A 112,120-nucleotide genomic window follows, 5' to 3' on the forward strand; every position below is an offset into this window, starting at 1 on the left:
CCTCAAATACTTTGGTCCCCTCCCAGCAAACATTTCTGGGTGTAGAACTGACAATGCTGTTTGTTTTGACCTTTGGCTTTTGGCTTCTGTTACATGCTGATCCTACATCTGGCTGGTTTTAAAGTTTGCTGTCCAGAAGCATTGATAAGCATTGTTTTCTCTCGCGTGGAAGTATATTGTGTTCATCATACATTACTTACAACCAAGACGGATAATTTGGAATGTAGTTTTGCTTTTACGAAACTGTGTGGGTTCGTGTTTCTGTGACATTCGCGATTCATATAGATACCTCTTTTGTATCAGCTGTTTTTTTTCTGAATCAATTTTGGTTTTTAGTTATTAGATTTACTTGAGTTGGGTGTGTACTCTAATTCTGTAAATAACTTTAAAAAGAAAAGAAAGAAAAAAAAGCAATTTGCCCAGCTCTCCGCTGAGGTAAAACTTGCAATTAAGGCTTAGACAAAACAAGCAAAGGGCAATTCAGAAGAGTGTTCAAAAAAATCCGGTTTAAATTCACAGGGCATCTTATGGCAGCAATGTTGTTTGCCTTACAGATTAGATATATTTCCACAGTTTGTTTTAAATTTTCCTAGATAAACTGTGAATTAAAGTGTATTCAATGTACATTTTTTTATAACACTAATCTTTGTCACGAACTGTCTTCAGTCTACGCTGCAGAGAAATTTGGATCACTGTCAGAGACTGGGTTTGCTAGAATGAATTGTTCGCAATAATCTGGAAAAAATATTTAGTAATTTTACAAAGCTTTTGAAATTAATATTCAGCGAAAGGAGATAGGCATTTTTCCACATCGAAAAGAATTGACACTTTCAAGGAATAGAATGTTCCAAGAAAGTTCATCACCATCATTATGCTTTCTATTAAAAAAGACTTGATAATGGGAATACCAGAGTTCAAACAGCATGTATTAGATAAATTTACTCCAATCAAAGAGAGGAGGATAAACTTACTAATTTAATAAGGAGACTAATTGGATAAAATGTTCTTCATTTTTATTTTATTATTTTTTTAAAATATAATTTTAATTTCACATGTCACGTAGCATTTGCATCTAAAGTTATGCTGATTAGTCAATGAGTCCAGTTTATATCTTCTGTCTCCGATCACTCATACTGCAACACCCGAAACCACAATCCACAGGCCGCCATTGGATGTAGTGTTTACTAACACTAAAACCAAAGAGTTTGGTAACCTCTTTGTACTGAAGTTTTAATAAATATTATACGTAATTAGTGTAAGATGTTTGTCGAGAATATTTTTAAGTTTTCTCGCTCACGCACTTCTCTCTTATTAGTTTCATTTGTCGAAGGTGTTCGTCTGATCGCAACCAAATTTTGCATGGCCTTCATTTGTTCATTCATTCCGGTCTCTTACACGGGGTGTCTTCCTCATGGGCATAGATACGAAATCCAAGTGGCCTTCTTCATTTTGTTATTGTTAATTTGATCTGATAACATTATTATTTGACATCGTATATTCGGAGCACTGGATTTTATTTCCTCGTTAAACTATTATAGATTTAAAGTGATTTAAGTAGTAACTTATAACCAAATATTTGCCCATATAGTTCGTTATTTTCACTTTTACAGTAAGTAATATTCACTATTCAGTATATAAATAATGACACATTAGTTGAAATATCTTAAATATCCCACATATCAGGGGTTTTCAAATTTTTTGCAGTTAAGGGTCCTCTCAACCACCAAAATCTGAACGTGCCTCCCTTGTCAAAAAATGAAATGTGTCAACAACATAAATGCATGTATCCCTTTAAAAAAAAAAAAAAAAAAAAAACTATCACTATAATAAACTATGTTTCATTTATTAATCACTAATGGAAATATCTCATTAACACAGATGATTTACATTGTACACATTGACTACATCTTTTAATGTTATTAGCAGGTGTTATTAATTATAAATTGTGGTAAGTCGATATTTAAGTTAAAATTGAAAAATACGAGCAGAGTGGGAATTGAAATAATAAAAACCGGTACATTTAAACGTTGAGCAAAGTCAATGAGATGTATGAGCTTGTTTAGAGTCACACAATTTATTAAATCTCGCACATATCTTGAAATGGCAAGACGTTTCTATTTCTGGAGATTTATTTTGGACCTATATTTGAATTTGATCACCGCCATGGCTGAAAATCCGGTTTTGTAGAAGATGCAAAAAGTTACTCGCAAGGCTTTCTTACTTAATTCTGGATACTCATTCTTCACTGAGCTCCAAAATTTAGGCAACGATGCAGAGAGAAACTTGGTCTTCAATGTGCTGTCTGAAGAAAGATCAGTAAGCTGTTCCTCTTCTTGGCTGGTGAAATTTGGTGGCGTTGAATGGATTTCACGATCCGTTTGTGCTGTATCTCCTCTGGAAATACTTCTCGAATTGTACATAAAGTTGTGTTAAGTATGCCTCAAATAATGATTTGATTTCTGCACTTAGCTGGTCCCCGATTTCTTTTAACAACTTGCTTAGTGTAGGAAAGCAGAAACTAATGTTCCCGTTTTCGATGTTCCTCTTCTAAAGCAACAATTTCCTTTTGAAGCCTGACAACTGCAAAATGTGTGCATCATTCCCTTGTAAAGACACATTCTCAAAAATATCACAAAAGTATGCCAGCTTCTGAAGAAAGGCAGAATCGATGAAATTTTCAGCACGGATAATTTTTATCCACAAGATACGAGTACAGTTCCTGTTTCAGTTTAAAAACACGAAAAATTACATTGCCGCGGGGCAACCAACATGAGTTGTAATAATACAGGAGAGAAGCATGCTCAGCTCCCATATCAGCACAATTTTTAAAACAGAAATCTGGCTTTTTTGGACGACTTTTGACGTAGTTCACAACTTCTATTACTAATGGCAGTATGTCATTTAAAGTGAACTGAGATTCTAGGAAGCAAGTGGTTCCCTTTGTATAATGCACTGAGTCCAGAGTGCATTAGGGACTTTCTTACGTATGAGAGCGAGTACCATCTGTGCATATCTCCGTACATTTTCTCCAGTCCAGTCTGTTTTCTTTCATGAACTTGTCCACAATTTCGAAAAATTCGTTAGCTGTTGTTCCAAGTGCGATATTCTCAAAAAACAAAAGATCTTCCAAGAATTTTTTTTTCCGCTATGAATCTCACATAGCAGATCAAGTTCGCATCGCTGTTACTATCAGTTGCCTCATCGATTTGAATCACGAATTCCTTCCCGCTCTAGTTCTTTTATTAATTGTTCATTTACATCATCGGCAAGGTCACTCATTCGACGACTAATTGTGCTATTAGACAAAGGTACACTTCTCAGTTGCTTAGCAGCAGATTCACCAACAACAATCGAGACCATATCAATTGCCGCCGGCAAAATTAGTTCCTCAGTTATAGTGTAGAATTTCTTGCATTGTGCCACACGATATGCTACTTTGTACGACGCTAGAAGGGCTTTCGTGGGTACAGATATTTGGTGAGAAAATGCACTTTTATTTCGTTCGATTGCTTGATGGGAAAAATATTCTCGGTTCTTACCTTGTAAATTGGTGTGCACAGTTTCTAAATGTCATTTAACTCAGTGGATACCATGCTATCTGCAGCCAACACTTTCAAATAATTATGCGCTGAGGCCTTTCTTCATTACTAACAGTAGTACCGATAAAACCGAAATCCAAATACCGTTCATCATATTTCCTATACTTCTGTTTTGGTTTCTCTAAGCCACAAAGTTTTTGATTATCCAATTCACGTTTCTTACCCGTCCTCATTATAAACTTGTCCATTGTGAATTAATCCACAAAAAAAGTCCTATTACATTTAATGTAATTAACACAAAACGGCTGCACACGAAACATTTGCAGCCACTTTTGTAATGTTCACTGTGAAAACAACATAAAACTTTATGTCTCTTTCTTCTCAGAGTAGCAAAATACAAAAAGCAAGGACAAGCTGTGGTAACGAAAGAAGAAAGAACAAGTCGAAGTATCTGAAAAATGACTTCGACTAATGAAAATAAAACAAATAAAACTATTCGTGAATGGCGGTAGTACTTTAGAAAAGATTAAAACTTAAGAATCGTCCCAAACATAATAACAGAAAATTAAGAGAAAGAAAAATTCAATTAATATGGCGTTGCGCGAAATTCCAAAGACGTTTAAGAAGACATACTACTAGTCTACGGATATAAAGTAGAAGATCGTTAGTGGTCATCTAATAAGCCTTATACACGTTTAAGCCAAAGGCGAAAGGGTTATACCTGATCGTATGTGGAACAGAGGTGATACAAAAGCTTAGTCTATTATGTACTATTCAAGAAGAAGGGCGCAGACTTAAGTACGTGTGTTGCATTATAAATATGTCCCTTTGTAGGATCTTTTTTTTAAAAGTCCTGGCGCTACCCTTGACAACTTTCGGGGAGCGCACAGTTTGAAAACCCTTGCCATACAGGGTTTGTATGATAAGTAATGAGACCAGGTCTGGAAACATTGTTTTATTGATCTGATCTGTACAGGGACTTAAAAGCTTTCGAAGTACTCTCCTCTTGCGTCGATGCACTTCTGCAATCGATGTTTCCACGCTGCAAACGCCCCCTGGAAGTCAGCAGCCGGCATGTCCTTTAGAAATGTGGTCACGGCTGCTTGGATGGCTGTGACGTCTGCAAAACGGGTTCCTTTCAAGCGTGGCTTCAGCTTCGGGAAGAGGAAGAAGTCGGCCGGGCTCACATCTGGGCTGTAGGGTGGTTGTGGAAGGACTTCCACCCCAATCCGGGTCAAAAAGGAGGTCACTAAGAAGGCGGTGTGGGCAGGGGCATTGTCGTGATGCAACTTCCACCGGCTAGCGATCGCCGGTCTTTTCCGCTTGACGCTCCTGTGCAGTCTCTCAAGGACTTGTTTGTAGAAGGCGGCGTTGACGGCTTGTCCTTGGGGTACAAACTCCTTGTGGACCACCCCCACATTGTCAAAAAAAACAATCAACATTGTTTTCACCTTTGACTTCGACATTCTGGCCTTCTTGGGGCGCGGGGACGCAGGAGTGTGCCACTCCGCGCTTTGACGTTTCGTTTCAGGGTCGTACTGGAACACCCACGACTCGTCACCTGTTATGACGTCATCTTCAAAGTTAGGGTCACTGTTCATGAGGTTCAACAGTTCCTGACAACAATCAACACGTCGTTGCTTTTGTTCGTCAGTCAACACTCGCGGCACCAGTTTCGCACAGATTTTTCTCATTCCCAATTGTTCCGTCACAATCTTGTGCACTGTTGTGTGGTTCATATCGAGTTCATCAGCAATCAATCTCAACGATAATCGACGGTCTGAGTTCAGGAGATCCCTCACTTTTGCCACAGTTTCGTCCGTAGTCACTGTTGTCGGGCGTCCAGCCCTCTCCAGATCCTCAACGCTTTCCCGGCCGTTCCGGAACGCACTGTGCCAACGAAACACCTGGGCTTTGGATAGGGCTTCCTCTTTGTAGGCCTCCGTGATGAGAGAAAGCGTCTGAGTAGCCGTTTTCCCCAGGCGAACGCAAAATTTGATCGCATAACGCTGTTCGATGGAACCCTCCATGTTTGTTGATTTTCCGCCGTGACAAGAATGTTCACAAGGGCTTTGTCCAAGGCTTGTCCGCGCTCCACTAAGGCTCGGAGCCAACTGACGCGCGGTGCGTTGCTTTGCTCGGACCCCCCCCTACATCCTCCATCACCGACAAACCCGCTCCAGCGACACGCGCGCCGCGGCGCGGCGAGTCTCATTACTTATCATACAGACCTTGTATATTATAAATACAGCCCGGATTTATATGTAAAATGCATGTTTACCTAGGTATATTAACATGCACAAACGTATGAAAAGTATTTTTTTTCTTTCCGACAGACTTGTAAGGATTCGTTTAAGACGCATATGTTAGCGCATATATGTGCATATTTTGAGTGAATTTCGATGTGCATGCATATTTCGCAAACTTTGCAGGATACTGCGTATTTCCGAATTTTATTACTGCATACTAGCATATCTTAAAGTGTATCTCAAGGAAGTAGGTTATGTTTAAAGTGAACTGAATCACTTTGTGAACACAGATGAAGAATAAAATTTGTTTTTTGGAAAAATAGCGTTGAGTTTGGTGCTCACAATCCTAGGTAAATTCACTTTCGATTGCTTTTCGTGTGCGTGGGTTTTCTCGGGGTTCTCCCGTTTCCTCCCACTTTCTTCATTCCACCATTTCATTCATCACTCATCATCACCGTCTCCTTTAGCCTAACCGGCATAACCGTGGGACGTAAAACTCCAAGATTTCATTTTTTTTCGATTGCTTTCGCATTATGTGTTTTTTACACGCACCAGTGACTTCTGCTGATGCAGAAAGGAACTTTCGGATCTACAAAAGTTTCTAACTAATAAACGCAGAGGGTTTACAGAAGAAAACCTACGGAAGACATTCATAGTTCATTGCAACTCAGTCATTAAGATATTGAAAGAACTTGAAATTTTATTTTTTTAGTAGTATTTATATATTTTAGTGCAAATGTTAAAATTTTAATACACATTTTAGTGCATATTTTTTATATTTTTCGTGCATATTTGCATGCATGTCTTGGGGATTGTTTGTGCATGGAAATCCGAGCTCTAATTATAAATATTTGCCTTAAATAGCACAGCAAACGTACATAGGTCCTTGTAGCTTATCGTTCAAATTCGTTATATCGTCACTATAATAAATAAACAAGTCCCTAGATACCATTCGTTGTCATAACAATGGGTAAAATACCGAAGTCAACATACAAAACTTGGAATTATTAACAAACAAATCGATATAAATCAGTACATTTTAAACTAACTTTCTTTTTCTTCTTCTAGTTAGTGCAGTATTTAAACACACTTTTGCCCTAAAGCTAGATATACACAAACATTATACAAACGTTATCGTTGGAAACTCAAGTTATGTGGAGTGTATGGGCCTTTCTTTCATAGCAAATATGGGAAAACTTTACAGAAAGTTCAGCTACTCCGCTCAGACTTTCATATTGATTTTTTTTAATATAGTGTGTGTGCAGTTGGATAAAGACTGAGAGGACTGTGTTAAGAAAATTTAACGAAATCTATATTTCTAAATAGACAATGGAGACAAATTATAGACCAGGTAATAGTAGATCTTAAATATAAAAATAAGTTTTATGTAGAGTAAGTGTATTTTTAATCTCCATTATTAGGGTTTTAGTGTTGCTGTAACTACGTACTGGGATCCAATAGTTCTTACAATTACGTAAATTGGATGGAAATTGTAACCACAATATGTGATCAGCTTGCTGTATTACATGATATAAGCTTGTTAAATCATCTGATGAGGGTAATTCAAGGAGCGTGTTCGAAATATCGATGATTATTTGAAAAATTTTGGTTGCTGCAGGAATATTCAGGTTAGTATCTGGATAATAATGCTGTTTCTTACTTTTCATTTGTAATTTTATTGTTTTAAAAATTAACTTTATGAGTTAAAGATCACAACATATTTATTTATTTATAGAAGTGAATTACATGTATATACAGTAGTATTGTACTATTAAGAACAGAATTCTATACTAAAGTCATATTTCTGACATGCTTGTGTGATGTTTCTTGTTAAGTATACGTGTAATAAAATCATTTTGTGTATTCTTCGGAAAATACTTCATGGCGTTAAAAACTCTGCTGGCAAAGATGAATTGCGATCGTCTTTCACCTAAAAAATAAAGAAAGAAAAACAATGAGCAATATGATGTCCAGTCCAAAGCAAAAGTATTTTTCCAGGTTTTTTTTTTCGACACTAAAAATAAAATGATTTTTTTTAATTAACATCCTATAGTTATGCACTTTGGGCTGTGAAATTAATTTTTTTAAGCTCTCCACTGGAAATCGAACCTGGGACAACGTGTACCAAAGGCATACGCGCTAGCCACTAGCACAGCGGTGAGGACTTTTTCGCCAATAATTTGGAAATCAGTTTCTTAATTTGAATTCAGTTTCTGGTAACGTAAACAGAATTACATAGTAAGTGTAAATTAAAAAAAGAAAAAGAAAAAGAGAATGAAAAAGAAAATAGTCGTTTCAAAGTTAATAGCCAAAGAAAATCTAGCGTTAGGAAACTATTTTTTGCTTTCTCGAGTACCTATCCAAGTAAATACTACTTATATTTCTGTAAACGGTGAAACCGTCTCTGTTAGATTTCCAGATAGCCAATTTACCAGAAGTAAGATACATCACTGTATTTTAAATTTATGAATGATACCTGCGTAATTCTATCAACATGCACGGCAGTGCATGGCAGCCAAGTTCCGCGAAGAAAATTCGTCGGCAATGAAAAACTGGCCTGTACTGCCTGAAGCATGTTATACAGAGTTTTGGGCAAAATCGCCGACTTTGAGGTTTCGTAAAGAAAATTTTATTAAAGGTAGAAACATGAAGTTTAGGATTTACACAGATATCCGAGAGATGAGCTCATACCAAATCTTGCAATCCTAGTTTCAAGCATATTTGAGTACTGGACCTTTAAAATATACAGTTTTCAGGCTTACTGACTCACTCATTAAACTGATTAGGTACTTTACAATGAGTTAGAGATGTGAAACTCTCCGTAAAAGTACCTTATAACGGATTGAGTATGGAAGAAGTCCGAAATTAGAGGAATGTGCTATGGAAATCTTTAATGAGCAAAAAACTGTTCTTAGAGTCAGAAATCGGGAACGGATTCCGTTATTCAATACATCATGTGCATAGTGGTAATGTTGTCAATTGTTCGAATGGTTGAGTGGGCTAAGGCGCGTACATTCTGCCGTAAATTTGATGGTTGAGAACCCAGACAAGAAAAACTTTTTTTTTTTTTTTAATTTTCTCGGTGAATATTTTTCCTGTGTCGCATTCATTAGTATTAAATGGCTATTGAAATTAAATTGATAAGTAAGACAATGTATAGATGGGAATATTTAGAATTAATGAAGTTTTCCAAGGAAATGAGGAATCCAATTGTTCCACTTGTATGTGAAATATGTTGGTGGCAAATATAATTAAGTTTACAAACTATTTAAAAGGTGTATCATATCATTGAAAGGAAAACCCCAGGCAGTATGAAACTGCGCAACATGCGAGTCATGTAATAAACTCCGGAATTTCGCAATGTTAAAAGGTAGAGAACGACTCACTAGGTTGAAATACCAGCCATATCTGGTGATGTAGCATCCAGGATTCAACATCAAGGGTTTTGGGTGTCCATGCAACTTTTAGTATTTAGGTAATGAAAAATCAGATGTTAGCGATCGTAATTTTGTTGCTTCGGTAAATGAATTAGAATCTCGTTTGGACATAGCTCTCTGACAGATATTTAATGGAAGAAATCCTCCCCGCTGGTCTAGTGGCTAGCACGTGCACCTTTCTTGTACAGGGTCTTGGATTCGATTCCCAGTGGAAGAGTCCTTGGGAAGTAATGTTGCATATGGGACATTATGACTTCCTTAAAAATGTACAATCCTAAATTTTAGTCCAACAATATGCCACAATTGACAATCCAAATATACGATATTAATATGGTGAACTACAAAAAGCAGTGAAATCTGAACAAAAACACCAGAGGTTCAAAAAGTGCAGCCAACTTCGTCAGCCTCAAAAAGTGTTGAGATTAGGGTGGATGATCCAAGTTCCTTGGCCACTGCATCTGAAACGAACACTGGAACTTGGCGAGGTGTCAAGGAAAACGATGTTAAGGAACCTTAGGGATAGTGGTGGTGGACATGGTGGGTTTGGAGCCACCACGAGCCTTAAAAATATCACCTTCGCTAGTGGGTAAGGCACGTATGTACTGCAGTAAGGTTGGTTCGAAACCGAGACAAGGAAAATTTATAATCCTCCACGAGGTGTTAAGGTAAATTATGTTGACGAGCCTTAGGGATGGTGCTTGTGAGCATGGTAGATTTGGAGACCAGCACCAGCCTTAGGGCTGAAATGTCCCGGCCGTGAAACTAGGAACAGACATCTTGTTGTATTCGAATATGTTAGACATTTCGCCAAGTTCCAGTGTTCGTTTTAGATGCAGTGGCCAAGGAACTTGGCTCATCCATCCTCATCTCAACACTTTTAGAGGCTGACAAACTTGGCTGCATTTCTCGCACCTCTGTTGTTTTTGTTCAGATACAGTGTATATAAGAAACTAATTATGCATTATTGGTATGTTAGGTTTAGATGCTGCGTATTTTCTTGTTCAATTTATTTAATCAAAACCTTTATGTATAAAACAGTAAAGGTCAGAAATGATACTTCTGGTGCAAGGATTTCCAGGTTCGTTCCCAGATTGTGTGAATTTGTGGTGGAGAACGACGTGTTCGTGGATTTTCTCAGGATTTTTCCCTTTCCAATTCTTGTTCCACCACTTCGTTTATAATCATGTTAATGTCCTTTAACCTAAAGGGTATAATCGTAGATTTTTTTACGGGTTACATACACAAATCCAGGCTTCTCAATTATTTACCAAAAACAGGAAAGAATAAGGTAATTCATTTATTTATTTTATTTTATTTATTTATTTATTTATTTATTTATTTATTTATTTATTGGATGACAAAGTTGGACAATATTTAATAAGACTTTAGTCAAATCTTTCCTCTCACATTGAAAACTCATGTTTTGACCCCGCATTAAAGGTATATTCCTGTCTCATATAGCCTCGGTAATACAGGGTGTTTCATAACACCGACAACGTTTGAGAGGTGATTCCTGACACCAAAATAAGACAGAAAGTATAGACCAACCTGAGTGCACAAATGCTTCCTTTCGGAGTTATAGGCTGCCGAAAACATGAAAAAATGAACTTTATAGATTCAAAACTATGGAACCTTCCGTAGTCGGGTTAAGACTTCACTTAGGAACTAATATGTGCCCTATCTAAATATCCAAGTTTCAGAATCCTGCGATACTTCCCCAACATGTTTTATAGAGGTAGTTGGTGAGTACTTCAATTATATGCCCGTAGCCAAACTCTCTCTTTAAAAATTGTTCCGTGAGTACCTTAGGATTCTGAAACATGTAATTTTGAATAGGAGACATATTAGTTCCTAAATGAAGTCTTGACCCGACTACGGTAAGTCCCATAGTTTTGGAGCTATGGACATTTAAAAATCATTTTCTCATGTTTTCGGCAGCCTATAACTCTGAAAGGAAGCATTTGTGCACCCAGGTTAGTCTATACTTTTTGTCTTATCTTGGTGTCAGGAATCATCTTCCAAACGTTGTCGGTGTTGTTTTGAAACACCCTGTATAATGGTGCAAAGGGATATGAAACTCCGAAGAAACAAACAGAAACAACGCGCTCCTTCGTGGCTAAGCGGTTAGCATACGCGCCTTTAGCATAGGAGATCCAGGTTCGATTCCTGGCGGGAGCTCATGTGGTTCGGATTCCATGTTTAATCAGTAGGTCCACGTTTCATACAGCCTCGCTGCTGAATGGGACTCAAAATCAACGCAAACAGAAACAACAATGTAAACAACAAAAAATTCCTACCGTTTAAAATTGTCAGAAACAGATGTACATACAGTTCATATACTCAGCGTTAGGTCTCGAAGTAATCTCCACCAGCATCCAATACCTTTTGTCAATTCCTGTAGAGCCTTTCTATTTGAACTATGCTCTTGTTGGCGCTGCTGTCAATATGTGATTTCCCGTACCTCACTCGAAAGAGGAGGGACAATTTGCTGCGACCGAGATCTTTCAATTGTTGGATGCAGAAGCGTTGCCACAATGAATTATTTCACGGACTTGACTGTTGCCTGTCTTGTTAGCCACTTTAAGTAGCCTACGATCTTCACTCGTCAATACCAAACGACTGAATGACAAATTGGCAACACAGTTGAGGTCATTCACTTCTTTTCATAGTTCGCATAGTTTACGAGGGCATAGGTGGAATAGACAAGCTCTAGCTGCATAATGCCCTGGTGATAAAAACACGGGGTCTTGGAAGCAAAGAAGTCCGGATCTGCCTTATTCTCGAAGTTTCCCACGGAGGTAGTTGTCCAAGGAATAGAGCAGAAGGTAATCTGATTTCACTAAGTCCGGTGAGTATGGTAAATGGCACAATGTCTTCCAGCCAAGTCGCCATATGCTACTCTACATCCTTGATTCGTGTGTCTCGCATTGCCATGGAGGTACAGCACGCGCTTGCAATTAACCAACTTCGGCTCCTGTTGCAATATGTGTTGCACGTGTTGTAACTGTTGTGAATAGAGGTCCACAGCTATGACCTGACCTGGCGGTAGAAACTCGTAATGTACTATTTGGCGACTAGTTCACAGACACAGAGTAAGATCTTGTGTAAGTATAGAGATGGTCTTGACGTCTGAGATCCACGGTGACGTGGTGACAAACTACGTCTGGTACGCTTGGGATGTCATATTGGTCCCACTTTTCATCAGTTGTGAGCACTCAACGGAATATGGATCTGTTACGAATCCGAGACAGCAACGACAAACAGACAATCAGTCATTGTTCTTTGTTGGCTGCCGACAATGTGAGGGTACCCAATTGCTCAACTTGTACACCTATGTTTCCTCGAAACCTTGAAAGCATTCGGCCAGTTCACCACATGTTTCACTTCTGCCCTCTATAGTTGCCTTCACAGCCTTGTCATTTAACACCTAAAATCGCCTACCGCGGGGTTCATCAGAAAGACTCGTCTCTCGAGCTGAACTTTTAAAACCAACATCTGGCGGTGCGTGTTCGTTCACCTCACCCTCCCTAAACGCCTGACGTATTTGACTACTTGTTGCAGCTGCTGTCTGGCCCAGTTTCTTACATCAAACAACCACGAATGAGCCCCTTCGATACTTCAATTTCTCTTCAACAAGCTGTGAATACTCTGTGTCCAACGCGCCTGTGTTAGTGCAGGTTAATATTCATACTAACTCCCCATCGCTTTTTCGGCGCGTAAGTCACTTTGTTTCCCCTATGTAAGCGCGTCATCAAATGGAACGTCAAAATTGGCAAGAACATTTTTGGTTACCCTGTAAACCGTTGTGTTATTTCGAAGAAATAGTGAAGAGTTTGATAGAGATATCTTTTTTTATCGAAGAATCGTAAATTCGACCCCAGGCTGTGTGAAATCGTAAGAAAAAAAAGAACACCATTTCGATTGGTTTTCTTTTCCTGTCTTGTTTGGCTAGTTGAACTTTAGTGTCCCTTTTCAGCATTGGGATTATATGTGACTCTTGCGAAGTTTAAATATATTAAATATTGTCTCGATTTTCTAATACAAGGTTATATGGTTATTAAATAACAGGTTAGCTCCATACTACAGGACAACTGGATATACTAAGACTTGGCATAAAGTTAATATAGTCAACAACTGTGATTAACACATTTTTAATTCCTTATCCCACATCGAGGGAATACACTTGATCTTATTCACGATATCCTCACTAGCATTACGACCACTGAATATAATGCAATTAGTACCTCAATACAACAGTATTTCTTCAACTTGGAGTAAGCCATTTCATGAATTAAACAATTCACAGAATCAACACACAGTAACTATTTTTGTGTGTGTGACAGTGTGTAATTTGGTATACATTACCTTTAGCTTTTCTATAGAACATACGATCCTTTCTATAAAACAGTGTCGTGGACTTAGAGCTTAAGGTGCAATCTAAACCACCGTAATGTTGAAATTTCAAGGCTCTCCCACCGAGAATCGAATCTGGAATCCCGTGCACCAAAGGTGCATGTGCTAGCAACTAGACCGGTAGGGAGGTCGGTCTCTCTCTCTTCATTACATGAGCTTTTTCATTGTCATCCCCCCTAACTCGATTTAACATCTGTCTTCTAGAAAGCACCACTGCGGAATCCGTGTGCTATAATAGAGTTTATGAATTTGAAAGAAATTTGGGGTTTATCCAATTTCTCAGATAGACGTAGCATCGTATGAATTTATCATGCTGTAGAATCACTTTGCAAATGTTTAGGCTTAATACTTAGTTATTTCTTCTCTTCCTGGCTTTACTTACCTCATTTTCTGTATTCTTTTCATGTATTTAGTATTATTTTTTCGAAATTTAAAGAAATTGTAAAAATGTATAGCTCTTGTCAAGAATTCACCACCATTACTCGTGGTTTTGTCATGTGTAACGATTGCATGAAACGTGTATAAACATGTTAATTAATATACCTATTTTGCAATGTCTAATGTAATTCATAATAGTACCTTCTTTGCTGTAAATATCTAAATTGCAGGATCCATGTAAATGTAAATTAAACTCAAGACCTCTCGCATCTTTCGTACTTTACTTACCTTGACAGTCAATTCATCTGCACAAGCCATTCTGATTTTAGCGGCGGTAGCTGGCACAGGCAAGTGAAAATGTCCATTCAAACCAGCATCTTTTCTTGCAGCTCCTATGGCTTCTTTGATGGCAAAATATGGAGCGGCGCCGAGGAAGAACGAAGTTTCACCAACAGCCTAAGTAATTACAAACAATTAGTACATCAATTGAAAACAAATATGAATACATTCTTAATAGTTGAAAGATAATAATAGATGCACATTGAAAGACATTTATCCTGAATTGTTGTTTTATAGATATTTCTTCATTCACAGCGTTTTTTACTATATTATGACGATATGTTAGCAGTGATAATTTCAGACTCATTTTTCCGGGAGGAAAAGATAAAATACCGGTAACACCAATTATGGGTAATGAGTAGAGACCGGATGTTCAGACAAGTTAAAAATGGAAAACAGACGCTTAGAAGAGTGTGTACTAAAATCTAGCTGGAAGGAATGAAGATTAAAACCCAGTGACATACAGAAACTAAAGTTAAGTCATGCATAGCGTTCAAAAGTCCACTGAAGAAAGAGGTATAAAACTGTTTCCTTGTGTATCTAACAAATACATTATTTACAACGTGTTATCACTTAACAGTCTAAAATTTTACAACACTTTACATACAACAGATCGAAAAAAGAAATTATTGATCACTTTTGTTGGAAGATAAGTATATTTTAATTTAATACATTTGGTAGTCCTTAGAAGCAATCATTAATTCTGATTTCAAATGACAGCCAGGATTTTTTTTTTTCAAAATTTCAATTGACAATTATGTATTTGATCATACAATTTTTTGTTGTTATTATTTATTCTAAAACAATCTTTCTATTTTCACTGATGTGATTGGTACATATTTAAAGCACGAAAGAACATTTGATGATTGGTACATTTTCACGTTTGAGTAATTGTTCAGTTCTCATCTAATTTATCCAAATCCTTATTAGCTGTAAGAGCTTCCCATATTTTTTCAGGTGATATTTTTTCCATGCATAAGATGAAGCTTGACTTTGACCTGATCATTCTAGGAAGCGACAGAAATCCTTTTTGAACAAGATATTTATGTATCTCAATGATGTACTGACTTTTATGAAATTCAATGAATAGGTAATTTTCAGCATTTAAATTATACAGGTTGTTTCAAAATGAATATCGGCGTTGTAGTCTTTAAGGCTTTGTGGTCTTTTACATTTTGCAAAGACTGAATTGTAGTTACAGTGCAACCATCTGGGTGCAGAATTTTAAGGAGACGCTTATAACTACGTCCTTACCGCTTGCAGTTGCTACAAGCTCTCAAGCCTACAGACTACAGTTTACTTGCCAACTTTGCAAATGAATGTTGGTGCATGATGATAAAGATTTTCTGGATCGTGTCGTCTTCAGCGATTAATCTACATCTCACCTAAGTGGCGATGCGACCACTCATAATATTCGCATCTTGAGGTCAGTAAATCCCCACGAGATGGTACAGTTGCAACGAGACTTCCCTAAATTGAATGTGTTTTGTGGTGCCGTAACCCAGAGGAAAGTTTATGGGCCTTTCTCGCCTATCGACTCGATGTGTGCCGTGTGACGAATGGTGCTCATATTCAGGGCCGTGTCGTTAAGGGGGGAAGGGGGCGAGCGGGGCACCGAAGTAAGGGGGCCGAAAAATTCGGAGGGAAAGGAAAATATAGGAAAAATTGCATGGAATATATGTATGGGGCGCCGTCATATACTCTCGTCCCGGGCGCCGATTTTCCACGGCACGGCCCTGCTCATATTGAACACTTGTATCAAAAACTTTAAGAGTTGCTCTTTCATTTGATGCATTATTTATAATTGTACGTTAAATGTAATAAATACTACCAGGCCTTAAAACCCCGATATTAATTTTGAAACACCCTGTAATATAAGCAAAAAGAATTTTTCTAGAATTGAAACAGACCATCTCAATGAATTTTAGCGTGTTTATTTATGTAACATTAAGAAATAGAGATTTTGCTTCTCTCTAATAAACTAACTAACTAACTCTATGGCCTATGGAACCCGGAGGTTCAATGCCGCGTTCACAAAAGCTCTCCACTGACTTCTATCCTTAGCCAATTGGATCCAGTTTCTACTTTGTATTCCTATCTCTGCGAGATCCATCTTAATATTATCCTCCCATCTGCGCCTAGGTCTTCCTAATGGTCGTTTCCCTATGGGTCTACCATTCAAGACTTTGAAAGCGTTTCTACTTTCTTCCATTCTAGCTACATGACCTGCCCACCTAAGCCTCCTAGACTTGACGACCCTAACAATGTTGGGTAAACCGTATAAACTATGTAGTTCCTCGTTATGAAGCTTCCGCCATTCCCCATTCTCGTTCCTCTTGGGTCCGAATATTCTTCTCAGGATCCTGTTCTCAAATACTTTCAGTCTATGTTCTTCCTTCAGAGTAAGCGACCATGTTTCGCAACCATACAAAACAACAGGCATGATTATCGTTTTATATATTTTAAGCTTCAAATTCCTCGACAGAATTCGCGACGACAAGAGATTTTGAACCGAATAGTAACACGAATTCCCTGCTTTTAGTCGACATTTAATTTCTTCGTGAATATGATTTTCGTCTGTTAATATTGATCCTAAATATTTGAAAGTATCCACTTTATCAAAAGTATTATTTAATATTTTAACGCCTCCACAATTTGCCGTATTACGGTCCCGACGCACTTCCATGTATTTAGTTTTCTCTGCATTTACTTCTAAACCCATGTCCCTGCAAGCGTTTAATAATATCTCTGCATTTATTTCTACTGTTCTCCTATCATCCCCTATTAAATTTACATCATCAGCATATGCCATAACCTGGTGAATGCCGTTCAACTCTAGGGCCTGGTTGCTATCTTTGATTTTCCTTACGGCGTATTCCAGCACAAAGTTAAATAATAATGGCGACAACGCATCTCCTTGTTTCAGGCCATTTTCGACGTGGAAGCTCGTGGACAAAAATTTTCCTACCCGCACTTTACTTTGGGATTCACTTAAACATATCTTAATTAATCTAATTAGCTTTCTCGGTATTCCAAGCTCTGTAAGAACGTTGTATAATGTTTCTCTCCTAACCGAGTCGTAAGCCTTTCTAAAATCAATAAATAGTTGATGTACTGGGGTATTGTATTCCCACTTCTTTTCGAGTATTTGGCGAATGGTAAATATTTGGTCGATAGTTGATCGATTTCGTCTAAATCCGCACTGATAATCTCCAATAATTTCATCTGCGTATGGGGTCAATCTTGCTAACAGAATATTTGAAAGGATTTTATAGGATGTTGACAGAAGAGAAATGCCTCGATAATTATTACAGTCAGTTTTGTCGCCTTTCTTGTGAATTGGAACAATGATTGACTCTTTCCACTCTTGTGGCAATTCTTCCTTGTTCCAGATAAGGAGAATGAGTTTGTGTATCTTGTTCCACAATTTTTCGCCTCCAGCTAAAATTAACTCAGCCGGAATTTCATCTACACCCGGAGATTTGTGTTTCTTTAATTTCTTTATAGCGGCTTCCACTTCTATTCGATTGGGTTCTGGAATATACGGTTCTGCGGTGTGTATCTCCTTTTTTCCACGCACATTAGTTTTTGGCTGCGTGTTCAGCAAATCGTCAAAGAAATCTTTCCATCTATTTAGGAGGCTATCCGTATCAGTGAGAACTGTTCCGTCAGATTTCTTTAATATATAAGCACGAGGTTGATAGCCTTTCTTAAATTCGCTGATCCCCTTATACATGTCCCGAATCTCTAATAATGAGTATATAAATAAGATAAATCAAAATTCTGTGGAAATGTTTGCTACCGACTCTCTCTCTCTCGAAACTGTTACTGTATATGTTAACATGTATAATCTAACGTGATTGAATTCGCAACCTTGTACTAACATGAGCCGTTCACTACGTTTTAATTTTGTAGATTGTATTTTAATATAAGTACTATATTTTCTTCAATCAATGTTTAACTACGATTCTTCCAAAACTTGATCCAACGTAGCTGTCAGTCAGTCTAAGCATTGGCGTATCTAGGATATTTTGCTGGGGGAGGGGGTTGATTCTTCTAGTTATGCCTCTGTCTCTAAATCCTCTAAGTCAGTGGTCGCCAAACTTGTGAAGCTTCTGAGCTACTGTGAGCTACCAACCAAAAAGAACTACCAACTTTTTTTTTTAAATCTTTTTTGTTTATTGCCTATAAACTTACATTTCTTGTAAATATAAAATCAAAATATCTAAGTTACCAAATCTAATATACACACGCAAAACATAACGTGCACAACTCCACGCGTATACAATCAACTGTGAGATGGGGCTGGCAATGGCAGTTGCGCGGGAGAAACAAGCAGTTGTTGTCGTCAGCGCCTCCTGTCGTTAGCGTCAGCTCAGTGGATAGCCAACCGAAGCGTTAACGCGATCTACCGAAAATATCACCGCGAGCTAATTAGTAGCTCGCGATCGGCGGTTTGGCGATCACTGCTCTACGTGAATAAAATTCTACAACAGTATTAGCGTTTAACAGAAAGAAATATTCAAATATGAGACGCATATAAATCAATAGATATCGTTAAGCTAAACAAAATTATGGTTGTCGTATAAAAGCTATTGCTCAGTGCCATTTAAAAAAATGCTATACAAGAACCACACCAGCTATTAACATGAAACTGATACTGATGTTTACCCTTATCAAACTTCTTCATTATGACTCTAGCGAGATGACAGTGCATAATATATGGTTAATAAGATAAAGCCCAAAGATAATATTAACTTCTAAACTTTAATTTTTGTTGAGACAAAATATTGTTCAAAGAGGAGATATACATCTCCTCGCTTGCTTGTGTAAAGGATGTCAAAGTCACAAACCACAATTTTCTAGTCATTTCCAGAAAAGTATTACTGGAAACAGAACAAAAAGTTATATGTGTGTGTACAGGGGGCTAAGCCAAATTCAAATATATACCGAAATTGTAACTTTGTGTATTCTGACGTATCTCAAGAGTAATAAATATTCTTAAACTTTCAATCCGATTCCCGCTCCCCCTCATAAAAAATGCATTTTTTGGCTTAACATACTTTCTACAAGCATCCGAGATCACATCGAGCTAAACAAAATAGCGTGTTTTAGGAATAAACTCTCATGCGTAGGTTTCGAGAAAAACTGAATTTTGTGGCACTCCAATTTGATCCAGTTAGGTTTTATTGTGTTGAATCGTATATGAAAAACGCAGACTAATTATTAGCAGGTTATATCTACTGTTATTTGATTTATCCTAACAGTGAAGTACAGACAGATTCTATATGATGAACGGAGAAGTAATCAGTTAGGTCGGAAGATTCATCGCAATTCCAATATGGAATTCGATCTTAGAAATATCAAACAGATGCAAAATATATGAGATTAGCTATTCATAAAGTAAAATACGTGGATATTTCTTGAAAAACAAAGTTAAATAATTTACAGATAATCGAAAGTCTCACTATGTATTTTGCGATTTCTATATGCTTATTCAATAAGATATCAGTTGACCAAGTTAGCTAAACAATATCCATCTCCCTTAAACCCAAATACTGTAATATTTACCTTTGATGAATAAACAGCGTGCACATTGGGTACTCCTGTAAGTAACTTAATATTGAATTCTCTGGGAACATCACCGAAAGCTGGTATCTTGTATGTACGAGGCCCTCTAGAAAGAAGTTCGCCAGATGGACTATAGCATAGTTCCTCCAAAGTAAACATTCCATAAGCTTGTAGAAAACCACCTTCCAATTGACCAATGTCTATGGCAGGATTCAAACTTTCACCTGCGTCCATTACCATGTCTGTACGAAGGACCTAGTTAAGAGTATATAACGTTATCTATTAAAACCATTCCTTAAACAATTATAATAATAGCGATGATTAGAGTAATAACAAAAACACCGAGGCAGAACTTCGAAATATAAGAAAAATAATTCAAGTCGAGTTCTATATATTGAAGGAATTTATCAATCAATAACTGATTAATCATTGTATGAAGCATGACTATTGTAAACAAGTTTACGCTATGTCTAAATTCATACTTTTATATCCCATAAATTGCGTCAAAATTTGTCATTTAAAGGTTAATTAAAAGGTGAACAGCGTTAAAGCTAAACATGGGATGGAAAATTACGTGATTGCACTTCGTCATATGATAATTTTGATAATACGAATGAGAATTTGATTTCGATCTTATTCATGTCTATAAGATTAATTTTTATTGATAAAAATAAGATTTTACGTTCTTTATGTTATCTTTTAATGTATAATTAAGTACACTGTTAACTGATTTGTTAATTAATAACCCATACCTGGTGAGTTCCGGTTAGACAATCGATTTCAACTTCAGAACAAGCTGCACCATAACAATAATAACTAAACACGTTTCCCTTCAAGGTTTTGGAATCGTAACCTAGATTTGGCGTTCTGGAATGAAAGAAAATACAGAAATTAACTATTGATGTATTGAATATAGTATGTTCATCACATTTCTTTGTCCACATTCTTTGTCAGTAGTAAGTGTAAATTTGTATGTGAATATAGGTGACATATTACATTATAGTGTGTTTTACATCGTTATAATTTGAGTTACAAAATTTCGAATTTCTTTGAAATCCTTAGAAGCAGAAAATTAATTTGTATATCTCAACAATTGTTTTTAAAGTATATATAGCTAGTATACTCATTCCTTGGTTGAATTAATTTTCTGCTATATGTTTATTATTATTAGTCCTCCGCGCTGCTCTAGTGTTAGCATGTATACTTTTGGTATGGTCCCGGGTTCGATTCTCTATTATTATTATTATTATTATTATTATTATTATTATTATTATTATTATTATTATTATTATTATTATTATTATTATTATTATTATTATTATTGAAGATTTAAGAATTCAATGCTGCATCTGAAATCGTAGAAGGGGTCAAACAAAAAGCAGTTATGAAAACGACCAGGAATATTGGGGAGGGGATTATGAGGTACGTGGGGCGCCAGGTAAACAACGTTGGGAACTATTGCTCCAATGTATGAATACTTCCATATTACTTTTTATAAAGACTACATCATCGCTTTCCTTTCAAAACTAATCCGAAAATAAGGTGTCCCTAAATATCTGAAAGTAATTTCTAGTCTATTTGCCTAGCAGAGCTAGAAGAGGCTATTAGATAATAGTACAGGGACAGGGTGGCGTGTTCCTTTTCCGTCTTGTTTGAGAATATAACAACACCTGGAGCAGGGAGATAAAGTAAAAATTAGGATTAGTAATACAACATATAGAAGAACTGCGAATTATAGATTAATTACACGGATATTCAAATGAATGTGCCATCCGTGATGGTCTAGTAGCTAACATGTTCGCCTTTGGTACACGTGGTCCCAGGTTCGATATCCAGTGGGAGAACAGAAAAAAATGATTTTACTATATTTCCTTTCATTAATCATCCTTCTCCTTTAGTCTAAAGGACATTAATCTAAAATTTCATTTGAATTCACGTTCTCTAGTGCCTGTTTGTGACCTAGTGAATAATAAACGTGCTTCCTATGGTCGTGGTCACAGCTTCGAAATCCTGTATGAGTACTTGCTCCGGATATAAACCAAAATATTTAAACAATAAGCCCCGTCTCATATAACGTTGGTGCTGAAAAGAGACTTGTAGCGTTAGAAGTCAGGCTCTGTACTTGTAACGTTAGAGGTGGCAGATCCTATGAAACAAAAGTTATATCTACTTTGTCTTCTTTTAACTGTAATTTCAAACGTAGATAGTCAGACGTTGTACTTATTAGTATAAAGACAATAATATTTCATTGAATAATTCAAATTGTTATTTATTTTGTAAATAAACTTATATATATATTATTCAACGAATGAAGAGGAAGTAAAATAGACGTACTTGCAAAATCCCGTCGCTGACAAACTTGTTCTGTCCATATATGCTGCTTTCACCCATTCTTCCCATGTTCCTTTTGGATTTGCTTCTTTATAAGGTCTAAGTCTTTCAGAAATAATAGTACAAGCATCCTAGAAAAGAACGAGGAATTATTTCTATCATTTATGTTTCTATTTTTGTACACAGTGTTTTAGAAAGAACAGTAAATACTTTTCCAAGAAATAAAAAAATCAAATAAAAAGATACATCAGTAGACCACTAATGGCTCTATGTAATTCACAGTCCACTGTAAAAACGTGCTTTCAGCACTGCTTCTCTGTCAAGCATAGTGGCGCAACTTAATTGGTAGAATTTCTTCAAAAGCGAATCTCCAGTAAATTAGAGGAAGGTTTCCTCGTTTACAACGATCAGTATGTTGAGCATGACGAGCCCCTGCACACTGTTATAACCATATATTATATCAAGTGTAACCTACGTTATCCATCTTTGGATCCACAATAAATATCCAGCTTAAACAAGTGATGAACTTAGGGAGAAATAATACTATATCACTGTACGATAATTCTACGTAAACGCAACTAATTTTTTCCTTATGATTTTTGTTTTTTGGTATTTTCATTAGTTTGGTGTTTACTTAATCAAATAGTCAACAGATGAAATCTTTCAGCGTAACGTCCCATGATTATGCTCTTTAGGCTGAGAGAGACGATTAATTAAGGCAAGTGAATGATAATGAAATAATTGGTGAAATGGGAATGTAGTACCCCGAGAAAACCCACGGACATGATGATGTCCATCACAAACTTACATGGTCGAGTATCTAGCCAGGGACCTTACGCACCAGAAGTAAGCGATCTACCACTGAGCCACCGTGGCTCCACTAGTTATTAGATAAAGCACATTTAATTTCTTGTTAGTTTTGACGTTTCTTGTAGTAACTATTTCCGCGCTTTTAAAGAGCTGTGCATATACAGATTTAAATTTGGATTTTTAAAACAAAATTATCCCCGAATAGTCGATCGTATCACCTGCAAAAATATTTGTTATTTCTCATTTGTATGAGTTGAGTGATGTGTATTATCTTGTTTAGTAATGACTCAATCAGCTAACTAAATTTATAGACTAATCATAACTCACATAAAAGAAATTATAAGTCATTACAAAGAACATTATGAAATTACAACTTACCAAAACAGCCATTCCATTAATATCGGAACCTGTACTAGCTGCTGTTGCCGATGTATTGGGCACCTTGTCAATAGACGTTTCTGATATATGGATATAAGTATCAGCTATTCCTAATGCCCTACTAGCAACCTGCAAAATACATATTTGTTTAAAAGATCGTTAATTGTATATGTTTATTGGCAAATTGAACTAAAATAAAAAGTTGTCTGTGAAAGATTCAAGCCAGTAGTACACAAAGACTCCACGTGGTTAAATGTTTAAGAGTTTCTTCGCTTGATACGCAAGGTTCCAGTTCGATTTCCAGTCAAAGGTCAATGATTCGGCCTCGTCACTTTGGATCCCACGTCGACTGCACTTTTGAAATAACTTTGATATCATTCTTTAACCTTTTCTAGACCTACTTTGGATATAACATTTTCCAGTGTCTTCCTGGAAATCTTAGTTTAATTCCTTCTTCTAAAGACTGACGATAATGATAAAATAGAGAATGGTCATAAATATATCAAATTCAAATTATGCATATTACACTTAAGCGTTGTAATAAGAAGTCGGAAATTATTACTAATTGATAATAGGCCCAGATTTAGATTACTTCTCGAAAGTTTAGAACGTATTTTTACAGGCATGTGATTAAGGTTCATCATTATATGAATATTCAGTAAATTTTGTGGAGCTATTTTGTTAATAAAAAAACGCATAGGTTTGGAATTAGAACTTTGAGAATATTGACTTAGTAAAAATCCATATAAACAATTCGCAAATTAATCGGTGTATATTCGACAGATAAAGTTTTGAGACAAAGATTTTGGCACCTTAATCCGTATCTCAAGAAAGAAGAAAAATTAAACAGAAATTCTTTGTAAGGAGAAATATGTTTCTGTTGGTTTGAAATATAGGAAATAACCAACTAAACTGCCTGCAATAATATTCCTGTGAGAGAAAAAGAACTAATACTATGAATCAAATAAGTAATCCGAAACGTTCGTCTCGTGAGTACTTACACAAGTGTAGCAAGTGAGGTTTCGGCAGAAGAATGAACTAATACATTAATGACTTATAAATATTCATGTAAGTTAGACTATGACTATTTTTGATTATCAAGTTTTTGAATTCACACAGAAGAATTAGGAAAGGAAGGAGAAGTAAATGGAAATAATAATATTAAACGTCTCCAATCAGCGAACGTTTAGGCGCCTGAAAATAGTAAAACATTTGGTCAAACCTAGAAACAATGGCGCCGTTTGTGGAAAATATCGTAATTAACATATCCAAAGTATCAAAATACCTGTATGGTTGGTGGGAAACTGTCTTTTTTAAAAAATAAATAAATAACAAATACGACACTTTCATCGCTAATTATTGAAATTCTGACTTCCCTTTCACAGTTGGAGAAATTATACCTCTTATGATTATTGTTTCCCTTGAAATTACTTTTGGGATTACGCCAAATGTAACCAGAAGTAACTAATGGAAAATATACTAAGGAATCGTAATGGCAATATTAAGGATGTGTTGAAATGATTAAAGTTATATTATATCAAATGTATTTAGAAACAAAATATTACAAGGTGTGTTACAATAAAACAATATGATCGTTTTATACTTATTTTGAAACGACATTTGTTATTGTACAGGTAGCCAAGTAATCCATAAAGGTATCCATTGCATGGCTAACTGCTTCATTGTTGAGGCAGGAACCTTGGCATTCTGAACATGCATTGGAACACTTCAATCTCCTCTTTCAGCATCCACATTTATTTTCACAACTAGTTTTACATTTGCACCGTATAACTTCATGAGAAAGGTTGGCGCTGGAGATACTGTGTCTATGTTTGATACGGAGCAAAGTTACCTGCACTAGTCAAGTGTTACTTCCAATCTGTGGGGTTCAGTTTGTTCATTCCAATCCATATTTTCACTTGATAATACACTCAAAGACTGTGATAAGTGGCTGATGCCGACGTCAGATGAAGTTTTGTGACTTGAACAAATGTAATGTACTCAACAGTTTTCGGGCAAAATATTTTGTTACGTTTCGCCTTCCGCGCCACCATAGATATTCACATGTGCTTTTTTACCAACAACTATTACTTCTTTCTTTACATTATCAGATTTTGTAAAATCTTCAGCACTGCTTCTGAAATTTACGCTGTTTAAAACTTTCTTCGCAGGAAGTCCTATGCTGATTCGCATGCGAAAAAAAAATATATTTACGAAATTCAACATTAAGCTTCTTTTTCAGAGCTTTAATATTCCATATTTTTTAATTCTTAAGTGAATTACTTTCTCCTTTTCCGCAATCGCAATATATATATATTATACATAATTACATATTATATTTCCCAACAACTCTCCCCAGTCTATCAGAAAATGAAAATCTTTTTCTAACCTTCATAATCTTCACAACACTTAGAAAAAACTAATTTTCTCTCGTAGACATTCCGTAGTTCCTTAGAACTTCTAATACGAAATATCTTTCTGCGTTACCCATATTTTAAATCAAACTAAACTGAATTTCTGTTTCTTCCATTTCTTCTGTAACCTTGATACAATTAGCACCTCCCTTCAATTACTTCGGTTACATTTGGTATCATCCGGAAAAGAATTTCAAGAGGAACAGTAATCATAAGGGATATAATTTCCCCAACTGTGGAAGGGAGATCATAATTTCAATAATTAGCGTGAAAGTTTCGTATTCGGACGCAATTTTGAACAAATGACGATTTTCCACTAACTATATTTTGGTATTGTTAGAGAATAAGTTGTACAATTAAGTAAAGAATGTTTTAAAATGTGAACACATATAATGTTGATTAGATTATGTTAGGTAGTCTCTGATTAAAGTATGAATTTATGACATTTTGAGTAAAGATTGGATTGGACGTGTAAAATGAATATTAAAATCTTAAGGAAAGACAGAGATTATTCACTAAGTGTGAGGTGATTGTGTATTAGTTGCAGTGGTCATAGCAGAGACTAGGTCGGAGTTTAATGAAAAGATAAAGTAGAAATCTAATGGAGAAACTGAGAGTATAATTTACAATAAGTGACATGTGATGTCTTTAGTATCGGTAGTAGATAACATGTCCAGATCTTTTACAGTCATTTACCTACAAATAACAGTAGTCAACTCATGTTATACTCAGCTCACGTTAAATGAATATTGAGCTTCGATCGTAAGTTGCTAATTTCATAGTCAAAACAGCTCATTCTGGTACGGTCAATCACTCCTTTAATATTTTATAACAGGTATGCTTTGGATATGTTTATCTTTTCACAAACTCATGCCGTTGGTTTCGTCTGTGTACTAATTATGTCTACGTCAATCCACACATTCAGGTCCCTAGTTCTTGATACACTGAATAAAAACATTGAGTTAATTACCTCAGAATGTCTCCTTTAAATCGCACATTGGGAAGTAAAGTGGAAAGTAATGTTTACAGTGTAAAATCTCCCCCCACCCCCACCCCCGTAAAATGTATTATTATTATTTCGAGTCTTTAACAACCTGAAGTCAAAGTCAGGAGCTGTTTGCAGAATTAAAAAAAAAAAATCAATCAAACAACGTGTTTATATTTACCTGAATCATTTTAGTATGAATTCCTTGACCCATTTCTATTCCGCCATGAGTAATAAGAACAGACCCATCAGTATACACATGCACAAGTGCTCCACCTTGATTCAAAAACGTTGCTGTATAACCAATACCATGCTTTGTCGGTACAACAACAATGCCACGTTTTTTCCACCGATTCTTTCTGCAAAAAGAACGAACATAAATTTAGCTAACAAGTGAGTTTCATTTTACAGTGTGAAAGTCACTGAAACTTGAAGTAATACATTCATAACTTCTGATTACAATAGATGGATAAGATCAGAAATACTACCCGTTTCTCGGACGCTGAATCCATATTGCAAAACTCTGTCCCATATAGGTTGTAGGTAGAGCAAGGTAAATAAATGAGTGTCCGGAATCGACTCCTACTACCGCCTTTTATTATAGAACTCACTAAATAACAGTATTTACAGGAATACTATAAAGTTATTGTCCTCTAATTTGTTAGGTTAGAAAATTAGGTAGTCCTTGACCGTGAGACCGTGGACAGGATCTCTACAGAGCCCCAGGGCAGGCTAGGTAGAGTGGCGAAGGAATCTCCAATGCTCCGTGGCAAGCAGTGAGGAGATTCGTAGTCACAGAGCTCCGTATCAGGCTAAGCAACTGAGGTATGATCCCCAACAGAGCCCCGTAGCAGGCTAAGCCAGGAGGAGAGGAACAGCCAAGAGTCCGGTGGCAGACTAAAGGTTTGAGGCTAGGTTACTCCTAATGTTCCGTGGCAAACAGTAGGAGGGACACAAGAAAACTGGTGGAGAACTGCCGGCTGAATTCCATTATATATAGTCCTGGCTGCGGTGGCGCTGCTGCTCCAATGTCGTCATTTGCTTCGTAGGAGAGGCCAGAGGTCCGTCGTCTGCTGGTTATAATAAATCCACGTGGTGTGTAATATCCTGACGTAAAACCATGTGGTGGTGTTTATAAATACAAGCGTATTGTTTATATACAATACCACGTGGGATATTATAATATCAAAAAGCTATTGCTCTCTTTTATTGATTTCGCTCATGGAGATCAATATTTAAATGGTTCAAAAAGTAGAAATCACACCGTAGTAACTGATTACATCAATCAACAGAGTACTTCTCATGAAGAGTAGAATACAGGAGCAAGGGAAATTTTATGAAAGGCTACTGGAACTAAAAGAGTTATGATATTCAGAACGTTAGTTTTCTCTCTGTGTTGTGGAAGACAGTAACTTTTGGGCGAAACGTTTACAGTTGGATAATACTGGATCTGGAAGCTTTTGGAGTAAATACTTTTTAAATTAATATTGAATATCCATCGTATTCAATCGATTAGCAATTATAGAGTGATTAAATATTAGTTCTTAAATATTATAGGATACAATGTGAATAAATATACCTACAGTATTCTAATTTAAAAAGAAATTAATATACATTTTTTTTACTTAACTCTAAGGATCATGATTTGTATAACACATATAACTGAGAGACAATGTAAAATGTATCAATCATTTAGTTCAAAATGAATGTCTTAATTAATTATTAATATGATTGGTGCTGTATGTATATCTTATCAAAATAGTTATGACACTGACAATAAAAGATTGAAAAATTGATTTCAACTATAAAAAGAAAGACATCTCACCACTAGCACAATAATGGTTTGTGCCATCTTTAGGTTACGAAAGCACTATGGGGGGAGGGGGAATGACATCAATCTTTTTATCACAAAGCTATAAAAAAGTTTTTACCTGTTAAACTCATCCACTTGCTGTTTTCTTTCTGCATAGTTTGACATTTCAATACATTCATTCCAGCAACGTTGAATGTGACACTCTGAGATAACTTGTTCATAAGGAGTAGTATCTCCATTTCTGTAAAAGTTCCTCTCACAAACCTGTTTGAAAGAAGTATTCTATCAAAAATTCAGGAAAAAATGTTGTTATTACCTGTAATACTAATCTTCAGTGACATTTTTTTAATTTAAAGCAATTATAGTTAAATATCCATCCATATATATATATATATATATATATATATATATATATATATATATATATATATATATAAAATCCAATACCAATAGCGTATATTAAAAATCATTACATTCTTAAAATGTTTTAACTAATATATCCATTCCATAAATAATGCACACTAATTTTTATTTACTTACTTGTTTAATTTTTTAAATATTATCTCTTTATATACCTTCAGTGTAGTCTCCCTGCTTCTCAACAACCGAGTCTCAACGTCCGGGAAGCTTCAGTATTTCATCCAAGAACATCATGCTTGTTCAGCTGTCTAATGACGTAACAGAAAGTGAAAGTTTTTTAAGAGAGAAAATGTACACGCATATGATGTATCGACTTTGAGAATATGTCAAAGTCTGGTGAACTCATGTCCAGACTATATGGAGTATGAGCCAACACCCCCAATCGTATTCACATATTGTTTCTCTTACGGCACTCCCGAAGTGCGGGCGAGCGTTGTCGTGAAGAATGCGAGGTCTAGCCTCGAGAAACTGTGGTCGGATTTTGTACATTTTTCTGTGCAGTTCTGGTGACAAATCATGATAATACAACATTGCTGTGGAGATCCTTCGTAACTAAGCGGTTAGCATACGCATCTTTGGCGTGAAAGACCCGGCGGGAGCTCATGTGGTTAGGATTCCACGTTAATCAATAGGTCCACGTCTCATTTAGCCTCGCTTCTGAACGGGACGTTAAACTCAAAGTCAACTTGAACTCAATACACTGCTGTGACACTTCTTCCACATAAAATTCTGTCTGTTATGATAATTCCTTGGTGGTTGTAAGCAAAAACCATTTGTTTGACCTTTGATTGAGCTTGTCGATATTTTGTTGGTTATGGGGAAAATCATTGTATGTAAGCTGAGGTCAGCTCGTTGGACTGTGATTTCAACTCCGGCTCAGTCTCTGACCTACATTTCATCAATAGCAACAATTCGATTCAAGAATGTCTGACCTTCAACGTGGAATCTGTTTCAGCATGGTTTCAGTGTTCAGGTGTGTCTGCTTCCTCAACAAAGTGCCCGAAACATCTACAGCTTCCATTTCCGGCTCTTGTGATAGCCAAAATGTGTATTTTACATAGCTCACAAGCACACGTTTTGTTGCCTCATGAACTGAAGCTCAAGCGACGCAAGGTTAACTGTGATACTTGTGCATTATTTATGAAATGATCATTGTATCTAAGGTCATGCAGTTACTGTACTAGCACTTACTAAATTTGCATTTAAGCCTAAGTGATCTGCTACATGACGAATAATACTTTCACAAATTGCGAGTCCTTGAATGGCAGCGAACCCTCTTACAGCAGTACTTGATGCAATGTTTGTTTTGTAAACATAACCTGTAGCATGGAAGTTGGGTATGAAGTACGTTGAATCCAAGAAAAATAAAGCTTTCTCAATTACCTGTAATAAAAATGTTCTAACTAATATATCTAAGCACATACAATTAATGCACTAGCACTTACTAAATTTGCATGCAAGCCTAAGTGATCTGCAACATGACGAATAATACTTTCACAAATTGCAAGTCCTTGAATAGCAGCAAACCCTCTTACAGATGTACTAGATGCAATGTTTGTTTTATAAACGTAACCTGTGGCATAGAAGTTGGGTATGAAGTACGTTGAGTCCAAGAAAAATAAAGCTTTCTCAATTACCTGTAATAAAATTATATCACCAATAAAAGAATCACAGCCTTTCCAAGTGAAAATCTAAAAAAATGAATTTCTATCTTACAGTTAATATTTATTTATTTATATTTGTATTCTCATACCAATGTCAAATGTTTAATTTCGCTTACCTTTTTAATTTTATGGAGAATATTGTGCTACCAGCATGATAGCATAGCTATATAGTTTCGTTTCATATATCTAGGCCTTTCTTTGACGTTGGGGTAGTAGATAGTACTTATACTATAAAATTGGATGCTCACAAATGTGATGTCTTTATAAAACCGGTAATCTGACTTTCCAACTACTATGTGCTGGAATATCCTTTTGACCTAATACTCGAACAGAGTGGAGTTTTCGGTTTAACTCTGTAGAAGACTCAAAACATGACCTCAAAATATTTTCCAAGTTATTTATGGTTGATTATTACAGTGACACTTACTAAACTTTCATTTGTTTAGCAACCAAAAATGTATATTTGCAATAATTTCAGATAAATATAATATTGATTGAGAAGATATGTGAGTAACCCATTGAAACTTTCTTGTGAAACTTTTATTATTTCGTCCCAATTCTTGTTTAAATTTCATTTATTGGTGTTTAGTGAATGAAATTCTGTGCGTAAAAAGATGCAGTGTGTCTCTTTATTTGCGATGTGTGAAAAGTTTGAATTGTGTAAAAATATTAGGTTTATCTTCGAACGAATATTTTGAGAGGATATCTATCTCCCCGAAATTTCTTATATGCTGTTTCATCCTAGTTCTAATGCTTCTTTCAGTTTTCAGTTTATAAGCTAAAGTTGATCGTAGCTAAACCTAAAATAAAAGGATAATTTGAATAATATGTTGCCAATATAATAAGTACCTGAAAATATTCTTGCGGATTTTAAGTGATAGCAGGTTATATGCTTCCTACACATTTTGTTCCAAATTAGAAGAAAAGAGGTTAATGAGCATGTCCTCTTGTAGCCTGCTGACTATAGTTACTCCAAAAATGAAAATGAAATGAAATATTTCAGTGGAACGTCCCACGATTATACCCTTTAGGCTAAGGAGCACAAATGATTAAAGTGAATGATGATGGAAGAACCAGTGGAATGAGAATGAAGGAGGAAACAGGAGAATCCAAGAGAACCTACGGACACAATGTTGTCCACCACATATTTGGCCGGGGATTGAACCAAGGACTCCACGCTCTCCCACTGAGCCACCGTGCCTCCCTATGGTTACTACAGTTAAGCGGGAATGTTAGTATATAGTTCAAACATGGGAATGTAAAGAACATAGGTCTATATGTTTCACGAACCTAAACTGGGAACAAACGCTAGTGAAATGGGAGAAAAATATACCAGACAGATGTGGTAAGTGAGCGGACGACACTCAACGGCAATTCAACAAAACAGCTATGAATCCTTCTAGCAAATACCTTACACAGGATGTCCACAATCCACAGGTAAGGGGGCACTCAAAGTTACTATTTACACCAACAATGGCCAAAGATGTGAAGCATTGGGCAAAGGATTTAATTAAAATGGAGGTACCATTTCCAATATCTACTAGCTGGGAAACCAGTATAGAATGAGACAGTGGTTCTACATAAAGAACATAAAGAGATCCTGCTCAGAAACCAATATAAGCAAATATCAGTGTTTCTTTGTTGTCTAATTAGAAAAAGGATATGTTTCTGGACAGAACGCTGACGCGCTATGACACCTTTTTTCGACACCCAAAGGCATCATCATCATTGGTTGGCACCGCAAAAATCTACTCCAAATGAAAAGAAGTTAATGTTGTATGTTTGGTACACTGCTCAGGATACCATGCATCGCGAACTACTGCCACTTAGCCAAACAATCAATGCAACTATGTACTCGTTGCAATCGAAACCTATGCACGAAGAATCAAAAATCATGAAGCCAGTACAGTGAAACCTGTGTATGTTGGCCACCATCGGTTCCATTTAAAACTGGCTAACTTAGACAGGTGGCCAACTTACAGAAAATAAGTGTGATTGGAACAAGATTTCTAGTATTACTTGATTGTTAAATTTTAATAAAGAATAAGCACGACAGCTACTTTTAAATAATGCATATAGAGTAATCATTAACAATATACAGTACTAGAAAAAATACTACAGTATGTTTAATATATGTACCTTTCTCTTCCTGAAAACAAGTCTGATGCACTGAATTATTCGGATTGAAAATACAATAACACAAACAATCACAAAATAGAAACATATACGCAGTTTATTGAAATTGATATTGTGACACACAATATCAATTAAAAGCAGGTTAAAAGCAGGAAAAACAAGATTATAAATTGAACAGTTTATATGTAGTTTACATGACTTTTTCCGACAGTGAGAAAAATTTTCTGTAAATACCTTTCGAAAAATAGTGAATCAGTTATTACTATAATAAATTTATTCATGGTGATTCATTCTAGACGTATTTCTTTTATTCATTTTGGCACATATACACATTCTAATTTTGTAGTTAACTACCTCTTAATGAGCTTGTTTTTCCCTCGGAGCAAAAGATGTTTTGAGAATATCTTAAGGGAATTCATATCTCAACCTCCGCTTCTTTTCGACAAGCCGTCAGGTGCCAATGATTGACAATTGAGATGGTTAGCTTTAACCTTGAGAATTATCCGGAATTACTAAAGCTCCCCACTGATGAAAGGAGCCGATATAGCTAATGGTTTTACCAAAATAGACAGAGTAAACAAATACGTACAACCATTTCCTGAATTCCTGTACGTGCTTATGAATATCTTCCTTCACCACCCCTTTATCAAGGTAGTGTTCTGACCATTGACCTCCAAGAAGAAATCGTGGAAATCTATGCTTTTTGTCTCCACTCACAAATACAGAATATCTGCCTCTCATATGGGAATAAGAGAGAGTTAACAAAAATAACAAAATGATATTTTGCGTGGCCAAAAGACGCAGGTAAAACTATCATTATTATCATAGGATAAACATTGCTTCAATGTGGCCAACTTCCAAGATAGACAGGTGGCCAATTTACAGAGTAATAAGTAACGCATGTCTTATGGGAAAATGAAGGTTCAAGACGAACTAGGCCAAGATGAGCAGGTGGCCAAGTTGACAGGTTTTACTGTACTTGTAAATTGGAGAGTTGTTATCTTGTTTTAGGCCAACGCGAAGTCATATATTAGTAACGTCATCTAATGCATCTCCTATATTCCCCAGATACTACACTGTCGGATAACATTTGTTCTATTCGTTAGACCGTCTGCGAACACAATGGTTCCAAGCCCTCAACTAGATAATCATCGCACTTCATGATAATGTTTACTGATACATTTCCCTGAGTGCTACCACCGTGGGATCCATACTTTTCCCTAACGCTGGAGATAGATTTCCTTGCTGATGTAGACTCTTTCTGATTTTTCCAAGTATGCCTTTAATTTACGTCATCATCTCTATATTTATAGGATCAAATTCTGATTATAACTTTTTTGGGAATACAACGAAAAAATATTCAAGAACTTCTCCCCTGGCAAAATGCAAAAGCTTTGTATAAGCAGCCTATCGATAAGAAATCGCTTTTTCAAATTTCCATGTTAATGAGGTATTATTCGTTGCTGAATTTTATACATAGTATAAATGTCTCATGAGTGGTTTTGGACAATTAGTTACTCACATGACAACATAAAAAAAAGAAAGAAAAGATACTACTAATCTCTAGATAAATATTAATATTACAGAAACCAGAGAATCGAAATTCTCTGGCATATTTTAAACAACATATTCATGTAGTCTGTATTGCTAATTGCATCGGATCTATTAGCCCTAGGTTGAACAACCCTAGCATAAATAATATAATGAAATACAGATTTAAAATTAAGAATATTTCAGAACAGAGTTTCTTGAGCTGTTTTTCAAGCTAGGATCTCTTTATTAGTCAGAATTTCCTTATGGATCACCTTGGAAAGTATATGTACATTTTTGTTTATTTATTTTAATTATTTGAGCATATATTAATATCAGTATACTTATATTTTAAAAATAATATAAACTAAAATTCCTTTAATTTTATATTGTATTAATAGAAGTAAATACGTATTAGTTTATTTTAATAACCGAAGCCTATCAAGAAATTTTATAGAATAGATAATATGTTTTTTAAATAAATAAAATGTCAATCCTGGGAAAGAAAGTGAAAGACTCTTGCTTACGCAGTTTTCAAGCTCTGTTTGACATTTTCAACTATAGTGTGATACGTAATTCACTTGAATTTTATTCTATCTGTCCTTTTTTAGACTAATGTTTAATCTAACAGGATGGCAATGGTAACTCTCGAAAATCATAGCTTGAGAAACTGTTTTAGACTATTCACACCCAGAAAATTCACTACTCTAGACTCTTCTATAAAGCAAAACACTAAAATTGAATCACTACAATTTTGATTTAGTAAGCCGTGTTTAAGAATCATCATACGAAAAGTATTTCAACTCATCAAATATATAAAGTATAATATTAAAAATACTTACACCAGCTGAAAGATCTAGTGTATTACCAGCATTGACGTAGAAGTCCATACTTATTGCAGTTATTTTGCCATCTTTTGTAAATCCCACTTTATACTTTGATAGAAATGGATTTCTTCCTCCTGTTGAACACATATCTTCATCTCTGTCTAACATGCATCTGATTGGACGACGGAACCTACAATCAAACAACATTACTAAGATTTTTTTTTTCAAAGAAATTCAAGACAATAATGTAAGATGAGTATTTGATCATACTGATTCTTCATGTGTATACCGATTTCGAGTGTGTTTCTAATGTTGAAAACAGTATCAACTTATGAGAAACACTTAAATCACACACTGTATAGCAAGTATACTAGATAAGTCCTATGTTTCGGTTCCCTGAAGCAAAACATCCTCAGGACAAAAGTTCAAGTAAATTGGTTGGCTGATTGCGTTGGAATTTAAGCTCCTTCGATGCCGGTGCTATATGAAACGTGGACCTACAGCTTAATGTGCTATCCAGATCACATAGCTTCTCATCGGGGATTGAACTCAAGTCTCCCTTACCGAAGGCATGAATGCTAATCGCTAAACCAACTCCTTAAATTAAGAAGAAAAAATAACAAAAGAACTAAAAGAGTAAGTAACATTTGTTAGGGTTAACAGGATTGATGAAGCAGCAAAGGTCTCCACTTCTTACTTTGAAGGTTTACTATGTAGCCAAATAGTTAACGCGCGTGATAATAAGTTCAATTCCTGGTAATCACAAAATTTTCATTATTAACCTAACATTGTGATGCAGTTGAAGATTGAATTAAGATGAAATGAATTTCAGTCTGGAAAGCCAGAACTAATGGTGCTGTGTTCTGTTATGCTGATCACACATTGTTCAACTAAACGCCGTCTGGACAGTCATAGTTCATGGAATGTAACATTAGAGAGGATTTTTTTTTTAACGTAAATAGTAAAAGATGGATAATAATTTTTTACTCCTGTTCATTAACATTGTGAGATGGCATTTATGCCAACGTAGAAAGTGTCAAGCACCTACATTTATGCTACTGGGACCTCTGAACTTGTTTGCTTGTGAATCACCTGCCACTCAAATGCCTCCTAAATGCCCCAAGCACAATACAACACGTATTTCATTCGTGATAGACGTAATTGGTTAGCCAGATGGCAGCTCATCTTCCGGTCTTCATGGAACCCAGTGCGCCTGTTTCTGTGATACAATATCGCACACCTCAATAAGCTTAACTGGTGATGAGCTCTTTAGATGCACTTAAACGCAATGCACACTTAAAACGATTGATATACTGCATGTCTGAAAGTGCCGCCATCTAACAATTGGTGCTGGTAGAGTATGACTGCCATGAGAGACATCTAACGGGTATATGGTAAGTTTGGACGAAGACTGCTTCTGCCTGACATGAAAGCATGATAATATAGAGTTGCATTTCTCAATTTTTCCTTTCAACTAGGAACCACTTTTGCTGCTCAGAATACTCTATGGACCACCACGCTCTTGTCCTTTTCGAAAACGAGTTTTATCATTTTTTAACGTTTTGAACATATACCAATATATTTATGAAATGAAAATGATCTTTTTTATTTTAGTTTAACGTTCCACGATTAGCCCTTCAGGCTAAAGAAGACGGATGATTAATGAAAGTAAAGGATCGTGATTTCTTTTTTGCTGTCCCACCGGGAATCGGACCCGAAACCACGCGCACTAAAGGCATACGCGCTAGCTACTAGATCAGTGGGGACATTATACGTATATTTTAAAATAGTTTAATTAAAATTCCTTTAATTTTATATTGGAATTAATAAAAGAAAATTCATATCAGTGTTTGATAATAGTTGAAGGCTAATAAGAATACTTTTATAATAATACATCTAACTCAGCTAATCTTTACTATAATTAAATTTGCTCAGCTAATTAAATTGTATAATCTATTATTTATATAATCTATACTGTTGGAGTTTCTCAGCTATAGTGTGTGATACAAAGTGTAAAACAGCTCTCCCAAGGGAGAGAAAAGTTTTAAAATTTCCATGTTGCTCACCAACCTATGGTTGAAGGTGACAAGGAAGTGTGTGATACACAATTCACTTGGATTTTATCTTTACTGTCTTTTTGACTAATGTTCAATTTAAGATAACCACAGTTTGAGAAACGCTTATATATATATATATCATGGGCTTTGCTATGGACAAACATCTAGTGTGGGTGGGTTTTCTTGGTTATCTACTATCTTCTGCCAGTTCTGTAGATGGCACCTTACAGTTATTCGGGGAAAAAAAGGAAAAAGCAAAGAACAAAAAAAAGTTGAAACTGCTAGTTTTAGATATATAGCGCATGAAGAATCGCGTACAGAAAATCAAATTTTACATTTTCTTGAACGTTACTTCATCATATGACGAATTTCAAATGAATATGAGCTCAAGAACAGATCAATTCTTGCAAACTGAAGGGCTTAAGTAAACCTTTCTTGCAAACTTGGCGGAATTAAACGAAAGGTTTTATTTCAAGGCAAATATTATAACATTCTTATTATTATTACAAGCAGTATATGCGTTAGGGTTAGATAGCTCGAAAAAAAATTTTAAGAGATTGGTATGATGTATATAAAATGGTAAGTTTATCCATGAATTCATATATATATATATATAGGTTTTGTTAACTCACCCATTAAACCGCCTATACTCATTAGAAAGGTACCCATTCTCATCAATATATTCCTTTTATAATAGAGTAAGAACTTCACTATCTGGTACGGAAGATATGTCAAGAGTTTTTATATTTGCATCAAATGAATTTAAGATTTTCTCTAGCTTTTCGAATCTTCTCTGACACTTAAGAAATACATTTTATATGAGTGTTTTTTGTAGAATTTCAAAGAATTTGCATGACAAAGTGCGCTCAAGTATAATATGATATTAAACTAATTGTTAGTGTGTTATTTTGTTCATTATTAAAAAAATTAAGTATTATTCTCCATACCAGCCATATTAGTTGCAAGAACCCTGTGGAATTGTTTGTTATCTAGCAACCTCTATACGAGTTACTTTGAATCTAATAAATAATTAAAACAGAATATGTTTTAAGAAAGTAATAGCTTCAATTCTAACAATTCAATTATTTGTATAATTATAATCCTTCATCATAACTTGGTGTTATAAATCTTATTTAAAGAATGTTAACAAAAACAATCTAGAGACATAATTCAAATATTGTCAATTATTTCTGTAGATTTTTAAACTATTTTCTGCAATAGAAAAATATTTGTATTGTTATATCTTCAAGTATTAGAAAAAAGAAGTTGAAAAATTTGTTTAAATTAAGATCGTTTCTTATAGAAATTACATCTTCAGTATATATACTTACTTTTGAGCAGCAATTGCCACAGCCATAGCTAGTGGAGCCTGCCTTGTTGACTTACCGCCAAAGCCTCCACCTAGTCGTTTCACAGAACATTTGACTCGATTGAATGGTATACCCAAGGCACTCGCAACAAAACCCTAAAAATATAAATAAAATTAAAAATCAAGGAAAAGAAACGTGGATGATATATATCATGAATATTTTCAAGGCCTGATTTCTCAGTAGGCCAACTTATGGTGGCCTTTGAAGATATAGGTAGAGAAGTTTCTGAAGAAAAAGGGGAAAGATACGAAAAGAGATACCAGTAAAGAGAAGAAACAGATAGGAAAAATATCTCAAAGAATTTTTGTCTTTATTAGCAAATTGTGATTCAAAATGGAGTTAACAAAAATGAAGTTAACATATATATATAGCGAGAGAGAGAGAGAGATAACGTAACGCCCATAAATATCTAATAGAGCTTGATGAATTAATTTCAACTTCAATATGATTTAGTCATTAGAGAAACAATATCTTATTAGTAAAGCATGATCGTCGTTGTCTCAATATCAACAATCTCTACAATTGAATTTAATCGAAAAAAAAAAATAGATACAAAGCTAGTTATTAAGGATAACAAGGTGATAACTTACATTATCGTGTGTGAACGAATTGTTTTTGTTATGTTAATGTTACTAGTAAATGTGTTTCTAGGATTTAATATGCATAAGAGAAAAATATTCTAAGCCTTTTGTTATGAGTATACTGATGCATTTAAGATATCTGTTGCTTTGGCTCATATCTAAGAAATGCAATGCACATTAGTTTGACCAATAATATGACACTGTTATAATTCTATTTCTTACTTTCATAGTGAAAAAATACATATTGTTTTTCTATAAAAATATAACTTCTTTTGTATTACTAGGAAATTACCGATATCATCCTCCTCAAATACTAAGAAGCACTACTCTACACATATAGCTTGTACAACGTTTTTAACCAAGCATGGCATTTTTCTCTCCTATAGTAGTTCGTCACGTCTGCACTTCTATTCTATTATGTTCTATTACTATAGGAAAGAATGTTAACTACCTGTGTTGCAGAAGGATGCTGCGTCGAAACAATTAATTCCATCTCACCGTCGTCTTTAGGTATTGCTATTGTCGCTTGAGTTTCCATATAGAAGTGTTCCTGGCCACCAAGTTTCACTTCACCTTCTATCACTTCATCTGCAGACGCAAATCCCTCCTCAACATTACCTCGGATCAACGACCGGGTAAACTGAGGACATAGTGTTCCTTGCTCAATAGCATCCTATCAAAATACCAACAAAACAAAAAGAAATCGTCTATATTGTTTTGTTAAAGGAAATTAATAATGTTAATATTAACAAAAAAAAAAATCCATTAAATAAATTTTGGTTAATGGTTTCGATTGTCATAATTCTCTTGGAACATCAGAGGAAGAGAAAAAAGTGTGAAGATGTGGTGGGGTACTGTAACAGTTCCAATCCAGGTCAGAACAGACGTACAGGTAACTCCCATGAAATTTACCTCTAGAAGGGAGAGCATATTTTGAAAAGTGTCGTGAAACCGCACACGAGCAAGTAAAAACAAATTAGGGGATATGTTGAATAATCAACTTTTTTTGTAAAGAAAATTATTCAATTGTACGTATTTGATAAGTTGCGAAAATAACCGATTTTTTTATCACACTAATTCTTCTATTGTTCAAATTTAATGATATACAAAGAGTGAAAAATTACATAACTGAGCAAACATTCGAACCTCAGTCTCCGAGTTATCGTGTCGACGCGTTAACTATGTTTTAATTTTTAAAATATCCAACAGGGATAGGAGACCGGACGACATACAGTGAAATTAGTAAAACAAGAATATTATCTGTTCACTCCACTTAGATTTAAACCGTTCGATTTAATCAGCATCATTAAGTACACTATTTAATGACACTTTTTATAGAGTCGGGAGTATTCATAAAAATATTCTTTGTTATAATAAAAAGTATTAGAAAATCTAGGCACTGCACAATTGTTGATTTACAAAATGTTTTGAATTTGACTGAGAAATGCAAAGATATGTATCTCATAGTTCTATTTACTCAGAAATTAAAATTAAAACAGAAAAAGATATATAGTATAACCCTAAACGGTTATGATCGGCTAGGCAGCTTTTAGTTGGGAGTATAGTTTGCACATTGTCTTCTATCTCTGTTAGATTTAGTTTTCTATTCATAAGAATGAATGAATGATTATATTAGTTTGGTTTTGGTTTTACATAGTAAAATAAACATATGCTTGTATTGAAAGAAAAATACTAAAACTTTATTAATTTCTACTTACTACTTGGTATATATACCCAATCCAATAATTAACCAGAAAACAGTGTAGATAGATGGAAGACATTTAAAAACAAAGAATTACCTCAATTGTGATTATAACAGACTGAATATCCTCATATTGTATCTTCACGTGTTTTATTGCTTCTTTTGCAGTTATTTTATCTGCTGCTATAATACCTCCAATAATCTGTCCATAACAAGTCACCTGCAATAAGTACATTACATTTTACATAAAAATAACATGAAAGTCATTTTTGGTCCAAATCTAAATTTTCTTAAATCATATTTATGTTTTAGGAATATGGAAAACAAAGATTATTGTATGTTATTGTCATACTTGACATCAATTTGTTTATATTCGTCAGAAGGTGTGAGTATGAAGTCTTTCTTGATACGATTATATATTTATAATTTCTATTGTACAATGTAATCGCTTACCTTTTCTGAAGCAAACACCTCATCATCTTTTATTTGGGGTCCTGTTTTGTTTCTATGTGGTGGAATATCTTTAGCTGAGACAAAGCCATAAACACCTGGCAGTGATAAAGCTTTCGAAGCGTCGATGGATAAAATCTTTGCATGTGCTTTTGTACTCATAACTGGTACAAAATACAATTCATTTTCATAACGTGGAATATCATCTACATATATAGCTTCACCTGAAACAAAAACAAAGATTAAGTTATTTTTCATTGACGAATATTATCTTCTTAATGAAAACGGGCATGTAGTCAAAGGAGGTGAGGTCCGGACCCCCCTTCGAATCCAGAAATGAAAAAAAATTAAAGCAGGATGAAAGTTAATTTGGGATCTGAACCACTTGTGCCCCCACTGAGAATCGAACCTGGAACCCCTTAATTATAAGGCAACGAGCTTAACCACTAATTCATTGGGGACACATTATCTCAATACTGGCATGTAATTAATTCATATAGGTTTTAATTTACTATCCGGAGAAAATACACTCTATTAATTCTTAATCACCGTTATGTCATTTTAAAATTTCATAATTTCACTTGAATTACGATTGAATTTCTTACATACAGAATTCTGTATTTACTTTTATCATTGTAGTAGTGAAATATGGAATTGAAAAAAACTAGGCAGTTTTTGACATTGTTTATTTTGAACTTATCACACAAAGATTAAAGTGAGTTTAGTAAAAAGCATTTTATAAAACTTTACATTATTCACCGTCAGTAAGGGTTTAATAGCATCTATATTAATAATACAATAAACTGTCTGCCTGTAGTGCTTTTCAATTCGAGAACCATAATTGAAAGAAACAAAATTTGAATATGCTTTAAAACTCACAGAGAAATGATTCAAAGGTCACACCTGAGCTGAGATATGGGGGGTGAAAAGTCCTCATAAGGATAACACGAGGACATTTTTAAAATAATCGAAAAAGATCAATATTAGAGTTGAATTCGTAGGTTTTGGAGTCAGTGAGATGAATAGTGACAGTTTTAATCCAATTCAACTTCAAGGTCATACTCCACTCCTCAGGGAGAGGGCGAGATTTTAAAAGTAATCGAAAACGACAGATATTAGTGTTGAATTCACAGTTTTCGAGGTAGCTAAGTTTAACGGTATCAGTTTTCATAATGTTCAAGTTCATCCTCACTCCTTGGGTTGGGGGTAGGGGAGGATGACTTTTTAAAAATAATCAAATAAGGTATCTAATTGGTAACTACTGTAATTAAAGAGAATTAAACACATCAATATATTTTGGCGCTTGCACTTGGCTCTGCGGGTTGCTTGTTTTAAATATTACTTTATTGTGAATCTTAAAAAAAAAAAAAAAATCAAAAATTTTGTCGTCCTGTGCTCGAGCACAGAATAGCACTTACTTAAATACGGGTTTGATTATTAATAGCATGAAGGTCATGTTAGAGCTTGGCTAACATATCATTAGTCAAAATTTTAAAAATTATTATACCACAATATTATATTGCATTCACCTGCTGCTTGTTGAAATGCCGTTTTATGCATCAAAGGTCTCCCAACCTGATCATGGTTAGGTTGGGTAGCTGAAACCTGCAATAAACAGAAAAAAGACAAAAATAAAAATGAAAGGAGGAAAGTTACATACGTTACAAAAGTTGAAAAAGTTACAAAAGTTACAAAATTTGAAAAAGCCATAAAAGTTGAAAAAGAAGAATTGGAAATTACTTCGAAAATTTCAGGCACCAAATTTACGTAGCGTTTAGTTTATACTAGTGAAATTGTAAGATTTCCAAAAATAGGCAGAAAAGAACTAATTACCTCTTGAAAGAACTGAGTGCTCTCCCATCCTTTTTTCTGAACAGAGCGTGAGGCACTTCGGTAATTGTCTGGAAGAGATTCGTTGCTCAACGACTTTTTCTGCAGTTGATCCAGTATTGAAATGTAGAATTTATAAAATAAGCTGCAACATATAAATTAATTAATTATTTCAGGGCTCATAGCGAGTCACTTTTTAAACTAAAAGTTACTTTTTTTCAAGTTGGTCACTAAAAGTTACTTTTTTTTCAAATTTGTCGCTAAAAGTTACTTTTTTTGGGAGGTAAAGTGACTTTTTCGTGTGATTTATGTTTTGCATTGGCAGTTTTCTAAGAAAAATATCATAAAAATAAATGGAAAAAGGCATAAACTTGTTACTCATTACTCTTCTGAAAGCTTCAGTATTTGCTGCTACATGTGAAACAGTCAGCTTTATTCTCCCTTCAGCTTTTATTCTTTCTAAAGCACAGTGGATGGTTGGTGGATGCTTAAGCTCTCAAGGTAGGGTTGAGACCCCTTCTGTGTCTATTCTTTCTTCTATCATAATAGTCTTTTAGTTTTCTCTCGTAATAATTAATGCTCCGCTCAACGTTGTGTGTATGTGTTTGTGTGGTTCATCATGTTCGTCTTGTGTTATGCTTCTTGTATATTCTTCTTAAGAGTAGGTGAGGAATTTGAATATTTCATGCCTTTGAGAACTCTCAGTGCCAAGTTAAATATAATGTCTGGGATGAAGAAATTCGGAAATAAGCCAGAACTGGTTCCACTTACTCAGAAGCTTCTTACATCTGCTAAGTCTGCTTACCGTAACTACAAAGCATACTTAGAAAACCTAAGAAAGGAGAAAGCTCAAAAAGAAGAAGTAAAGATGAAACAAATCAACAAACAAAGAGAGAGGTGATGGAGAAATTGATAAAGAAAAAAAGGGGCATGATGAGATGTTGGTCACTTTTGGTCACTTTTTCGTGTGCTTTTGGTCACTTTTCAACGATTTACAAGAGACCAGACCACTATGAGCTTTGTTATTTCAGTGATTGAATATATAAATAAAAAGAAACGAAAAAATACAAAAATAGGTAAATTAATAAAACAAGAACGTTTTACATATTTTATATTATGATAGCAAAAAGGGAAAACAAATTGTTATATTCAGGATTTTCGTAAACAACACCACACAACTTTGAAAAATGAATCCTTACACGAAAATAATGATAGGTCAACAAGGGTGCACAAATGCGTCATTTCGAAGCTATAACCAGCCGAAAATTGGTTAAAATAACAAAACAAAGGATCATAACTCAAGAACGAAACATTGAATGAAGGTCTGTAAAAGAACATAGCGCTTACGCTAAGCCTAGATTTCAGTAATGCGCCAGTAGATGTGGGAAAGGGTAGCAACAGAGTTAGCCTCGAAGCATACACAGAAATTCATGAGGTCCACTACAATATATATATATCAGGAACTGAAATTAACACAGTTCCATATTTAATGGTGCATTAATGTAATCTAGACTCAAAATAATCATTAGATTTTTTTTACCCGACCTTCATCCAACATTTTGTTCTCGAATTATGACTTGCTCTATACCGTTCTGACTAATTTTCCGTGGGTTGATGCATTTGTACATTTCTGTCGATCTATTTCGTTTCCCTGTGAGGGTTCATTTCTCAAAGTTGTTTAGTGTTGTTGAGAAACATTCTATATAGTCAACACGAGTCGTATTTAGTTTAAACAATTTTAGATTATATATAATTCAAAAAAAGTGTTATAGTATTAAGTTAATTAAAAGAATCCATCACTTACACCTCTCTCCAGAGGAAAATCAATTTTCGAATATATTCAGTGAGTTCTCTCTCTCTCTCCTTCCTCACTCACTGAAGTCAGGAATTTAAAAGTTGAGGAAGGATTGCTTCCTCTTCTTTCAGTGTTTCTTTCGCTCCTTTTTTCATTTCAAAAACAAATATTTCCTAATTATCATTCTAATTATTATTAATGAATTATCTTCACACCTTGTAATATTTTTTATGTTCCTGTGCTTTAATCTTGTTTCTGCCAAGCGGAGAAGAATATGGCTGGATTCACATAAATTGGAAAGTATTTAAAACATGATTACACAATAACAGTTGCCGGTACATTAAAGTGGATGAATGAAATAAAGTCGTCATTATAACGAAAGAATCTTTACTGAAAAACAAATTAGAAAGAAACAATAGTGGTGCAAATTGTTTAACATTAAATCATAACCCATTTCCAGAAATAGTTAAGAAAAGGAGTTATAAAAAAAAAGTCTTGGTTACTCAACGATAAAACTTTCAAGACACTGATCACGTCAACCTCTCTTTTACCGATCATCTATGTACTACCAAAAAGACATAATTCCAACATATACCAATTAGACCTATTATTTCAGAGATAACATAGTGCTTGTAAACTTTCAAATACTTACAAAAGCATGTTACGTTACATTTTAGAAGATTTCAATATACATTGAACATTAGCCATGAGATCAAATCTCAAGTTTGTTTCTTGATATCCGCGAACAATATTAAGATTGTCATAATCAATATAATACATACATTTTTCTTCATTCCAGTTAACCGTGGATTACTGTGTATACAATTGTGGTTACCTGAGAAAAGTTCGATTTGGGAATTGATGAAATTAATTATATGTGATATAAAAGTTCGGTTTTTAATGAACTGTTTTCAATTTGAAGAAAAGGTTTAACAACAGAGGGATAATCATTCTGTGGAGAGTATTTTCTTCCTTTTTTGGATAATACTGTTGTGAATCATTACAACATTTCTATTCTCTCCATTCCCCAGTTGTTTGATACTCAATGACCATATATTTTAAAATATAAAATATCAATAACGCAAATCTTAAACTCTCGTTTATGATTGAAAAAGAAGTTTTCGGTTTTTAATTTTAATAATTACAGGTAATTAATCTTAATAGGTTTTCTAGCAAGGTATTTAGTAAACTTTCATTAGCAACTCAATACATTCACAATCAACGTTCGTAAATAAAATGTTAACAAACAAACAACCAAAAAAAAAAAAAAAAAACCTTAAAAGAGCGATCACCTTGTCAGCAAAACGAGAAGATAAGATAGAAAGGTTATTAAATTTAGGTGAATTTACATAAATGGATATGATAAAAATTCATTTATTACAGGATCTAAGGCATAACGTTACCAAAAGGACACCTAAAGTAGAGAATATGACAGAAAATACCATGGAAATTCACAGATTGGTCATTACATTTTTTTTTCAGTCATTTCTAATCATCTTGAGAAACTTATCAGAAAGTATGACATCTTACCTATAATATTATATCGAAAGTTTGAATAAGAAGAAAAGAAGAAGAATAGCAGCATCAGTTTTTACGGTATTAAAAGCCATTATATACAAATAAGTTTATGTTTTCAAAAATATACAAAGTTACTTGCAAATGTACAATTTTGTTCAAAAATATTCCTGGCCACGTTTGTTTGAAAAGTACTTTACTCTTATCCAATAGCGAGTTCTAAATAATAAGTTATTCTGCGAATGGTTGTAAGAATAATTTTTTTTAAAGACAGATGAACATAAGTGTGAAAAAAGACTACATGTAGGAATGAATAAAAGAAAATTAGCAACAGGATAAAATAACATTTAAATAAATTAAGGTTTTGATGTTCTAGGCGTGATTTATTTACTTTAACAGAGGTTTCAAAAACAACTGACTACCTTTGTCATCAGTGTTGCACCAATTTTCTTAATTACACATATTCCCATGAGCATTATGTGGAATATAAACAGTTACTTTTGGTTTATCTAGACATTTATTGGAAAGTGAACATACGACGAAACAAATACAGATATTATACAGCAAAAATCATTTCTTTCAAAGATTTTCGTGGTCTCATGAAAGAACCAAATTAAATTTGAATTACGGTAATCTCAATAAACACTGGCACAATATTATGTCAAGGTCCAACATAACTATAAAGGAAATTTATAATTTAAAAATCACAGGTTTCTCTTCACGTCAGGATAATCTTAACTGTCAACCTTCCAAACTTTTCTATTTAGATGAAGCAATAGTTTGTGGTAACATTCAAATGAGAATAGAAATAAACCCCAATTACCCTCATCAGCTCCAAATTTATATATATTTATATACAGAGGCGGATCCAAGGGAGTTATAGGAGCTGTAGCCCCCCTTGACGCTCAGGTATACACTGGATAAAATGGGCTTCAATCCTACTTTACTCAATCCTTTGTATAAAGCCGCAAACTATGGTTTAGCCCCTCCCTTGATGATATCCTGGATCCGCCACTGTATATGTAAGTCTGGTGACATTAAACATAGTCATAAGTAGTAAAATCCAAAAAGAGAGTATTTATGATACGAAGAATTTGACCGAAAACTGTATTACTTTATACGATTTAGATGTGATCCAGCTACCCACTGCGTCCTTTAGTTCATAAATTCTATTCTTCCCCTATCTTATTCCATGCATATGACAGTGATGTTGCCAGACAAAATATTACCTTAGGATTGAGATATTGACTTCTTAGTTGCAAAAGTAATCAACGTTTTTAATTATTTTTTATTTATTTATTTTTTAAAATTTTAATTCTCATTTGATTTGCAAATGACTTCATGTGTAGACAATATCGTTTCTAATTGTCGAGAAGAGCAAACTATCAGAAGATTTTAAAATAGCTTTCTAATAATTAGGACAAACAGTAGAGTAGAAGAAGTAGAAAAAAAGGAAAAAGGAAAGAAAGAAATGGAAGAGAGGGCTGATGAAAGAAGACGAAACTTGAGAAAGATAAGAGAACTCACCCAATATATTCGGCAATTACTTTTCCTTCCAAGTGGAGTGGTTATTGATACGTTCTTTTAACTTCCACAATGTACTGTGTGCTCCAAATGTACTATAGTATTCAGTGTATGATGTAAACATTATAATCTTACCTAAGTACTAGCGATTTTCGATACTCGACATGTCCTCCTGAAGCATTTGGTGACGGAATATCATCTAACAACGAATTTTGTACTTCATCGAGCAGAGACTGATTCCACGACCTGTAAGATAAAATAATAAATTGTGATTTAAAAAACAACAATACAAAGAAAGTGGATTTAAAGAATCAAGGAAATTAACTAACTCTATGACCTGTGGAATAGGGTGGATCGAAAAAAACTTTTTTTTAGTTTCCATGTTGCTATACCGCGGAAAAGTTGTGGTTAGTGATGACTTGAAAAATAAAAAAGGAAGTGTCGAAATCGGTTAATATCTTCCGATCGCGCAAAGCGTCTGAAATATTTTAAAAAACATGAAAAACTTTTTATGTCCACAAAGTCCACACGGCGGGACCTGGGATCGAACCAGGGACCCCAAGCACCGGAGGTGAACGCTCTGCCACTGAGCCACCGCGCCCTCCATAGAAATAGAGATGAAGTACTATTAATAAACCCTGAACCACCTTAGTAATAGACGTTGTCTGTCTCCTCTCTCTGACTTGAATTTCTGAAGAGTACAATTTCTCGTACTCTTTATTAAAATAAAATACTCTCGTATTTTTTACGCTATAGTGATAAAACGTTACAACATGCCTTATTTAATAATAAAAACAGTTGTTTTATGATTTTAAAGAATATCTTCCGATCGCGCAAAGCCCATGAAGTTTAAGAAAAATGTCTGTTGTTCGTATTTTAAAAAAAAAAAATCAAAAAATATAAACTGCGATATTTTTAACAGTGCTGATGTAATAACATACGTTCTAATATGTTTTATAATATTTAATGTTTTAATGAGAGAGTTCCAAGGTTATGACATACTTTCCAAAGCTAACACAAATGTGCAGCTCTTCGCTTGTTTTTATATATAAAAACAACCCAGAGGAGAAGGCTGCACTTCGAGTTCCACCCACACTCTTCCCATCCACCCAGCCATAAAAGGTGTGTACTATTTACAATATTTACATATTTAAATTTGTTTTTCTTTTTTGAAAGACTTACAAAATTGAAGCGATTTTATAGTCAGATTTTGTTCTGAACTTAGGCATCAAAGATCTGAATTTCAACGTTGCTCTGATGTAGCCATCTCTTGATTTGGATCCGATACTTTGAGCGAAGCTTCTGTAACTAGCTTCACGCATCGCTCCACGGCTTGCGTATGGCAGGGGAACTTCTCGATATCCCCATCTGGTATTTCACCTCGTTGAATAAAAGAGTTGATGTCGTCGTTTGAAACTTTTCGAAGAAGAGGTGGAGAAAATACTTGGCTTCACTCCGGTCAATCATGTCAATGTAATCTGTGGTTTCAAAATGTACAGTTGGAGTAAGAAATGTTCTGATGGTTTTTCCTTTCGAATCAGACTGCCTGGCTTTCAACACTCTTCTAAGCCCTAGTTCTCTAATGTGCTTCCTCTCATCAAAAATCATGGCTATTAAAAGATTTTCGTGGTGGGCAAAGAACGAGTTCCTTTCAATGACGGGGAAAACAACTTGCTTCTGATTGTCATGCAAGTATCGAGATGTATCGAGATACATGAATAGGTCCACTTATGAAGGTATTGCTGTTTTTAATTTCAAACCACACTAGCATCTAAGATTTCAAAATGAAAGTCACAATGGTTTTTAACTCATTTGAAGAATTTGCTTCACTTATATATAGTCTGAGAACTCTATTTGCACAAGTGAGCCATCTGGAATGTGAAAGTGGTCCGGAATCACGAATTGATAAATCACTTGGACATATGCCACTTTTGACTGCCTGACATATATCTAAAATATATCTCTGGTCTTTACTCAAAGAATTTCTGTCAACTTCTGGAATTACACAATCTATTGGTTGAAAATCTATCACTGGCAGTTTCTCACACCCGCTTAGATTATTTCCAATTGGTCCAGAAAATGTTGTGAGGTCAACTGTTCCTCTATGCAAATGAAAAAGATGACGGAAAGGTAATCCATTGAAATCTAGTAGGCAAATAGGCCATTGCAAAGGTCACCCAACATGGATCTCAAGATGACGAATAACACCATTTTTCCAGCCAGTATTTGTATTAGTACCATCACAACCGATGATATCCAAGTCTTGCACTGAAATTTCTTGTTCATTAAGGCAAGACACAATGTCTTTAGCAGATCCAGAGCTCGGCGACACATGGACAATGTATGCGGAACCAGGTTCTTTGATGAGCGAGTAATGGTAATCCTTAATAGTACGACGAAATTGTTTGGATTCAATCTTATCTATAACCAATGTGTCATCCTTTCTTCCATCAAAATAAAGACCACGCAGTTTATCTAAATCATTTTCACTGTTGTTTTGCAAGTCACTTCTAATTTTCCTCCTTTCCCTTCTAATTTTACATCTTCAATAACCATAGACGTATCTGCTTTGGTTATTATACCAAAGTCTTCTAGCACACTAGGTGCTATAGCAGAATCTGCACTGTCACTGACTCCATATCGATCGTAGGTTAATGCTGTAGCTCCTCGTTTAATTCTCATCTGCCACGGAGATGGAGATTCCTTTTTCTCAGTCATTTGGTTTGTATTCAGGTTCAATTTCAGAACACACTTCGACTGAACAACTTGGCTCTTCCACAAGTAAACAATCAGGGTTATCTCTATTTAAAGTATAGCTTCTTCTTTCAAATCTACGTTTCAACTTTGATGTCTCCTTCCGATCCAAGCACTAATTTTTCCTAACCCATGCTCCCTCTGAAGATATAAGAATTTTCACTCAATGACAGGAATCTTGTTAGGTTTCTCACACGTGCGCGATCGGAAGATACTCCCTAAAAACATATAACATGTGTTTTTCTTATTAAATATTACTAGTTGTAACGTTCTATCACTATAGCATTAAAAATACGAGAGTGTTTTGTTTTCATAAAAAGTACGAAAACATTAAATTTTTCGTGCTTTTTAAAATTTTTCAGACGCTTTGCGCGATCGGAAGATGTTAACCGATTTCGACACTCTTTTTTTTATTTTTCAAGTCATCACTAACCACAACTTTTCCGCGGTATAGCAACTCGGAAACTAAAAAAATGTTTTTTTCGATCCACCCTACTGTGGAACCCGGAGGTTCAATGCCACATTCACAAAACTCTCCATTGACTTCTATCCTTAGCCAACTGAATACAATTTCTACTTCGTATTCCTATTTCTGCGAGATCCATCTTCTTAATATTGTCCTCCCACCTGCGCCTAGGTCTTCCTAATGGTCGTTTTCCGATTGGATTTCCGGTTAAAACTTTGAAAGCGTTCCTACTTTCTTCCATTGTTGCTACATGATCTGCCCACGTAAGTCTCCTAGATTTGTTGACTCTAACAATGTTCGGTAAACGATATAAATTATGTAGCTCCTCGTTATGAAATTTCCGCCATTCACCATTCCCGTTTCTCTTGAGTCCGAATATTCGTCTTAGCATCTTGTTCTCAAACACTTTCAGTCTGTGTTCTTCCCTCAGAGTAAGTGACCATGTTTCGCAACCATACAACACAACAGGCATGATTATTGTTTTATATATTTTAAGCTTCAAATTCATCGACAGAATTCGCGACAACAAAAGGTTTTGAACTGAATAATAACACGAATTCCATGCTTTTAGTCGACATTTAATTTCTTCGTGAATATGGTTTTGGTATATTAATATTGATCCTAGATATTCGAAAGTATTCACTTTATTAAAGTATTGTTTGATGTTTTAACGCATCCATAATTTGCAATATTACGATCTCGACGAACTTCCATATTGCTCGCCTGGCCTACTCTAATATTGTTTTGGATATGGGGATTGTAGCATGCGAGTAAAACCAAACCAAACTAGAGAAGTATCTAAAATTTCTCTCTCTAATATGCTCCTAAAACTTGAGCAGAAATTGCATAAATTGCAAGCAAAGCTTAATTAGAGTAATGATTATTGTAGTTGATGTGTGAAACAGTAAACTCTTCGTGTTCATGCCAACCTGATTTATTAGGAACAGATTTGTACAAAAATTGAGGTTTCAAGGAATTTAGATTGGTCAAGTTTAGCTATCTGGAATATGTGAAGGACAATGATAAAGGAATTTGGCCAAAATAAGAATGTCATATATGTTGTGCTGCTGGTTCCTTGCCGTCAAAGATCCTCGTCTACAACTCTATCTTCGGCTGATATAAAATGTCCTCAAAAATTGTTAGCACATAACAAACGTCTTTCTTAAATCCTCCAAACACTATTCAAACTCAAATAACATCGTAATGGTAATTTACAAGTCGCATGCTGCAAGGCGCGTAATACTCCTAAGATGTAACTTGTTTGACGATTTATCTTTACTCTGAAGTTATTTTTGAGATTTTACTTCGGAGACACGACTAACGTCTCTGACCACGTTTTCTGCACTCTTCCTCTAAATTTTGAATGAAACATTTTATGTGACCGAAAAACATGAGATTGCAGATTTCAAAGAAATTTCCAGACGGCAACAGTCTCAGCCAGCACGTGGAGTCTCAGTTGAGAAAGAACACACTGCTGACCAAAAACCTTTAAAATTTTCAGGACACAAAATTCTAGATATATTAAATTCTGCCAATCTAATAAATTACTGGAAAAGATGAGTACAAAGATTTTACAATATTACAAACATTCGCTGATACAATTTTGAAATTAAAATGCTGATTTAGTGACAGTTATTGAACAGTCTTGTTATGTAAGTTCCTTTGATGTAATATACTAGCTTGCAGTATCATGTTTCATAACAAAAACCAGGAATCATAATTAATGTAAATAAACTCCATGACATAATTTCTTTTTAAACCTTTTGCAAGATAGTAAAATTTAACGAACACAAGAGATAATGTAAATAAAATTAAGTTTAATTACTTCTATAATATAATATATCATTGCATTTCTTTGATTTGAACTCAGGTTCCATAGCAATATTTTTAGTTTCCTCTGAATTTACTTCTAAACCCAGGTCCCTGCAAGTGTTTAATAGGCCTTCTGCATGTTTTTCTATTGTTCTTCTATCATCCTCTATTAAATTGACATCGTCAGCATACGCCATAACCTGGTAAATACCATTCAACTCTAGACCCTGGTTGCTATCTTTGATTTTCCTTATAGCGTGCGTACTCCAGGACAGTTGAATAATAATGGCGACAACACATCTCCTTGTTTCAGGTCATGCTCGACCTGAAAACTCGTGGACAAGAATTTTTTTACCCGGACTTTACTTTGGAATCAAGGAAATACATTTAGTAATTTATTACCAGGCCACGAAAAATGAAAATTTTTCTCCCTGTGTTCTGTCTGTATTTTCTTAACGCTACTTCAAAACTAACAATTAAAATTAATCTAAAGGAACTTACTTTCCAATTCCTCCTTTCATTGCTCTCGCAGCCTTGAGTGGAACTGGTGTTAGGCCTCCATATACTAACACAAGATCCTCAACCACATTTGAGTTTTCCTTAAACCTTACTTTCATACCAGCATTCACAATAGCTTTATCATCATCCAGCCGACGAGTTTGTTTATAAGCTGCGAAATACTCATTCTACAAATAAATATAAGAAAAACTGCAGTTATTGGTGAAGAAGAAAGTGAGAAACTACTCTATAAAATATCATGATTTTTTTTTCTTTCACTGACTCTTATTGTACTCCTCATTAGTAAAAATATTGCACAACGTTAGTTAAATCCCTTACAGAAAGAATTTGTTTTACACAAATTTTCTTCTCTTTCTTACTAACTTCCAAGTGAATGGTGTAATTAGTATACAATTCCTATAAATTAAAAAGAAGGTAATCTAATTAATGTAGGAAGTAGTTTAGTTCTTTTGTTCAATTCAATAATTTTTAAAAAAAATGTGTTGTGCAAATTTAGCTTAACAGGAAGTTGTCTTTGCATAAAAAAAAAAAAATATTTCTGTAGAAATTTGATTTCATCTAGGTTTCTCGTTCACAATCAATAGAGCTTCCATTATTTCACGATGGATTTCACGACAGATTCGCGCTATCTGTGTAGCGTTATTACATTGTCATATCATTTTAACAAGCTCTAATAATGAAGACCTCAGAGGATATAACTTCCGCTTTTATTTTTATCTCTATAATAACATCTTGTTGAAATAGGCAATAAGTTTAGCATACTTAATACGTACAAATATAGCCTCTGGATTCATGCATAGTAAAAGTAGAATTCCTTTTGCGGCTATAACTATACTGTGGTAAAGGAGCATATTTTCTATTATGATGACGTGCATTATTATTTGAGCAGTTAAATATTACTTGATTTACCTTTGGTACTCAGTGTGGGGTCTCAAGTTTAATCATGGTGAGTAAATATCGTGTCCGTGGATCTATCTTGGAATAATTCTGCTTCTTTCTATTTTCATTGTTTTAGTAATATACTCGTATAATCATTTCATTTTTATTTATCATTTGCTTTAGTTTACACGCCATTATTGTACGAATTTAAACCATAGATTTTATTCAATAATAATAATAATAATAATAATAATAATAATAATAATAATAATAATAATAATAATAATAATAATAATAATAATAATAATAATATGGAACAAGAAGAAGAAGAAAAAAAAAGAAATTAAAAACAACTCTCAAACTTATATGCTGTACTCTTTTTTCTTTTTTTTGTACAAATACGAATGATTTTATATATATAAATTTAATATAAATTTACTGAAATTTTTGAAACAATAGAAAATTTTGTAGAAACTAATAGCTTACAACATTTAATTTGATTTTGAATTTAGCGTCTCTTGCAGCAGCGTCTATATGAGGAGCAGACCTACAGCTTAACTTGAAAATGAAAATGAAATGAAAGTTTGAGTTTTACGTCCTACGGTTATGCCGGTTAGGCTAAAGGAGACGGTGATAATGAGTAATGAATGAAATGGTGGAATGAAGAAAGTGGGAGGAAACGGGAGAACCCCGAGAAAACCCACGCACACGGTGTTTGTCCACCACAAAGTTCACTTGGCGGGAGCAGGGTTTGAACCCGAGACCCCAAGCACCAGAGGTGAACGCTCTACCACTGAGCCACCGCGGCCCCCAGCTTAACTTGAGATCAAAGCACATGAACTCCCGGCAGAAATCGAAACCGGGTTTCCTACGCCAAAAGCGTGTATGCTAACCGCTTAGCCACGACGGAGCTCTTTAACACTTGAGTTACGATTTGTTCAATCACTTATCTTTTGAATGAATTATTAATATAATATAATAAATATGATTCAAAGAAAAAGATGAAATTGGTTAATCTATTTTTAAGTTACCGAGAACTAATTTTGGAAAGTTTATGAGAATCTTCTTTTGAAGTAGATTATTTAATCGTTCTAATATAATTTTTGGTGTTTAACATATTTGCTGAGATCACTATTCAAAATGTAATACAACTTTCAGGTCTTGAGAAAATTGTAAGGGTCGAACATACCATTTCATACTAAGCTGTAAACACAAAAGTTAGAAAGGAAATGTGTGACTTATACGTATAAAAATATAATTTTCTATTACATTACCTCACTTGTAAATGGAATAGTGACAGTCAATAAAATTTCATTTGGCTTAGCTGCATTCTTTTTCAAATCCAAAAAGAATGATTCGTCTAGATGCACGGTTCTCTCTCGTTCTAAAAGAAATTAAGGAAATGAAAAAAAAATCACATCGATAGGAAGACTTTTAATACAAAATAAAAAGGGGAAAATATTACTTACGCATCATTTTCAAATTATTTTTAAAAACACTGAAATTTAGTATATTAACCTTTATTGGTTAATAAGATAACAATTTGTATTAAGTAGATTATATTAATATATATATAAATTTTAATCTTATATTAATACCTTCAATTCAAATACTTCTATTGATACTTTTCCAATTTCAGCTTTTGTACGATTGACAATGGAGATGGTTTGAGTTTACAGATGTTAAAGATATGACATTTCAGCTGTGAGATGCCAGATCGCCTTACATCGGAGTCAATACACATGCAGAGCCAATTCTCCCGTATGTGCAAAACGTGTATTTGCACGGGGCGGCGGCAAAAAACTGGCATAAAGCATTTAAATCCAAAATGTACTATTTAGAATGGATATTTGTAGTTCAAAGGTAATTCCTGAGAAACTTACTGTAACTTTGTACATTCTCATCGTCCTACAACTCTTTTTATTGATAGTGTATTGTTATTACCATTTGGCGAACCTTTTATTTATTTATTTATTTATAATAGGTTTCAGATACAGCACTACAGGCCATTTTACACTGAAACATTTTAACATTTTGATAACAATTCAATAACAATTTGAGCTCAAGATGGTACAACACAACAACGACATTACAAAAATAGCTTATTTATAGATGATCTGAAAGTACTCATTAGAAAAAACGTCTACAGTTTCTGGTAACTGATTATAAGTACTGACAATTCGGTTTAGAAGGGACCTTTGGACAATATTAACTCTCGCCGCACGAGGGTAAAAGAGATCACTAGACTGTGTTGTTCTAGCAGGTACGCGAAAATTGATCTGACTTCATAACTGTTCACACGATATGTGGCCATTTACAATTTTTTGCAAAAATATTAAGTCAGAAATTTTGTTTCTCACTAGGGGAGGTTGGATATTGAGGAATTTTAAAACGTCATTTTTTGAAAGTGTTCGGAGGTGAGGTACTCGGCAGGATACAATGGCTAAAAAGAAAATAATTACGGAATTTATTTTTTTAAATGAGTAGGGCAGGCCATAGACCAGATAGGAGAACAGTACTCAATAGTAGGAACAACATATGACTTATAGATCAAGCTTAAGGAATTAGGATTTTTTATGTCAGTGAAGCGATAAAGGAGTCCCAGTCTTCTCATAGCAGTACAAGATATTGTTCTTATATGATTCGCAAAAGTAAGCTTACTGTCAATGATAGTAACAAGATCTCTGAAAGAGGAGACAGGATTTATGTTCTTATGACCAATTTTGTAAATGTGTTTTATAGGTTCCTCTTTTAGAGAAATCGTAAGAGAAGCACATTTTTCGATGTTTAAACCAAGTTTCCAAGAGTTACACCAGTTGAGAAGAATTGAAGCATCATGTTGAAGAGCAAGTGCATCGTACTCGGATTGAAGTTATCTGTAGAGTTTGCAATCATCAGCGAATAGAAGAATATTGGTAGAGCTGTTTGTGAACAAAGAAGATAGATCGTTCAAGTACAATAGGAATAGAAGTGGACCCAGAACACTGTCTTGAGGAACTCCAGAAGTTACGAGAATAAAATCATAAAAGTAACCTGAAACTGAAACTCGTTGTGTCTATTACTGAGATAGGTTTCCAGAAGGCTAAGTAGTTTGCCATGTATATTGAATCTAGAACTGAGTTTGTATATAAGAAGATGGTGTGGAAGAGAATCGAAAGCCTTACCCAGGTCCAAATACAAAATGTCAACTTGAGAATTTTCTGAGATGCTGTCCACATCATCGAACAGAAGAACAGATAAATTAGTAAGACAAGATTTTCCTGGCAAAAAGCTGTGTTGTGAGGAGTTTATAAATGAAGCAACAAATTGAAAGATCCTGTTTTTGATTATCTTTTCACAAACAAGTGAAGTTTTTGATTATCTTTTCATTAATGCTACTATAATTATGATGTAACGTATTTAAAATCGTGACTTTTAAAGTATGTTTTCTGTAGGAGGGGAGAAGCGGTGGCAAATGATACTGTTGCACTGGGCGCCAAATTGCCTGAGGCTGATCCTGTTGACATGTAATTTGACTATCTATGTAATGAAGCCATTATTACTCAGTTATCACTAATATATACAATACACCTATACCAGGAATCCCTACTTTTAATCTTAATCTTGTTACATGCGGAAACTTTTATCCACACTTAAAAAAAAGAAAAAGAAAAATCTTGGAAGGTATTGCCTGAAGAGTATGCAACCTGAAATAAAGATGCATTTTTTCAGTACCTCTGGCGGAAAGTTTTGAATTTCGTACATACGAAGGTGCTTGGAGAGGATGGCTTAGCCATTCGATCACTACTGTTTGTAACGTGCTTTTGTATAGCTCCATCGTGGGCCACCGGCTTTTAATGACCAGGACAAATATCTAACCTGGGAGACACGCCTTACAATGATAATTATTAAAGAAGGGAAAATAATTGAAGTTCATTCTATAGCAAAAGTTAGATATATTTTTTATAATAATTCTTGTCTATCGTATCAACGCGTATTTCAGACTACCAAAACAGAAATCTATATTTCAATAATTAAAGAGGTAATATAAGGCTATAGAAATAAAAGCTGATATAGCTATGAAATGAATAACTTTATAACAATAATGCAATCGAGTAATATAAACTGGAAATTGATTTGAACAAGAATAGTAATTTATAATAATTTGTCGATTGATATCCTGAAATATATATATTCAAAAACTGTTCTTGCAGTTAGTCTAATTGAGAAGTTTAACCCATCTGCAAAATATACCCTTTTATAATGCACTAATGTTATTTTACTTCTCAAATTTATATTTACGAACTTTCTAATAGGGCTTTGCCAAATAATTTAAATATACCTATTACTCCTCAATAAATTTAGACATTAAATGAGAGAAAATAACATACAAATACAAAAACTCACCTACTGCCTGGTATATACTATCTATTAATATATTCACCTCCAATTTAATTATTTTATGCACTACCACAGTAATTTTTAACCACACAATATCGTAAACAAGATTAACACTTTTCTGTAATTATGTAACATGCTTTTGAAATTATATACATTTCTTTCCATTGAAGAAACTGTTAAACTCACTAATCCTGACACTTGTAATGTGTAATTACGTTATAGTTGACTACAATAGAACAGATAGTGCTCACTTTCACAGTAGTGATAGAATGGCTAAGCGATCCTCTCCAAGTACCTTCGTAGGTACGAAATTCAAAACTTTCCGCCAGAGGCACTGAAAAAATAATCCTTTATTTCAGGTTGCATACTCCTCAGGCAATACCTTCAAAGATTTTTCTTTTCTTTTTTTTTAAGTGTGGATAAAAGTTTCCGCACGTAACAACCTGTTCCTTTTCTCCAGCTTTCTAATAGCTTTCATATACCCTTAAACCAAAATAAAAAGAATTGGGATTTCCGCCCACCCTAACACTCCTTTACTGTCCTAGTTTTCTTATTAACTTTTGTTAAGCAAATGGGCATAAAACCTGCTTTCTGGCAGAATATTATTGACGTTAAATTTAAATATTTTCTTCAAATACTATGCATATCTAAGTCCATAGATTTTGTCAAATCTGAGAGCTCATTCGGAAAGTATATAGGGTGTCTAGAGACAACAAGAAACGGGTTAAAGTTCGAAATAAATCAGATTACATGAGGGACAAACTCCTCATTCACACTCGCTTATAACACTCCTTAGGCAACAAAGTCATTTCTTTCAGTTACAACTCGCTTATCTTCACCTAGTGTGATATAAAAATTATTTTCAATTAAAAGTTCAAAATTTTGCGTATATTCAAGAATATAGCTATTATTATTATTATTATTATTATTATTATTATTATTATTATTATTATTATTATTATTATTATTATTATTAGAAACACTTTAGTCATTTTTATCAAATTTGAGACTTGTTACATGATCTAAAACATGGAAAAGCACCAGTTGTGAGTTAGATATCAGTGGAAATCATACAAAGTGGAGAACATGAAAGTTCAAGACAGATTGTATAAATTAACAACATTTATAAAGATCAGGGCCTCTAGATTTCAGAAGAGCAAGATAGTGACAATACCAAAATCAGTAGGTGCTGCGAAATGCGAGAATCACAGACCGATGTCCTTGCTTACGCGTGCTTAAAAAATCTTGAATATAATCTATATATGATTAATATAATATGAATATGATGGAATTTAAGATGAACTAAGTACTAGCTGATGACCAGTTTCGTTTCAAAAAGGAAACCGGAACAAGGGAAGCAATGCCCACATTAATACGATTGCTAGAAGAAAGAAGTCGAGAGGAAAAGCAACTTACGAAACATTTGCAAACTCGGAAAAAACGTTTGCTAATGCAGAATGGAACAAAATCTTCAAGATTCTTAAGAAATCAGTAATAAACTATAAGAAGTGAAGAATAATATATAACTTGTACAATCCGCGGCAAAAAACCTGCAACATGAGCATATAAGTTTATTGTGAAATAACGAAGTCCTTTGCTCCAAAATAAGTGTGTATGGGAGAAGGCCGAGGTTCATCCTGGCGTGATTCGTTCCACTTAGACGTTATGTTCATTCCCTGTGCTGTTAGGCGTAGTTTCACAATAAACTTATATCCTCATGTTGCAGGTTTTTTGCCGCGTATTGTACAAAGAACAGAAGGTAACAGTTAAGGCGGAAGAAGAGAGAGAAGAAGCAGCAATTCAGAAAGGGGTTAGATAAAGATGCTCATTGTCACCAATTTTGTTTAAGCTCTACACTGGAACAGCAACAAAATAAATCAAGGTTACCCGCAGTCTAGGAATAACTGTTCGTTGGCAGAAAATACATTCAATTAGATTTGCAGACGATATCGTAATATTGGCCAACAGTACAGTGAGAAAAAAATAGAGGCAGGTCTAAATAGTATACAACAGGTACTTAGCAACAAATCCAATATGAAGATCAACAAGAGTAAAACAAAAGTTATGAGATATGCTAGAAAAGAAGCAAGAAAACTTACGATGAAAATAGGTGATTACCTGGTGGAAGAAATGCAAGAACTCTCAGTTAGGGAGTAAAATAACAAGCGGTAGTAAGTGCGAACAAGATGTAAAATCCAGAATAGCTCTGGCGAAGAAGACATTTCAAGAAAAACTGAAGTTTCTATCCTGAAGCATCGGCACAGAACTGAAGAAACGGCTAATGAAAGAATACGTGTGGAGTAGTAGGGTATTGTAATGGATGTAAGACATGAACACTAGAAGAGGAAAAAACGGAGATGGGATGTCTTTAAAATATGGTGCTATAGAAGAACGTCAAACATTAGATGTGTGAACAAGATACGAAATGAAGAGTATTGGAAATTGTAGAAGAAAATGGTATATACTGCAGAATATTTAGAAAAGATGGGATAAGATGATTGGATACCTTATGAAACATGCACGAATCACGTTAGCAGCTATGAAGGGAATTGCAGAAGGAAAAATTCCTAGAGGAAGGCCACGATTGAAGGATATGGACCAAATAATAGAAGATATAGGGAAGAATAGCTACAGCCCCAGAATAAGGAAAGGTGGAAAGCTGCATCAAAACAATCGACAGATTGCTGACCTAAGATGATGAGATAGACTTACTGAAAACAGTCTTTTTTTTTTCTTTCTTTAAAAATTCCAAAGTCAGTGGCTTATGATGATGTTTTGACTTAGGCTATCCCTGAAGAAAATAAACTTAATTTTTTCGAAACGGATCAAGTAAATACTTTGCAATCAATTAATATGAATGCTATGTCATGACCGATAGAGAAGTTTGATAGACTTAATATATTATCATTATTATTATTATCAGTACTCTTTTTCTAGGAAAAAAAGGTGCTGGTAATCATCATGATCGTCTTAGTCTAAGTGTTCTGATTGGCTGCAAAGGGAAGCGTAAAATGAAACAAGTAAAAGAAAATAGCAGGTTCTACCATCTATTGATCGCATTACTTTTTGGATCAAAAGATCCAATATATTTCAATCAAAAATATTCTTGTACGCCTTATATCTGGAGAACTACATATAGTGTAGCCAAACTCAAACTATCACTTAACTCAGTATGATATGCTTATTCCTTAAAAAATACGAAAACTCGATTTAGGGGCCGTTCAAAAATGTTGTGACCCCTGATTCAAAAACTAATTATTGGCCAAGACCGCAATTTTTTGTTGTTTTTTTTTTTTTCTTATCATTCCTAAAATTCTTGGCCAAGATCGCAATCTTTTGATCCATTTTTTGGGGTCATTCCTAAAATTCTTGTTAAATTCATATAATATACTCTTGCTTTAGTCTTCAAATCGATTTAAATAGAACCATTCACTTCGTAAATAGAAAAATTAAAAGAAAATGACTAGAGAAATCGATTTTTCAGGAAAAGAAATGTCAGTACTCAGTGGTGTTCCATATAGACAAAAACACATCCTGGTTTTTATTATTATTATTTTTATAGAATAGTGTATTTACATTTTCAACAAAAACTATCATATTAATTTATCTTATAATTTGCAATCCAGAAATCGTACGCAAATCAGAATAAATGAACTTGCAAATCGTATGCAAATCACTGTGACAAGAGACTAACACTTTTTTACAGTAGTATTGAAAATTATTTATATTCCATGTGGATCAACTTAGTTTAGTGAATGTAGTGATTTTCACTTCCAATTGGAGAAGGGTTTTAAGTCTGTCTTTACCAGTTCTTTTTAAAAAGCTTGGATAATGCACTATTGATAACAAGATCTCATATTTGTCTTTAGTTCGTGCCATAGAGGCCTTTGAATTAAAGTTGATAACTTCATAGGATTTTGGTAGTATATATTACCCTGTTTAATGTTCTAGTTATACTAAAAGAACTACAAATTATAAAATAATGAAATGTCGTTTATCAAACTTCAATATTTGACCAAAATACCCAAATATTTGACTTTTAGATTTATGGTCAGTTACTTACTAGGAGCGATATTCTTTTAAATAAAATAATATTATTTTCTTGTTTCAATTCTAGAATTGTTTCATAGCTTCACAATAAACTAATTTAAATATCTACAAAAATAACTAATGTCTTATGTCATTGGCTATAAACATGAATAAAGTGGGAAAGGATTTAAGTACCAACATGTACTTATGTGAGCTTTATTAATATTTTTGTGTTGATTGCGAGAAAATGTAACAGCATATAAAATAGTAGAGAATTTACTTACCTGCACTTTTAAGCACCGCTGTACATCCAGCTGCCATGAATAGAGTATTCAAGTCAGAAATTGACTTCAAAGTAAATATGTTACCAGCAACAGCCTTAAGTTATAAGAATATATAATTAATAAATCAATTACATTAATTGCAACTAACACTATAATTAAATTTCTTTTTAATTATTAAGTATCAAATGCAGCCTGAAAAAGTAGTAATAACATAGTTTGAGCGATTGTTCAATGATACAGCAATCATACAGAAATATCAGTAGACCTTTTCAGAAGCAATTTAAACCCATAAAAAGAGTTAAATTCTCCAACTGGTAGGGAGTTAGAATAAGTCTATAGTATTTATCGAAAGAAGCGTTGTACATATAAATCGGAAGAACGTTATGTTCAATTATCCTCATTAGATTAATTAATTTTACCCACATATTTTCATTTGAGAGTCCGAACATAAAGTTGTAGAAAATGAAAAACTCTAAGGGAACTCACGAAAATTGTTTCCCATAACAAACCTACATGTCCTGTAATTGATTTAGGGTTTCCTCATACTAGAGTAAACATTTTAGTAGGTTATCTGAGTTTATGGTGGAAACACATCGTATCCATGAATTTCCCGGGATTCTCCCGTTCCCTCTTACTTGTCATTCTACCAATCCTTTCACAATCATTAGCTTTCATTAATTAACCTCAACACTTTGTTTAAAATAAAACTAATGTTACGGATGCCTTATTATACTTAACATCTATATACAAAACGGGAATAATTATTACTATGCACAACCGATTATGGTTACTAGTACCAATATAGAAAAGAAGAAAGGCTTCAAAAATACGAAATACAAAATCGCGTAGATGTGATATAATTTTTGAGGCATGGTGACGATTATGGTATTAAACCTATTCTACATTAACAATATTTATTATTACTCACAATAACAACAATAATTTGAAGTAAAATCAATAATTACTTATATCCCATTCAAAAATAATTGCTCTTGCTTAATCAAATTTACTTCTAATAAGAACTCATCTGTATGCCGTGGAAAGAAATTCCTGGTCACACTACTGCATTCACGTTCATGTGTGGATCAAGAATCCAGATTTCATGTTACAAGTACTATATCAAAGTTGTGTTCAAAGAACTTTTTAAAAATATATTTTCCTTATTTTACATTCCATTAATTATTGTGTTATTAGTAACTACTTGTCCCTATTAACCGTCATGTCAGAATGTTGAAACGTTAAATTAAACTACAAATAACAAGTTTGATATTGTTAAATATATTACTTTCTTAAAATTCATCTGTATTTCTTCAAAATATAAGAAAAGAAATAATGATTTTTGTGGCCTTTAACAAATATAAGAAATGAACTTTATACTTACTGCTACATTTTTTATTTGTTTCCCAGCAAACAATTCAAAAATTTCCAGAATAGCATTGAATATACGTGTTTTCTCTTCTGTAAACAGACACATGGAAGATAAGAAAATAAAATATAACTTCTCAGCTTATCTTTTCTCTTTTTTGAAATATCACAATAAAATACTTATTTTAATAGCAAAAATTTACTATTATTTCCTTCGTTCATACCATTTATTATTAAACCTAATATTGATTATTTTAAAAATATAATAAACGAGATAGGATATGTAATTTAATCTATTTTATTTATAATTTAAAACAATTGTAAGCAAATATATTACTATTATTTTAAATATAAAGTAATTTGTTAGCTCTTAATAATCTAATCAATTACGTTCGATAATAATCCAATACTCTCCTGTCGTTTTAAGTTTAATGTTAAAGTGTTGGAAAATGTTATAAAATGTCTAGAAAATGTTAAAAATTTTAAGTGACAGCAAGAAACACATACTCAATGTTCAAGCTATTTTCTGATTTACAATATATATATATGTTTACATTCAACTTTCAAATGTTTTACTTTTCACTTAGTAGTACATTTTAAAAATTATGCGAAATTAAAAAATATTTTGAGTTAATTTTTAAAAATTGACTTGTCTGTATTACGAAATGTATTATTATTATTATTATTATTATTATTATTATTATTATTATTATTATTATTATTATTATTATTATTATTATTATTATTATTATTATTATTGTAATTCTTACAAAATAACCCTGTGTAAATTGTTGGACAGTCTCATTCAAAAGTGCAATATTTATTTTTCTTTGAAAAGAGAGTTTCTCAACCATGTAGATGAAGAGTTTAATTAAAAGTTTGTGATAAATATTTAAAAGGAACGAAAAAGAAGCCCAATTAAATTCCGTAACTCTACACAATTAATGCAGATACTCCCAAAAGTTTTTTGTTTTAATGATACGATCCACCTAAGAAATAATAATACAATTTGAACGTCTTTGCTTCCTTATTATCTCGAAACTTCGTGTTTATTTCTCAAGAATTGCTTTACTTAGTCTATGACGAGAAATCTATTAGTAGCATTCACCTACTAGCTATCACAGTGAATTTTTTTTATTGTATTGCTATCCTTCACAGTAGGCTAACGAAAGTAATTCAATTTGATGTCTAGTTTCAAGGAAAGTGCTCTATATAAATCTAATAAAAGGAAACGCACAAAAGATGAAACTAAAAATAAAAGATTCAACCATATCCAGAGGCTTGATATCAATATACTGTTATCTTACTCTGTAAATGAATGAAGGTTCGTAATAAACTATATTTTGAATACACCATAAAATGTAAGTTTCACAAACCTGGCAGAGACTCAATAAGTTGTTGTAAATGCTCCTCAAGCTCTGACAAAGTCACTGACCCTCCAACTACCAATCCATCTTTCGTTACTGAAATCTTTCTTAATTCGGACACCATAACATTGGAGATTAGAACTGGGTAAATGGATCCTTCATACTTGGTGTCAATAGCTAGGGAAAAAAATAAAGTTTACAGGTATGATTATACTATAATTTCCATGTTATATTTTAAGATATTATTTATTATTTTGATAAAGAAGCTTTGAAATATGATATATCTTCGTGCCTTTGTCAATTCGATTTAGCACATTGATTTATGTACGAAAGCATTGTCTTAAATGAAGGAGAATTTTAAGGTTCTAATTTTATTGTTTCTCCCTACATAGTAAGAGATATAAACCTCTTTGTACTATTCAGACAATGCAAAACCACGCTCAGGAATTCTAACTATCATACTACTTACAGACTTCTGTAATTCCTGAATTTTTAGAGTTCCTTCTTTTCAAACTTTCGACTCTCCCCCTGGAACCTTTGTTGCGGAGGTTAAAAACAGGAAGCAAAAAAGTAGAAACATCAAGGAATAAAAAGGAATGGAGTTACCAAGGGAAGAGTTGTGTTGTATACAAAACACGTTGTCTAGTGCGTCAGTGATCTTCAGATGAGGTGGATGCAAACTAAAATATGGCGGAGTCAATTTGTGTGCCTTTCCTGTTCCTTGTTGGAAGGTTGCCAACTCATTTTATTATTTTCATTGTCATGTCAATGCTCTGACAATTTTGTAATTACCGCCTCCGTCCCTTTGTCACTTAACCATCCTTTGTTTAGATTTAATTTTGTTTTCTTGATTTTTTTAACGAATAAATAAATTTTCAAAATCCAGTCTCTCTGATTCATTTCTAGCTCCAAATACAATTTTTGCATCTTCTACCCGTTTTTCCGTTTTCGTTTTAATATTTTGATAAATCTGATACCGAATTTTCCGCTTTTGAATCTCTAATGTGTTCCTTTCCTCGGACTTTTAAATTTCTTTTAGTTTTGTCTATATAACTCTGTGGGCAACTGCATTTTATTTCGTAAATACCCGATTTGTATTTAAACTTCAGAAACTCTAAAAAAAATTCAGGAGTTACAGAAATCTGTAAGTAGAGTGACTCTTTATACTAATTCTCAATACCACCATATCAGAGTGAAATCATCAATTCAGTTTTATCATATCAACCTTCAGAGGTATTTAACGAAATCTCAAACTTATTATTTTAATAATTAAATGAAATAATATTTTGAAATCAATAATAGAGCTATGTATGAACGTGTATAAATACGTCTGATTTCGGTATGAAATTCAGAAATTTATTTTTAATGGTAATATGTATATATAAGGTATTACTTTTCCTTTCTACTTATGTTAGATAGCAAATTATTTCACATTCAAATATCCTTAATGTTCAGAACCAATTCATAATTCATTACATATCCCTCTCCTCCCCGTTAAAGTGATGTATATAGTATTGAAATGATCTGTGCAGTATTAAAGTGATATGGTATCCTATATCTTACTACTTTCGGGGAACGAAAAGAAAGAATAAAATATCGTGTCATGAAAAAAATCGAATTAGAGATTTCAAGGATTTACACGTTTTATGGCACATAGATACCGAAAAAGTGATTTTCGACATTTGTCCGTCTATTCTTCCTGATGTATATTCACCTAGAGGCCATACTGCTCAACATACCGAGACTAAATTTTAAACTTAAAGTTTTTATGTGATTTTCCAGGGGGAAAGGTTCGAATTTCTTCGTACTCCTAAAATTAACAGTAGTTTGCTGAAGGGTGAAAATCAATATTTGCGATTTTCTCAAAAATGGATCTAAAAGTTTTGTTCATATTTCCTAAATAAAAATTTCATTAATGACTTGACAATACCACATAACTCCTTTGTCCTGAAAAAAATACACAAGAGGTAGTTCATAGTAGAGCTGAGTTCTTTTTGGACAATTTTCCAAAAAAATGACAAGTGATTTTGTTCATATCTCATAAATAAATGTGTCATTAATAACCTGACAATATCGCATAACTTATTTGTCCTGTAAAGATCTACGGCGGCTAGTTTATTCTTGGGAATGTTTTTTTTTTTCTTTACTACTTTCTCGTAAACGACTCAGGCGAATTTGTTCATATTTTGTAAATAAATATTTCATTAATATTCCTATAATGTTGCATAAATTACTTCCGTAGAGAATATCCACAAGGGTAGTTTACTCCTGGGTGAGTTTTATGGCAATTCTGTAAAAAACGACTTTTGCGATTTTATTTTATATACAAATATTTCATCAGTAACTTTAACATATTAAATCACTCATTTTTTTTTTTCATGGAAAAATCTAGAAGGAGTAATTTAGTTTTGGAAGTGTTTTCTTTGGGTAAAATTTTCCAATAACGCCTTACAATTTTGTTCGCATTTCACAAGAAAATGTTTCATTAATAACTGCACAACACCAAGATTTAGTTTAAGAAACTGGAGCGAGAAAGTTTAGTACGGTGGCCCGTACTTTTTACTATACTGTATTTGTGACACTAAATACGTTTGTTATTAGTTATATAGGTAACAAATATACACATATTGCGTATACTTGCGACCCTTTTGTCGTATTATGTATTGTTATGGTAAAAGTCTTGGTAATATCGAATTTATAGTTAGCCTTCACAAGAAGTGTTGCTAAGTGGGGACTAAAACAGATTATCAGTTTGTTAGATTGTCCATGCCCAAAATCTTCTTACTATTGATTATATTGGTGATTACAAATTGAAAAATGTATTTCGCAGATTTACAATTCCAAGTAAAATATATATACCTAGTTCTGTATTGCCAGAAACAAGTTGGGCGTGCGGATATTTGCTCTTAAAAAGTAGCAAGTCATTCAGTGTTACAGGTCGAAACCAAGTTACTCTGCTGCCTTTGATGATCAACGTCTGATTATCGTATTCGTCAGATAACTGTAAATTAAAACACAAATTTAAACAAAAGGCAAAATTATATTTACTATCAAAATTGTTAGTACAAAAAAAGTGTGTACTAATATCATTGTAATTACCCAGTTCAAAATATCACATACTTTTTAATAATATTTATGTACATCTAATATTTTTTCTGTTTGTATATATTTAACAAAGTGCTTTCGGTTAGCTGAATGACTAATATGCTTTTGGCCTCAACTTCAATTTCTAACTAGAAATTTAACTTTCGTTGGTCAGGAAGTAATTTTGGAACTAAAACTAAAGAAATAATTATTATCCAAATGACAAATAACGTTATCTACTTAATTAATAATGCTACTATTTAACTTAGGAATTCAGAAAAATAAACTATTTTCTTAGTGTACAAACTATGACTAAGAAGGAAGAAAGCTCATGAATTTTTGTTTCATACCTTGGTGATCCGCTATTTCACTCTCTTAATGACTCGTGTTTTTACTGTTCAACTTATTTTTAATACTCTATAAAATGATGTTGCACTAGAAGGCTAGACTATATATTAACGATAAATACAATTCAGCAACTTAAATAAATCCCTCAAAGTGTTGTCACAGACTATGTTAAACTCGTTTATTAAACTTTTGTCTGTAATTGTACTTTTAGTTCATTACTCTTCAAAATGACTTGCAAAAGATAGTTTAAAAAACTTTAAATATTTCAAAACGCATTTATGATTAAATTAAAAATTCTTCACCTATAAAAACTGCTTTGTGATTCTGTCTAATTTTTTTTTCCAATTACCAAAGTCAACTACGGTACCTTACACAACATCATTGTGTAAGTTCGTGCATTGGCAAACATGATTATAGAAGTATATTCCTGTAGGTACACGTACCTACTATTTTACCATAAATACAGTAAGTGCATGACCTCAGCATTAGTAAAAAATATTTAAAAAGATAAAAGAAAATTAAAAAAAACTACTTGGATTCTGTAAGTCGTAGCACTGCAACGTTAAACGATAAAAAGAAAACTCCGTATCCAACTTTAAAGCCAACCTAAACATTAAAGCTATATTTAAAAATGCTAAAGTGTGTCGTCTACAAGACTTGTGTTATACCAACATCACGAAGTCTAAGATATGTACTCACTCCATATTTTTCATAGTACGATACTTAAAACAATTCTACAAACACAAATAAACGAAATTTACATGCATTAAAATCATTCTCCAAAACTCGATTTTTTTCATTTCACCATAAACAAAATATTAATAAATATTGGTGTAGAAAAATATCAATGCCTAGATTTCTAAACAAAAAGTTAATTATTGCTATAACTACAATACCTCTCCCATACTTCCTTTAATATGTTAATATATCATAAATAATTCATAGCATAACCGCAATGGGAATACCATACTAAGAAATACTTAGATACATGCATATGTACAATCAGGGACGGAGTTACAAGTGAGATAGAGTACGCTGAAGCCTCCGTAAAATTGTTTCAGTCCCCTTGCGGCCCCTGTCAGCTCTCCACCATATTTGTACAGACACTGAGTTATTGGAAATGTAATTTAATCCTTCAGTTTTACGTCTCACGATTATCCCGGCTAGGCTAAAGGAGACGGCGTTGATGAGAAATGAATGAAATGGTGGAATGAAGGAAGTCTGAGGAAACGGAAGAACACCGACCAAACCCACGCACACAGTGTCTGGCTACCACAAAGTTCACTTGGTGTGAGTTGGAATCGAACCAGGGACCCCACGCACTAGAGGTGAATGCTCTACCACTAAGCCACCGCAGCCCCACACGGAATATTGGAGTGTGAACATGTCCAAAGTATGGAATGGAATCTGTAAAGGCAATGAAGTATGCAATGTGTTTGTTTGTTTGTTTGTTTGTTGAAGTTTAGCGTCCCTTTTCACTACCAAGGCTATATGAGACGGCAATCTACAGTACAAGGTGATATTAGAACCACCGCGGTGCACCGTAATGCGTTCAAATTTTCTGATACTTTCCCAATGGGAATCGAAATTCACTTTTGGTATAGATCAATTTTTGACTTGCTTAAGAGCTGTAAGTAACATTTTTCATGCACAATTTCATGGCTATAATTTAGAGCTTAAATGAATATTTCGATATACCCGCTTTTGATACACAATAACTTTTTGCCACATCAAAATATTCTGTATGTCCGCTATCATTCCTGAAGTGTTACAACAAAACCTTAGTAACACGTAGTACATGGTGTTCGCTATTAACGCGAAAAGTCTAAGTTTGATTTTCGGTGATAGTATATATGCTTCGAATTCCATGCTTAATTTCTTATGAGTATATAAGTTTGGTTCTGTATTGGATTAGTAAATTTAATCAAAACATTAATACAATATGTTTGTTAACGTTAAGTTCACGTTCAAGTTTCTTTCAGCACTCGATTCATTTCATTCTACTGCTATCAATGCACACGGCAATAAAAAAAATATCACTTTTTAAACCAATCTATGCATGATCGTATAATCATGTTTGAAAATAATGCAATGCTCTCGTGACATTTATGAGTCATATATTCTAACCTAAGAGAGCAAGTTTCAAAATTAAAACATAAAAAACTCCTAGAGGAACAAGAAAGAAGACTATCAACTTGTCTAGTGTTTCAAAAGGTGTAAATATGTGATTTTCGAAATGTAAATATTGATTACATATCATTTTTAAATGACCGCACAATTATTAAGACAAACTACAAGGTCAAAGATGACAATAAAAATTAAACTTACCTGTAACTCAGGTGGAAAAATGGGTTCTTGTGAAGGGTCATAAGGCACAAAATGTGTTATTCTAAACAACTGCGATGCTTCCTTTCTGTCTTCACCTCCACAACACTGTCCCTTGTTACGGCAGCAATTTTGCCCAGCTGGACAGCCATTAACATTATTTGGCGCTGAATCTTCTTCATGTGTAAAAGTCTTGAATGACTCGATAATGGCTCTGTATCCAGTGCAACGGCAAAGATTTCCTATTAATTAAAGCAACTTAAATAAATCCAAAAATAATACCATAAGAATTTAAAACAGCTAGCGAGAAGATACGAATGATCATTATACTGATATCTCAAACTGTAGTAATATAATAGCTTAGGCCCGATGAAAAAAAATGTGGATTAATGACTTCGAACTATATTTTCTCTCTCTTTTTTTTTTCTCTCTCTCTCTCTTTCCTTTCTTTTAATGTGTCAAATTTTATGTTTGCGTAAACTCTAAATTTCGTACAAAATTTCTTAATATACGATATACAGAGCTCCAATTTGCTACTAGTATTGTATCAAGCTATGTTGTAATCAAATAGTGAATTGATTAGAATGAACAATTCAACATGTAAATAAATCATTACGGTATTGTTGACAGGAAAAATACAATATACAGTACATTAATCTAATTTAACAAAACGAGAGCTTTGATTTGTTAAACGTATTCGTTTGTGAATATTCATTCCAAATTTATTTATCCCATTTTAGAACATTTTTACGGTGTTCTAGTTTTAATTCCAGTCATGAAGTCACGAAGGCCAAGTCAATGCCAGTGATGTTGAAGCTAATTTTAATTATAAAAATAAGGAGGTAATCCTTCTTCTCCAATGGGAAATTCTTTAATGGGTCCAATTGAAATTGAGATTATAATATAAATAGCTGTTATTCATTCAGTAAAAACTATTTGAACAAACATGAATTAGTGTGTTTTATTGCCTAAGATGTATTGTTAAGAATAGTTCATAATTTTTCATTAAGATTCGTATGAATTTAGTACAAAACTTCAAGCATATACGTATAACAAAATTCACATACTTACCTTTGAGAGTAGACTCCAGATCTCTGTTGTTGGGACTGGATTTCCGTCTCAGTAATGCATACATGGACATCACCATACCAGGAGTGCAGAATCCACATTGCGAGCCATGAGCTTTGGCTATTCTTTCCTGAATAGGATGCAATTTGGTTCTGGTATTTCCAATTCCTTCTACAGTAGTTACTGCCAGACCATGTACAGCGCATATTGGAGTCAAACAGGCGTTTATTGCTAAATGACTAAAGTTATGGCTCAAGAAATGCCAATATCTTAATTTTGTCTCAGTTCATACATATTTACATATCACAAAATATCCCTGTAACTATTGTAATGGTACATAACTTTAAGCTTAAAAACTGACTTTGAAAGAGAAAAGATATACGACACAATAAAGTAATTAGAATTATATCATACAGGTAATAGTCATACCCTTATATATAGTAGTTTAACAATCGAAATTTTATCGAACTGAATGGAAATCTGATTCTCATTTATTCTGGGTCCTGATTCGTCAAAATCTATGATAATTCTTCCTCTGTAAGTCCTCATAAAAAAAACTAAAACACTCTATGGCCTATGGAACCCGGAGGTTCAATGCCGCGTTCACAAAAGCTCTCCACTGACTTCTATCCTTAGCTAACTGCATCCAGTTTCTACTCTGTATTCCAATCTCTGCGAGATCCATCTTAATATTGTCCTCCCATCTGCGCCTAGGTCTTCCTAATGGTCGTTTTCCGATTGGTCTTCCAGTCAAGACTTTGAAAGCGTCTCTACTTTCTTCCATTCTAGCTACATGACCCGCCCATCTAAGCCTCCTAGACTTGACGACCCTACCAATGTTGGGTAAACCATATAAATTATGTAGTTCCTCGTTATGAAGTTTCCGCCATTCCCCATTCCCGTTTCTCTTGGGTCCGAATATTCGTCTCAGGATCTTGTTCTCAAATACTTTCAGTCTGTGTTCTTCCCTCAGAGTAAGTGACCATGTTTCGCAGCCATACAGAACTACAGGCATGATTATTGTTTTGTATATTTTAAGTTTCAAATTCCTCGACAGAACTCGCGACAAGAGATTTTGAACCGAATAGGAACACGAATTCCCTGCTTTTAGTCGACATTTAATTTCTCCGTGAATATGATTTTCCTCTGTTAATATTGATCCTAGATATTTGAAAGTATCCACTTTATCAAAAGTATTATTTAGTATTTTAACGCATCCATAATTTGCTGTATTCCGGTCCCGACGCACTTCCATGTATTTAGTTTTCTCTGCATTTACTTCTAAACCCATGTCCCTGCAAGCGTTTAATAAGATCTCTGCATTTCTTTCTATTGTTCTCCTATCACCTCCTATTAAATTTACATCATCAGCATATGCCATAACCTGGTGAATACCGTTCAACTGTAAGCCCTGGTTGCTATCTTTGATTTTCCTTATAGCGTATTCCAAAACGAAGTCAAATAATAATGGCGACAACGCATCTCCTTGTTTCAGGCCATTTTCGACGTGAAAGCTCGTGGACAAAAAATTTCCTACCCGGACTTTACTTTGGGATTCATTTAAACATATCTTAATTAATCTAATTAGCTTTCTCGGTATTCCAAGTTCTGCAAGAACGCTGTATAATGTTTCTCTCCTAACCGAGTCGTACGCCTTTCTAAAATCAATAAATAGTTGATGTACCGGGGTATTGTATTCCCACTTATTTTCGAGTATTTGGCAAATGGTAAATATTTGGTCGATAGTTGATCGATTTCGTCTAAATCCGCACTGATAATCTCCAATAATTTCATCTGCGTATGGGGTCAGTCTTGCTAACAGAATATTTGAAAGGATTTTATAGGATGTTGACAGAAGAGAAATGCCTCGATAATTATTACAGTCAGTTTTGTCGCCTTCCTTGTGGATTGGAACAATGATTGATTCTTTCCACTCTTGTGGCAATTCTTCCTTGTTCCAGATAAGGAGAATGAGTTTGTGTATCTTGTTCCACAATTTTTCGCCTAAAGCTAAAATTAACTCAGCCGGAATTTCATCTACACCCGGAGATTTGTGTTTCTTTAATTTCTTTATAGCGGTTTCTACTTCTATTCGGTTGGGTTCTGGAATATACGGTTCTGCGGTGTGTATCTCCTTTTCTCCACGAACACTAGTTTTTGGTTGCGTGTTAAGCAAATCGTCAAAGAAATCTTTCCATCTATTTAAGATGCTATCCGTGTCAGTGAGAACTGTACCGTCAGATTTCTTTAATATATAAGCACGAGGTTGATAGCCTTTCTTAAATTCGTTGATTCCCTTATACATGTCCCGGATGTTTTTATTTTTACTATTATCTTTAAATCCCTTAATTTTAGCTTTCAGAAAATCGCGTTTCTTTGTTCTAAAAGTTTTGGAAGTTTCCCGCCTGATATCTGCGAAATTTTGTGTAGTCATTTCATTCGGATTTTGTAGCCAGCGTAATTTTGCCTGTTTTCTCTTCTCTGCTAGTTTTATGCATTCCTGGTCGAACCATGGTTTGTTCCTACGTATTTCCGCGTGTCCCAATTTTTCTTTTGCTGAAATTTTAATGTTATCTCTAATTTCAAGCCAGGTATCCTCAACACTAGTGCACTCCGAATCTTCTAAAGCCGAAAATCTATTTGAAACTTCAATCTGGTATTCCTCTCTTACCTGGCTCTCTTCTAATTTCTTTAAATTGAATCTCTCCGTTTTCGGACAATGAATATTACCTTTATTCAACGATAACCTCTCTCGTATTATCGCTGCTACCAGGTAGTGGTCAGTGTCACAATCAGCCCCTCTAAACGATCGGACATCAATTATGCTAGATTGCCTTCTTCTATCTACTAAAACTTGATCAATTTGATTATGTGTTTTCCCGTCTGGTGATGTCCAAGTGTATTTATGAACGTCGCGATGTGGGAATTTTGTACTCTTCACGATTAGGTTTTTGAATGTTGCAAAGTTCACGAGTCTAACACCGTTGTCATTACTTTCCTTAGGCAGACTTTCGTTCCCTATAATCGGTTTGAAAATATCCTCTCGTTCTACCTTCGCATTGAAATCCCCTAATAGAATTTACATATGGTATCGCGGGAGTTGGTCAAATATCCGTTCCACTTCTTCGTAAAATCTGTCTTTTATATCGTCATCCTTATCTTCCGTTGGGGCATATACATTTAAAACAATAATATCACACCACCGTCCCTTAGGAGTAATAAAAGAAAGTCTGTCAGTAACAAATTCAACCCGTTTAATTGCTGGTAATATACGTTTATGAACGAAAAACCCCGTTCCTAACTGGTGATTTTTATTTCCTTCCCCGTAAAAGAACGTAAAATTTCCGGAATTCTCAGATCCATTTCCTTCCCACCTAACTTCCTGAACTCCTACTACGTCCATCCTGTATTTCTCTAACTCCCTCGTTACGGATTTTAACGCGCCTGCCCTATAAAGACTCCTAATACGGTATTCCATGTTCCAAATCTCATGTCCATTTTCTTTTGCTGAGGTCGTGCCAAGTTATCAGTCCTTGTCCGAGGCTTTTGTGAATATTTCTGAACAAGTGCTTTTTTTTTACAGGATGAGGTTGTTAGCCCTACCCAAACCCCCAAGCTGGAGGACCACTCCTAGTCGGCTGTCCGCGACTGTTTATTCAGTATATTCGCAGCTAACCTCTATATCTAGAGGCCTTCTCCTCGATCCGCAATCTGAGGACGCGCCATGCCGTGGTGACAGGAACCCACGTTACACGGTCTGTAAGTCCTCATTCTGCTATGAATTCTTATTTTAATTTAATCTTGTTATTCGCAGACATTAGCTCAAACACCAAATTATTATAGGTCATTGTTATTAATTATAATTAAATTTCGACAAATATTTCTATTGATTCAAATTTGAAAATATGTCTATTTTATTGTATATATATATATATATATATATATATATATATATATATATATATATATATATATATATATATATATATATATATGTATATATTGACCAACAGTCATGACCGATAATGATTAATATTGGGAACGAAAACAATAAAAAAAACTATTTTATATATGTACCTAGGTATATTTTGTATTTATTATTTTCTATTGCTACTGTCTCTTCATCTAATTAAATAAAAATAATTATTTTAATATATAGTGACATTGCCTATAAGTAATATCGAGACATTTTCTGCAGTACACATAGCAATTAGTTTTTGATTTGTATTATCCCAAAGCTCTCTCTATACGACAACAGTAGATGTTTTACGATAGTCTCCTTCTTTATGATAGTTTATACGGAAAACATCAAAGGGTCCGATCATTTAATATTGTTTGGTGATTCCGTTAAATATTATGCCCTAGGATAATAATGATAGAAGTAAATAAATATCTATAAAATCTAATTGTACTAAAATTAACTGTGATTAGGCATTGTACCCAAGGATGAGTTAATCTTACTAGCAACTTGCAAAATGAAAGAAAAAAATGGAGATATTCCATTGCATTTCAGGTACCACTTGTGTACAACGTATTGAGCCCCAGCGAATTCTGCAGATATTGAAGTAAACAAGAGTATTTTGTCTTTTTTTTTATTTTTTATAGATAATTTCTTGGTACTCAACATTCAGAGAAATTATCAAGAATTAGTTCATTATTTCGCTCTTCCTTCTTGTGTCAAAACTATTCCTGCCCGAGTAAATCTTTCCCTATTCCTTAGCAGATTTTATGAACTAGGACACGAGATTTTTCCCGGAATTTGTAAATTTCTTCCCTCTTGCAGAAGTGGATTGTCTTCAAGCTGTTACCGAATTGTTTTCTCTCAAAAAAGTAAGAACAAAAGACAACCGTGGTCAGAGCTACTCAGAAGTTGTGAAGTCTGCCCAGAGAAATCAGAAGAGGAACCATTCGTTACTTCAGGTCTTAGAGAGCTAATTCTATGAAATTTTGAAAAGTAGTCACACACTTAAAAATTTCTTGATACTAATCTTCCGATAGATAAAAAAAGTACATTTTACTTACGAGAACTTTATTTTACCTATCATTATCAATAATTATAACCATAAATCTCTACCACTGTTTTAACTTTTGAGAAACGATTTATTCAAACATTCTATTATCTATTTTGCCATTCTTTGGAATTTTAAATAGCGTTTATCGACGATTTGACATGGTGTGAGGTGACTTGATTTTGCCTAAGATTACTGGATAATGTATATGGTCCTCTGTCACTATTCTGTATTGAGTTAAATAGTTACGTTCGATATTTAAAATAAAATGGACGTTCTTAGACATACTTGTACTTTCTGTGTAGCATGTGAACAGAAAAACCTAAAGTTTTAAAACTTTTAGCTCCGATACTTACAGTTATACATAGGAGTAATTCCAAAATTTGACTTCATAAAATCAATCTTTAGCAATCGATAAAGGATGGTACATAACAAGCACACAGAAGTATTACTATAGATGGTACTGATTGAAACTTGATAGATTAAATCCAGAATAAATGGAACTTTTGTAGAGGAATTTTGTGGGACACCACGTTCCAATATGTTACAAATTTAACAATAAGGGACCCCATATTGAAATCGGACATAACCTTTGCCATTAAACCATCCAGCACCACGTTAATATTTTAACTAGTATTATTGATAGCTAGCTTGTAAGTTGATAGAATCTAGTATCAGGGAAATTCAAACAAAATGTAGAATCATTCAATTAGAGAAATAATAAATAAATATATAAATAAAGACAATTTTATTTTCGATTATTTATCTCTGAACTGAATATTTTGAGAAACACAAATATGTTTGCGCCACTTCAAAATTTAATGAAAAACCTTATTTCAATTGTTATTGTAATACTAAAACAAATAAAATTCTTATCCTTAATCAAATCACAAGATTGTGGAAGAAACCATTTTGTATGATTCCTTTCTATCAGATATCTAAAAACTTTTTTGAGGAGGAAAATGAATTGAGCAAGGCGAGTATTTTATTAAAATCTCATTAAGTTTCTTTGTTCAGATGCTCTTTTAGCACATGCCCCGCACAAAATTTATCAAAATTCTTTTCAACAGTATTTTATTCTTTACAGACTCGATAACATTTCGGCTTCAGTAAGAACTAATTAAGCTTTCCCTTATTCTTCGGCAGCCTTTTCGAACTAAGAAAAGATATTCGGATTTTTTAAGATTCCTCCCTCATACAGAAGCAGATTATTACAACCTACATTAGTAGACTGTTTTATCCCAAAAATTAAAATTGAGAGATAATCCTGTGTTGGAAGTAAAAATTTCATCTTGGTAGTTTCTTCATTCAATCTCCTCGGACACTAACAAGAGTGTAAAGTGTCAATGGGTAAAACGCACATTTAATTGTAAGAATCGTTTATCATACACTATAACATATAATCATGGACAATGACCTACGCTCTTCCCGAATACTTACTATTTTTGGAGGTTTTAAACTAAGTTTCTCTACAATTTGACTATATCTTTTTTTCTTTGATTTATAGTTGACAGGATTTCCCACGTTAATATTTCCTAAACGAATTTACTCTGTTTTTTATTAGTTTTTTCTTTTTATTTCGTCATAGAATTCTCTTATGAAATGTATCTCCAAGAGTCGTATTGCAACCAGGGCCGTAACATGTGGGAGGCAGGGGACAACTGCCCCCAATGAAGCTCCCTACCGTTCGAGGGGACAAAATTTTAAAGACAAAATTTTAAATACGAACATGAAGTTATAAAAGAAGCATCAAACAGATTCACTACATAACATTAAAAAAACAGCACAAAAAGATAAAACAAAAATGAGTCGTAGGCCCATTTCAATAAAAAAAATGTCTACTATTAGGGGCCCTTGAAATAATATTTATTCATATGGCTTTGAGACTTGTCAATATTGTCCCTTGAATTAATTTGCATCTACGGAACGTGCCCAGGGGCATTCAGGAGGGCCCACAAAGAGTAACAGAAAGAGGAAAGAAAGGGCTTATTTTTGAATTTTGCATGAGGACCCAAAACAACTTTTTCTAGGGGGGAGTCAAATATTAATGCTTGTCCCTCCCAGAAAGTTGTATCACTGATTGCAACTTATATTTTTAAAGACTTTCCATGAGGAAGAATAACCCATCTCACACAAACTGATATAAAATCATATTAATACTTCATATTGATTATAGCATTTAAAAGCATAAATAAAATAATTAAGAAAACTCAATTTCATTCTAGTGTTATTTCTTCCGAAATGATAATCATGCTTTATTATGTTGTAAAAATAATATAATAATGTTTAGAAGAACGATCTCTAAAACTCTTGTCTTTTACAAATATCCGCAATCCGCACAACTGAAATTATGTTAGGAAAAAGTTATAATATTGAGGATACATCCACGCAGACCTCTCCCTATAGGACAATAGAAATATTTTATATGAACAATAAACAAAGGATACACAATTTCGTTGGTAGTTCTGTTAAGTTTCGAGACCATGACGGTACATGCCCCACATGCTCCTTCTCCACAGGCGAGCTTTGTTCCACATAATAGTACTTAAAACAATGTTAAGGAAAATACATCAAGAAAATACATCCTATTGCCATTAATAACAACGCCATTTATTTTCTTCGCAAAATAGAAATTATGAAATACTAATTTTGATTAGGAACCATTTCTTACGAATTTGTTGAATAGCTACCGAATATACAAAAATTTACAAATTATGAGAAGGATTCACGCAATACTCTTATATATATATATATCTATATCTATATCTATCTATATATATATATATATATATATATATATATATATATATATATATATATATATATATATATATATATATATATATATAGATATAGATATATAGATATAGATATATAGATAGATAGATAGATAGATAGATAGATAGATATAAACTTCTTTTTAAAGGATACACTTATTCCGAAGATAATACAACAAACTCCAGTCGGGTTCAACATGTTTATCTACAATCTGAAATAGATATAAAAACAGAAACAACAAATTAGTATATGGTTGACATAATTCTCATTAAAAGGTACGAAATAACTCAGTTAAAGGAAAAGATATTCTCATCATTAAATGAAAATAATATTTAAATCCGAGTGAAAAGGAAAGAAGAGCTATAATTCTCAAGTTTAATAATCTATAAAATGAAAGTGATTATGTTCATGACTTAATAACTCACCTGGGATAGATTTTATCGTTTCACTTTGACGGTGCAAGGCGAGGGGATATATATAAACTCTTAGGAAACAAATCATACGAGGTAGACAAAAGCATTTTTTTTTTTTACTGAATACCACAAGTGACAAGTAACGACCTACACAGCATCCCAATACAAGGTGGTGTAACGAAATTAGGCAGCACTGCAAATATCTTGGAAACGAATTATTCAAGGTAGATAGTAGTCAAAAAGTATTGGAAAAACCTTAATCCAGCAATGGAACGACAATTGTTGATTGTGGTGTGTATGCATTTCAAATATATATAACCCTCACTACCACAGTCATGTGAACCCAGTTTTAATTTCTTGATATTAAGAAATAAAGGCTTATACATTGTTCTGAGATCCCATATGCTTAACGCTGCAGCTGTAAGAATTTCTAAAAACAAATGTAGCTAATTTTTTTTTTCTGTTCCTGGGTATAACTGGGTAGACTATTTACTGTTATGTCTGGGTATAACAAACGGTTCTGCGAACTCGAAATATTTTAACAACCGGATCTAGCGAAGTGGTTGAATAGCACCACTCTATATAGGGATAATTGTTGATTAATTAACATTAATTTAAAATACATATCACCCAGGTTTCTTAATCAATGTCCATACCAAAACAAACATAAAAGTTCTTCACAACACATATCTACTAGGGACTGATTTTCGGAGTACATATGAAATACAAAAATGGTGACTAAATTTCTAACCCATTTATAGGTATAAATAACGTAACAGAAATAATAGTATATACTTAATCAAATATTAGAAGAAAAGCTCTCCATTAAAAAATAATTCGTGAAGAAAGTAGGCTACTTTACTTTTTAGCATGGAAGTAATTTCCTTAATAAGAAAATAAGTAAATATCACATTTTAAAAAGTTTAGGCACGACGTAATGTTAAATACTACGTAATGTTGCATAAATAGTTTAAACCAGGGGCGTCATTTAGGGGAGGCAGGAGGGGGCAATTGCCCCCCCCAAGAGTTTGACTAATACATATACTTTAATCGATTGTCTACTAATATAGTAGTACAAAATATGAAAATCTTATGTCGGTGGTGCTCTTGCCCCCCTCAAGCGAAGTCTGAAATGACGCCCCTGGTTTAAACCGTAACCATTAAATCATGTAATGGCAAATGACGATGGTTTAATTTCAGATCTTTATTTGTTCTTATATAATTTATTTATTAAAAAAACTAAATATTCAGATTGAATTATATCAGGAAATAACGTACGATTACAATGTATTAAATTGCAAGATTCACATTTATAGGCTAATTGAAGTATATTGTGCAATGGCTTGTGTATAATTAACCATTGATAACTTTTTGTTTCATTGTATTACAATCATTGTATTAATTTATAGAATTTATACTATGTATCATGAATAGAGCAACCCACATTATGCTTTATTTTTTCCAAATTATGCTTTATTGTTAATTCCAATCATTGTTTTACATTAATCGTGTGCCGGGCATTCAATTAATGTCTCCTTCAAACGCTTATCTCCTAGGAACTGGCCTCACAACAGAATCAAGAAAAACCTTGTTAACTGAGAAGATAACCAAACTGGAGATGTATTTCGCACGTCTGTCATTAATCTCAGCACATTCTGCCTTTTATTTATTAAGGACATCATTTACTACTCCAAGATTACTATATTTTCTGAGAAGTTCACCTTCATGGAAGGAAGAAGATTTATTAGAACGCTTTGATAACACCGTAAAATCTGGTTTAGAATCTATCCTAAATTGCTTCCTTGAGGATAACACATGGCTTCAGGCTTCTCTGCCAGTTGGTTTTGGTGGATTAGGCATCCGACGAGCCATAGATTTGGCTATTCCCGCCTTCTTGGCATCATTCTATGGTTCCCGATGTCTAATAGAATCACTTCTCCAACAGGATATAAGCTTCCACATGGATTCTGAAGTTAAAGATTGCTCTTCCACTTGGTCACTTCTAGTTGGATCTGAATTACCCGAATTTAGTACCAGAGCAAAGCAATCCACGTGGGAAGAACCTATTTTTAAATCACACTTCTCCTTTTTACTACGGTCTTCAGACAGCCTAGAAGACAAGGCTAGAATAATTGCTGCATCATCCATAGAAGGAGGAGCTTGGCTTAAAGCTTTACCTTCGTTCTCTCTAGGTCTTCATCTCAGTAATGAGAGTTTTCGAATAGCAGTTGCGTTACGGTTGGGAGCAAATATATGTGAACCTCATAAATGTCAGGCATGTAGGAATCCAGTAGATAAAAAAGGACTGCATGGACTGTCTTGCATAAAAAGTACAGGTAGATGTCCCCGACACTCAACTGTCAATGACATTATAATGAGAGCACTCATTTCAGCAGGTATACCGGCAATAAGGGAGCCAAATGGATGTAGTAGAACGGATGGTAAAAGACCAGATGGGATGACCTTAATACCTTGGAAGAGAGGCAAATCATTGATTTGGGATTTTACATGCACAGATACTTTCGCTCCTTCCAACCTTCCTTTCTCCTCACTCCAAGCGGGCAATGTAGCCAGTCGAAAGGAAACAGAAAAAAGAAGAAAATACAGCAACCTAACAGAGAAGTACCAATTTGTACCCATTGCCATTGAATCCAGTGGATCCTGGGGCAAAGAAGGTCTCAGTTTTATAAAGGAAGTAGGTAAACGCATCACTCAATTGTCTGGTGATGATAGAGCAAGCACCTTCCTAATTCAGAGAATAAGTATGGCAGTACAAAGAGGTAATGCAACCTCTATATTAGGAACCATACTACCAGGTAAAGAGCTAGAGGAGATTTTTCTTCTTTAAAACACGTTTCTTTAAGTCATCTGATTGTTTTATGCTAGAAGAAGAAGAAATTTGATTTGTATATAAAGTTATCTCTAGTATGTGATTTGCATTAGGATTGTTCTGTTTATGTACATGTTATTTAAACTTATTAGTTTTTTAGTTACATTTCACTCAGTTACTTTCAATATTCTTACCAAATTCCTTCTCGTGGTGTATACATGACATTACTACTTGTTATAATAAAGAATCGTGTATAATGTATAATATTTACTATACATTAAATATTCTAAAATCTTAATCTATTTATTAATATTTTATGCAATCAGTTTCTTTCATATTTAATGAACTTTCTATTTAATGCACTGTAAAGAGATATGCTTTACTCGAGTCAGTTTTTTTATCTCTTGTGTGCGCCTTAGAGGTGCACATATACAGAAAGGGAAAGTAAAAGATGCCACCGCAAAGTACAGAAAGTCCTTAACTTCAAGAGGTAAACATAACAATATAGTCTGGAGTTCTTGTGTACTATTCATTGTTGGCGGAAAATTTTCTTCTTCTTTTCCTTTTTTCTTTTCTTCACACCAAAGGCTTACACCGAAAAGTTTACAGAAATAAAAATATGCTATTCATTGTTGCATTGTTATGTTCTCAATGATTTCGCATTGTAAATATTGGTTTTAAAAAAATATTAGTACAGTACGTAATACTTGCAGTTAAACCAGTTAAACAGAATTTTCCAAGAATTGTGCTATATATTTTAAATTATGCTTTATGCTTTATTTTCTAAGATTATGCTTTATTATGCTTTTAAAATTAGTTTCTTCTGGACCCTTAAGCAACCATAACCATTTTCAAGGTATCAATCATATGTCTAAATTGCTATTATGCTTTTTATCCTTTTGGGTTGCCCTAATCATGAATAATGAGGTAACACTCAAACAATGTTTGACATCTAAGATTTGGGGTGAACTAATGTTCCCCACGAGATTTGATGAAACGTGTGTTATTTGCACTAAACCTGTGGAGAGTAATAATGAAGACATACCGGTAACTAATATCTCATCTACAATAACTGATTTATAAATATAGTATTTATTTTTTGAAAGGTGTAACGGAGGTTACATGTCTTGAATTGACATTGACAAGATGTAACCTCCGTTACACGAAAGAATGACGTAAATTCATGTACAATCGAAACAATAGGTTTTTTAGTTACATAAAACCTTCAGAACTTAATAATAAAGCCAAAAAAATTAATTCTGCCCAAGTATTCTATGAACATGTTGTCAATTTGTCTAAAACTGACTAAAACTGCGGAAAAGAAACAAGAATTATTATGCTTTTTATCTCATCTTGAATTTAATGCAATTCTCGTCTTGTAGGCAGCACAACTTATAAGGGCAGGAAACCATTGCGACCAGAAAATCCGAATAAGTTTGGAACAAATATTGTTTCTCTTTGAACTCGCTTCCTCAAGAGATTATTGGAAATGTATATGTAACAGAAAAAGAGTACTGTTATACGTAGGCTATTATGTTTAAGAAGTACTCCACATTCAGCGTTTCTTCCACTGCAGCCATTCCATTTGTAACTTTTACTACTGCAAACTGATATAATATACAAATAAAACTTGTGCTGTCCTGTTGTTATAGACCAAACAATAAATACCCATGCCACCATTTGTAGTATAAAGATACATGTTGAAATATCACATCGTTGTGGAGAAAAACCGTTATTTGTTGTGTAACGGAGGTTAAATTTTTTGGGAACAGGTTTAACCCTTCGTACTTTTCCAATCAGAACTCTGGTTCCTCGTAGCACCGAAACAATTGCTGTTCGATTTTTCTGTTTATTAAAAGGTAAAACTATGAACTGAAATAACGGTTGAAAACTACAAGTGTGCTTCTCTAGTTCCTCATACCAATATGTTACTTTACTTCGTCCACTAAATTGATACAAGCTATCCAAATTCATCATGTTTGAACGAAACTTTGACAATGCGCGAACAGTTTCATTCAGTGATACAAATATATAACCAAGAGGTACAATAAATGCACAAATTAGTTGTTTTTATACAATATAAGGATGATCAATTCCAGTCTAGATAGAATTATACTTCAGATTTCATATGTACATTTCTCGTGAAATTTCCACTTTTCGTGGAACGGCTGACTGGTACTGTTATACCCCCAGGAGCTACATAGCTGTTATAGTAGGGCTACCCCCAGAAGCTAAAATAAATTATATTATGGTTAGATCGTCACTCTTATGTAAGGAACAACCTTTAGCAGTACAACCTCTCACATTCTGATTTAGTCCTAGCGGACAAAATTTTCTCCAAAAGTCTGTCCTTATTTTGGTTCGGCTCTACCAAGCTTGTGTCAGCATAAAAATACTGTATTTGTTTTCCCTAACGATTAATGCTGCAAATAGAAAAAAATTGTAACCTTGAGGGTTTGGGGCGGTTGTCTCCTCCCTTCCCCCCATGGATCCGCTACTGAAGAAAGCTAAGACTGTATTTACAGAAAAGATCATAAAACCTCCTTTAATACTTCATTTAGCGAATCACTGACATATTGTTCTCCATAGGTGGACTATAATCTTAATATAGAATTTGAATAAAGATGCCCTCTTCCCAGTGGCAGGCGCTCACTCAGAAATTTTTGTTGGGGCGTCCAATGCTACAACCACTACGTTTATATAGTATTGAACGGGTATCTGTACTCGATAACAATTGTAAAATATTCTACCTATATATTTTAGGAAAATAAATGATAAAACTAGATTGTTTTTATAAGAGAAAAGGCACAGATAAGGGTAAAATCAAATGTTCATGCTACATCAATCATTTCCCTGTTAAACAAGTATGGTTTTATTAAGAAAGTGTACATGTTGAGTTAAGAAGTTTGAGGATAAGAACCCGGTGGACACCCCTGTGGGTAAGCCCCTACCCAGTTGGTAATATATAAGAATATCCTGGGACAAGAATTGCTTAATAAATGTGAAGACAATGAACAGTTTTTAAAAAATAAAGCAATATTTACTACAGATGAAAAGTACAGAGATTTAGAAAAATAATTTTCGCTTGGCCTCCTACCAGTCAAAATCATTCCGATATACTCAGCAACAGATTTAAAATATTTGATTCAATTACAGTTTTAAAAATTGATTTTTGTATGGCCAGGGTTGTAACTTGTGGAAGCAGGGGACAACTGCCCCCAGTGAAGCTCCCCGCCGTTCGAGGGGGCCACTTTAAGTCAAAATTTTCTTACTCCATATACGATAGATCATGAAATTATAAATGAAGCATCAAACAGGTTCACTATATTACATAAATAAAACAGCACACACAAGGTAAATAAAACAAAAATGAGTCACGAACCCTTTCAGTAAAAACTGTCTACTATTAGGAGCCCTAGAAATAATAATTATTTGTATGGCTTTGAGATTTGTCAATATTGTCTCTTTAATTAATTTGTCATGTATGGAATGGGCCCAGGGGTGTGGGAAGGCCCATAGACTCCGGGAGCCCACAGAGAGTAAGAGAAAAACGAAAATAAGGGCTTGTTTTCAAATTTTGCGGCAGGGCCCAAATATTAACGCTTGTCCTCCCAGAAAAAAAATAAGTTACGGCGCTGTGTATGGTATTAATTTTTGAAAATAAAAAGAGATTTTTCAAAAATGGAAATTGTTACTTGACTTTAAAAATAATTCATAAATAAAAATCTTTCATTCAACGACAAAATCTTTACTGAATATTTGAAAGTCTGTTTCTGAATGAAGTTTTTCTTTAGAGGTTCGATTTCATTTTCGTGAGCAGCAGAAACTTTAATTGTATGAGAACCACAACATATATACAGTATATATATATATATATATATATATATATATATATATATATATATATATATATATATATATATATATATATATATATATATATATACAAAGTAAAAAATCAAAATAATAATGAACATTGAACGCAAAGTGGTTTTCTTGTTCTTTCGAAAATTGGTCATAAGTCGACTGTCTCAATCTCAAATGACCAATTCTTTTCTATTCGTCACAGATAATTTTACATGCATCCACGGATATATTTACCACAAGTACAACATAAAGTTTAAAACATGAAAACAAATATTATCAGATGATCCGATAGACTTTCGACAATGTACCAACTCCTGAGGAAAAGAGCGAATTATCCTGGGATTATGACTGGTGTATGCAATCAAAATAAATCGAAGATCTAGGTTTAACAAAAAGGAGTTCTTTTGAAGTTAATTACATATTTGGAAGATGGCTGTAGTCAGTTGGTTACCGCCAAAGACCGAGATAATTCATCAACATCTTCTAGACCAGACAGAGAGACACACCTTCTTCATCCAACTTCTGAGGAGCTTTCTCCTCATTTCCTCAAAATCCGGTATTTTAGGAAATTTACGATGTTTTCAGCTTTCATCTGTTAGTGTTATATTGCTGTTGTGTTTGGTGAGTGTGAGACTGAAGTTCTTCCATGTTTAGTATGACTATTGATAACTGACAAAAATTTGGCGCATATAGGAATGAATAAGTCTTTTTTATTTCGTGAAATTTTACAATATTAATGATAACTACAAAAACTAATTAATTTTTGCCGCAAAGTGTTTTAAGAGAAATATTTCTTTTATATACCCAAGCATCGATTTAATCGAATGTTAAAAAATGTTCATAAGGTTTACGGATCACATGTTTTTAGAGCTTGACTTCTGGTTAAATGTCTAGTATTCCCTCCTTTAATGAATAGTCGCCAGGAAACAATGAAGAATTACTGAGCATTTAAACGTTTCAGCTTGCCTCGGTACCTTAACTATGTTTTAGTGGATTATTTTATAGAGATGGCAGAACCTAACAAGTAAGACAGATTAATTGTTGTTTAACATCTCTTTCTTGTAGAGGCTACATGGAACATAAGATTGCAATTTAACCCGGGAACGATCGACAGGTGAGCGCAGCGCTCACCCTGGTTTATGTTTTCGTTTCAAAGCCGCCCTAGTGGGGTCACAGATCTGAGACGCCGTCTAGCTGTCTTTTGATGTGTCTTGTATGTGAGAGCCAAGTGTAACCCTTTCATTCCCTTCTATTGGAGTAGCATTGGCTTTATAAATGTGACTATGCGTAATTTGTGAGCGCCACGCTCACGTGTCGACCGACGGCGCGAGTGATTTTTCCGAGATCATGGACAACAAGAAGGAGCAGATCCATGTATGGCTTGCGAAAAACAGAAAAAAAAGCTATACGCATGCTAGCTGTGAAGTGCCAATCTGTGGAAAACACACTGTCAGCATATGCTGGAAGTGTAATGGATGACAGCAAGACAGTGATGAGACATGGGGTAGAACAGTGTCTTATTGGAATATCTACTGTATGTATCAAGAGACATAAGTAGAGTGTTTACACTAAAATATTTGTATTTTTTTTTCTTTAGAAATTTCCAACTCAAAATATGAATAGCATGAACATATGAAGAGCATATACTGAAAACTCGCTCTAATTATGTAAATATCTTTTTAGAAAATGTAATCCTTATGTGATAATGATAATCAACTAATTGTATTGTTTATGGAATAACAGAAATTTATTTCATAAAAAAATTTGATAAAAATAGATACAACTTATAAGAAATGGTTTTATATAAACACATTATAATTTTATTTGTGATCACGAAAATAATAATAATAATAATAATAATAATAATAATAATAATAATAATAATAATAATAATAATAATAATAATAATAATAATAATATCACAAAATGTCAACATATAGAAATGCGTTCAAAATAAATCTATATATATAAAAGAGAACGTACAAATCCTTTGTCCGCTCATCACGCTAATACGGCTGAACCAATTTCTTTTATTTTTGGGGGGTTATTAGGATTTGGACCCTAGATGGTTTTTATCATATCACTTTAATTTTCAATTACCAGTGTCTTGAGATAATTGACCATTCAGGTGTCCATTACGTACAAATCCTTTGTTAGTTCATCATAGGTATAAAAATAAACGTATTTATATGCAACCCGCATGACCGTGTCACTCGGCGGGTTAACATAAATGACAGGCGTTATAATGGTTTTTATCATATCACTTGAAAGCGAAAAAGTAAAAATTATCTAAGTAACAAAGTTTATTGCGTTCGGGGGTGACCGCAGCGAAGCGGGGCGGGTTAACATAAATGAGAGGCGATATAATGTTAACATTTACTGCAATCTTCTATGGTTTTTATCATATCACTTGAAAGCGAAAAAGTAAAAATTATCTAAGTAACAAAGTTTATTGCGTTCCGGGGTGACCGCAGCGAAGCGGGGTGAACGCTGCTAGTCCCACATAAAGTCATACACGGCTATAGAAACGATTTTATTGTAAGTGAGCGCCGCGCTCATCTGTCAACCGCTCGCGTCACAGATCAACACTCGACCGTTCCCGGTTTAATTTAGGATGCAAGCTACAAGGTAGTTTAATCGGGAATCAGATCCGGATCTTCCATTTTGCCATGCAAGGATAGCATAAATGGCTATTTAACTGACATTGAGAATTTGTATTAGTTTTATTTTTAACCATGAACAAAGCTTTGCACGATATATTTGACATTTGTACCACGTAAACGAGCAACGCATTATATTTCTTGTTGTCCTTTTACAAAAATAGTTTTACTAGTGTATCAATTTTCTGAAAGAAAAAACCGTAGCAACACCTGTTCTCGGTGTATTTTCACCAATAAAAATCATGCCAGATAGTTCATTTAACCACTACCATTTTAACAATTTACCCGAAAATCCAATGGAATTGAAGTATCACTAATGTTTCAAAATTTAACAGTTTTTTTGCAATACAGAGCCATTGTGTTGAATTAACACAGTCATCTTTTTAATTTACTGTGTAGATACAATTGGTCCCGTTTGCTTTGACAGTAGTAGCTGCCTCTGCTAGATACAGAACATAGATATGAGGGAAGTAAATTTTGTTCCGAAACATCAAGTAGTAATAACTAACGTTGATATTAATCCATATTCAACAATATACCCCTATTATATCAAATTAGGTGTTCAACTCAATCATTTTGACAACGTCGATTTACGAAAAAGGGCCTATCCGATTGCAATGATGAGAAGAGGCTTTGAGGGAGATGGCTGAAATTCAGATTAAACATAGAATAGACCATGTTGATTCTATATTTCAAAAGCAAGTTGTCTTAAAATGGATGGAACATACTCAAAAAGCACAAAACATTAACATTCTCAATGAAAAATCAATGAAAAACAAATAATTCCTCTACTTGTCTCAAAAACCAAAAGAAGGAGATGGCTGAAATTCAGGTCAAATGTAGAACATACTATGTAGATTCTATATTTTAAAAGGAATGTGTTCTAAAGTGGATAAAATATAATGAAGAGCTTAAAAACTATGTATATCACGTAAGGTAAATTTGGATAGAACATTGTCAAAAGTCCAATTGTCAATAATAATGATAAAGCAGGCACGTAGCCAGGATTTCGTGAAGGGGGGAGGACGTGACATGAAATACTGTGGTCATCACACCAAGGACTAGATCATTCTAAACTATTTTAATGTAACATGTATTGGTTCATTTAGCCAGGATTTCGTAACGGGGGGGGGGGAGACATAAAATTCTGAAGGCCCAAAAGCTCGATCAATCTAAACTACTTTACTATTAACAAATACTAGTTAGTTAGGACAATAAAATGAGGATACGTTGGTAAGTATTTTAATAACAAACTATGAAGAAATCTCGAGTAAAATAATTAAAAAACGTATTTGAAAAGATTTTACAATACGTCCTTCCTCTGTTCATTCAAATATAACAATTTTCCTTTCATTATGATCTCAACTACTATAAAAAGTACATACTCAATAATGTCTTGTAAAATATTTTACAAAATCTGCGTTCCTTTCTCTGTTGAATCAACTGTTAACAACTTTTTTCCACATAAATTTTTTGTTTTTATTATTCCGTTAACTACTGTCTGTTCCAAATGACAGGTTAAAGGAGCAGTAGAAAATTGTTTTTGAAATAACATGTTTGATACTGCAAGAATGCGATGACAAAAAAATATGATAAAAAATGTCCACGCTGTTACACAACAGTACTATGCTTTCGGAAACTTGAAATCTCCCTGACTAGTAGCAGAAATTCTGAGAATTCCGTAACTTTTCTAGAAATTTCAAATTCCCTGACTCTTCCAGGATATCTCGCTCACCTCGCCACCACATATTGCAAGTAATACACATCTCCTCAAAAGAAAGAGTAACCAAAAGCTTTCTGTAGCTTTTAATTTTTAACGCTGATCCTTCTTTTTCTCATTTCATTTTGTTTCATCCTCCCTCATTTTTTTCATTTCTAGTCTCGAAAGGGGGGGTTCCGTACCCCCCGGACCCCCTGGCTATGTGCCTGGATAAATATGCATTTTTTTTTCGAATTACCCAGAGTGACCCACGCGGAGGTTACGTGCTTGAAATATCTCCTATCTGGATTTGGAATCTTCAGACTCTATTTAGCACGCTATGTGACTTTTGACCTGATTACGTGACACAGTCTGATCTTTATATCAAACCAGATGGGCCCTTTTAAAAATTGTTTTTTGCTAGCAGAGACGATTGTATGAGCTGGATTGAATATTGCCAAATTGCTCAAAAGAAACATTACAGTACATATACACAACACTAACCATGACCTAGATGTTCATTAGATTCAAATTGGCGTTTTTATTGAGTATGCTTATTCTACACTCATGTCCAAAATGGTTGTCGCATATCTATAATTGTCTTCTTGTAAGAATATAATTTGATAATGATTTTGCAGGATACTTTTAATACTGATACTATGTGTATAATCGTGAAATGTATATTTGTGGTAAATTTCATAGGAAAAGAATTATAAACACGAAGATTATAATGAGTTAAAGAAAATGTTGCTAAACGTGCAAGAAACTTTTATTTTCGTTTTATTGTTCTTATTTACTGCTCTTTTGACATGGAATTAGCCACATACATGTATTTGCGGATTATACAGATACTAACATTATAAGAAATAGCGGGCGAATTCGTTATCAAATTATTTTCCTACAACAACATATTTATAGACATCCGACGATAACTTTGGACATGAATGTACCTAGGTATGTGCATGTTTGATAATGCAACTTATTAAGTAACGTTTTTGATGCATATACTGTACTTGCAACATTGATAAGACGATTGAATGGCAATAAATGTAATGCTATAAATAAGCAGTATTTAGTCTAAGACCTTTTTTTTTTTTTTTTTTTTTTTTTTTTTTTTTTGTAATACATTTCAATATTTTCTTTCGTGTAAAGACACGCTTTAGTCATGCTTTCGTCACACTATATTTCTATGTGTTTACTTTTTAAAAATGAAATCTTGTAATATCTATACATCCTTGGTCAAAGGAATCCATAATCTTTTTTGCAAGTCATGGCAAATCCTTGTCACTATTAAATCTAACAAGATAATGATAAATGTTTGATAATAAAACAATGCACAAGGAAAAGAATATTCATGGATTATTATACTGTAATATATACATTAAAGATATGTAGAGATATTTATTGACATATACTTGACCTGCATGTGATGTTTATATATAATCTACGTATATAACGTTACATAACAACGAAAGCTATGAAACTGATAAGCTTAAGCAACAAGGTGTCCTCTTTCTTAAAACATACAGTATTGGTGTGTACTATCTTGGAAATTATTCAGAATATGATTACGTATATGATTTTTCTTTTAAAATACTGTGAACAGGTCTGATAACCAAATAAATCAAGAAAAATACTTTTGCTAAGGTGAGGTCAATTCATCTCTTACCTAAACTTTCAATCCATAAACAACAGAGTTTGGTCTCAATGTATATACATACTAGCAAATACGTACCGTACAAAATGATTGTCGCATATCTATAACTGATTTCTTGTAAGAATATAATTTGATAACGATTTTGCAGGGTACTTTTAATACTGATACTATGTGTACAATCGGGAAATGTAAATTTGTGATAAATTCCATAGGAAAAGAATTATAAATACGAAAATTAGAATGAGTAAAACAAAAAGTTCCTAAATGGACCAGAACGTTTTATTTTCGTTTTATTGTTCTTATTTACTGCTCTTTTGACATGAAATTTGCCACATACGTGTCTTTGCCGATTATACACATACTAACATTATAAGAAACACCTGGCGAATTCATTATCAAATTATATTCCTAGAACAACGTATTTATAGACATGCGACAATAATTTTGGACATGAGTGTACCTTTACATCATGTAGATGTTCTTCGTTACCTGTATACTCATTATTTAGCAGTTTATATCTTGTTATTTACATTATATCCAGCTCACTTCTCACCACTTCACCCCATATGTATATTCACTTCACACCCACATGTAGGGTGAAGTGAATAATTTATCTTGTGCGATTAGTTTCTTTCTGTGCACGTTACTTCAGACACGATATGAACCATACTTATATTTTTAGAATGCAGGTCTGTCCTATTCATATATAATTGTCAATCAGCCGTGCTACCATTTCTGTGTAAGATTTTTTCACTCTCATGCTTAGTGTGTTCAGATACCCTCCGAATTATTCTACTACAAGCATATGCTACGACATTTAAAGAAATGCGCAATTGCAATATTAATTGCTTTGAATTGCAATGAAAATACAATTCCTGTAGCTTTCTTAACTCCATGGGAAGACAAATAACAATACATACTCACGCGACGGCGTATACTACATGCCACCATTTTTTCTACGAACCAGTAATACATACAAAAACTTTGCATTTCCAAATGAAACTATATACATTAAGTGGTCACTTAAAAAAAAGTAGGGGGACAACTGCCCCCTCTTGCCCATCCTAATCGCCGCCCATGTTTGAACTAGACATTGTTTAGAATAGCTAAAGGATCAGGGACAATTTAGGGGTCGACAATAGTTTTGTGTGTGCCAGGGGCGGATCCAGCCCCCCCAGAAGGGGAAACTTTCTTATTTATATATAAATAAAACCCATGACAGAGTTTGGAGCTCTTAAAAAAGTAGCTCTAAGTAGCAGTATTACAACCCCCCCCCCCCCAGAAGTCCGTCCTCGATCCGCCCCTGGTGTGTGCTTGCACTGTAGAAAGTCTAGCAGAAAAAATACTTCAACAACAAAGAAGATATAACAAAATAATTGTTTGAATAATGATTAAATGGGAGGACAAGCAGTATCTCGAACAGAAATTACCAGTTTTAATCATTGTTATAACCTCAAATGATAATTTTCATATTACTGGCAACACTGAAAGAGTCTTCACGTGCAACAAGCGTGTGAAATTTTGAATTTTAAAACTCGTAAATTCACTTCACACACTCACTTTTATATACATTTGAAAAAAAAAGGGGGGAAAGGGGAGAACAAGAGAAAGAAAAATGGAGTGAAGTGTGTTGTGTATGTCTAACCATAATGTACGAATAGATATGCCCTGACATTATGTATGTACACAGCGAATTTGAAATATTGTTTGCCACCTTTCACAAAAGGCACCGGAACACACCAGATCGGCGCTCATGAGTTCGGAACTTCCCACTTATTTGGCCTTCTCATTATTCGAAGAGGCGAGTTCGAAATAATAATGTGAGCTTGATGTCGGAATGTGTGAGCGTGAGGTTGAACAAGCACGACGTCCGTGAGCGTGACATCATCAGATTGCTGACATAAGCATGTCAATTTATGTTGGGATGTGAGGTCGAGTCAAAATGGACATTTTTGAGGTTAGTGTTATCTTATAATGAAAATAATTCTGACAAAAGCATATTTCTTCCAGACATTTATATAAAATATAATGATCTTGCATCGTTTTTGTCTGTCTGTCTGTGTGCGGCCTGGGTACCAGACGAGTGGACCAAGAGTTACCAAATTTTGGTCAGGGGTACCTTGTCCCAGGCCCCAGATCAAGACGAAGCCCTTTTTTAAAATTTCGAACCAGGGGGTCTCAGGGGGGCGTTTACCGGAACCGACCTGGGAATCAGACAAATTGACCGAGAGTTACCAAATTTTAGTCACGAATACCTTGGTCCAGGCTCCAGGCCAGATTTAAACGTTTTTTATCAAAATTCGAACCAGGGGGTCTCAGAAGGGCGTTTACCGGGACATGTAAAAGTAGTAGAAAATGACCGATATTAGTGTCGAACAGTGTTGGGAAGTAACGTAACGCAAGTAACGCGTTACTTTTTAAGTAACGTTTCCTAGTAACGCGTTACATTTTTTCCAAAGTAACTGTAACGGTAACGCGTTACAAATTTTTAAGTAACGTACCTAGTTTGCGTTACTTTTTTCGCGTTACATTTCGGATGAGTAACTACAATATATGTATATATTTTTTTCGGAAACAAATGTTTCTTTCCTGTAAGTGAATTTCTCAGAATGAAACAATCGAGCATGCACTACGTATGTCAGTGACCGACAATCACAGACACAGAGAAACAGGTAAGTTCGTAGTGCCACTTGCTGTTTTTTGAAGATGAGGACAGCCTTAGGCAAATCACGTGTATTGATTGCAAGCACCTGGAAGATTTTGTAGTAGATTTTGACAGCTCCAGATCAATACATTCAGTGAGTGAACTAGGAGTGCAATGATACCGGTAGTCTATTTTACTTTGATTGGTGTTGTTTTTATAAAGATCGAGGACGAAAATATTTTACCGTTCGAACATTTGAAAGAATACTTTTTTTCTTAAGAGCTGAGGATGATGGTGGACAGAATTTAAAAGTAAAGTGTCTGAAGTGCCCCGGCGGAAAATATTTATCAACAACTAGGGTGACATAATTAACGATTTACAGTAATGGGTTAATATGAATAAACTGTGTTCTGATGAGCAGGCCTACTTTATTACTAGAATGCAATATTGGAGTTGTATGTAATGTAATATTTCCTGATGCTGCTGATGGTATGTAATATTGGAGTTCTTTCAGATGAGTTTGCTTATCCTAGAGTCCCGTTGATTATAGAGTAGTCTAATGTTTCTCTATATTCTTTATTTTTAATTTTACATAACAACATTGTTGTTATTATATAATTAGTTTAGCAGAATAATAATAAGCAACCATTTTTTCTAACGCATAGGGATGAGCACGAGTCAAGCTAAAACTCGACTCGACTCGAATTCAAGTCGAGTTTCAACTCAAGTCAAGGGTAATATCCTCGAGTCGAGTTCCGAGCCGATTTAGTTTTTCGCGTCAAGTTTCGAGTCCAGTCGAGTTTGATAAATGGCTCGTTAGTTTTAAGTCGTCTTGAAATCAAGGCCTGATTACACTGGAAAACGAAAGCCATGAGAAATGTAAGCTAAACAGTAATATGGAATACTTTTAGTGTTGTTCACGAGAGTGGACACTGCTCACATCTCGTCTCGTCTCGATTTTTTAAATAAGAAGCTCAGTTCGGCTCGGCTCAACTGAGAAGATGGCTCTAGCTGGCTCACTTGGGGTGAACCATAGGCTCGAGCTAGCTTGGTAGGGATGAGCCATTTGCTCGGTTCGGCTCAACTGAGCAGAGTCGGTTGGGTGAGCTGTTGGCTCGGCTTACTTCTCCGTTTGGGTCAATAGTGAATGAGCTGTCAGCCGAACTGCTCGAGTCGTTGACAATTCTAAACACGGGCCGAGCAGTTTTGAAGATATTTGGCCAGTGCCCTATAAGTTTTAACAGTGTTTGGCTCGAGCCCGAATACTCAACCTAAACCCTCAACCCAAATTCAGAAGGTCGTGAGCAATGTCCTTGACTCCTAGACTTCACGACTACCAAGGTTGGCAATCAACTAGTTTTTTAGTATTCAAATGCAAACCGCCTATCTTTCTTTTTATATACAGTGTTGTTATAATAATAATAATAATAATAATAATAATAATAATAATAATAATAATAATAATAATAATAATAATAATAATAATAATAATAATAAGTTGTAGTAGTAGTAGTGTCATTGATAATAATTATACTGTCTATGTAATATACTTGAAGAATGTACTAGAAACTACACACCGGATTTGGCTCTAGTCGACTCGAAACTCGACCCCAATTCAAGTCGAGTTGGAGGAAATTTTTCGAGTCGAGTTCTCGGGTCGAGCTCAAAGATGTATGTTTCTATTCGAATAGCGTGTCAAAGAAAACTCGCTCGTGTCCATCCCTACGAGTAACGAAGTATGGCATTTTATCAATGTTACATTATATGAAAATGTTCATATATCAAGTAAAAATTTGTCCTTGCATTTACATAAAGCGATTCAGAATGTGCAATAATAATAATAATAATGATAATAGCGGTAGTAATAGTAGTAAGGAAAATTGAAGTTACATTTTTTTCACATTTTTAAAGTTTCGGATTTAAAAGTAACGCGTTAGTAACGCGTTACTTTCGAAGTAAAGTAACAGTTACTTTTTGGGGGCAAGTAACGCGTTACTAACGCGTTACATTTTAAGAGAAAGTAAAGTAACTTATAACGCGTTACATTTTTACAAGTAACTTACCCAACACTGGTGTCGAATTCATAGTTTTCGTGGTCGCTGAAATCAATGGTGAAACTCTGATCGCATTAACTTTCAAATTCACGCTATTCAGCTCCGGGCCGGGGGTCACCGGGGGGGGGGGGGGATACCGAGACATGTAAAAGTAATCAAAAATGATCGATATTGGTGTCAAATCCATAGTTTTCGCGGTCGCTGAAATCAATGGTGACACTTCCATTAGCGATGACTTGCAAATTTAGTTAGTATTGAATGCGGGCCGGGAGTCAGCGGGGGGGAGGGTACCGAGACATGGAAAAATAGTCTAAAATGACCGATATTAGTATCAAATCCATAGTTTTCGCGGTCGCTGAGATCAATGGTGATACTCCTACAGGCGTTGGCTTCCAAATACAGTCCCCGTGCGAAGAATGGGTATATTCAACTAGTATAAAATATAATGATCTTGCATCGTTTTAGGTTCATGAAATATGTTAATGAATACAACAGTTAATTTTTAAAGTTTAAATTTCTGGTTTAATGTTCCTCGATTAGGCTAAAAGAGAAGGATGATTAATTAAACTGATTAATTATGAAATAAATGGTGGAATGAGAACGTTGGAGGAAATTGAAGACCTGGTGAAAATCTATGGATACAATATTATCCAGCGACCACAAACTGATATGTCCTGGAATCAAAGCAAGGATCTGTAGTTCAGGTAACAGTAGTAGTCATTCTATCATTGAACCACTGTGTGTCTACACTGGTACATATGTGAATGTGTGAAGTATTGTAGCAGAAAAATAGTCCTGAATTTGCAAAAAAGAAAAAAAAAGGAAAAAAGATTTGATGTGTTAATGAAAAGACAGTAAATCGAACCCTAGCCTTCATATTCGTCAGGCTGTGCGACTTTTTTTGTATTCCCGAGAATAAAAAAACATTTACAAGGAAAGCGTTTTGATTTATGTGGAGGTTTAAAAGAGACCTTCGCAGAGGGCACTGGACAATATCAAAATTAAAGAGTTCCAGAGATGCTCCAAACAAGGGGAAAGAAAACTCCGATTTCTTTTGTCCTCGTACACATTGGATAAAGAATTCCCCGATTGGCGACGAAGATTTTGGATTGTGAAGCTAAAATTATTCGCTCTTCTGGAATCCATTAATTATAAATAGAACTTTGTGCTCTTGCTTTTTGCATGCAAATTCTTGTTGCTTGTTGGCCATTTAAATGCCGATTGATGTGACGTTGGTTAAAAATAGCATTCGGAGGATCCTTTGCCATTCTTGTTAGACAATCCACATGAGATTTTATTTTGTATAATTCATCAACAGCATTAAAGAAATAGATTTTAAATAACTCTGGTTATTTACTTCGTACACAAAAGAAAAGAGAAGAAAAGCCCGAGAGGTACCTTGTAGCTGAACAATTATTTTGTAGTATAGCGGGCTTCGATTCTCGTGAGTGCGTGAGACTGGGTACGCTTGTGCTTCACATTTCAAGTGAAATTACAAGTACTACATTGATGGTCTAGCAGACCATAAATGCTAAAAAGAGCGTTACGCTTGAAATTAAGATTTTTTTTTTTAAAAAAAAGCTAGAGTTTTGGCATCATATTTAGACCGATCGTATATTGACTAAAGGACAGAACAAGCGAGTCGAGTTTCAGTACTCTGAGGGAGCAATGCAACAAAATCTCGTACACATATTCACTCAAGGACGTGCTGGACAAATGCCTCTCCAACGTTCTGACTCAGGCACACAATGAATGTAAGGGGCCGAGGTGGCTCAGTGGTAGAGCGTTCACATCCGGTGCTTGGCGTCCCTGGTTCGATCCCAGCTCGCGCCGTGTGGACTTTGTGGTGGACAAACACCGTGCTCGTGGGTTTTCTCGGGGTTCTCCCGTTTCCTCCCACTTTCTTCATTCCACCATTTCACTCATCTCTCATCATCACCGTCTCCTTTAGCCTAACCGGCATAACTGTGGGACGTAAAACTTAAAGATTTCATTTATTTTTTTTTCAATTAATGTACTCAGGGCCCTCTCTCCACATCCTCTTCTGCTTCACTCTCCCTTGACTTGGCTGGCCTTTTCTTAGTTAATATGTGACGGTCCATACCATCTGCGATTAAGCTATGCCGTATATAGTCATATTAGAGGATACAACAATCAGAAGAAATGAAATTGTAATATTGTGAAATAATTGTTGGAGTTATAAAACGGAAAAAGCCAAATGCACCTGATAAAATAAAAAGTAAGTACAATATAAGCCTTCGTATTAGAGGAAGCACTATAGCTAAGGCATTTTCAGAAAATAAAAATTGTAGAATCTGTTTAAAATTACATTATGTCAATAGGATTTTCGTAGTAGAGCACAATGTTAATGGGGCACTTGAGTTCTTGTCCCCAGTCAGGGGCGGATCCAGGGGGGGCGATGGCCCCTTCCCCAGATGGGGAAACTTCCTTATTTTATATATATAAATAAAACCTATTCCAGAGTTTGGAACTCTTAAAATTAGCTCTAAGTAGCAGTATTACAACCCACCGCCCCCCCCCCCAGAATTTCGTCCTGGATCTGCCCCTGCCTCCACTGCGAAACCTGAGATTAAACATGGTTTTGTATTTAGCACTAATACTCAATCACCGTAACCCACAAGTCTTATATCGATGAAAATTACTATTACTCTTTCCATTAAAGCATTGATTGACTCGCGCATTTGTAATATCTGCCAGAACATTGGTGCATGCTAGTCCAGTTGGTTTCTAACCGCTGCTCTTGTATAGTTGATTTCACTATCAGCCAATCAAATTAAACCATTATTCTCTGATAATGAGTTTCAATGTTAAGTTTGTCATAAATACCAGTTATATTCTAGTTTCATGCATGTTGATTTAACTAGCTAGTAGGTGGTAAATGCTTGATCATGACAAGAAGCATGATAACAATAATTTGTTTCCACGCTTCCAGGAGTTTTTCCCTCCTCTATTCATAATACAAATCATCTTCGCGCTTTCCTACACTCTTATTTATCCTTTTCTCTGCTATATTGATACACGGTAATTGTATCAGTTTAGATAGAAACCGTGACTCATAGCCGCAACACTTCCTGTAACCTAAATACTATGCAGAGTAATGGCTGGTGCCTCATTCCCAGGTTTTCCGAAACGAAGTGGATTAAATGAACTTAGATAGATGTACCCACGGTCATGGCCATAATCATGTGAAAAACACTGTGATGTCACTAAGAATTAAATTTTGCGACTTTATTATTGTTATTTCTAGTAAGAACATTTCCTATTATCATCCCGGTGATAAGTATGATTAATACATTTTTCATATTTTCAATGTCCTTTTAAGATTAATACGTTGTAAAAATGCTTCAACAGTGCACACAAATATTGTTTACGATTCTTATTTCTGAAATTTCCTATTGTAAATCGGAATGATTTTTACTATAATATAAACACCTGAACATTATTATTGGGATTAAGGTTAGGAATTACATTTGTGGGCTTTCGGTATTTATAACCATGTTAGCCTGTCACGTATGAACGATGATATCCCTCGGCGATCACACTATCCGAAGAAAGGATTGAGGAAGGAAGGAAGCGACCTGGGACTTCTATGTTAAGTACCATCCCGACATTTGCCTGGTGTGATTGACGAAAAACCTTACTCAGAATGTCTAGCCTGAAAAAGCTTTTACAGTTTTTCGACCGAGTGTCCCTACCGGGGATTGAATCCGGGACCACTGGCAGCAAAGACGAGACCAACATTATAATTGGAATGAGAATTTAAGCACTATTCGCTGGAGATAAGAATTACTTATGTATATTTCATGATATACTGTGCACCCATCAACTGCATCGGATTTAAGCTGTTTATTAAAGTTGAACGTCCCTTTCCGGCACCGAGAGTACATGAGACGGTTTCAGGTAGATTTAGGATTTAGATTTCTGGGCTTTCGGCATCTAAGGCCATTTAGCCCTTCACGTTTTGAGGGATGACGTCCCTCGGCGAGCACACAATCTTGGGAAACGGAAGGAAGAAAGGATTGGGGAAGGAAGGAAGCGGCCTGGGACCTATAAGTTAGGTATCACCCCGGCATTTACCTGGTGTGAATGAGGAAAACCTCATTCAGGGTGGCTGGCCTGAAAAAGCGTTTTACACCGCCCGCCCTCACCGGAAATCGAACCCGGGACCGCTCGCACCGAAGGCGAGAGCGTTAGCGACTACGCTACGCGGGGCCGGTTTCAGGTAGAATCCATTGGTTGGTTGGATTAGGGTTTACCGTCCCTTGCAGCAGCAAGGCTATATGAGATGTAGATCTACTGTTTAACGTGGAATTTGATCCACATAAGATTGCTGGGAATCGCACCTAGGCTTCCTTGCGCCGGAAATGCATACGCTAACATATAGCCTCGAGAAAGCTCAATGTGGAATCCGTACTACCGAATTGCGTTCAACTGTCAATGCTCTCTCACTAGGAACCAAACTCAGGACTCACTGGCGCAAATCCCGGGGGATGATGGGGACATGTCCCCTCCAATCTTGGAACTTGGGGAATGTACCCCCCAATAATCCGATTTGAAATATGTTTTGGGGGGAGAAAAACTAACTAAACTAACTAACTCTATGGCCTATGGAACCCGGAGGTTCAATGCCGCGTTCACAAGAGCTCTCCACTGACTTCTATCCTCAGCTAACTGCATCCAGTTTCTACTTTGTATTCCAATCTCTGCGAGATCCATCTTAATATTGTCCTCCCATCTGCGCCTAGGTCTTCCTAATGGTCGTTTTCCGATTGGTCTTCCAGTCAAGACTTTGAGAGCGTTTCTACTTTCTTCCATTCTAGCTACATGACCCGCCCACCTAAGCCTCCTAGACTTGACGACCCTAACAATGTTGGGTAAACTGTATAAATTATGTAGTTCCTCGTTATGAAGTTTTCGCCATTCCCCATTCCCGTTCCTCTTGGGTCCGTTCGTCTCAGGATCTTGTTCTCAAATACTTTCAGTCTATGTTCTTCCCTCAGAGTAAGTGACCATGCTTCGCAGCCATACAGAACAACAAGCATAATTATCGTTTTGTATATTTTAAGCTTCAAATTCCTCGACAGAATTCGGGGGAAGAAATGTGAGTGATTTGTGTCTGTCTGATTGTCACAAAGGAAAGTCAGAGAAGTACCCCAGAATAAGTCTCAAATCTGCCCGCCTCCCAATGTTGAAGACAACTCTGCTCTCCTGATCCTCCACAGCATTGCTTTTCAAGTTCATAAATATTTCGAACATCGCTTAAAAAAAAACTATGGAAACGGTCTTACCCGTTGAAGTCAGATTTGCGCCGCTGCTAGGTCCATACTTCAGAGTAGGGAGCGTTAGCTACTAGACCAACGAGGAGGGTTCTGATTGTGGTTTGGAGCCCATGTTAATAGTAAGTTTCTTCCTTCATAACTTCAGAGTGAATAAGAATTTTAAAAAAAACAACAAATCGGATTCAAGAAAAAGGTTTCCTCTCTACGAGTTTTGAATACTTAGCTTATATAGAGTTCATACATTTCATGGTATATACCTACATATTTCGTAAACATTTTTAAATCTGCCGTGTCTCAAGTTTAAATGGTGTTTAACATTTTGTTCAATACTGTCTTAAGTTCTTAAACAGGAGTGCCCACAAAGGGGGGCTATGACGCAAACTGCGTCATTGAAATATTTGGGGGATTAAAAATCTATATAAATATGTTTGAGGGAGTCGTGCGTCATGGACATGAGGGAGGTGGGAATAATAATAATAATAATAATAATAATAATAATAATAATAATAATAATAATAATAATAATAATAATAATAATAATAATAATAATAATAATAAAATTCATTATTCATGCCTCACAAATGCAAAGTTTGATAGAACTCAATGCATTGCCAAAGTAAATAACAAAGAGAAAAACAATAAATAAACAAATGACAACTTACTTTTCTTCCATTAACATAAAATACCAAAGTAGATGATTCGTTTCCGTAGGTACTCATGTTGATTCTGACCTTAAAAATTTCCAAAACACTAGAAATTTAACTGGAAACAGAAAACTCAACAACATAACAAAACCACGCCTTCGCGTCTGGTATGCTGCGAGTTTCTCCCAGCCTTGTCTTGATTATGTGACCTTCGTTTGAGCCGCTCTTCAGTGTTGCCATATATTTTGACTATATATTATGCTGTTTTTATTGCATTGTAATGGGCTTTATGCTTCATATCGAGGCAATATTTGATAACATTGTTTTTATCTCAATGCAATAGCACGAGGGGTCGATGATCAGTTATGTAACATCACGTGATAAAGAAGACATCTTTTTAATACTAGTAATAATAATAAAATATATTTGTTTTGTCTATCAAAACAAAAACTTCAATATTCTACATTCCATTGGCTAGCAAAAATTGTATAATTTAAGGTGTTTAAACTGTTTTTATTGGTATGCAGCAGAGGCTGACTGAAAGTACAAGGGCCCACCAGGAAAATGATGCTTAAGAGCCTTGAATACCGAGTTGGACTGCCCTTTTAGGAATAGACCCTTAGCTGAAAACTTGGATGGCTAAACCCCTGCTCCCATGTATGCGTATTCATATTATTTCGCCAATAATTATTTCGCTTTCTTTATTTTATATAGTCTAAAAATCTTTGCAATGAATCGTACATTAGAGTGGGCCGAAAACGGCCGAATTTTTTTTTTTTTTTAATAAAATTGAGTACCGTGCAAAAGTTGTAAAATGTTATATTATGTTTCCTCACCAAAATAGAGCCGGATTAAAATATTTTTAACCGGGCCCCGGGGGCCCGAAAGAACGCTAATTTTGAAAAAAGAAGTAGCGACCAATGAAAATATTATTAAAATATATTTTTAGAAAGTTAAGTTTCAGTACCGTGCAAAAGTTGTATAATATTATGTTATGTTTCTTCACCAAACTAGAGCCGGATAAAAAGATATTTAACCGGGCCCCGGGGGCCCCAAAGAACGTTATTTAAAAAAAAAAATAGTTTCGAGTAGTGAAAATATTGAAATATTTTTTTTAGAAAGTTTGTGCGGTTTTTCGTGGAGGGCGCTAGTGTAGTGTTTACATCAGTTTCTAGGTAAGCGCGGTGGGACAGGGGAACGGAGAGCGTCACTCTGCAGTGTATCCAACGATTTTCAAAAGTTGCAGTTTACATGTTATAAGTAGCCTAATCTGCTTCGCTTAATAAAGAACTTTGTGATTGAATGCAGTAACGGTTATTCCTGCAGTAATGCAGATGTATTGTGGATAATGGCATATGCATGGAAATTAACAATTTAAGAACAAGACATACAAGTGAGGTTCTACCGTGTATTAAGCAGATTATATATATAAAAAAAATGATTACGTTTTATTTGATTTCATTATAAAACAGTAGAAACCTGTAAAACTCAGTAATAAGATGTAATGACTAAAATATTAATTATGGGTTGGTAGCTTAGATACTTGCGCAATATCTTGTAACTAGGTTTAAATCAAGTTAAGGCTCGCGATGCTTGTATTTGTTTTAATGTAGATCTATCGATTGACAACTAAATTATTTTCTTGAGTTGTAGCAAAGAAAGAATTCCGATACGTTTCCACTCGAGAACTGTGGAAGTTCTCTCCGTTGGTCTATTGGCTAGCGCATGTGTCTTTGTTGTACGTGGTTCTGTGACAGCCCAACAATTAATTTTACAATGTTTCACTTTCATTAATCATCTGTCTCCTCTAGCATAAAGAGCATAATCATGGGACGTTAAACTAAAGAAATTTCATTTCATTGTTTCGATTAATGTGAACCCTTTGGGGGGAAAGGAAGTGAAGAAGAAATTTTCCTTAATTTTTTAAAGGGCTACGGGATTGGATAGCTTGCCTTTCGGGATTGCCTTGTAAAACCTGATTACAATGTATCTTTCTTTTAGGATTATAATCGTAATCCAGCCTTTTGGTAAATGTGAAATAAAAGTATCGATAAAACATCAGCGTATGGGTAATGTAAGCATAAATATCATTAGTTCAATACACAATAAATTCACAACTTTTATTTATGAGTATAGAAATTCCCTTTGAATTTCCTCTGAATTTCTTTCAGACCCTAGGTCTCTTGTGACAAAGAATTAATTCTATTATCTATTTTCATACACAATATAATTTTGAAACTTGGGAGTCTAGTGTTGTCTTTGTGTCTATAATACGTAATCATTTGTCGATTGACTTCAGAAGACTGAGTTTAGCCCGTGAGCATAAGTTGCATATAGTTCAAACATATCAGATGTATGGTCTTGTTTAACAAATCCTGTGTGCACATATGAAATTCAAAGACAAAGGTAATCAATCGTCTTTAAACAGCTGTATGTTTATTTCAAGGTAAGTACTAAAATGTGCTACGTAGATTTCCGGCCAATTGTTTCATCGCCGGTATCTTTGAGCAATGAGATAGCAGTGGAAGACAAACTTCGTTCTTCTAACTTGATATTTTGAAAAACTTACGCAAGCGGTTTTGTTTCTTAAATACATATCTATTCACTCTAATCAATTTCAAAAGTACCATTAACTTTATAATAACATAATGTATGTAAGAGTTACCCTGAAAATGTATTTTGTATTTCTTTTTAATATGAAATTCATTTTTTCTTAATTTCACGAGCTATAAGAAATCAATTGTCAGGCTCCCCACTTTAAATTTTAATCGCTCCCCTACCGCCTCAGTGTAACATTGGGTTTATTTCTTTTAAATATTTTTTTTTCAAAATATGGTAGAAATACTGGATTTTTAAATTACCAAACCATGCTAAATAATGACAGGTTAGATATCAGAGAAAGTTATCTTTATCTACCTTCTTAATTAGGGGCGGATCCAAATCTCCTTCGGAGGCGGTTAGATTATCAGTTTCTCTGTCACCAGTCTTTTGCAGCACATCCGAAAATGATCTCAATGCAAATTTGTTACTGAAGGTACTGTCAATCGATCGATCACATGGTCCAAATTGATAGCAATTTCGAAGACGCCTTATCTCAAAACTACACAATAGAACTTGCTTTAAACAATGAAAGCGCAGTTGCCAAAGTATAACTTTGATTCACAAAGATGAATTTCGAGGTTTCGTTAACAGATGAATTAGGAATTCCTTACACTCTAATGCTACGAAGTTCTCAGTGTTCCTTTGAACAACACTGAGGTTAGTTTATTTGCAAGTTATTGTCATATTAATATGGAGGGTGTATGTATTTTTTTTTTTTTTTTTTTTTTTTTTTTTTTTTTTTTTGCAGTCGCTTAAAATGTTCTGAAAATAACTTCCATAACTTTTGAAATTGTGTTTGCCTTAACTTTAACATATGCGTGAAGTGGTAGTTTATTATGAACAGGGCAAAAACAACTGTGATAGATTAATTACAAGTGATCCGGTTAGAAACACTGTTGTTTGTATTTTAGTTCCAAAATCGGCCGCCCGCACTCGTTCGCTGGTGGACTAAATGCAAAAGTTGTATAACATTATGTTATGTTTCTTCACCGAAATAGAGCTGGATAAAAAGATATTTAACCGGGCCCCAGGGGCCCCCGAACGAACGGTAATTTTGGAAAAAAAAAGTAGCGACCAATGAAAATATTATTAAAATATATTTTTAGGAAGTTAAGTTTCAGTACCGTGCAATAGTTGTATAATGTTATGTTTCTTCACAGAAACAGAGCAGGAATAAATTTATTTAACCGGGCCCCGGGGGTCCTAAAGAACGTTTATTAAAAAAAATAGTTATAAATAGTGAAAATATTATTGAAATATATTTTTTAGAAAGTTAAGTTTGAGTACCGTGCAAAAGTTGTATAATGCTATGTTACTTCCCCAAAACAGAGGCAGATAAAAATATTTCATCAGGACCTGCGGGTCCGAAAAGTTTTTTTTTTTTTTTTTAATATATACCATTATTTTATGTATAGAAAATTGGTTAAGATTCCTAATACTTTAACTTGACCCCAGGATTTTAAATTTTCTGATCTGATGTGCAGCTCTTCGTCTGATTGGTGTTTAGTAGATATAATAGTACGGACACAAATACATAAGGTAAGATTGAAAAATTGACCAACAAACACCAAAGCAGCACAGAACTCACCACGTGGAGATGGCTACACAGCGAGTTCCTTCCACCCACCTTCCTCTTACTTAAAGCTCCTTAGTTGAATCTTGGAACAAAATATTGAGATTTATGTTCGAAGCTTGGTAGATACTTTCGTGCTTCCAGTTTTGCGCGAATATAACCGTCTCGTGCAACACTACCGCATACTTCTGAAGAAGGTTCTGTTACTACATTTACACACCTCTCCAAAGCCTGTCTGTGGAAGGGGAACGTGACAAACTGTGAAACCTCTTCTTTATCACAATCATTTCGGTTAGTTCTGTTAATACGTTAGCCAAAATTGGAGGTTTCGTTACTATTACTTCTGACCAATCGGTCAAATCGATATAATCCGCATATTCTTCAGTGCTTTGCCTACTGCAATTGTCAATTAGAACTATAGTTTGGTATTTCGGCCATCAAAATAGACCCTTAAAATTAGTAGCTTTACACTGTAGACGGTTTCTTTTTTTCTCTTTCTTTTTATTTTTTTGCTAGTTTCCTATGGATTCTGTTTTTATCTACTACTTTGTCTTGGTTAGTTTTGTTCAGTAAATTAATATCTTCTAAAACAGCGGATACAATTTTAGCAGCCGACTTATTCGAGACACCTGTTAAATCTCTTGGCGGTACTCATTTGTTTAGGGCTCACTATTGTTTATTTAGGTTTACTTTAGATTTTATTCTTTAAACGATAGCTCAATGCGAACTCTTCATCGTCTGAACTCGGGGTGGAAGCACTTAATGTAGTTCCAAGTGCGTGATTGAGGCTAACGATTGTAACCCTCTTGTATTTGGTACCGCAGCATCATAATCGATCTATCGCAGCATTTGCAAGAGAAAATATCAAATAACTTCTGAGAACCGTTCTTAAATTTCTTTAATTTGGCTCTTAATGAAGGTATCTTGTTTCTTAATGGGGTTAATGATCGTTTTGCATTTTGAGTTGTAATTCAAAATCAAATCCCTAATTCGAAGGCAAGACAATACAGGAAGACAGGCTCGCAGTATCATTTCTAGTTTATTTGAATTCAGCAATGTAAGCGCCGCCTTCGGAAAGCCAGTGTTGTGCATTTTGCATCCAGATGCAAAAAACTGATATTCTCTTAAAGTTTGAGAGTTCTGAGCTGGACTCAACACGAAGGTTTTTCGTGTGTTAATATGGTAGTGATGAAAGTTAGTTAAGGTCTCTATAGTTACTTGCGTATATTAAAACCATGTATTTCATGTTTTATGTATTAATAGTATTGTCTGCTAAAATGTTCTTATTACCTAAAATCATTTTATTTCAACAAAAAATTACGAACTTTAGGGCCACGGGGGCCCGGTTAAATATTGTTATATATATATATATATATATATATATATATATATATATACTGACGGACATAAGTATTCACACAAAACAAAAAAGAGAGCCCTGTATGATATGAACCAATCTTAATAGACTATATTCCGTTCCTTTCGTGGCGTGGTGGCTCAGTGGTAGAGCGTTCACCTCCGGTGCTTGGGGTCCCTGGTTCGATCCCAGCTCGCGCCATGTGGACTTTGTGGTGGACAAACACCGTGATTTTTCTCGGGGTTTTCCCATTTCTTCCCACTTTCCACCATTTCATTCATTTCTCATAATCACGGTCTCCTTTAGCTTAACCGGCATAATCGTAGGACGTAAAACTTAATAGTTTCATTTCATTTTATTTTTCTGTCCCTTTCGTTGAATCACACATGTCAGTCTGCGTTTCATTGACTTTGCCAATTTTCGTGTCACATCCATGCCAATATTGTTTCATTCGTCACGCAGTCGTTCCTTTAATTGTAGTTTGGTCGATATGTGGTGTTTCATTATTCTTCGTTGCTCATCCCACAGATGTTCAATGGGATTGAGGTCTGGGGACTGAGGTGGAGTTTGGGGGGTATGAAGTGTGTTGTACAAGATTAAGCTACGAACAATGTACGAAGTATGTTTGGGATCGTTGTGTTGTTGGAAGTAGTAATCATTCTCGAGACCAAGCTTCTGAGCACTGGTTGTTAAATGTTGCTTCAGAATGTCGAGATATGCAAAACGATCCATGATTCCATCAATGAACACTAGTTCCCCGACACCTGCGGCTGCCATACACCCCCAGACCATTAGACCACCACCATCATACTTCACTGTGCCCAGGATGTTGGTTGGTTCTAGCTCCGTGTTTGGCTTCCTCCACACTAACATGCACCCATCATGTTTAAAAATATTAAATTTCTTTCGTCTGAAAAAATAACTTTATTCCAGCGACTATCCTAATGTACTCCTTTACAAACGCAAGTCTTTCCTTCCTATTAATAGGGCTAATATATGGTTTCTTTCTGGGGACTCGGGCAGGATACCCGGCACTATGAATAATACGTCTTCGGATGCACTTCCTTCCCATGGTCCTCGCGTATCTGTGCTGCAATTGCAAATGACGTTCTTTTCGGGTTCTTTTTCACTTCCTTGATTACAGCCCTCTTCTCCCTCTCGGTAAGCTTGTGTGGACGTCCCATACGTTGTCTGTTTCGTACTGTTTTCGTGTCCTTGTATTTTTCCAGCACACTACATACAGTATATCGGCTTCTTTACACTATTCGTCCAGTATCAGCATGCGATTTGCCTTCTTTATATAGATTTACCATTATCTTTCTCTCTTCAATAGTTGTTTCCTTCTGTTTGCGATCCATTTTACCTTCAAACACAACTAACCTGTATCTTTTTTTTTCACACTGATGTCTTTCTACAAACCACGTCAGGACACGAACTGATGCGCTTTCGTTTTATTTTCTCCCTAGGTACGTCGCTGTGTGAATACTTGCCCATGTACAGACCTTCCCTTACAACTAGTTTATCCTCTGTCTTTACTCCATGCCTATGCTTTCCCTCTCATTCCGCACATTCACACAGCATGGAGTATTGCAACAATTATTCACCAGAAGGAACGATCAACTCATAATCTATTTGTCGGATATAACAGTTTGTATTCACTTGGTATCTGTGTGAATATTTATGTCCGTTACATGCAAATGAGTGAATAAATTATAATAAACTCCATTTTATCGCGTAAAATAATAGTCTATCTTTGTAGATTTGTTTACATGATATATTAGTCTGTGGACAATGGTCAAAAAAGAGGTTCCGTGGGATATACAGAGGTTGTTCAGTCTACATTTGGCAAATTTCGACTTACCCAAAAATTTAGAAGAATCCATGGCGCCAGGTCCTTAAGTGCTCGATGTGTTTCCCATGGTTCCTAACAATAGCCCGACAGCGTACTTTCCACTGTAATAGGCTTCTCTGAAGAACTGGGTGGGGAATCTTGTCCCATTCCCTTTGCACAGCTTTCCAAAGTCCTTCCACAGTTGTCACACGCCGTTTTCCCAAAGCCCGCTTCAGCAGTCCAAATCCACAATAGTCCATAGGACTTGCACCTATAGATTTAACAGGTACCTCATTGAAAGGCATAACCTGTATACCACTTGCCTCCTCCATCTCCCTGTAGAATGCGAGGGACGATCGTGGGGTATGTGATGAGGCCTTGTCCATGTGAATGCGTCCAGATTGGCGTCATTCCCGTACATTGTTGGATCTCATGCTCATGTTTCCGTACATTGTTAGATCGGCT

General features: G+C 34.5%; 1 protein-coding gene across 2 annotated transcripts; it reads right to left on the minus strand.

Annotated features, from left to right (window-relative positions):
* Nucleotides 1-7,491: 7,491 nt before the first annotated feature.
* On the minus strand, nt 7,492-104,507 carry LOC145690313 (xanthine dehydrogenase-like). Of its 2 annotated transcripts, none has more exons than XM_081765091.1 (28): nt 104,312-104,507; nt 80,679-80,736; nt 80,195-80,291; nt 72,742-72,977; nt 71,674-71,912; nt 68,773-68,914; nt 65,923-66,090; nt 64,563-64,639; nt 63,182-63,275; nt 55,763-55,872; nt 53,592-53,776; nt 48,194-48,304; nt 43,228-43,369; nt 42,924-42,999; nt 41,398-41,618; nt 41,042-41,164; nt 39,694-39,915; nt 38,623-38,756; nt 35,250-35,424; nt 30,523-30,714; nt 28,776-28,921; nt 27,026-27,203; nt 23,446-23,574; nt 22,261-22,388; nt 20,679-20,793; nt 19,927-20,181; nt 14,305-14,472; nt 7,492-7,718 (listed from the first exon to the last, which is right to left on the minus strand). In XM_081765091.1, the coding sequence occupies exons 1-28, from the start codon at nt 104,366-104,368 to the stop codon at nt 7,668-7,670; spliced, it is 4,029 nt and encodes a 1,342-aa protein (XP_081621217.1). In that variant the 5' UTR covers nt 104,369-104,507; the 3' UTR covers nt 7,492-7,667. The 2 variants fall into 2 exon arrangements, with proteins under 2 accessions (XP_081621217.1, XP_081621216.1); XM_081765090.1 differs by lacking the exon at nt 30,523-30,714 and adding an exon at nt 30,269-30,460 and having other exon boundaries at nt 104,312-104,506.
* Between the last annotated feature and the right edge of the window lie 7,613 nt (nt 104,508-112,120).

The sequence above is a fragment of the Thermobia domestica genome, chromosome 7 (genome assembly GCF_964235325.1).
Source record: "Thermobia domestica chromosome 7, izTheDome1.hap1.1, whole genome shotgun sequence".
Lineage (NCBI taxonomy): Eukaryota > Metazoa > Arthropoda > Insecta > Zygentoma > Lepismatidae > Thermobia > Thermobia domestica.

What these genes read in the sequence shown, in the direction of transcription:
- LOC145690313 (XM_081765091.1), bottom strand. Translation starts at nt 104,368, where the DNA reads ATGAGTACCTACGGAAACGAATCATCTACTTTGGTATTTTATGTTAAT. An exon ending in ACTTATTGAGTCTCTGCCAG is followed by an intron (nt 64,640 to 65,922) that starts GTTTGTGAAACT and finishes GTCTGTTTACAG; the next exon opens with AAGAGAAAACACGTATATTC. An exon ending in CACTAGATCTTTCAGCTGGT is followed by an intron (nt 30,715 to 35,249) that starts GTAAGTATTTTT and finishes ATTTTATTACAG; the next exon opens with GTAATTGAGAAAGCTTTATT.